The 144,179-nt window shown below is 41.1% G+C and overlaps 6 protein-coding genes across 8 annotated transcripts; all 6 read right to left on the reverse strand.

The window, feature by feature from the left end:
• Positions 1–5,043: 5,043 nt before the first annotated feature.
• On the reverse strand, positions 5,044–32,292 carry LOC306997487 (uncharacterized protein; the record flags this gene model as incomplete). Its single annotated transcript, XM_079610791.1, is given in 14 exon segments — positions 5,044–5,107; positions 5,659–5,706; positions 6,610–6,712; positions 6,889–7,140; positions 8,495–8,527; positions 10,199–10,492; positions 10,593–10,880; positions 12,418–12,575; positions 14,328–14,710; positions 18,916–19,228; positions 27,256–27,391; positions 30,472–30,790; positions 30,792–30,817; positions 32,256–32,292. Coding segments are annotated over 14 exon segments (2,454 nt in total).
• Positions 32,293–46,716: 14,424 nt separating this feature from the next.
• LOC306997187 (sialoadhesin) lies at positions 46,717–52,139 on the reverse strand. The gene is made up of 8 exons (XM_079610341.1): positions 51,636–52,139; positions 50,846–51,226; positions 50,469–50,759; positions 50,246–50,375; positions 49,773–49,832; positions 48,635–48,691; positions 48,440–48,458; positions 46,717–48,304 (listed from the first exon to the last, which is right to left on the reverse strand). Exons 1-8 carry the CDS (start codon positions 51,670–51,672, stop codon positions 48,248–48,250), a joined length of 1,032 nt encoding a protein of 343 aa, XP_079466467.1. The 5' UTR covers positions 51,673–52,139; the 3' UTR covers positions 46,717–48,247.
• A 95-nt stretch (positions 52,140–52,234) lies between these two features.
• On the reverse strand, positions 52,235–66,586 carry LOC306997183 (uncharacterized protein). The gene is made up of 20 exons (XM_079610333.1): positions 66,434–66,586; positions 65,693–65,743; positions 64,837–65,217; positions 61,378–61,665; positions 61,003–61,302; positions 59,243–59,623; positions 58,239–58,526; positions 57,851–58,147; positions 56,773–56,808; positions 56,315–56,656; positions 55,921–56,217; positions 55,649–55,769; positions 54,333–54,380; positions 54,204–54,230; positions 54,081–54,125; positions 53,935–53,961; positions 53,794–53,838; positions 53,502–53,570; positions 52,723–52,741; positions 52,235–52,592 (listed from the first exon to the last, which is right to left on the reverse strand). The coding sequence occupies exons 2-20, from the start codon at positions 65,727–65,729 to the stop codon at positions 52,578–52,580; spliced, it is 3,063 nt and encodes a 1,020-aa protein (XP_079466459.1). The 5' UTR covers positions 65,730–65,743; positions 66,434–66,586; the 3' UTR covers positions 52,235–52,577.
• An 11,274-nt stretch (positions 66,587–77,860) lies between these two features.
• Positions 77,861–84,376, reverse strand: LOC306997634 (sialic acid-binding Ig-like lectin 14). The gene is made up of 8 exons (XM_079610989.1): positions 84,323–84,376; positions 83,534–83,593; positions 82,993–83,373; positions 82,575–82,871; positions 82,390–82,489; positions 81,944–81,982; positions 79,403–79,435; positions 77,861–79,196 (listed from the first exon to the last, which is right to left on the reverse strand). The coding sequence occupies exons 2-8, from the start codon at positions 83,571–83,573 to the stop codon at positions 79,145–79,147; spliced, it is 942 nt and encodes a 313-aa protein (XP_079467115.1). The 5' UTR covers positions 83,574–83,593; positions 84,323–84,376; the 3' UTR covers positions 77,861–79,144.
• A 14,156-nt stretch (positions 84,377–98,532) lies between these two features.
• Positions 98,533–104,747, reverse strand: LOC306997186 (sialoadhesin-like). 2 transcript variants are annotated; one of them, XM_079610339.1, is made up of 18 exons: positions 104,726–104,747; positions 104,470–104,521; positions 103,358–103,738; positions 102,886–103,173; positions 102,507–102,800; positions 101,985–102,020; positions 101,538–101,879; positions 101,144–101,440; positions 100,889–100,991; positions 100,452–100,493; positions 100,310–100,336; positions 100,167–100,229; positions 100,026–100,070; positions 99,880–99,906; positions 99,721–99,765; positions 99,539–99,607; positions 99,273–99,291; positions 98,533–99,159 (listed from the first exon to the last, which is right to left on the reverse strand). In XM_079610339.1, exons 2-18 carry the CDS (start codon positions 104,504–104,506, stop codon positions 99,121–99,123), a joined length of 2,154 nt encoding a protein of 717 aa, XP_079466465.1. In that variant the 5' UTR covers positions 104,507–104,521; positions 104,726–104,747; the 3' UTR covers positions 98,533–99,120. The 2 variants fall into 2 exon arrangements, with proteins under 2 accessions (XP_079466465.1, XP_079466466.1); XM_079610340.1 differs by lacking the exon at positions 104,726–104,747 and having other exon boundaries at positions 104,470–104,529.
• A 4,321-nt stretch (positions 104,748–109,068) lies between these two features.
• On the reverse strand, positions 109,069–118,546 carry LOC306997414 (myeloid cell surface antigen CD33). 2 transcript variants are annotated; one of them, XM_079610713.1, is made up of 13 exons: positions 118,504–118,546; positions 117,087–117,137; positions 116,547–116,927; positions 116,129–116,425; positions 115,949–116,048; positions 115,140–115,178; positions 113,601–113,633; positions 113,346–113,393; positions 110,741–110,767; positions 110,373–110,414; positions 109,961–110,029; positions 109,786–109,804; positions 109,069–109,602 (listed from the first exon to the last, which is right to left on the reverse strand). In XM_079610713.1, the coding sequence occupies exons 2-13, from the start codon at positions 117,124–117,126 to the stop codon at positions 109,540–109,542; spliced, it is 1,158 nt and encodes a 385-aa protein (XP_079466839.1). In that variant the 5' UTR covers positions 117,127–117,137; positions 118,504–118,546; the 3' UTR covers positions 109,069–109,539. The 2 variants fall into 2 exon arrangements, with proteins under 2 accessions (XP_079466839.1, XP_079466840.1); XM_079610714.1 differs by having other exon boundaries at positions 109,210–109,602; positions 117,087–117,132; positions 118,504–118,526.
• Between the last annotated feature and the right edge of the window lie 25,633 nt (positions 118,547–144,179).

Raw genomic sequence — 144,179 nt, forward strand, 5'->3', positions numbered from 1 at the left:
AAGCAAACTCAGTTCATCTTTTGGAAAGAAAGCAGTCATCAACTGCTTCCCCTCATTCTGCCTCCTTTCTTTTTACTTCCTGTCTTTCTTTTTTTGAAAGCCGGATGTGGGCTTTTGGCGCAGCATGATCAGGCTCCCAGTCTCTAGACTCACTGCGTTACTTGTTTTCCGCCGGCTGCCGTCTATAGGCGGACTAAACCATTTGGAAGGGGGAGGGGGGTCCAGAGTGTCTGGCACTGAGTTCATTCTCTCAGTTGGTGTTATCAATATATTTTTAAATGAATAATGACATCAATTAGAGGGCCCAATTAATTCGAATTAGGTTACAAAAAAAATAATAATAATAATAAATTGATGGGATTTAAAAGGGCCCTCTCCCTAGACCGGGCCCTGGGTAGTCAGGTCCACTTTTCCCCCTACTACCACGCCCATGGCGGCTATATTACGTAAATGCTCATTATCCTGTATATAGCCTATTTAAGTAATTAAATTAATATAAAGGGCGATTTGTCCACTAATGGCTTAAATGAACAACTACTAGTCAACTAGAAAAAAATACTTTAGTTGGAGGCAGCCCTTATTCAATTCCACATAATTTTTCGAACCAGGCAGCAGGCCATTCTGGATTGAGCGAGCGACCAGAATATTCAGGAATATTCAGAAATGCGCTCTCCGCTCACATGCATTGGAAACAAACCCGGTCAGCTGAACTTGCGCAGAAACATCAAAATAGACATAACCAGCTTTTTAAAATTGGTTTTAAAACTAAACATTTAGACTAATTTAGCACAAATTATGAGCTTATTGCCGATTTTTTTAAAATTCTTGACAAAATTAATATATATTAAAAGTTTTTTTTTTTTTTGAAGAAGAAAAGTTTAGGGTGGGCCTGTTGAAAAGTGGGTGGGCCTAGGCCCGTCAGGCCCACCCATAACGCCGTGCCTGCTGGAGAGAACTAAGCGGGAAGGCCTGAAAACAGACGCGGTGTTGCTTTGATTCTGCTCCAGTGATGTAAGTAACAGTACTGATCCACTTGTCCGACACGAATTTTGCGTGGTGTCGCGACGCCTCCCCACATGTGTACGTTGATGGGCGTTCCTCTAGTTTACCGCTATGGGCGTGGTTTTGAGCCAGCGGCCAATCTAGAACAAAGGACCCACGAGAGACTTCCCCCCGTCTCCATGTGCGTGCTTCTATTGGATAGCCGCGTAGTTCACTTGGATAGTTCAACAGAATTAATTTGCATAAAGATGGGCATAGGCCAGCTTTTTGACGCGCGGCATTTTTTCAAATGAAGCGCCGCCTTCCCGGAATGCTTTGCGAGCGCGTCAAAGTCGCTTGACGTCACCCATAGGAATATAGTGGAGTGCAGCGCGACAGAAGTGTCGCACGGACAAGTGGATCACCGCCGTAACACTGGGTTTGAGCGTCATTGTTTGTCTGGAGCTGCTGCTGTTGGCAACCAACAACTAACTCTTGTTTATTATTTATTAAGTTGTACTTTACATATGTAACCGGGGCAGGAAAAGCCTGATATTAGATTAATTTCCCTGGTGATTTACCCTTATGTATGCTTTGACTCAGCCGTGCGTTGTCCCCTTTAAGAGTGTGTGTCATGCGCAAATGAGACGTGCGCCAGACTGAAAGAGAGCGCAGTTCGAAACAGTTACATAGAGGGAGAAATAGTTGATAAAACTGTTAAAGAGAGAACATTTCCAGTTTGACATTGACTTGTGAATCTGTGGTGATAACAGTTGTGTAATTTTATCGAGTGTATGGTTTAATTCCCAGCTGATACGAGTGTTGTGTTCCTGCACGTGAGGGATCTTCCGTGGGGAATGTTGATGGAGATTGAGCGTGAGTTAATCTAAAATATGTTCTGAAAAGTTGTTAAACTGTTAAATAACGCTGTTTATTTCATATATTGATGGAACATGCTTATTGTTCTTTATGCCATGTTGTTAGAGGGGAGAACAACCATACGTGATAGTCGCACGTGTGACAGCTACCACGTGAGCTTTTTCTGTGTGATTCAGAGTCTCAATAAGAGTGAGTTTTGCTCATTTTATTCTCCTAAAGTGTTTATGTATAAGTTAGGAAGAATATTTGTACCCTGTTTCAAGTGTATACTTTTTCATTGAGTCTTATTACTGATTGATTTAAACCAGTGTTTCTCAACCCTGTCCTAAAGGACCTCCAACACTGCACATTTTCTTGGTCTCCCTAATCAACACACCTGATTCAACTCATCAGCTAATTTAACCCATGTGATAATGAGCTGATGAGTTGAAACGTGCACTTGGGGGTCCTCCAGGACAGGGTTGAGAAACACAGATTTAAACAAAAGGGATTAAACTGAATTGTAATGTACTCATGTGGTGAAATGTGCATATTTCTCATGTAGCTATGCTGTTTTATTTCTTTCATTAGGTGCTTACAGGCCACTGCACACCCTTTATTTATTTCTCAGATTATATCAATGTGATATAACCTTTTTATTTGTTTGTTTTGTAAGACTTTTACGACTTTGTGTTCTGCACTCAGTGTAGTCAATTGGACAGTTTTGTTATTTTGTTGTACCAGCTTCTCTCTCCTCGAACAAATAAGACCTTAAGCCAGGTTTCAGTAAGGCAAAGTACATCGATGCTATTATCTGTGACTATTTCATTTACAATAGCTGCTTTAGGTGTGAGTGCTCTAATGTTCAGGGGCCGTATTCACAAAGAATTTTAAGGCTAAAAGTAGCTCCTAACTGGTGAATTTAGGAGCAACTCCTAAAAATAATGGGCGTGTCACTCCTAACTTTAGGACTCCTAATTTTTTTCACGAAGAGTAATTCACGAAGCATTTTAGCCCTAAAAGTAGCACCTAAGTCTGGGACAGCTTAAAAGAAGTCGAGAGGACTCCTAACTCACTAAGACCTATTCACAACGGGTCTTAAAATCGCCGCGCGACGCAGTGTATTGGAGACACTCAATGTTATTACAAAGATACCGCCTTAACCGTGAGGGAATACTGATTGTTGTGGATCTTGTGAGGGATGCAATAACAGCGCCAACTAATCGCAACAACCCAATCAGTGCCGAATTTAAATGTTTGATAACACTTCACTTCCTGGCAACGGGGAAAATGCAATTGTGTAATGCCGACGATCTAGCGATATCCCAGCCATCGGTAAGCAGATCCATCCACCAAACCATCAATGCACTCTGTAGACCCCTTATTATTCGACAGTTCATAAGTTTTCCTTTGGACATTCGCCAACTCTAAAGAAACAAAGCCAGCTTTATGGATATTGCCGGTGTGCCCGGAGTGGTCGGTGCTATAGACGAGACACATATTAAACAAGACACATATTCAAATAATTGCACCACGTCAGGATGAGGACGTGTTTGTGAATAGAAAGAAAACACACTCCATCAATAGGCTACCCAGATTGTGTTCGATGCAAACTTCACAATTCTCTATGTTGTATCCCAGTGCCGAATTTCCCTTTTATTATGTTTTTTTTTTTTCAGCACCAACTGGGCCAGCAGCAGTGACTGATCCTGCGTCCAGTTGGGCTTTCTTTTCCGTTTTGGCGAGTTCATAATCCACCGCCATTCAACTATTACATTACTTCAATAGGAGCAACATTTCCTTGCTTTAAGTAGTCTATTTAGGCTAATAGGATGTCAATTAACCAAGCAAGTGTTAATGCAAGTGTCGTTTTTCATTATTAGGTAGCGGTTTTCATTAGGGTATTAGGCTACCTTGATTTAATTTAATTTAATTCACAACTTTTCTCTCTCTTTCTCTCTGCCTTTTTAGAATTACACTTCACTGGGGCCTGTACAAACATGTCATTATGCATTTCGATGACATTATTATTATTATTTTGTGTAGGACACAGACATATTTAGATGTCGTAATTCCATGATTTGGTGCGTCTGTGTTATGGTTCGCCTGATGGCCCTGTCATCTAACAACCAATCACCGTGATCATTGCGAGGAAGCTCGTGCATGAGAATTGACATCATCCATAGCAACAAAGACTCACTCTTACTTTAGGAGTTGTCATTTTTCCTTACTAAGAGTAGGTCTGAAAGGCGTTGTGAATAACTTTTAAGAGAACACTCCTAGCTAAAATCTTTTAGTGCGATTTAGGAGTACTCCTAGTGGTAAGATACAATTCTTTGTGAATACGGCCCCAGAAGACCTAGCTTTAGAAATTGTTTTTGTTCACTAATAGCGAGATTTTCTGTTTTAATAACAATTAGATTTTTCCTAAATCCTGCAGTAGATTTATTATTTGATCTCACTAAGCAGGGAATAGACACAGTTTCTATTAAATGTTCTACACAAGTATATGGAGTTGGTTAATGATGCAAACTTCAACATATATTCGTTTACAAACCATACACTAGGTTAAAAGTGTTTTAAGGTCATAACATTATTGTGCAAGGTGCCACGTGAAAACAAGTCTTTATTAATCCATAATCTGCCCCTGTAATAATAATTGTGTGTGAAAATGATTAAAAGTGCTTGCTGTTTTACTGGAAGTTGCAGTGATATTTACATCTTGGTATGTATTTTTTATTTTGCTAAAATGTTGCCAATTGTATGTTTTTCCAATGAGCCTGTGTTGCAATTCTGAGTGCTTAGACACACTCTGGTTATCTTTTTTTCAAACATATCATTTAGATGGTGATACTTTTAGGAAATGTGACGAATGTGACTTTAAAAAAAAATGTGCAAGCAAGCAGTGTTGGTTTGTGTAGAGGACGGTCTCTGTCTGCAACGGCAATTTAGCAGCTATGAAAAAAAGTATTGACACCATCAAAACCAACCATGATCTTTGGTCTATTAATGTCTGCACATCAGATGACTGATGATTTATATACAGCAATTGATGCTTATATAGATATTAGATGACTCATCCTGCACTATTTAGACTTGTGTCTACACAAATGTGTACTCTAGAATAAGTTAATTATCTGTCATAAGTGTTGTTTTATTATACAAATGTATGGAAACAATTTTCTTATGGAATTCTTATTTATTTTAAGAATGAAACACTGACTTGTAATGTGCTCTCAGATTTGCATTGGTTCCGGGTGATTGGTGTCTGCAACAAAAAGAGAATAAAACTTTTAAATTGTAGGATTTGTATTATTTAAAAAGGTAAATATTAATTACCTAGAAAATAGGGTCCAAATGCTCTGTCTGTTGATAGATGTGACGTTAAAATAGTTGGATTACAAACATGAGTTTGTGCTTACTTTTGTAAAGTTATAATTAGACTTTCAACCTGTCATTGTTCACTTCCAATGTACCTGTATAGCACTAGTTGTAGTGGAAACAAAGACCAAGGCTATTTTTATTTTTTTTATTTTTTTACTTTTTACGTTGTACTTGCTATTACAAGCTGCTCCTCCTTCAGGCATATTAAAATGACTGGGAGAAACATTTTAAATGTAGTTTTAAGACAAAATAAGATACAAAGGTAAGTTTAGTATATATATATATATATATATATATATATATATATATATATATATATATATATATATATAAAAAGACATGACATGAATTAAGAGTTAAGAATTAAGAATTAATGAAAAAACATTTAACATGAATTAAGAGGTTAAAATGGATAAATTAAGCATCATATTTTACCTTTGTTCAGATTGTGTTTGTGACCCATGCATATCCTGACAAGGCTGTCTACAATCAATAAGAATAATGTAAAAGTGAGATACAGCATTTTCTGTTTGCAATGCCTGCTGTTATGGTCTGAAATATTGAATTATTTTTTTACCAGCACTGTACCAAGACTATCTAACTCAAATTTGAGGATAATCTGATGAATGCTATAGGATGAGTCAAGTGTTAAAGGGATAGTTCACCCAAAAATGAAAATTCATCCATGATTTACTCACCCTCAAGTTATCCATGGTGTATATGACTTTAGGGCTGTCGCGGTATTAAAAAATGTCCTGGCTCTTCCCAGCTTTATAATAGCAGTGAATGGCTCTTTCTGTTTTGATGTCAATAAAAGTCCATCTATCCATAATAAAAGTGCTCCACACGGCTACGGGGGGTTTTTGTAGAAAAATATCCATATTTAAAACTTTACAAACTGTAAACTCTAACTTCCGCTAACTGTTGTATGCACATTCACAGGATACTGGTGTTCCAGCGTATGAAAAGATTGTAAAGTTTTAAATATGGATATTATTCTTACACAAACGCATTGCTTCAGAAGGCCTTTATTAACCCGCTGGAGCCGTGTGGAGCATTTTTTTTTGATGGATAAATGCACCTTTACAGAAACAGCCATTCACTGTCATTATAAAGCTTAGAATAGCCAGGACATTTTTTATATAACTCTGATTGTATTAATCTGAAAGAAGAATGTCATATACAACTAGGATGACTTGAGGGTAAGTCATGGGCTAATTTTCATTTTTGGGTGAACTATCCCTTTAAGAATAAGAGAAAATTCAAGTTATAAGCAGAAACAGTGTTATTTTGAGCTCCAGATGGCACTAGTCGGTTTGAGATAGAGACCTCAAAATGCAGATATTCTGAAGGATGAGTATGAGCAAAAACAAAAAACATTCAAACCTGTGTCGCCTTTTATATATGCAAACTCCAGCAAGTATGCAAACGAGGATGAAAACAAGTGAAGAAGCAATGACATAAGGCCCAAATCCAACCCCTTGAATCCCTATGATAAAATGATTTAATAATGAATAGTCACATCTCTCACAAATCATACATTTCAGGTTCTTTTAGACCAGTCATATTAATAAACAGACCAATGCAAAAAAGCAAATCTCATGAACACAAATTCAAGTAAAGATCCTCCAAAACAATGATGTAACTGTATCAGTCAATACTCACTCTTAACACTCAGGGTGGCAGTATTGTTCTGTGTTTTACCACCCCAAAAGTTGGCACTGCAGACAATTTCATCTTTCTCTTCATATCCAGTTGGAATGAAGGTCACAGCGGACACTGTTTCCCAGACGCCTCCACCCATGTGATTGTGGCTTTCTCGGGCTGTTGGGACGCTCCAGCTGATTTTGGGAGGGTGAGAGGAGCATGAGTGGTTGACAGAGCATTTGACGGTAACGTGATCCCGAGCAGTACTAACTGAGAGCGATATCTATAGACTTCTAAGGTAATCATCTAACCTAGCTAGTTCCTTTTATGATAGTTTTTTTATGTGATTCAAATATTTAAATTTTATTGAGAAGAAGAAAAATAATGTTTAGATCAATCTGCATTATGCTCATATTTGCTCACTCCTTTGAAGGTATCTTGAGTAAAACAACGATGCAACCTGTTTTACAGAATACAGAAATTTGTTGCGCACACGTTTTTTTTCTGCCATTGTGCCAAATTCTGTGACTTTAGTAGGCACTGTATTTGAGCTAATCCCAATCCTAACCCTACCGTCACTACAGCACCTTCTAGGGTCATTTAATTCTGTGGGTCACTGAATTCTGCACTGGACGCCAAGAGTTGAAAATTTTTCAACTTTGGGTAAAGCACAGCACTCATCACTGTTACTTTTTACCCAGCCATCCAATCACAGTGGAGGAAGGGCATGACAAATACAACACAACCAACCATCAGATCTTGCATATGGCAACAGACGACAGCAACAAGCAAAACAATGGGACAAATAATTTAAAACAACAACCAAAGCAAATATTTTACATTGTATTGACATTTTTAAATTCAGAAACAAACTATTTGCATTTCTGTGAACATTCTGGGTCATAGCTAGCCTGGCCAGCCAGACTTACATCAAGATGTTTAGTCTGGACACTCTCCATAGACTAGGCTTACTCCGAGAGGCGGGATAAATGGCTGTCTCTCAAAATCCCTCTGCACGCAATAGGATAGCGCTACAACCAATCAGAGCAACGAAGAAGGTGACGTGGTGCGTTTTCCCACCAGCGGAGCTAATTGGTATATTAAACTTTTTCCGTATCCAGTCGGCAAAACTCCGAACACATCTTCCTTTTTTAAAAATGATTTAAGTGCCGTTTTTTGCTCTTTTCTTAAAGAGAAACTTAACTCCAAGTCCTCCAGAGTCGCGGCCAAAGCCGATTCGAAAGACTGCTGTTCGACAGCTGCTGCCGCCATTCTTTGTTTACAAGTGCCTATGCCAGCCGTCGCAACTCTGTCGTCATATGTTAAGCCCGCCCCGCATGCTCTATACACGACGTGATTGGCCTGACCCAATCTGGGTTTTTGCTGCTAGAATGTGTATTGAGAGTTGCTAGACTGCCCTGGCTGCAAAATACATTTTGCTGCCGCTAGGGGCGTCTAGATTTCTAGGCTAGGTCATAGCACCAAAGTGTCTCAACTGAATAAAACGCTGCACCACTAAAGTGCTCTCAAGCGCCCGCAGCAAGGTGATTTCAGAAGAGCGCCTGGTGTTTTGGCTAAAAACACTTTGGTGGACACACGGCCTAAGAAGGAAAAATCCACATACTTTCATTCAGGATCTGGACTGGTTTCTGATACTCTGTAAAAGAATAAGTAGAAAACAATAGGTAAAAACATTTTAGGCTGCTTTATTTATGGTTGGTTTTGGTGTTAGTGAAGTGTCACATTTGAGCCTTAGGCTTAAAAACATAAAAGTAACAAGCCTCAATACGCAATGGGGGTAATGTGCCATTAAACCAGAGCTGTGTCCGAAATCGCCCACTATACCCTTAAATAGGGCACTATTTGAAGGGACAGAGATTTGTAGTGGTGTCTGAAACCATAGTGGATATTATCGAGTGCACTCTTTCAATCCCACAATGCACCACAATTACAAGTGCACAACCGATGTATGCTGGAAGGTTAAAAAATACGTCTCTTGATTATGTATATTACCTGGTTCCCTGAGAATGGGAACGAGACACATGTCATGGTGTTGACGCAATGGAAACATCAATACCCACGCCGCCATACTGAGAGTACAGGAAGGAGTCACCCCGAGAGGATCTAAGAGACCCTGGGGTTGACTCCACGTTCACACTATAAGACATGATGAATGTCTTATAGCACAAATGTTGAGTAAATACACAACTCTCTATACCGCCTAGAAGCAGGAATAATTCGGGTAGTATGTGCCTTAACTCCGAGGCGAAGCGACCCCTCATACGCCAAAGTGACCGCTTCCAAAACCAAGAGAGATATGGTATGTTTGGAAGCAGCTGAACCCCGGTTGCACCCTCCAAAAGCAGACAAAAAGTTGATCAGATTTATATCACTGGCCTGAGCGGTGGACGTAAACCCTAACAGCCCTGACTGGACATGACTTATTAAACCTCTCCTGTCCCTGAGTTTCAAATGGTGGAGGAGAGAAGGCATGAAGAATGACAGGATGAAATGTTGAAGAAGGCACCTTAGGGACGTTATCCGGCTTAGGGTGCAGTATCTCCTTGAAAAGTCCAGGGGCAAAATCCAGGCATGAGGATGTGAAGGACAAGGCCTGCAAGTCTCCTAGCCTTTATAATGGGGTAATAGCAATCAGCAAAGCCACCTTGAGAGTAAGACTTCACAGCTTCACAAAGTTTCACAGAGGCTGACTCTAATTGCTCAAACTGAGCATCTAACAACCCTTTTAATACAATAGATATGCAGTGGTCCAATACAATGGTCTGCGGACAAGTCTCAGCCATTTAGCACCACACATGAAACAGGACACCATGACATGTTTCCCCACTGAAACCCCTTTAATTTGGTTGTGGCAAGATTAAATAACGGCCACATAAACCTTAAGGGTAGCAGGTGTCAGCTGTGAGACACTCTTGAAGAAACTCCAGTTCTGAACCAACTGGGCAAGCTAGGCTAAGATGGCATTGCTCACGCATGATGAGAAAAGATACCATTTAAGAGCATACAGCTTTCTAGTAGAGGGAGCCCTAGCATTTAGAATGATATTATAATAACATCAATAGAGAGACCGGAATCTATCTAATAAAGGTTGTTTCTTATGATAAAAAAGTGTATTCTCATTGCGGTATACACATAATTCTGTGAACCATTCAATTCAGATCAAGCACTGTTTGCGCCGCAAACATAAAAAAATAAAAATAAATTGTTATCAAGTTAATAAAGATAAGATGCCACTATAATAGAGAGACATGGAGAGGTCACACACATCATACATGATGCTGATGTAATTACATACGCAATTACTTACGTTGTACACGTAAAACAACAGAGGTTTCAGTGTTTCCTCCAGAAAATGTTGCAGTGCATTTCAACTTCTTCGCATGGTCTTCTTTTGAACCCAGAAAGGTTATGTTGGAATTGGTGACCCGATCTAAACCAGAGAGTGTTTTTCTCCCTGTTGAGATCTGCATGTTCTTATAGTTCCATGTGATGGTTGGAGTCTCTCTCTGACAGGAGTGATAGACGGAACAAGTGAAGTTCTTTGCGACGCCCTCTGTGACATCTGCCAGTTCAGGCTCAATCTTTATTTTATCATAAACACCTGAAATTAAATTGAGATCTTGAAATAAGTCCAAATGTGACATTTAAATAGAACTTATCATTAATAACACACAAAGCAGTTTATATGTGTCTTTACTCACATTTAGCACTTTTGTATTGTGTAGCTGTCACTGTTTTGCCACCATAATATGTTACAGAACACTTAGTAGTCAAGCGTTCTGCTTTTACAAAGCCTCTGCGTGTCAGGGTGATTTTCCACAGGCCGTCTTTAATATCCTCATTGTCTAATATATCAGTTCCTTCTATGCCATTCAGAATGATGTTTGGTTTGCTGTATGGACACGTGTGGAAACTCGAACATATTACTGTGATGGTGTCACCCGTCCTTTCACCTCCATATATATTGATGCTCGGCTGCTGTGGATTTGCTATAATTCACAGACACATTATAATTAGTACGGTACATTATACAATTTTTATTTATACTACAGGGCTGTTGAATGCTTGAATCTGATTGGTTGATGAACGTTCTACGGTGTGCAATTATTTTCAGGGAACCGCACGGCTAAAGTAGTTCCAGCGGGTCTTGACCGCATTACAGTTCCATATCACTTCGCGTAGTTAACTGTAATAACGGAAAATAGGATACAATTCATAACAAGAAAAACCATGCAGCCCCATGCGCTTGATCTGCAATTTTCAATGTCTAACTTCACAATCAGGTGCCTGGAAGTCAGAGCCGCTCTGGAAAAACTTAACGACAGGAAAGCACCCGGCATCTGTGCAATAACCGCTGAGATGCTAAAATCAGGCGGTGAAAGCATAGTCGAGTGGCTTACCCACATATTCAATGAGGTGTGGGAGACAGAGAGGCTTCCCAGCGACTGGACCAGAGGAGTCATCTTGCCCTTCTGGAAACTTAAGGGTGACAGGCTAATCTCCGGCAACCACAGAGGCATTACCCTTCTTTCCATCCCCGGCAAGCTCTTTACCAGGATCTTGCTCACTCGTGCTCTCCCAGCCATCAGAAGCAGCTGCCCTCCCCAGCAGGTTGGCTTCATGCCTGTCCGCTCCACAACAGACCAAATCTCAGCCGTTCGCTTGCTGATAGAGAAGACCTATGAATTCCGTAAGGTCGCCATCTTTACATCGGGTTCATAGATCTGAAGGCTGCCTTTGACACCGTCTGCCACACTTCACTGTGGAGTATCCTACACGCCCTTGGAGCACTACCCAAGATCGTTGCCCTGTTCAAGTTGCTTTATAGCAACGCTCAGAGCTGTGTCGGCATCAACGGCAGAGACTCAGACTGGTTTCCCATCTCCAGTGGCGTTCGCCAGGGCTGCGTGGCTGCTCCTGACCTCTTCAACTGCATCATTGACCATCTGATGTCCAGGGTTTGTGAGCGGGTCCCAGGAGTGTCCTTCGGCAGTTACCACATGACTGACCTGGAATACGCTGACGACACCATCCTGCTCAGCACGTCCTACTGGCTGAGAAGCTTGGCCTCCAGGTGAGCTGGACGAAAACCAAGTTCATGTATGTCGGTGACAGGCCACATCCACATTCCCTGCGGCTTGGCAATGACATTGTAGAGCCTGTTAAGAACTTTGAGTATCTGAGATCCATAGTGACAGACAACGGGGACCTAAAACCAGAGATTACTCGCAGAAGAGCCCTGGCTGCATCAGCCCTGCAGCCCCTCTGGAAACCACTCTGGCGGCAGCAGACCATCTCACGCAAGACGAAGCTCCGGATGTACAACTCAGCAGTAATCCCCATCCTGCTCTATGGCTCGGAGACTTGGCCCTTAAATAAGACACTGGCTGCAAGATTAGATTGCTTTGATAGCAGGGCTCTCAGAACCATCGAGAACATCAGATGGCCCCAGCGGGTTTCCAATCAAGTGCTTAGAGCCCGCACATGCCAGCTCAGAGCATCCTGCCTAGCTGCGCAACGTCGCACCCACTGGTTCGCCCATGTCCTCTGCCTCCCTCCTGACCATCCGACGAGAGCTATTCTCCAGTTTGATCCGAAGGCCGCAGGCTGGAGACGACCACGAGGTAAACCCCGCACCCGATGGCTTGACGTCCTTGCGGGCGACCTCCAACAACATGGAGTTGCTGTGGAGGATGCAAAGCAGCTCGCACAAGACCGACAGCACTGGAAACAACTGGTTAATCTGGTCAGCTCAACGCACAGGGATGGGCTCAACGCCCCCCTACCAATCGCAGGAGCCAAAATAGAGGTAGATAGAACTTCACAATCAATGGAAACATGCAGTTTAATTTTAATAAATTAAGTATATAGTCATATATATAATCAATAGAAAATTAAACTGAATATTTAAATAAATTGATAGTCCTGCTTCACAGGCTTTCTTAATTATTGCAGATAATATAACAAATAAATCATTATTGATAGGCCTATACTTGTTAAAAGGGCTTTGTGTTTCATTTATTAGGCTAGTCTACTGTCACTAATAGAAAAAAAGAATGAACTAATTAATTAAAACGGATTGAATTAATAAATAAATAATAATATTTACTCACATGCTTCTCTCTCTTTCATAACTGCATTAATAACTGCATAAAGCCAGGGACACACTTACTGTAAGGCTGGTTATGAATGTAATTTGATACTTATGACTGATCCTGCATTCAGCGCATGTGTTCACAGCAGTGTTAAAAATCTGCTGCATTCAGTCAGAGAATGTTTCTAGTCATTAAGTGTGTCCCCAGCATTCCTCTGATATCAGTGGCTCAAACTCCGTTACTAACTCTAAAATGACGTTTTGGAATTAGCAACGGAGCATGGGTTTAGCAAGGGTGTGCATTATTTTTCGAATAATTCAACGGCCTGTCGTCAATTATTCCTTACATATACTATACTATACTATACGTAACTATTGTCACAGTGTCTGGTGGTTCCCTGGGTTTAACATTAGAGGTCTCAGTTTTCACGGTGTCTAGGCATTTTCACTACACTTCCCATAATCCTGTCTGTCACTGATTCTTCATTGCCTTCAGCTGTTTCTCGTCACCTTGTTAGCACTTGTATATATATACCTGTCTGTTTCAGTGTTTGTCACGGAGTCCTTGTATATTGTCCCCACACTTCCGTTGTCATTCCGAGCCTGTTTGCTAGTGTTTGTGTTTTATGTTTTTGGATTGCCTTTTTGGATTTTGACCTTTGCCTGGACTGGATTGTGAGTACGGATTTCCCCATTAAATCTTACTGCGATTGGATCTACCCATTCCTGTGTGTGTTCCGTGACAGAAGGACTCCGTCATGTATAGATCCAGCAGTACGGGTTTTCGTATCCTTCCCCCCACCACTGAAAAGGAGAAAAGGGGAAGACTCAAGAATTTAATGTCCCTACGTCAGCAGGGTCAGTCAGTGGGTTGTCTGTCTCAGACCTTTTGGACTCTCTCTAGGGGCATGGGCTATAATGAGGCGGCATTGAAAGATTTTTTTAATGACTGCCTTGATGAGCCTTTGCCTCGGTGGGAGATGAAGGGGCTGGAGATATTGGACTTTTGGGGGTTCACCCTATACCTACAGCATCGTGTGCAATGGGATACACCAGCCTCACCTGCACCATCGCTGCCCAGCTCAGAGAAAGCTTCATCGCTGCCCAGCTCAGAGAAAGCTTCATCGCTGCCCAGCTCAGAGAAAGCTTCATCGCTGCCCAGCTCAGAGAAAGCTTCATCGCTGCCCAGCTCAGAGAAAGCTTCATCGCTGCCCAGCTCAGAGAAAGCTTCATCGCTGCCCAGCTCAGAGAAAGCTTCATCGCTGCCCAGCTCAGAGAAAGCTTCATCGCTGCCCAGCTCAGAGAAAGCTTCATCGCTGCCCAGCCCAGACACCGCTCAAACCCCAGAGCCCAGCTCAGAGTTTGCACCTCACCGCCGTAGGCGACGGAGGAGGAGGAAGACCCCCGATTCCCCCAATGTCCTGGAGGCCGCTGCTGCAGAGGAGGAAGCTGTCCCTGAGTCCGCTGCTGCTGCGGAGGGGGAGGCTGTCCCTGAGGCCGCTGCTGCTGCGGAGGAGGAAGCTGTCCCTGAGGCCGCTGCTGCTGCGGAGGAGGAAGCTGTCCCTGAGGCCGCTGCTGCTGCGGAGGAGGAGGCTGTCCCTGAGGCTGCTGCTGCTGCGGAGGAAGCTGTCCCTGAGACCGCTGCTGCTGCTGCGGAGGAAGCTGTCCCTGAGGCCGCGGCTGCTGCGGGGGAGGAAGCTGTCCCGGAGGCCGCTGCTGCTGCCACTGCGGGGGAGGTGGTTCTAGAGACCGTCGACGGTCTGCTCGCCCTGCCTGCTCCGCCCACGCTGCTAGCCCTGCCGGCCCCGCCCGAGCTGCTCGCCCTACCGGCCCTGCCCGAGCTGCTCGCCCTGCCGGCCCCGGTCCAGCATCACGTCACGCCCGCCGAGCCTGAGCTTCACGTCACGCCCGCCGAGCCTGAGCTTCACGTCACGCCCGCCGAGCCTGAGCTTCACGTCACACCCGCCGAGCCTGAGCTTCACGTCACGCCCGCCGAGCCTGAGCTTCACGTCACGCCCGCCGAGCCTGAGCTTCACGTCACGCCCGCCGAGCTTGAGCTTCACGTCACGCCCGCCGAGCCTGAGCTTCACGTCACGCCCGCCGAGCCTGTTCCTGAGCTGGTGCCCGTGTCTGTTGCTGTTGCAGTTCCTGAGCCGGTGGTGTCTGTTGCAGTTCCTGAGCCGGTGGTGTCTGTTGCAGTTCCTGAGCCGCTGGTGTCTGTTGCAGTGCCTGAGCCGCTGGTGTCTGTGACTGTTCCTGAGCCAGAGTCTGTCCCTGTCCCGCCTTGGTCTTCACCCTGGTCGTCTCCGCCGTGGCCGCCCGAGTGGTCGTCTTCACCCTGGTCGTCTCCGCCGTGGCCGCCCGAGTGGTCGTCTTCACCCTGGTCGTCTCCGCCGTGGCCGCCCGAGTGGTCGTCTTCACCCTGGTCGTCTCCGCCGTGGCCGCCCGAGTGGTCGTCTTCACCCTGGTCGTCTCCGCCGTGGCCGCCCGAGTGGTCGTCGCCCGAGGGGTCTTCAACGCCGTGGCCACCCGATGGACTGTCTGCTTCGCCCTGGCCGCCCGATGGACTGTCTGTTTCGCCCTGGCCGGCGCTTAAGCCGTTCCCCCTTGTTCCTGTTCCCCTCCATGGACCTGGTCCCCCATCCCACCCCCTGATCCTCCACCTTTCCTCCTCCCACCTGGACTCTTGTTTTGTTTGTTTCTTGTGGTCTTGGAGCGTCTGGTAGCCGCTCCGTAGAGGGGAGGTTATGTCACAGTGTCTGGTGGTTCCCTGGGTTTAACATTAGAGGTCTCAGTTTTCACGGTGTCTAGGCATTTTCACTACACTTCCCATAATCCTGTCTGTCACTGATTCTTCATTGCCTTCAGCTGTTTCTCGTCACCTTGTTAGCACTTGTATATATATACCTGTCTGTTTCAGTGTTTGTCACGGAGTCCTTGTATATTGTCCCCACACTTCCGTTGTCATTCCGAGCCTGTTTGCTAGTGTTTGTGTTTTATGTTTTTGGATTGCCTTTTTGGATTTTGACCTTTGCCTGGACTGGATTGTGAGTACGGATTTCCCCATTAAATCTTACTGCGATTGGATCTACCCATTCCTGTGTGTGTTCCGTGACAACTATAGCTCCAAAATGTAATTGGACACTTAAAATAAAGCAATAAGCCCCCCGAAGCCATGTTTTACAGTGGATTTAGAACAGCTAAGGGCCGCTGTTAGGCACGACGCGGAGCAGAGTTCAAAATCCAAGGCAAATTTAGCTGTTCTAAATCCACTGTAAAACACGGTTTCAATGGGCTTATTGCTTTTATAAAACGGTTACTCCGTAAAAATATCAATTTTAGTATTTATTTTATTCATAAAATAAACACCAGCAACAAAAATACTACACATTTATTCCTCCGCCAAGCAATGTAGTTCCAAAGAGGTTGCTAAGCAACACATGCAGCAACAAAATAATCCCAAACGGCAGTTGCGCAGTAATACTAATGTAATGCGGTAACAGGTGTATGTTTGTTGAGTAATTTACAACGGCTTCGAACGCAGCTCAACCAATCAGAATCAAGGACTGGAACTATCCGCTTTATAAATTCTGAATTGCATTGCATTAGATAAAAAAACAGAGTGGCCTCTGCAAACAATACTAGAGTATTGTTGATTGTTGATACTACAGTATATATCATTTCAACTTTGTAACCTTTTTTGAGCCTGCACGATAGCTAATGATCAAAATGATAATATGCACAATTATTTTCACACAATTATATTACTTAACAGTTAGTTAATAGTCATGTGCCTTAACAAGTAAAGTCATAACATAATAATAATACATTTGCAAATCGCTAATGAATAATTAAAGCAGACAATTGGAAGTTCAAGTACATGGCTTCAACCCATTGTGGTAATTAACACATTCATTTACACTATTAGTTAATAAAATATGTTATTAAGGAATTAATACATTATGATGACACATTTAATTGATAACAATTCATATATTACTTAATCTATTAATCATTTAGAAGCTTTATTTGTTACCGATGCAGTAATCATTAATTAATGGTTTAATTCTTCATGAGTCATACATTAACACATGATTATCTGTGCATTAGTTAAGCATGAATTAATGCATATTAGTGCACCCGTATTGTAAAGTGTTACCAAATATTGTAGTGGAAATTGCCAATTCCTACTTACATGTTTGTAAGTAGCATGTTCGGATCATTAGCACTTTCTTCAGAAAGAGTATGTGCACATGGTTGGGAGGATTAAGTCAAACACTGGGCAGAAAAAGTATCCATTGAAAACCAAAGCTCAGATTGGGGGATTTAAACTCTTGACATCTGGCAACCACAAGCATGACAGCTTGTGGAGTAATTTTACCAATGCAAGAAAATGCATGTCAAATTAAAATTAAAGTTCCCTATCAAGGGAACTCCTGTTGCGTTTACGCTGTGGGAACACTTCCAAGTGTTGCGTCATGAAGCATGTGTATAATCAGTCAAAAGAATGAGCGGGACGTCATAGGTGACTTCATAGACCAGGAAACTATAAAGCGCCCCTGAACGCAGAGCGTGACAGATTCTGTTTCTTCAGCGAAGCGCTCTCTGTGTATCTGTCTTGTCTTATTTATTGTTGTCTGTCAAGTTGCAATATATATATTTTATGGCAAAAAAAGAGCAAGCAAGCGTTGTGTTGTTCCCTGCCCATGTTATAACACGAGCGGGGACACGCACATCAGCTTTTTTGGGATTGGAGCATGCCAACAGTCAGTTCTCGAGGGGACTGACTGTGAGCATTGCGAGAAGCTGTCCGCGAGGATGCTCCGCTCCCGCTGGGCGTTCTTCGAGGAGGACGGTTTGGTTCGCGTTCCCCGAGGCGCGGGTTCCGCTGTTGCCAAGGCGCAGCGGTGACTCGCATCGTGGGATTCGCAAACGGATCTGACAGCGGGGATATATATAAATAATGAATAAGGCAGATGTTTATGAGTTTCTTTAATAAATAAATAAGTCAGCTCATAACTCTGTTGAATATAGAGGAGCTTATAAATGGAGGTTTTATCTAGTGCTGTTGCTAAGTTAAATATTTACTGGCCAGCCAAACATTATGAGAGTGAGAATATAATGAAAACTCTATATCTCAGCCTCCTCATCTGGGATTGCCGTTTTTTCCCTATCTCCACACTGAGGTCTCGAGATCGTGTAATAAACCGGTTTCTATTTATGTGTTTAAATCCCCAAACTTCTACTATAGTAATGTTATGGGTATTTAGTATCATGGTATGACAGAGCCTCGGGTTAAAGAGACGCTTGCAAGCTATCTCTCTCCTGAGTCGGCGTTATTATAACCCCGACGTTACCCACCAGCCATCATAAATAATAGATAAATATTATTAGGTAGCGATGGTCGTTAAAGTATATATATACTTGATGAATGTCAGGATGTCAGCGCTGACGCTATTCGAGAATTGCGTCGCGCAACAGATAAACTTTACCGGGGAGGGAAGGTTTCGAGAAATCGTTTTTCCTCAGCGTCCTCTGGGGGGCGACTCTCTGAGGAGGGTCACAGCGCTGCCAGTTCGGTTGTTTCCTGCTGGTGGCCACGGAGTGATATATATTAAGTTTTTCTGATGTAAAGAAAAATTATATAAAACAAGTCTGTTCTTCTGAACTCTCCGCTTTCAAATAAACGAAGGAATAAACTATTCAGCGGTGTTCCAGAGGATTCTTCCTCACCGATCTAATGTTCCTGAGACTGCTGGGCGGCCTCAGCCCCGGACCCAGACTCTACTTCGGTCTTCCTTCGACTATGGTTTGGTGATGCGCAACCCAGAACACCCTTCGCCGTGGGTCCTGTCCCGTCCTGAACCTGCACCTCGCCAGAAGAAGACTTCCCGTCTCTCTAATGTTCCTGAGGTCGTGCCAGTACAGACCGCTATGGTACCGAGGGTTGTTCCCGTGCAGTCAGTGGTCATCCCAGAGACGGTTCGCGTCTCATCTTCACTGCTGGTCCCGTCCGGCACAGTGCCTTCACCGTTGGTTACGTCCGGCACAGTTCCTTCACTGTTGGTTCCGTCCGGCACAGTGCCTTCACCGCTGGTTCCGTCCAGCACAGTGCCTTCACCGCTTGTCCCGTCCGGCACAGTGCCTTCACCGTTGGTTCCGTCCAACATAGTGCCTTCACCGCTGGTTCCGTCCGGCACAGTGCCTTCACCGCTGGTTCCGTCCAGCACAGTGCCTTCACCGCTGGTCCCGGTCAGACATACAGAGCCTGCGCTTCACGTCCTGTCTGCTCAGCCAAAATCGGTGGTCCGGGAGGATCCGACTTCAGGGGTCCCAGGTCCAGTTGTCCCAGAACGGTTCACTCTCCCTGCAGCGCCCCCAGTGGTGGGCGAGGAGTCTATAAAGCCTGTTTGCTCTCGAAAGCGGAGGAGGAGGAGAGCTTCCGGTCAACCACGAGGCCCGGAGGTTGTTCTGAGGCCCGGGCCACCCAAGCGTCTCGCCCTTACGGCGCCACCCAAGCGTCTCGCCCTGGCCAATCCAGAGACGGTTCACGGCACGTCGGTCGATCCAGAGACTGTTCACGTCACGTCGGTCAATATAGAGACTGTTCACGTCACGTCGGTCAATCCAGAGACTGTTCACGTCACGTCAGTCAATCCAGAGACTGTTCACGTCACATCGGTCAATCCAGAGACTGTTCCTGAGCCGGTCTCTGTTCCTGAGCCGGTGTCTGTTTCTGTACCTGAGCCGGTGTCTACTCCGGTGTCTGTTCCTGTTCCTGTTCCTGACCCGGTGTCTGTTCCCGTGCCTGAGCCGGTGTCTGTTCCTGTTCCTGAGCCGGTGTCTGTTCCTGTTCCTGACCCGGTGTCTGTTCCCATGCCTGAACCGGTGTCTGCTCCCGTGCCTGAGCCGGAGCAAGTGTCTGTTCCTGTGTCTGTTTCTGTTTCTGAGCAGGTATCAGTTCCTAGTCCTGAGCCGGGGTCTGTTCCAGAGCAACCGATGTCTGTTCCTGGGTGGATGTCTGCTCTTGTTCCGTGGTCGCCCGAAGGGAGGTCTCCGCCATGGCCGCCCGAGGGGACGTCTCCCCCATGGCCACCTGAAGGATTGTCTCCGCCGTGGCTGCCTGATGGGTCGTTTTAGCCCTGGCCACCTGAAAGGTCGTCTCCGCCGTGGCCACCTGATGGGTCGTCTTCGCCGTGGTCGCTCGAGGGGACGTCTCCGCCCTGGCCGCCCGATGGACTACCTGAGAGAGTTTGACAGTGATTTATGTGCATAAGTTACATGTCAGTCACTCTTTTTTTACAGTATATGGTCAGCGCGGCATCGATCGTCAAGTTCGTAGAGAGCTTATTCAGTCCATTTTAAACTAAATTGTCAGACATCCATTAGTGCATGTTCACATTGGAAAACAACTGAAATACAAATACAGATACAAATACTCGAACGATACTCGAACGATACTCGACGACAACGACGGAATCCAAAGGCGTGGGCGAAGTAATGGGTGTATTAAATTGTATGAAATAATCCCCCAAAAAAGCACAAACACTTCAGAGATGGCAAGTTCCATCCATCCATTTTCTTCCGCTTATCCGGGGCCGGGTCGCGGGGGCAGCAGTCTAAGCAGAGATGCCCAGACTTCCCTCTCCCTAGACACTTCCTCCAGCTCTTCCAGGGGGACACCGAGGGGTTCCCAGGTCAGCCGGGAGACATAGTCCCTCCAGCGTGTCCTAGGTCTTCCCCGGGGTCTCCTCCCGGTGGGACGCGCCCGGAACACCTTCCCGGGAAGGCGTCCAGGAGGCATCCGGAACAGATGCCCGAGCCACCTCAGCTGACCCCTCTCGATGTGGAGGAGCAGCGGATCTACTCTGAGCTCCTCCCGAGTGGCCGAGCTCCTCACCCTATCTCTAAGGGATCGCCCAGCCACTCTGCGGAGAAAGCTCATTTTGGCCGCCTGTATCCGGGATCTTGTTCTTTCGGTCATGACCCAAAGCTCATGACCATAGTTGAGAGTAGGAACGTAGATTGACCGGTAAATCGAGAGCTTCGCCTTGCGACTCAGCTCTTTCTTCACCATGACAGACCGGTACATCGACCGCATTACTGCAGCAGCTGCACCGATCCGTCTGTCAATCTCCCGTTCCATCCTTCCCTCACTCGTGAACAACACCCCAAGATACTTAAACTCCTCCACTTGAGGCAGGAACTCTCCACCAACCTGAAGTGGGCAGGCCACCCTTTTCCGACTTAGGACCATGGCCTCGGATTTGGAGGCCCAACCGCTTCACACTCGGCTGCAAACCGTCCCAGTCCATGCTGAAGGTCCTGGTTTGAAGGGGCCAGCACGACAACATCATCTGCAAAGAGCAGAGACGAAATCGTGTGGTCCCCAAACCCGACACCCTCCGGCCCCTGGCTGCGCCTAGAAATTCTGTCCATAAAAATTATGAACAGAACCGGCGACAAAGGGCAGCCCTGCCGGAGTCCAACATGCACCGGGAACAAGTCTGACTTACTGCCGGCAATGCGAACCAAGCTCCTGCTCCTGTCGTATAGGGACCGGACAGCCCTTAGCAAAGGACCCAGGACCCCATACTCCCGGAGCACCCTCCACAGGACACCACGAGGGACACAGTCGAATGCCTTCTCCAAATCCACAAAGCACATGTGGATTGGTTGGGCAAACTCCCATGAACCCTCCAGCACCCTGTAGAGGGTATAGAGCTGGTCCCGTGTTCCACGACCGGGACGAAAACCGCACTGTTCCTCCTGAATCCGAGGTTCTATTATCGGCCGTATTCTCCTCTCCAGTACCCTGGCATAGACTTTCCCGGGGAGGCTGAGAAGTGTGATCCCCCTGTAGTTGGAACACACCCTCCGGTCCCCCTTCTTAAAAAGAGGGACCACCACCCCGGTCTGGCATCCCAGAGGTACTGTCCCCGACCGCCACGCGATGCTGCAGAGACGTGTCAGCCAAGACAGCCCCGCAACATCCAGAGACTTGAGGTACTCAGGGCGGATCTCATCCACCCCCGGTGCCTTGCCACCAAGGAGTTTCTTGACTACCTCGGTGACTTCAGCTTAGGTGGTGGACGAATCCACCTCTGGGCCCTCAGCCTCTGCTTCCTCAATAGAAGACGTGACGGCGGGATTGAGGAGATCCTCGAAGTATTCCTTCCACCGTCCGACGACATCCCCAGTTGAGGTCAACAGCTGCCCACCTCCACTGTAAACAGCGTTGGTGGGGCACTGCTTCCCTCTCCTGAGGTGCCGAACAGTTTGCCAGAATCTCTTCGAGGCCAGCCGGTAGTCCTTCTCCATGGCCTCACCGAACTCCTCCCAGGCCCGAGTTTTTGCCTCCACAACCAGCTGGGCTGCAGTCCGCTTGGCATGCCGGTACCTGCCAGCTGCCTCAGGTAGAGCCCTGCATTTCAGCCCGAGCCCGACGGGCCCCGACTTATTTACGCCCCTAGGGCCGGGCTTCGGGCCAATTTTCACGTCATAGTTCACACGCGGGCCGGGCCTCGGGCCTGTTTTAGGCTTATCCTTCTTTTTATAGCCTATTTCAGACATGTATTAAAATTAAATATGAGAAGTTGACGATTGAAAAACAAACATAGAAAGACGTTTTAAACCTATCACACTGATATATGACTGACACATGACAGTCTGCTCGCGCTCGCGCACACACACACGCACGCACACAGGTTTCCCGGCGGCACGACCCAAGATTTGCGCGACCAGCTCGCTGTTTTTAGTGTCCCCGCCAGCAGCAGAAGTATAGCGAGCGTGACTTCAGCACAGCTGAAATAGTTCAAGATAGTTCGGGCTGACTGGATTAAAACCTTCCACTGTGGCTGATGTGATTCTTCTTCCCGATGCTCTGTGAGACTGTTCTTAGCCATGTTAGGGGCTGTCTTGTTGGTTTTTGTTTGAAAACGACTTTATTTTCATAAGTCTGTTGGAAACTATTGGACATAAGAATGGCCATGTTCTGTAGTGAAGATTTGATTTTTGAGGTAAGATAATCTGCATGTTTGTTTTTAATTTCAATGCCATTTATTTGATTTGTTTTGATTGTAGGCTATAGCTCATTTCGTTTGCGAGCGCTGTTGCGACTGTGAGCAGCAGAGCAGTTTGCCTCAGCTTTTAAAAAATTATAATAAACGTTTAAACTATCTATGTGTGATATGCTTAAGGTGTTTTATAGATTTTATTTTAGCCAAGTAAAGTGTTGATTTGAGAGGCTAAATGGATCAAACATGTTTAACTCGCTGTCGGCTGCTTGGTCGTCAATAAAAAAACTAAAAGAAACCGAACATTTGTCTAAATTAACTTAATAAAGAAATGAAAAGAAACATAACTAACAAAACGGACCTATTTTAATGGCTGCAAATAGCTAGTTTGCCCTAGGCCAGGCTACAGCTGTGTATAAAAAAAAAAAAAAAAAAAAAAAAAAAAACGGGCTCGGGTCGGGCTCGGGCTGATAATTATGATGAGCTGTCGGACACGGGCCGGGCTAGGGCCTGAGCGTCTCGGGCCAGGGCCGGGCTAGGGCCTAGATTTGAGGCCCGTGCAGGGCTCTAGCCTCAGGAGTCCCACAAGCCAACCAGGCCCGATAGGACTCCTTCTTCAGCTTGACGGCATCCCTTACTACCGGTGTCCACCACCGGGTTCGGGGATTGCCACCTCGACAGGCACCGGAGACCTTACGGCCACAGCTCCGAGAGGCTGCTTCGACAATGGAGGTGGAGAACATGGTCCACTCGGACTCAATATCTCCAGCCTCCCTCGGGATCCGGTCGAAGTTCTGCCGGAGGTGGGAGTTGAAGATCCCTCTGACAGGAGACTCGGCCAAACGTTCCCAGCAGACCCTTACAGTACGCTTGGGTCTGCCGAGTCTGTCCAGCTTCCTCCCCTGCCATCGGATCCAACTCACCACCAGGTGGTGATCAGTTGAAAGCTCCGCCCCTCTCTTCACCCGAGTGTCCAAGACATACGACCGGAGGTCAGATGAAACGACCACAAAGTCGATCATCAACCTACGGCCTAGGGTGTCCTGGTGCCACGTGCACTGATGGACACCCTTATGCTTGAACATGGTATTCGTTATGGACAAACTGTAACTGGCACAGAAGTCCAATAACTGAACACCGCTCGGGTTCAGATCAGGGGGGCCGTTCCTCCCAATCACGCCCCCCCAGGTGTCACTGTCGCTGCCCACGTGGGCGTTGAAGTCCCGCAGTAGAACGACAGAGTCCCTAGTCGGAGCACTTTCCAGCACCCCTCCTAGAGACCCCAAGAAGGCCGGGTACTCTACACTGCCGTTTGGCCCGTAGGCACACACGACAGTGAGAGACCTATCCCCGACCCGTAGGCGCAGGGATACGACCCTCTCGTTCACCGGGGTAAACTCCAACACATGGCGGCTGAGCTGGGGGGCTATGAGCAAACCCACACCAGCCCGCCGCCTCTCACCATGGGCAACTCCAGAGTGGTGAAGAGTCCATCCTCTCTCAAGGAGGGTGGTTCCAGAGCCCAAGCTGTGCGTAGAGGTGATCCCGACTATCTCTAGTCGGAACCTCTCAACCTCTCACACAATCTTCGGCTCCTTCCCCGCCAGCGAGGTGACGTTCCACGTCCCCAGAGCTAGTTTCCATTGTCCAGGGATCGGGTTGTCGAGATCTCCGCCTTTGACTGCCGCCCGATCCACTAAGCACCGTCCCCTTAGTAGATGGCAAGTTCAGCAGCTAAAATTTGCTGAGGTGAAGTGACAGCTAACAGCAGACAAATGGCTAGCATTGACATCAGCGGCAATCTACCTGTCAACCAAGTGGACACACCCTTAATTATGCAGAAATCTAACGCTTAATATAATTTGAACGGATGAGTTATATAAAAAAAAATCACCCCCCTCACAGTTGTCATGAAGGGCAAAATTAGCTGTATAGACCAAAACCACTTTGAGTACCAGGCTGTACACATGTTTTTTTTCTGCTGTAAATTTGAGCATTTCAACATGGGGGAGATGCAGACTAGAGCCCTGCACGGGCCTCAAATCTAGGCCCTAGCCCGGCCCTGGCCCGAGACGCTCAGGCCCTAGCCCGGCCCGTGTCCGACAGCTCATCATAATTATCAGCCCGAGCCCGACCCGAGCCCGTTTTTTTTTTTTTTTTTTTTTTTTTTTATACACAGCTGTAGCCTGGCCTAGGGCAAACTAGCTATTTGCAGCCATTAAAATAGGTCCGTTTTGTTAGTTATGTTTCTTTTCATTTCTTTATTAAGTTAATTTAGACAAATGTTCGGTTTCTTTTAGTTTTTTTATTGACGACCAAGCAGCCGACAGCGAGTTAAACATGTTTGATCCATTTAGCCTCTCAAATCAACACTTTACTTGGCTAAAATAAAATCTATAAAACACCTTAAGCATATCACACATAGATAGTTTAAACGTTTATTATAATTTTTTAAAAGCTGAGGCAAACTGCTCTGCTGCTCACAGTCGCAACAGCGCTCGCAAACGAAATGAGCTATAGCCTACAATCAAAACAAATCAAATAAATGGCATTGAAATTAAAAACAAACATGCAGATTATCTTACCTCAAAAATCAAATCTTCACTACAGAACATGGCCATTCTTATGTCCAATAGTTTCCAACAGACTTATGAAAATAAAGTCGTTTTCAAACAAAAACCAACAAGACAGCCCCTAACATGGCTAAGAACAGTCTCACAGAGCATCGGGAAGAAGAATCACATCAGCCACAGTGGAAGGTTTTAATCCAGTCAGCCCGAACTATCTTGAACTATTTCAGCTGTGCTGAAGTCACGCTCGCTATACTTCTGCTGCTGGCGGGGACACTAAAAACAGCGAGCTGGTCGCGCAAATCTTGGGTCGTGCCGCCGGGAAACCTGTGTGCGTGCGTGTGTGTGTGCGCGAGCGCGAGCAGACTGTCATGTGTCAGTCATATATCAGTGTGATAGGTTTAAAACGTCTTTCTATGTTTGTTTTTCAATCGTCAACTTCTCATATTTAATTTTAATACATGTCTGAAATAGGCTATAAAAAGAAGGATAAGCCTAAAACAGGCCCGAGGCCCGGCCCGCGTGTGAACTATGACGTGAAAATTGGCCCGAAGCCCGGCCCTAGGGGCGTAAATAAGTCGGGGCCCGTCGGGCTCGGGCTGAAATGCAGGGCTCTAATGCAGACTTGACTCACTTTTGACACCAGCCTCAAGTGGCCAGTTGATGAATTACAGTTTAACTCACTTCCGTGTTGGTTTCAAGAGAGAGACAGGGAGGTTTGCGCTTGGTTTTAACAACGTTTAGCTCAGGTTCGAATCTGTGAATATATAGGCTAACTCCACATTGAGTTTAGCACTGACCGCATTTCTTAATATTTGAGTCCAAGTTCAAACACCATGAAACGCTTCGTTAACGTACGGAGCTCTAAAGTACTGCTAGCGGGACATTAAACAGGAAGTGTCTGTGCGAGCTCACAACAGGTTTTGCGTGGGAACGCAAATATCTTTGCGAGGGAACGCAAATTGCAAATATCTTTGCGAGGGAACGCAAAGTTTCTCGGGGGAACTCAAAAGTTTTGTGAGGGAACGCAAAAGATTTGAAAAAAATTAATATATCCCATCCTACATTTTTTCCACCACCACGTCCCTTTAGGGGCTCCGTAATACAGTTTGCAAAGTAGGTAACACAGCAAATGTTTTTGAAACAAAAAAGCTTGTTGAATAGCACTACCTGAAAAAATATGCATTGCGTTAACCCTGCTTGCATTTTAATGCATTGTATTTTTAGGGCTTGCATTTTTATGGGCTGAAATTCAACATGCTTGTAGCTCTGAATATTTTAATTAAAAACATTTCACACACGTTTTCATTATTTAAAATTAAATAATCCATATTCACCTTTCAGATTGCACTTCCAAAATATTCATTCTGTTTAAAAATACAACTCATTAGACAGGCAATTTTTGGTCAATTTTATTTCGCTTTACAAATTTGCTGGTTCAAATTCGACAGAAAGGAATATCAGAAGATTGCCTACTAAATCTCCATAGCTGTTAGTCTCCATCACCAGCAGTTGCACACGAGTGTTGACGAAGACTAGAGCAACAGGTAATAGAGTCATTCATTCATAAAAACGAATTTACAGAAATGGAGCAAGCGGTAAGTATTTCTGATGATTAGGGCCAGTATATATATATATACACAGCCCTCCAAGCATGGGCAACCGCCAAGCCTGAATACCTCACCTGTGTCCAAACCTGGACCGCAGCTGATACTGTTGTATCTCTCCACAGTCACTGACCACGCCCCGACACTCGTCTTGGCCTTCATCCTGTAGCAGACTCAACGAGATGCAAACATCCACAGTCAAGCTCACGAACGCTGTGTCGGGAGATTTCACACGGAATCCCCGGAAAGGGGGTCCCACACCATCGACCACGCCGCACCTCATCGAGCTGAATACTCAGCCCCAATGACCACCTGCAAACAACAATCATGATTCGCTTGCCATCCGACCATTGTGAGGAGTGTCGTCCGATGATGTCCACACAGGAACTTCATCTGACGAAAAGGGGGACTGTAGCGTATGGGAGCCGAATGCATGATTCGTTTATCTGAACAATGTACACATTCTTGCCAGAGACTAAGAAGACCCCTGGGACTTTAAGCACAGGATATTGACCACTTGATTAAGTTAATGAATAACAACCAGAACACAGCCCTGCTCTTTAAGTTTTCAAAGATTACCCTGTTTTGCGTCAAAAGTGACCCACAAAAGCGCTATTCAGGACACAAACCGACATTGTCCACTGATATGATTACTGACTCCCCAAAGGTTCGTCACGAGGTCCGAACTTTGAGTAACTCAACACACCCCCAAACTCCCATTCCAAGATCACGTGATGCCTTAAAGACATTGACTTTTTACACACACACACACACACACACACACACACACACACACACACACACACACACACTCATGGACTCTCATGAAACTGAAATTTCCACATATGATCCAATAGCAATGTTCTTGATATATATATTTTTATGTGTATAATTGGTCAAGATCTGAGGTATATATATATGCAACGTTATTATGTTAATCAAAAATCACTATGCTAGTGATTATGAGGAAATTAGGTAACCCTGTATTTCTTTCATCCAAAAAACGTCATTCGAGGTGTCATTGTAATGGGAAACACATGTCGGAGTCGAATCTTGTCTGCAAAGTACAATAATATGCATTTATTCTAGGAAATACCATATTTCTAGATATGAATGTTAAATTTAATCTCTCACATGACATAGTCATTCTTCACAAACAAAGAAACATCTTTCCCGCTCCAGATCAGAAGACCTGATTTGCTGTTGTCCCAAAAAGAAGGCGTAAACATATGTTTTAAAAGGTAGAGTCCCCCTCTCTTCTCTCTCTTTCCAACGCTATCCAACTCTCTTACGGCTCTTGAAGAAGACAAGCCTCTCCAGTGAGCTTCTCGCTCTCTGACCTCACCTCCTGCCTCTTCTCCCCCACACAACGCTTCTCCAAGGAACATCTGAGAAGGGCACCGGCCTGCTCACTCGGACAACACATGTTTGAGTCGTAGCTGCCATTCTTGCAACTAAGTTATTCGCCTCTTCCTTCACGGGAGATGAATCTTATTTTCCGGTAACGTTACATTCAGTGAGCCTTTTAAGCTTCCCGCGACACCGGAAGACGCAGCAGAAACAGGACACCGTCCGCGCTCCCTGCCTCTCAGCATCACCCGAACAGAGAACAAACTAGCAAGTATTGACCTCTTTAAAGCTGATTCCAGGTGTCTCTTGAAATTAGGTTCCTGTCTGTAATTATTACCAGCTATTCTCTTCCTCTCTTCTTATTTTTTCTCTTTCATTTCATCCACTCTGATCACGCTATTTCTTATGTTCTTGTTTGTTTAAATGTTTGTTTGTTTTATTGTTTGTATTTGTACGTACGTTTAGCCTATAGTTGTAGCTCATGTAATCTCTAGTTTTGACATTTATTAAAACCCATTCATACTTTGACTGTCTCTGTGTTTGAAAAACCCATTTTATGAAGTCACTGAAATGCCAAAGATCTAATTAAGCTACACGCTCGATATTATTGACTACTTTGAGTAGTTTTAATTCATAAACTCAGAAAGTCTTATGTTCATGGCCAGAAGATAAACTTTCTTGGAGTTTGTAAACACGGTAATACCCTTTGCTGATCTGTGATAAGCTATCTTACATAGGTACACTTGGTGGACAAGTGACTGATTTTAAAAACGAGACCAGATCAGTTAATAGGTAAATACCGAAAATTGATAAAGTAAATGTATGTGCGATTTATTAATTATGACCATGAGTTATGATTATTAATATTTCCAAAATTCCCTATTGAGCTAATTCGCATGGACCCAGAGTCCGAGTCATTTACGTTACAATATATATATATATATATATATATATATATATATATATATATATATATATATATATATATTTATATTTATATATAATTTTCATTTGACAATTACATTTTCTCCAAAATTACTCCACAAGCTTTCATGCTTGCGGTTGCCAGATGTCAAGAGTTTAAATCCCCCAATCTGAGCTTTGGGTTTTAATGGATACATTTTCTGCCTAGTGTTTGACTTAATCCTCCCAACCACGCGCTCTTTCCGAGTTCAGTTCTCTTTCTGAACTGAGAAAAAAGTGCTAATGATCTGAAAGCACAGGCTACATGTATGTAAATGCTATTGAAGTTAAACTTCTATATGTGTACCAATGTCATATGTAACTTTAAAGACGGCCCTAAATATGCCAATATGCAGAGTCAAGCCAACTTTATGCCAGTATTTCAGTGGGAATCGCTTAGCGTGAAACTTTGCGCATTACAATATCATTTGAAGAGAATGACTTACAGTCATACAACCAACTGTACTTCCATAGACAACCAGGAAGTGTTCAAGATCTTTTGTCTTCATTTTGAACAAAATATCTATTGACTTAACTATATTTCATAAAGTATTTGATTACTATTTTTTGTTTAAAAAATAATAATAATAAATAAATAAAAAACATACTAAGACATGTACAAATGTCTTGAGTATATAATTTTCGGGGGAAATTGTCTGGCCTTTATTTTTAAATGTTATTTTAACAAATAATCTGATTAGAAGAAAGTTAATTTGGGAGAAGCAGTTTATTGTGTCTATTGTTTTTCAAAGTTGTAAGTAAAGCAGATTATTGGAGTACTGTTTACATTATTTCTGAGTTTTTCTACTTCAAAATTTCATGTTAAATTCAATGTGTTACTTCCTCGTAATTGTTTGTGAAAGTTACTATCCATTTCCAAGTTAAAATAGTTTTTACTCCAGTGCACTTGTTTTTCCAGTGCACTTGGAAAATCCCAGATATAACAGTGAATTAATATTATTCCAAGAATATTTACATACCATCGACAAGGATTGTAGAGGTGACATCATAAAATGTGTAGGTGCGATAACCAACATTTTCAGGGTCAATCCATGCATACAATTTCTCTCCATTGTGGGACTGTTCCAGTTTCTTGATCAGCAGACTGCAATCCCTACTCGATGGTTTATATAAATACGTTTTTCCTCTAAACTTCTCAATGACATCATCTGTATGCAACGGATCATAAACTAAAGGATAACCTTTAGAGACCCACTGATATGTGTAAGAGAAAGAACATGGTATAACCAGACAGGAACCCTGGAGGCCGTGAATGTCTTTCGGCATTTTCACTTCCCAATGCTAAAGTATCAAACAGCAGCACACCTGTGGGACAAAAAGTTGAAGAACATTAATTGCTGACTTGGAGATTAAGCAAACTTAATAAAAAACAACAACAAAACAAAACAACAACAACAACAACATTTGTCTTTATTGTTTTTCCACCAACATATTTTCTGCTTTCAATCACAGAAGTAATTCATAGAAATATGTTATTCACTGCTACGGGACGATTCCGTATTTTAAGGGACGGGTGGCAACCCAACTCAAAACCAAAATAAATAGTGTTCAACCAATCACCGACAGGGGCTGGGTGTTGTGAGGTTTTGCACTCGTGCACGGCTGCACGCGAAGTCGGAGCTGATGAAGAAGCCAGCGTCTATCAATGAACAAGAGAAATTGAACATGTTTGAGTCAATCCCCAAGAGGAGGAGGAGGAGGATTAGGGCGAGTGAATACTATCGTGTTTATTCCAAGACACGGCTTCAGCTCCGACTTCGCGTGCAGCCGTACATAAGCGCAAAACCTCACAACACCCAGCCCCTGTCGGTGATTGGTTGGAACACTATTTATTTTGGTTTTGAGTGGTTGGTGAAACCAATTGTTTTTGTGTGCAGATCTCAGAGCCTAGGCTGCCTACAGAGACGCAGCTTTTTGACGGCCTGCTTATGGAGCGGGCAGCTAGCGGATCGTTAGGAAAGATCAGATGAATGTGATCATTTATTTTTGGGCCTGAAATCGCTGATACAACCTTTAAATTAATAGCGGATTATGTCCAACACTGATTATCTCTTTTATTGATTAGTTATTGCAGTTGTTGTGGAATCACCACCAACGCAGTTGATGTTGAGAACACCTAATCACTCAATATATATGACTACTCACAGATACAGCTGCTTTTTCGTATGGCTTTGCTTTTCGTATGGCTGCCCCTCAAATATGCTTGCATCTTGGTGTTATCATAAAAAGTAAGTAAAATGCCCCATTGACTGGTGAATGGCAATTAGGTATACCTTTCAATTCGGTGAGGTTTATGCATGTTTTTTTGCTTGGATAGAGACAGATTTGTTTGTTGTATCATATCGCGTCATACATTTAGAGGCTGGGGACCACTTTGAACCCTTTTTACAATGCCATGAACATAACTTGATTCTGTCTAGTTAAATAAAGGTTGCAGATTTGTGGATTAGAGAGGTTGCTTTAAAAATTAAACTACCTTTTTTGCTCAAGTTGGCAAATCTGATAGTATTGGTCCGACTATATAAACTGGTGTGCAACCATTAAAATGACCAAGAAGCAGCACAAGAACAGACAACAGAAATCTCCAGAAATAAAGATACTGAATAACCTGACCTAATAAGCCACTGAGGTCAAACATAAAAAAAAAAAAAAAAAAAAAAAAAAAAATCTACTTTGAAATATATGCATGCTGTACACCCTTATCAATTGAACCTACTGTATAAAAAACAAAATAAATATATACCTTGTAGAAGCAAATGAACAAGCAGAGGTCTCCTCATGTTTCCTGGGTTTCCCCTTAGGTGAAAAAATAAAAATAAACAAATAAAGTGAAGACAGTTCTAAAGAATGGAAATGTTATACAATAGATTATATGTGGCGCACATTCTGTATTTGGATTTGTGGATTCAAATGTTTGGAAATTTAAACATTAAGAAGTATCATAAAGTATCATAAAATCACTTTGAATGTTACATCTAATTGTATATACCCTTATCTTTTTTTTTCTTCTTCTTACCTTCTTAATGCAGTTTGATTTGCAAAAAAAGTTGTTTGAAAGATAAAGGTCACCATAGCCTGCAAAATGCAAGAAACTGTGAGACAAAGACAAAAATGCTGTTTGTAAGAAAGATCCAGTAAGAAGAAGTGTGAACTGTACCCTTACTCTTCATTAACTGAACTGGTTGAGCGTGTAACAGAGAGAGAGAGAGAGAGATGTGTTATTTTCTTCCAAATAAGGCTGTTTGCTTTACTGTGCCATTTGAGGCTGAAATGTTAGCATTGCTTGATAGACTTCTCCAGTAAGAAATCTTCTAAATCCTAACAGTTGTTTTCTTTAAGAAATTGAAAATAGTATCATTAAATAAGTGTTATTATTTTCAGCAAAGAAACATAATTGTTATTTTTGAAAATTCAACAAATTAAACTGCAGCTTAAAAACTACTGTACAACTGCAAAACACATTGTATTATGATTAGTGTAACTCCCCTAATGCCAAACTTGACTCTTTTTTTAAAAGATATTTTAAAATAAGTATATTTTTCTGTTGTTTTATGTTTGTTATACCATAGGACAAAACGTCACACCAAAGGACAAAGATAGTCATTGCATAAAAAGAGTCAGAATATATAGCGTTTATTGTAACAATTATAAAGGAGGACATTTGTTTTTATTTGTCAACAATATAAACTGTGCAAAACATAGCACACCAAAAGTAACTTTGATACTTATAGATCCATCAATAAGGAAACACTGATGCATATAATATCTTTGAGAAATTCAGTAAAATGCCATTTCAAAACAATACTGTGACATTGTCAAACTGCAAAATTCATCAGTTAAACAGTAACAGTGACATAAAAATAAAACCCCTAAAAACATTGCATAACATTCATGAACTCCATTCCATCTAAAACATATTCTTAGAGCAGTTTTGAATCATACTTAACACATTTAAACACATTGACACATTTAAAATCATGAAGATTGCACACATTTCCTTTTTCAGTTTTTAGGTATGGAAAAACACATTCAATTCATTTAAAAATATTACCAGTCGTGTATGAAATGTCTATTATAAAACAATTCCAGGAACTATATTGTTTTATCAGATGCTTAACAACATATTCAATAGTGAGGTCATCTTAGCACGTGGCAGCATTCATCAATCAAGAACTGAACATCAACCAGTCAAGGGGTGCGAGTCGAGCAGCACGGTGCATTGGCTCCGGTTCAGATATGACATCAATCTTCTGCCGTGAATAGTAAATGCAGTCAAGTTTCTCCGGCCACACAAATTAATTCTCACTCTTTTGCTTCATGCAGTTTATTTTTGTAATATTTTTGTAATAATAATAATATTTTGGAGACTGCAAATCACTGCCTCTCAGAACATACTTGTCTGCTGTTCTTTTGACTGCTCCCCCAACACCGTCTGGGGCTCCCATGCCATGTGATCTTTCTGAGAAATTCCAAGTTACATGTTTAAAGCCTATTGTGAAGGGAACATGGCTTAACAGAAAGCAGTTGGTTTTGTTTCTGTATTGTGTTACGGGACCATCACTGATGACATGCAGTGTGTCAATGGCTTGGTTATGTTCCAGCATCACATCTTCCAGAACAGGCACGGTGTGTGCCCAAACAGCTCTCTCGTCATGCCTTAATGATGGTGACAGAGTTGCATAGCTCTGGGTTCCTTTTGATGTGTACGCAACTGCAGTATGCAGTGTGACTTGCTTTCGTCTTTCCGCAAAGTGATAAGACTGGATTTCTGAATTCAGCTTGCAACCGTAATTTTCTGAAAAGTCTATGTGCAAGACAATTTCATTTTGAGCAAAATTTTCCTTCATTTCCCTACATTTTTCTGCCTGATGCAACAAGTTGAATTGATGGCTACCGATAGATTCAAGCTCAAGTCTGAATTGCTCTACCAGGTTTTCGACTGTGCCAGACTTTGACTTCTTTACCCAAATCTTAAAGACCCTATCACCAACAGTCATGTCCTCTTTCGCCCAGCATTCCCATCTGGCAGAGTCAAGGGGGTTGTACTCTGCCAGCTGACCTTCTTCTAAGCAGCATTCAGTGCATGTTCTGTTCATACACTCTTCCTTATTAACATTACATGCTTTTGAGCAGAGAGGATAGGCTTTGCGTTTGAATTAAGCCCCTATGTGCCATGCTGTCAATTAGTAGGCGCATGTTTTCATGTTGAAAATGTCACAGGTCGAGGTGGGCCAAGCCAGACTGCACCCACCCCTAGACCAGGATCACCCTGAGGAGCGTGTCAAAGGAGGAGGCAGGAGGCAGGAATAAAAAGAATGACAGGCTTTATTAAATATAAAAACAATTTGAAAATCCTAATCTAAAATTCCTCTTCCTTCCTCTTCCCAGGAATCCAAGGCAAGTGGGGGGTCAGGCTCACTTCCTTCTGGCGCTGGTGCCAACTCGCAGTGGTAGGTACTGAACAGGTGGGTGTCGCAGGTGAGTAATTGAGTCAAGCTTACTTCCTTCTGGCGCTGGTGCCAACTCACAGTGGTAGATACTGAACAGGTGGGTATCACAGGTGAGTGGGGGGTCAGGCTTACTTCCTTCTGGCACTGGTGCCAACTCCCAGTGGTAGGTACTAAACAGGTGGGTATCGCAGGTAAGTAAATGAGTCAGGCTTACTTCATTCTGGCTCTGGTGCCAACTCGCTGAACAGGTGAGTATCACAGGTGAGTATCGCAGGGGAGTAGGTGGATCAGGGCTCACAGGAGTTGTAAAGGGTGGGCACTTCGCACCATACAGGTGGGTTTCAGGGCTACAGCAGACTCAAGTCGCAAGCGGAGCGGGGCTTTGGCTGGCACAGACAGAATCAACACTTCAAATAGAGGTGAATAGCTCTCACATGGGTGGCAGGAGACAGAGTCAATAGCTGAACAGGGCTTTCACTGGGACAGACAGCATTCAAACTTCAAGCAGAGGTAAACAGTTCTCACGTGTGTTGCAGAGGACAAAGTCACAAGCTGAGCGGGCGTTCACTGGAACAGACGGAGTCAACGCTTCAAATAGAGGTGAACAGCTCTCACGTTGGTGGTAGGAGACAGAGTCATAAGCTGAACAGGGCTTTCACTGGGGCAGACAGCACACAAACTTCAAGCAGAGGTAAACAGTTCTCACGTGTGTTGCAGGGGACAAAGTCACAAGCTGAGCGACGTTCACTGGAACAGACGGAATCAACACTTCGAATAGAGGTGAACAGCTCTCACAGGGGTGGCAGGAGACAGAGTCAATAGCTGAACAGGGCTTTCACCGGGACAGACAGCATTCAAACTTCAAGCAGAGGTAAACAGTTCTCACGTGTGTTGCAGGGGACAAAGTCACAAGCTGAGCGACGTTCACTGGAACAGACGGAATCAACACTTCGAATAGAGGTGAACAGCTCTCACAGGGGTGGCAGGAGACAAAGTCATAAGCTGAGCAGGGCTCTCACTGGGACAGACAGCATAAACTTCAAGCAGAGGTAAACAGTTCTCACGTGTAGTGTGCACACGGGGGCTTTTCCTTCTGACATCCAACAGGTGACTGCAATCGATCTTGCTAGACTCTTATGATGGACGGTAGACCAGCATAACACATGGGGAGTGCACGGCGATAAAAGGTAAATCTTCCACACACACACGACAGTCCAATTCCAAACATGCAACGTGATGGGAAACGTCAATTTCAGCACTACAAATCCACTCTTCAAGTGCAAAGTAAGGCCAACACTCACCCAGAGGTCTCGATCTGAAGAGCCGATGATAGTCAGAGTTGGGACAGATGCGGTGAATAATTTCCTCACCACTACAAGCGGCTTCACTTCGCTGGTTTCAATGGACGAGGGGGAGGCTAGAGATCGACAAGGAATCAGTCTATTTCACTCAGTGCGATGTATACAACGTGATCCAAGCACTTCAAACCAGTATCCAATTTAGTGTAGAAAACATGCGTTTATGAGATTCAATTTGTCAATCACTCATCTCACTCTTTCCCAGTCCAGACGACGAATTCCACTCTTCAAAACTGCCCTCGGATCCCACAAGCAACACTCCGCTTCTTTCACGATGGTCCTTCAGCTGCAACACTCCACAAACATTTCCCAACAGGAGAGAACCACACCAGATCGCCGGGGGAAGACAAAGAAACAACCACACAACGCGGAGGGAGAACACACAGCCTTCTCTTCCTCTTGTGTTTTATCCTCTCCAAACACTGGCGCCACCTCAATCAGGCACTCAAAGTGAAGTCCCCGCACCTGTTGCCAATCTGCCATTTAGTTGTCATGACGACAGACACACACACAAGCCCGGGGACAGTGTTACACTAAAAGTGTCCCGGCGGGAACACTTCTCTGATGGGATTAGTTCCGGGGATTATTTGTCACCCCGTGACAAAAACAGGCGCTGGTATTACGGTCGGTTGCTCTGGCCTCTGTTATATACAATGGCCTATATCTAGTAAAACTTGCCATCATATTTATTTTCATAAAAAAGCAACAGAACTTAAACTGTGTTTAAACATGTTTATTTGCAACACTTGGCTGCACTTTATTCACACCTCTTCTCACAGCAACCGCAGAGGCAAGCCACATCTGCAACTCAAACAAGCCTGAAATGTGTTGCAACACATATAATGACACCCGTTTAGGATAAGGACTGTCTACAAAGTGCGTGGAAGAAAAAAAATATAAAATATAATAAAATAACACTTATAATAGGCTTACAATAGTGATTTAGGGTAAGACAAAAACACGTTCAGGAAGAAAGATTGAGGATGTTGACTCATATGCACTTTTGTAGTGTACTTTTAAAAAAATCAAAAACAAATTGTGCATCAATGTCTTTGAAACAACACACACACACACACACACACACACACACACACACACACACACACACACACACTGGCAGAGTCATGTAACATATATTGTTAAAAAATAGTCACAGTACTTGTTATTATATGGCTTTATTACTATTAATACAATGTATTAATAAATAAAACAATATTAAAAATCCTAAATTCAAAGTAGGCTATATGCAATTGGTCTATTTCAGGTCCTTATGTCTTGTTTCTGGTTCCAAGAAAAACATTTAGATGTTTGTTTTATTCACAGAATCATAGCACAACACATGCTATTAAAAGATACTTGACAGATACTGAGAAATTAACTGATTTAACGTTAATCACTTTGCCCTCTCAGGAAACTTCGAGACAGTGATACAAAAAAAGAAAAAAAAAGAGTGCGCTTTCCAATCTTTGTTTATCTACTTGGATAATGCTGTCCTCATGTTTTTTTTCATTTCCCTTTTTTTATTTTCTGCGCACAATACTTTCCTTCCTATATCCATGTGGTCATGTGACTGTCTCTGTGACATACTTTAGAGTGATTTCGGAGGGTGAGCGGTTGATATCACAATACATGTTAAATTAAAAATTTTGAACAAAAGTTATTTTTTTAAAGGTCCCATGACATGAAATTTTCACTTTCTGAGGTTTTTAAACATTAAAGCAGCACTAGGTAACTTTTCAACCTTCATAATATATTTCCAAGTCTCTTGTAATTGTACATCGACTTACAATAGGTTGAATGACACTTCTGCCATAGCCTGACGGGGTCTGTAGCGTTTTTAATCGTACTTTTAAACTTCGGGTTTCGGGTAGTAACCGGCGAACAAAGAGAACTACAAAATTTGACTGCTTTGCGGCATATACGTCACTTCCACCACCACCCCCACTTCCTTAAAATTGGACGTGCGAGCCAAACTAGCGTTTGTTTGCCAAATGTTATAGTCATGGCCGAAGCAGCACAGAGGAAAGCAAAAAGAGGAAACGAGAAAGTGATCGCATTAAAGGCAGAACGAGGATCAACATTGGGACAGCGTTTTCTCTCTGGCGTGAGCTGAAGGAGGAGGAGGGGTGCCTAACATGTCTGTGATATTTGTTTATTTGTCTTGCCTCAAGCTATAATGCAAATCGATTTGTAAAATTTTCAGATTCATCTATGGTAGCTTGATATTATAATATTGACGATATATGGTTATTTTCTACCACTCAAACATTGCATTGAAGTATCATATAGATTAATTAAAACGGTAACCAGTAGACTAGGCTATATAATGACGCTGGCTTGTAAACGTGAGCATCGCGATCATTTGTCGTTTGAAAAAAAATAAAACCCATGAAATTATATTCATATGACATGCTGAAATATATGCCACTGTACCTGGATGAAGACATTTCACACGCGACGCAAGCAGAACACCTGCATGTGAACTCCTCCTACAGTGTTCAGTAGGGATGGGAATTTATAAGGATTTAACGATTCCGATTCCATTATCGATATTGCTTATCGATCCGATTCCTTATTGATTCTCTTATCGATTCTCATTGGGTGAGGGAATAAGAACAAATTTGTTTGTTTGTATTAACTCGCTTTAATATCTGATCAGAAGACACAGGACAGAGCACATATACACAAATTATGTGTAGCAACCTCAGAACAAACCTAAAAGTAGGTAAGCTACTTCTCAAAAGGAAAGTCCAGGGACCTATAGCCGCAGTGTTTCTCAACCAGTATGCCATGGCACGCTAGTGTGTGCCTTGAAAGATTATCAAGAAGAGTGCCTTAGTGCCTTCGCATTCATTGGTCCAGACAAAAAAAACAAACAAAAAAACCTGCCATTTATGTGCCATAAAAACGAAAAACACAGACTGAAAACAGTCAAGGAAGAGCTTGTGCCTTTTGGAATATTAACAGTGCTCATTTGGATTCAACCTGAAACAAAACGTGTGTGCGCTAGTGAGTGAGCGAGAGTGAGTGAGCGAGAGCGCTAGTGAGTGAGCGAGAGTGAGTGAGCGAGAGCGCTAGTGAGTGAGCGAGAGTGTGTGCGCGCGCGTGTGTGTGTGTGAGTGCGAGATAGTGTGTTAGTGAGCATGTGTGTGTTTGTGTGTGTGTGTGTGTGTGAGTGAGTGAGCGCGAGAGAGTGCGTGTGTGAGCGCGAGACAGTGTGTATGTGCGCTTATGAGTGAGCGAGAGTGTGTGCGTGAGCGCGAGATTGCGTGTGTGCGTGAGCGCGAGATAGCGTGTGAGCGCTAGTGAGTGAGTGTATATGTGCGCGCGCGTGTGTGTGAGTGAACGTGTGCGTTTGTGTGAGTGAGTGAGCGCGAGTGTGTGTGTGTGAGACGGCACGCGATGGCTGGTCGGAAAGCAACATGCGTCCCGTTAAATGCCTCATTATACTTCTGTGTCGAACTTCTGCCTCTGCCATGTTTGCCGCGTTCTGAATCAAAACAACGCAGCGCGTGTGTGACGTCATGACACATTTGCAACGAGTGGAACCATACACGGAATCGATACGCAGACATGCTAACGGTTCCAAGGAATCGATTCACTGGGCACCGGTTCTGAAGAAGAATCGGTTCTCGGTTCCCATCCCTAGTGTTCAGGGCTATGGTTGTCAACAAATGCACGTGCATGTAGGATGACAGAGTTTACGACAGTAGTAGAGGACAATACTGTTTCCCAACTGTAGGGGGACCCCGAGAGCAAAAGTTACCTAGTGTTACTTTAATATGAATTCCCCTAGCCTGTAAATGGTCCTCCAGAGGCTAGAAATTTAAAATGGTTTAAAATGTAATCCGAGCTTTGGCTATCTTTCTCTGCCTTTGAAAAAATGAAATCTCAGAGGGGCTGATCTTGAATCTTCCCCGTATGACGCCATACAAGGGAAAGTTCACCTTCCCTTTCTCTGCTTTGCCCACCCAGAGAATTTGGCCTGCCCATGAGAAAATGAGCTATGCGAGCAGAGCGCGATATTGGTTTTTCCTCGAGAGACATCATGGCTTGCAAACGAGCGAAGCATGGCAGTTGCTCAGTGTTTGGATGAACAAATGAACACAAAAGTATTTTTTAGTTCCTTCACCCGAGCCTCTGAAGGAACAATGGGTTAATTGTATATTATCTGGTAATGCTCCGAGCCTCCGACAAAACTTCCCAAAGTTTTGTATGGTCCAAACATTTCACCGACAACTGTTTCCCCAACTTGGGCCAATACAGAGCTGGCCTTGATGAACGTCTGAAAATAAATCGATCGAGCTACCAAGCAACAATTTCTGATGTGTAATTGTTCAAGTTCAGACAGGTAATCTTTCTCTCAAAATCGTTCAATACTGTCTATGCATCAGTAAGTCAAGCCAGTGACTAAAATATCAACTTCACATCGTTTCTTTTAGTTGGATGAAAATAATCATATTTAAATTGTGAATGAATTATATACAGAAAGCGATCAAAGAATAATCTTTCCACACAGCGCGAGTTTATCTGGACACTTGCCAAACTCGTTATGAAACCAATGGCGCACGTTACACTGCACAACGAAGCTCTCACTGTATTTACATCATCGTGTTTGCATTGGTGAACGCAGAGAGAGTGCAGCAACTGCGTTGCAATGATAAGATCTTCATTCTCGCGATCAACAACAGACTGTCACAGTGTCTGGTTTATGTTCCTTGGGTCACCACTAGATGTCCTCCTTCCCCACGGTGTCCATCACACTATTGAACTACATTTCCCACGATCCTTGTCTTCTCATTGCACTCGGCTGGTTCCTTATCACTGATCATTGCACTCAGCCATTTCCCCATTATCATTGTCTATTCCCTGTGTATTTATACCCTGTCTGTTTTAGTATGTGTCACGGAGTCCTTGTCCATTATCACGCCATTTCCGAGTCCTGGTTTCTTGTTCTGTTCTTGTTTTATGTTTGGATTGTCCTTATGGTTTTGACCCCTGCCTGGACTGTTTGTGAGTACGGATTTCCCTCAAATAAATACTAAACTGCATTTGGATCTTCTCCCCTGTCTCATTGAGTGTGGATCGTGACACAGACTGTCTCTTTCTCAATGCTCATCACGGCAACATTTTATGTGATGGGAATAGATCTAAATACTAACTTCTCACGATTCGTTAATCTCGATAGCTGTAATAGTAAAAACGTATAATAGCTGTTTACACTGAATCAGGGGTGCGTTTCCCGAAAGCATCGTTAGCCAACTATGGTCGCAAGTTCTGTCGTTATCAGCATAGTTCAACGATTTGGTGTTTCCCGAAACCATCGTTCCAACGAGCGTTCGCAAACAGCATCGCAAACTTGTGTGGTTGAAACGACAGCTCTCGAGCTGTGGTTAGAAGCATAGTTTCTAGTTTACATGAGATGTACACTGAATAAATCCTTATCTTTAGCAAAATAAGCAAGCTGATATTCAGTACAACCTGTGTTATTTATTTAGAATAGGCCTACATACAAATGTAATTTACGTCTTTTAGTTCGTCAAGAGATTTAAAGCACCGTTTTTGAAGACTGCGCATGTGCGAACGTGCTCTACTATGTAAGAAAGAGCCAAATATTGAGTCTGGTAATAAAGCAAAATAACTGAGAAAAATTAGAAATGGTCTTCAGATGCCATGTCTGTAACTTATATGACCAAATCTAGCGTTAATTCGATCTCAAAACGATTAATTAAAATAAGTTATTAGTCCACCACGTGCGAGACGTCATAAACCAACGTGGTTGAACGATACTTTGCGACACACGGTTTCGGGAAACAGTCGTGACTAGCTAGTTGATTTCTCCAACGATGCATCATACTATGGTAGTTAAGCAGTGAGCTATAGTTGTACGGGAAACACACCCCAGAGCCGTTGAAAAAAACATATTTAACAGCTCTGCACTGAATCTCACACAGACACGCCCCTTCTATCGAGCATTCAAATCAGAGGCTAAAATCAGGCTAGGAAAAATGCCTTTTATTTCTAAATTATTACTATTTTTGATCTAAAAAAACAGGGCAACCCAGGAAACATTATAAAATAATAAAATAACCCCAATGTCATGGGAACTTTAAAGCTTATTCTAAAAAAAAGTATTTTGATTCATAACTTTTTATTTAAAAAAATTGGCACATAAGAGAACAGACAAATTAAGTGTTATATTAATAGCATTATTAAAAACCAGTATGCATAGATAAGTATAGTAAAAAAAAAAATGCAGAAATATGTGTGAAATGTTTAGGGGAAAAGCTGACAATCTTTTATGAAATGTGGTAATTGTGACTTGATAGGCTACTCTTGTAAATTCATTTTCCTAACATTAAGAAAGAAAGAATATATATATATATATATATATATATATATATATATATAATACAATAATAGAATGTATCTCCCCCTGAAAATGTATACAAATATCATCAAGGTGCTGATTGTTCAGATCAACGTCAGTCTCACCTCAGGGTATCATCCTCAATCTAACGGGCAGGCCGAACGCATGAATCAAGAGGTCATACGATTCCTACGCTCTTACTGTCATCACCATCAGGAGGACTGGAGCCGCTATTTGGTATGGGCCGAGTATGCCCAGAACTCCATCCAGAAACATTCCACTGGCTTGACTCCTTTTCAGTGTATCCTGGGGTTTCAACCGCCCCTCTTTCCATGGTCAGGAGAACCCACGTCCCGGCCGTGAATGACTGGCTACAACGCAGTGAAGAAACATGGAATCAAGCCCATACGCACCTTCAACGAGCCGTCCGTCGACAGAGAGAACAAGCCGATTGACGACGTCGTCCAGGTCCGGTGTACCACCCGGGTCAATGGGTCTGGTTATCCACCCGAGACCTACGCCTACGGCTCCCCTGTAAAAAGCTCAGTCCCAGGTATGTGGGCCCATTCAAAATAACACGACAAATCACACCAGTCTCTTTCCGTCTTGCCCTGCCTAACCATTACCGTATTGCTCCCACCTTCCATGTCTCACTACTCAAACCCGCTGATGGTTCCAATGAGAGAGAGGAGGAGAGGTCCCAGGAGCAGAGCCCTCAACCCATTCTAGTGGAGGGTGAGGAGGCCTATCGAGTCCAGGAACTTTTAGACTCCAGGCGTCGGGGCAACACCCTACAGTACCTGGTCGATTGGGAGGGATACGGACCAGAGGAGCGTTCATGGGTTAATGCCACAGACATTCTGGACCCCAGTCTAATCACTGACTTCCATCGCGCTCATCCCAACAAACCTGCTCCCCGACCACGTGGGAGACCCCGACGTCGTCAGCCACCTCACGCCAGGAGTCGCTCGCAGGGAGGGGGCTCTGTCACAATCACAGACTCTGTAACCTCCCTCTCCAGCCATCAGAGGTGGCACCCTCGCCTGAATATTGACTCTTTCACCACACACTACATTTCCCAACAGCCCCAGCTCAGGCTCTAATCACTATGCCCAGCTGTGTCTCATTGACTAGGCTTTTTAGCTGCACTGCATGCAGCTCTCAGTGCAAAGTCTTGTTTTGCTACTGTGAACACTACTGAGCGTTTAGTCCTGTGACTGCCTGTTCGTTTTGTGACCCTTCCGTTTTGATATCTCCCTGTCTGCTGCCTGCCTACGTTACCTCTGCTTTGTCCTCTGACTCTGACTGTTTGCTGCCTGCCCTGATCCTCTGCCTGGTATTGTACTACTATTTAGCCCTGTCTTCACTGCTGTATTTGCTGGTTCTGACCCTTGCCTGTTTGACTACTCTGCTCAACAAATTAAGCTGCAAATGGATCACTCTGACTCAGATGCTTCACAACACATATAATTTATAAGTATTACTATTATCTAAATATATTTATAAAGACTAATTAAGACCTATACTGCATTATAAGAACAGTTATAGTTACATTTATATTATTTTTTATAGGCTAAGTCATGCATTTGCTTCTTCAATGCGCATGCTCCAAATACACTGATTTATAAATCTGCACAGGTGAAAAATCACTCTTTTTTTTCAGCAGACACCGTGAAAACTACAAGAAATAAAAATATATCATATTTAAAATATGCATTATAATTAGTAATTTACAATTCTCTCGTGCCAATGTCCGCCAATATGCAAATGGTTGATTGACATTGGTTGATTGTTTAAATGTCCCTTGTCTTGTCAGTCCTGTGTGTATTTAAGCCCTGTGTTTCAGTCTGTTCCTTGTCTCTCCTTAATGTTGCTATATGTGTGGTTGTGCCGTTCTCGAGTTTTGAGTTTGTTTTTGTGAGTTTTGAGTTAATTTAATAAAGTAATAGTGCACGTGGATCTTGCTTCTGTCCCCGATTCAACCTGCGTTGTAACATTAACTATTTGCATCAATGATTTCTGTGTTATTCTTTTTTTTCTCCCATTATTTTATTGCAGGAATTATTGTTTTTTAGTTACATTAACAAGGAAACAACTTAAAATGTATAATGAGCACATCTTTTTTTTGCATCCAATGTTTTCACTTTAATTAAAGCAATCAATGATGCATTTACATTTTATAGTTAACTGTATTATCACTCACAAAAATAATACAACACAGCTATTCATTACAATATATTCACTTATTTGACAGAAATAAACCTGAATTACTAAAAAGTCATTGTAAATATAATATAATAACATTATAATGCAGGTTGCATCTTTATAAATACATTCATGGAATCATAACTGACTAATTAATACTTATAGATCAGTGGATTATGGATTAAGTGTAAAATGCATGCCTTATAAGTAATTATACAAAATAATATAAATGTAACTATAACTGTTCTTATAATGCAGTATAGGTCTTAATTAATCTCTATAAATACATTTATAAAATAGTAATACTTACTTATAAATAAGTATAAATGGAGCTATAATTCATTAAAAGCATGGGCTTCAGTTCATATAAACGGTTTATTATTGCCAAATGGTCCATTAAGAACCATTAACATCCAAACTTTTCCATTGCACAAAAGGTTCTTTATAGAGGAAAATAGTTATTTCGATTATTAAAATGTTCTTCCCGCTAAATTTTTTTTATTTTAAGAACTGTTCAATGTAACGTTATTTGGGGAACTCAGAATGGTTATTCTATTGCATTCACTTCAAAACCCACTTTTGGAACATTTATTTTTAAGAGTGTAGTTATTTTGACTATAGTTTAGCACCAAAAATTTCATCATAATTACAGTGTAGAACGTTTTTTTCCTAAAGCACTGTAGCATACTTTTTCTTTTGAATTCTTACATTCTCAGTGGTCCTCTGTGCAAACAAGATAAGTGGATGTGAACTTATTACCAACTACAGCAAAATTAATCCCTATTTATACCCATCAAATATGTGTTTCCTGATAATAGGCTATAGGATTTCCTCTGAGTCTACACACAGAAAACTTACCAAGATGTGTATTATTAAGCTCATTGTTATACTGTCAATCCCCCAAAAAATTTGTGCTTATGTGGAATGAGATCATATTTTCGCAAGTGTGAATGGCAGATTTTTTTTTATTTTTACAAATCCGTTTCAAGCTAAATATTTAAATCACATTTCTGAAAATCTGTTCTGTTCTTCTTACTTTGTTTTTGTTGCATTGCAAGTTTATTAGGCTACAGCACGTAAACCTTAAACCTGTCAGATTTTGTTGTAAGAAACATGCTGCAAAGTCATTGAACAAGGTTGTTTTGAACAAGAAACAAGGTTGTGTTGTTGCCAAGTGCAGATCAAGCAGAACATCACAATATACTGTTAGTAGGCCTGGCGCATGCTGACAGCTGACGCATGCTACATTTTTACCGCTGCCTTATATGACATAGTAGTCCAGCACCATAGCTACACATTAGCCTTGTTGAGACTGTCAGTACAAATCCGATTTTTGCAGATATCTAGAAAAAATTATTACATGAAATCTGACTTTTACAAATTCGCTTCAAGCTACTAATGTGTAATGAAATTAATCCATTTCATTCAGGCAGCTCTGGTCAGATTTTGTGTAGCTTTTTGATTATGTCACTAGTTAAATACACACCAAGTTAGCAACTAAAGGATGTTGAAGTCATTAACATCATTAACTAAGAGCTATTTTATTTGCCTATTAATATCTGGAACAAATGCTAATTCGTTTTTTTAGAGAACACATCAGACAACTTTGTTGATGATTTATTGGATGATACAGTGATGCTCATCTAGTATAATAAAATGCTCTAACGTTGAATGAGTAATTTTTTTTAAATAAAAAGTCAAATAAAGGTATACAAATTAAAAAACAGATTGTTTACTGTATTTCTAAATGGGGGGGGGGGGTACTTTGTATGCAAATGTGTATTGAGATCAACATCATACAGTAGAGGCAGATCTTGTGACTGCTAACATTTATTGTAAAGATAAATTGTATAGCTGTGTTGGAAGGTATATGCCGATTTGATCTATATTATAGTGTTGTATAATATAGGCCTTTCTATAGCCTATCTATCTCTCTATATAAGAAACTGTCAGGAACAGAAAGACAGAGAGCTGTCAGAAGCTTATGATGGTGACGTTGAAGAGATGCAACTGCTTTAGCTCGCTTAAAGCCTACGTTTAGTTTTTTACTTCTGCTGATTGTATTTAGGCTTCAAAATTCATAACAGTGGCATTCTTATGTGAAGATTATCATGATGAACAAATCTTGTAAGAATCATAAACTTTTGTTGGTCACAGAGCTTATTTTCTGCAATAATGCAAAAGCCAATGGAATTTTGTTGTTGTTGTTGTTGTTGTCGTGGGTGATGCTAAGTTTTGGGTTGGCCTACAAAAATACTGTCAAGACTGCAGTGCTCTAAAGCAGAGGTCTTCAACCCTGCTCGTGGAGACCACCTATCCAGCAAAGTTTATTTTCAACCTTCTTCAGCATGCCTGCCTGGGACTTTCAAGCTATCCTGAAGGGCTGGATTAGTTGGTTCATGTGTGTTTGATGGGTCCCCAGGAGCAGGGTTGAAGACCTCTGTATACTTGTCTTGAGCATTTGTGGCATTTTTTGTCTGAGTATTGTAGTTTTTACTGAGAATGCATTTTGGTTTGTAGTCCGTTGATCCCACCACCACCTTGAGGAGACATATCTCTTAACTCTAACTGTATTGAACCAGCTTATTATCTACTGGTATCCTCGAAGGTCCAGGAGGTTTTGATAACTGAATGGTAACAAATGGTAACAAGCGTGGTAACAAAATGAACTGCACACATTGTGGTCGATGTGCCAGCTCGTCCGATAAACGCAAGAACACCACATTAAAAATCAGTTAAAGATCTATTGCCTACTTCTTAGTTACTTTATTTCCACTTTTCGGTTATTTTCTTATTTTATTTATTTATAATAAACACCTTTCTGAGTTGTTTTGGGATTGAAATAGTAGGCCTACGAATTATACAAATAGTCAGGCCCCCCTGACAGTCATTGACATTGAAAACCCTTTGTGTAGTCAGTTAAAAAAATATATTATGATGATCTTTTGAGACATGTGATCAATGGACTTAGGCTATTAAATATGATAGAGTTGGTGTTTGTTTTTCTATCTTGCAAATACTAATGTCACAATTGTTGTGCAAGCAAGGTTTCTGTAGAGGACTGTCTCTGACTGCAACGGTCAGTTAGCAGATATGAAAAGATACTGACACCTACCATGATCTTTGGTCTATTAATGCCTGGAACAAATGCAAATTAGTTATTTGGAGAACACATCAGATGACTTGCCGATGATTTATTTCGGATGATATCAAGCGATCTAGTTTCTAATGCTATATTTATTTATGAATATATTCTCAAAAATACATGAACAGAGTGTGACTATATTTCTAAAAGTATACTATCTGCTGTATTGTTGTTGCTGTGTGTATGAACAAAACTTGTTTGTTATCCTCAGATGTTTCCATACATGTTGAGTCCATCCATGTTAGTGTATTCAGCATCATAATCCTTCATGTATTTAAGGGGGGGGGAACGACAGAGATAAAAAGGTCAGCAAATAATTTCAAGACAGTATTTGAAACCATATCATCTGAATAATGTTTTCCACAGTTTAATAACGGTAGAAATAAATGATATACTCACCGAGTGTGATTTTGGCTCACTGAGGTGCATGGTGGAAAAGAATGAAAAAACAAATCAAAAACATAAATATCTGCATTCATCCTGGCAACTTTTAAGTTAAAGGAAATGTTTGTGTGGCATGGCAACACTCTGCTCTAGACTGAATATAAAGGTCTTATTTTGCTGTGTAACAATAGTGGTTCAAATGCACTTTACCTCTTTGGTGATGGCATACGAGGTTTGGAGAAAGGCTTGTTTCCACATGTGTTGGTTCTGTAAAGAGAAAAGTTTAATTTAAGTAATGCCACTTCAAAAGGCCTTATTATAAGACTACAGCAATGTGTTGACAATTGTTGCAATTGTATAGTATTACTGCTTTAATACAACACTTATAGGCCTATACAATAAAGTTTAAACAACAATAAACCAAAAGTAAATATTGAGTAACTTACTTTTAAGACACAATTTTTTATTTCACTATTTTTGCCCCTCTAAGAATGGCCTGTTGCACATAAAGTGGCGTTATGAATAAATCACAATTTTTAACTAAAAGTTTGGACAATGACTCACAAACTATGTTGTTTTTGAATGGATAAATAATTGAATAAATGATTCACTCATTAAGACAATTCCTCAATTTGGAACCACAAAGCACACTACTCTTACTACTAGTAGGCAAAAAAACAACAATAAAAGAAGTATGTCCGATTCACAGTACAGTAAAAGAGTTGGCAAAAAGTACCCGGATGACCTATTACTTCCTGAAGTATTATCTTCCTATTATATTCTGAAGTGTGCATACGATAACAATTTACTATCCCATAAGGCCACGTGAGAGGATTTGTGAATGGCAGTGAAGCGACGCTGACGCTGGTAGGCCTCATGATAATGACAATAAAGTGAATGTACTGTATACATCCAGATTACATTTATACTACATACATTCATACTATATAGAACATACTTTTTTAGCGGTTGCAAAGTAATTACTTGTTCAAAATAAGTACCTACTCAAGAGAGTATGCGATTTCGGACACAGCCCTTATTTTTCCATTAAAGAAATTGTTAAAGTAGTATGAATTTCTCAAATTAATGGATGCTTTGAGCAAATCACCCAGTTGAACGATTTAGTGAATCACACATAGAGACAGTTACTTGTCGCCACCTACTGGTGTAACAATGCCATCTACAGAAAGATTTACTAAAAAATCAAAACCACTAAAACATAAACTGCCAGTCTGTCCAGTAACTGCTGGCACTAGTTAGTGCATTAGAGATATTTGAACAAGTAACAAACAGTAAATCAGCGTTAAGTAAATCAAACTTATATTTTACCCATTTGTGTTGTACTTGCCTGATATCACTCCTGTGTTCACTGTTAGTCTGAACTGCACTTCTTTCAGACATACTCTGTCTGGGGGAGACATTTTAAATTTAGTCTCAGGACCAAATACAAAGATAGACAATACTTAAAAAAATAAAAATCAATAAAGAAAATTCTAACCTAGAAAATCTGTTCCAACATGATCTCTTACATCAGAGAATAAGATAGTGTTTAAGAAATGTAAATATATATTGCCTATAGCATGAATCAATAGGTTTTCAAGAAAATGGATGAAAAAAATAATTGAATATACTTGATATACCTATTATTGTATACCTCTGTTCAAATTGTGTTATTGACCCTTGTGTATGAGGCTGTCTACAATCAATAATGACTATATGCGAACCTAAACATGTTCGCTGAAGAGAAATACATATATACACTGGTCTAAAACTTTTATCAAGAATAAGTATCAGCCCAAAGAAACACACACACACAAATACCTGTGTCGTCTCTTGTATATGATGACTCCAACAAGTATGCACGCGAGGAGAAGCACAAGTGAGGGCACTAGGTATTGAAGCCATATAGTCTTCGGTCCAACAGTTTTGTCTGCCTCATAATGGAAAGTGGCTAAAAGGATTATATTCAACCTTATTAATGGACATCATAAAGTATCATAACTAATGATTCAACAGGCCCATTATATAAACATAGATCACTTACACTGTCCACTTTTACTTTGTGTAGCTGTCACTGTTATGCCACCATGATGTGTTACAGAGCACTCAATACTAGTGGAGCTTTCTGCCTTTACGACACCTGTGCGCGTCAGAGTGATTTTCCACAGGCCGTCTTTAAGATGATCATTGTCTAATTGATCAGTTCCTTCAGTACCGTTCAGAATGATGTTTGGTTTGCTGTATGGACACGTGTGGAAAGTTGAACATGTTATTGTAATAGTCTCACCCATCCTTTCACCTCCATATATATTGATGCTGGGCGGCTCTGGACTTGCTACAAATAGCAGAAATAAAACAATTAGGCAACATACTCTCATATTCAGATCAGGAGTGAAAATATAAAGACATTATAGTACTTGCCATCAACTACAATTGTGGAGGTGACTTCATAAAATGCGTAGGTGCGCCATCCAACATTTTCAGGGTCGATCCATGCATACAATGTCTCCCCATGATGGGTGTGTTCCAGTTTCTTGATCAGCAGACTGCAATCCCAACTCGATTTTCCATATAAATCAGTTTTTCCTCTAAACTTCTCAATGACATCATCTGCATGCCACGGATCATAAACTAAAGGATAACCTTTAGAGACCCACTGATACCACACAACTCTACGTGGGTCTTTGGGTGGATACGATGTGTAAGAGAAAGAACATGGTATAACCAGACAGGAACCCTGGAGGCCACGAATGTCTTTTGGCATTTTCACTTCCCATGCTAAAGTATCATATAGCAGAACACCTGTGGGACAAAAGTTGGAGTCATTAATGAGTATTTAAGCAGTCATTGTTTTAATTCTCAACAGGCATATTATTATTATTATTACTACTACTACTTTAATAGACTACAATATAAGAAAAATGGCCAAATGTAAAAATGTGGGTCATTAGTCACTTGCTAGCATTAGTATATGTGACTGAAGGGTGCACTTATTAATAATTTACCTAATTCATAATTCTGGTCAACAGTCATTTAAATAGCATATTGTTTTTTTGCTTTCTTGCTCAGTTGTTTTTGGCAATTTAGGAACTCTTGCGATACTTCTATACGTGTAGCATTTATCATTCTTAAATAATTTAATGATTTTATTTAATTTGATGGATAAACGTACAGTAGCAGAAGCATGTAAATGTTAAAGAAAACACTGTACCTTGGACAAGTAGATGAAGTAACAAAGGTCCTGTCATACTCCCACGTCAAAATGATTGCTGTTTTATACTAAATAGATGAAATGTTAATAGCAGGCAATACTGTCGACCACGTCTTGATAATGGAAATGTCTCTTTAGGAAACTTCACTTGTGTGCAAGTTAAAGTGAAGGGTTTTTTTGTGTACTTTTTTGCCAATCTTTGGATGTTTTCAGCTGTGCCCTGTAACCACAAGAAACTACCAAACTGAGAAGTGAAAGTGGCTTCAAAATAGATGATTACTCGTCTTTTTTTTTTTTTTTTTGCTTAAATGTAACAAATCATTTCTCTTTTATAACGGATTTAGTCCCTCGCTCAAACAAGTGGATTGGGTAAGAATCTATAAAAAAAAAGCAAAATATAATATTCATGAAGTAAATGAAGGCTTAAGAAATAGGAGGGGAGCTATGTTGTAATTGCTTCGATGTCTATACTTTAAAAAACTTAAAACTTGAAATGACAAAAAAGACCTAAAAAAACCAAAAAAAATATATATATATATATTTTTAGATATCAAAGAAAGCTACTTTGAGCAAACAAACAAAAACTGTGAACACTCAAGCCAAACGTATGTTTCTTTATTTCAAAGACAATACAAGCTTTCTTTCATGCAAAAAAAAAAAATATATATATTGTTGTTATAAAACAACTATTTGTCATATTATATTTTGTATACAAAATACTTTGTATTTATGTATTTAAGTTTCTAAAATTGAACACCCTGAAGCATAAGATTGTTAAAAAAATATAAATTTTTCCATATCCATTTTGCGTTGTCATTTCTAAAACAATTTTGAACAGAGGGACAGGACAGGGAAATGATGCGATCGGGACTCAAACTCCAAACAGAACTGATGATGTTTTATTTTCATCAGACATTTCCATATAGGTTGGTGCAAGCAGCATTAATAGTCATAATCCTTAAAGTAAAATTTAAAGAGACAGAGATGTCAGGCATATTTCAGTATATTTTTCAGAAATCATTTGAATCAGATAAATTGAATGTTTTCAATGCTGTAAGAGGAAATGAAGTGATAAATGTATACTCACACGGTAGGATTTTGGCTCACTGAGATGCATGGGGGGGAAAAAAGATTTTAAAAATCACAGAAATGTTTGCATTCATCATAACAACTGTTAACCTAATGATAAAACCTAACTATAATTGACTGTTTGTTTATTTGTTTATTATTTATTTAAATAATCTGTCATATGACGATGGAGAGACATACAGTGCTTCTGAAAACATAATACATTGTTATTGAAAGAAATATTGATAATGATAAAACAGCAGCAAATTCTGCAATTCGTTTTTTTTTATTTTTTTTAAACAATGTTAAAGAACCAAACTCCGGAATCTTGAAGTGACATTGGGACTTTTGACACGTTTATTATAACTTTAATAATGACATTTCATAGACTGCATTTAACAGTATTATTTTATGTGTATGGTGATGAATATAATGATTTTAGACCTTGAGGGATGTCACGGTTTGGGTTTGTTCATGTTTCCATGTCTGTCATGTGATTCCCTGTTTTTAGTCATGTGATCATGCCATGTGTTCCCTTGTCTGATGTGTAATGTTGTCATTGGTTCTTTGTTCACATGTGTCCATTGTCTTGTCATTAGTCATGTATGTATTTAAGCCCTCATGTTTTCCATGTGTCTTTGTTAAGTATTGTTTCCTGTGACCACTGTTGTGTGAGTCTTGTCTGTTTGTTTAATCTTGTTATGTTTTGTTTAAATAAACTGCACTTGGGTTCTTTCTACAACTTTCCTCCAGTGGAATCATTACAAGGGACTCCTATGTGGTTCTGATGTACTGTACCTCTTTGGTGATGGAATATGAGGTTTGGAGAAAGGCTTGTTTCCTGACACTGTGCATGTGTTGTTTGCCCTGTGAAGAGAGAAGGTTCATCAGTGATGCTGCTTTGGTCATTTGTATAGAGAGGGAATTGTATTAAAATAATGATATTATTATTATAAATATATTTTATTATGAATTGCTATTTTTAACATACAAAGACAAGTTTGGTGTTTTTATTTAAATGTATAGTGTAAAATCTAAAATGTATGGGATTTTTTTTTTTTTTTTTTTTTTTTTTGAATAAAAAACGAACTTGTATTCTGCTCTCAGATTTGCATTGCTTCTGGGTGATTGGTGTCTAAAAAAGAGAACAAAGTTATCAAATTTGAAGGTTTTATTTTTTTTAAATGAAACGCATGACATAAAATAAACAGAAAATGTAAATATTGTTTACCTAGAAAATCGGCTCCAGATGCTCCGTCTGTTGAGAGATGTGCCGTTTAAATAGTCAAGTGACGTTTAAATGGTATGATTACAAACATAATGTGTGCATAGTTTATGCTTGTTTTTTGTAATGTTCTAATTATATTTTCAACCTGCCTTTTTTCAGGCTTCGGTGGTCTTTCAGGAGCATTTCCAGTGTACCTGCAGATTGCACAAGTTTAATAGTCTCAGGAACAAATACAAAGACACAAATGTAAGTTCAATAAAGAAGACTCCAACCTTGAGAATCTGTTCCAAACTGATCTCCTACATCAGAGAATATGGTTAAAATGATCACTTTATTATCCAATTAAAGGTTTAACATGAATTAATCAGTGAAATTTGAGGAAATAAACATGTCACACATACCTATGTTCAGGTTGTGTTTGTGACCCTTCCATATCTTGACAAGGTTGTCTACAATCAATAATGACAATGTAAAATGAGACGCTGGCAATGCTGACTGATAAAAACAGATCCATTATTTAAATTTACTCAGTATGTCATCCAAAGACACCCCTTTGTCATTACAGAGTTTTATGATTATAGGCCCAGGTTTCAAACGTTTTAAGTGAAAAAAGCAATTATTAAAGTCCCCCTGTAGTCAATAATTTTATCCTAAATATTTGATCACCAAAATTATATATTTAAACTTTGTTCCCTTGAAAACAATTATTCATACCTTAAAATAGCTCGAATGTAACTCTACACGATTGCTTCATTACGCGGATCTATGCATATTCAAACTAGCCCCGCCTCCACTCACTCACACCAGCTCAGAGATCCACTTGTTGTCGATTACATGTTGACATGATTGTTTACAAGGTAGTTTGACGTCAGAAACACCAGTGATTTCAAAGTGCGATTTTGAGAGTGTCTTTGGTTTACTGCAGTTTTAAGGAGAAAATACTCAGCAATGGTGTTGACTTATGAATTTGCACATTGTTTGTCTTAAAGCATATCTTAAACAACAATAAAAGCTTGATTTTCACCACAGGGAGACTTTAAGGTTTATTGACCAGTAGGTGGCGTTGTGTCCATACTGCTTAAAGTAGCTGACATACACTAAGGGCCTATTTTAACGATCTAAGCGCACGGCGCAAGTGCACTTAGGAAATGTCCGAATCCACTTTTGCTAGTTTAACGACAGGAAAAATGGTCAGCGCGTCCGGTGCATGGTCTAAAGCATGGTCTAAAAGGGTTGTCCCTATTCTCTTAATGAGTAATGGGTGTGTTTCTTCTCTAGCGTGGAAACGGATCTGCTTGTGCACGAGGTTAAAGCGCGCGAGCAGACCATCTACGGGAAAAGCCGGATTCCACCATATCTTTATGTACACAATATTCATATTTTACATTGTAATCCTTTTATTTTTTATATTTGGCTAGTTTGTGTGATGCTGCACGTCCCTGTGTGCGTACACTCTGCATATTACACACAGTGTGTAATAAGCAGAGTGTCTGCATGTTGTGGACCTGCCAATAGGCGCACATTACTAACACACTCTTTAAATAACGGAAAAAATATTGCGCCCTGCATTGTGCCGGGTGTATCATTTGGCCCAAAGTTTTGTTTCCTTAGCTTAAAGCATGTTTAAGGTACAGCCTCACTTTCTGTTTGGCATCTAGTTTGAGTTTGAGACCTCAAATGCAAATACAGAAATTCTGAAGGATGAGAAAACAGTTACCTGTGCCGTCTCTTGTAAATGCAGACTCCAGCAAGTACACAAATGAGGATGAACACAACAAGGGATGGAGCAATGGCATAAAGCCCGAAAGTCTCCAATTTATTCTCTTTAACTCCAATTTCTAAAAGGAAAGTCACATCTTTCACATCAAGTAGTTTCTTTTTGAAAAGTCATATTAAAACATTGACTAATGCATAAGCCGATCTCATTAAAGTATACAATCAGAGATCCTCCAAAACATCTTGGATGTAACTGTATCAGTCGATACTCACTCTTAACACTCAGGATGGCAGTATTGTTCTGTGTTTTACCACCCCAAAACTTGGCATTGCAGACAATTTCATCGTTCTCTTCATATCCAGTTGGAATGAAGGTCACAGCGGACACTGTTTCCCAGACGCCTCCACCCATGTGATTGTGGCTGATAGTTTCTCGGGATGTTGGGACGCTCCAGCTGATTTTGGGAGGGTGAGAGGAGCATGTGTGGTTGACTGAGCATTTGACGGAGACGCGTGTCCCGGGATCAATGTCTTCAGGGAGGGATGACATCATAGGTTTGTCAGGAGAAGCTTTTTAAGAAACACAAATACATTATATTATTTCAGTAATGTGATGCATCTTTAAAAGCCTTTTTGGAACCAATAATGAGTGGTTATATTTCCTCACCCCGCATTATAATGAACACACAGCTGTTGTTGAAACTGTATTTCTCGTTTTCTTTTTCTGCTCTGAAGCAGAATGGCCCGTTGTCATGAGTTTGCACATTATCCATCTCCACAGTACAGTTCTGTTCATCCGGGTTTCCCAGGAGCCTTGTGCGGCCTTTGAAGTTGTCTAAGACGTCATGTGAGTCAGTGTGGAACATATAGCCCCCTTTTTTGGTGACCCAAAGAACGCGAAGTCGAGTGACATATTCTTCTTCCATCTTGAAACTGCACGGTATTACCACACAGGAACGAGGCAACGCTGTGATCTTGGGTGTCACATCCGCCTCATATTGGAAATGAGCTAAAATGACATATGATCCCATTTAATAGATTAATCAGTATTATTACAGAACTAAAATATTTTGCAGTGCAATAATACAATTATGAGAGTAGCTACAGAAGGGGAAAAACACATACTTTCATTCAGGATTGGATCCACTGGTTTTTGATACTCTGTAAAAGAATCAAAGGTAAACATTGATGTTTGGTTTTGGCGTTACTGAACTTTCGCATTTGAACCTTAGGCTTGAACACTAATGAAATGATGTGAATTGCTGTAACACGGCTCAATATTAACGTTGTTGGGTAATTTAAATAGTTTGACAAGTGTCTTTAAGAGAAGACCATTTACACTTAATTTACACAACCATTTGCAGTTAATTAGAATAAAATGCATACTTGCATTGCGTTATGATTTGCAGTCATACACATTTCAAAATGCAATGCCACACAAATGTGATTTTACATATTTTTCTGTGTTCACATTACCAATTACCAGTTCAGTTAACTGTTCAATAAAGTAATAAATGCAAGAAAGAAGATTAACCACAAGTTTATGTGGGAGGAGACTGGCCAGAAAGGAGTTTCGTGCGGGTGGCTAGTCATATGACCAAGAAAGCATAAATAGTTGTTGCAGCAACATATAAAGAGATTGGCACGTTTCTGAAGCTGTGCTTGACGCTCAGCCTCTTTACCCTTGTGCTCGACATGCAGCGTTTTTACCCTTTCATACAGGTATGTTGAGTTATTAGCTGTGTGGTTTGTTTTAGAAGGTTGGCACTGTAATGGTGATGAAAGGTTATTCTTGTTTTCAGTGAATGCTGTGGGTTTTTTTTTCTGCTTTCTCTTAATCTGTCTCTTGCAGGTGGCAGGCGGTGCATAAGATCAGGCCCGACCCTTCTTTCAGTCTTGAGGAGAGCTATTTCCTACTTCTATGGATTTTATTACTGACACGTGTTTCAATGGGTGTTTTAATCTTTGATGTATGTGAACAATAAAATTGTGATATTTGACAAAGTACGTTTACTGCTTAGAATCAAGTATTGTGATTTGTAGAGGGCTCCTCCTGCCTGAAATAAGGAGGTGGTGTAGACAGCCTATATTTCTTACACTACATTTTCAAACAAAATAGAAATTTATCACAAAATTCTAACCAAAATAGATGGGATTCCACTAAAATAAGGAGACACATAGAGGAGACTAACATATTACTCACGTTGTACACGTAAAACAACAGAGGTTTCTGTGTTTCCTCCAGAAAATTTTGCAGTGCACATCAACTTCTTCCCATTGTCTTCTTTTGCACCCAGAAAGGTAATGTTGGAATTGGTGACACGATCTAAACCAGAGAGTGTTTTGCTCCCTGTTTTGCTCATCTGCATGTTCTCATAGTTCCATGTGATGGTTGGAGTCTCTCTCTGGCAGGAGTGATAGACGGAACAAGTGAAGTTCTTTGCGACGCCCTCTGTGACATCTGCCAGTTCAGGCTCAATCGTTATTTTATGATGAACACCTGAAATTTAAGTTAAATCTTGAAATGGATCCAAATGTGAAATTTTAAATGAAATTCTCGCTAATAGCACAACATATTTTTTTTCACTTACATTTTGCACTTTTGACCTCTGTAGCTGTAACTATTTTGCCACCATGATGTGCTACAGAACACTTAATAGTTAAACTTTCTGCTTTTACGACACCTGTGCGTGTCAGAGTGATATTCCAAAGGCCGTCTTTAATATGCTCCTCCTTTGTTTGGTCAGTTCCTTCAGTACCGCTCAGAATGATTTTTGGTTTGCGGTATGGACACGTGTGGAAAGTCGAACATGCTACTGTTATGGGGTCACCCGTCTTTTCACCTCCATAAATACTGATGCTGGGCTGCGGTGGACTTGCTATAATTGACAGAAACAATATAATTAATAAATCATACACTTGAACATGTCTGAATTTCTTTGCATTAGAAACAACAACAAAAAAGTGCAAATGATGCTAGAACTTTACTCAAAAATAACTTCCATTTTCTGAGCCAATTTTGTTTTGATATTTTGAATGTAAAAAAAGAAAAAAAAGGAAGCTTTTGTGGCTAACTGTCTTGCCTTCAGTGTGGTTACACTTTATTCTGATAGTCCACTTTAGACATTCTACTAACTATAAGTAACTTTTCAACTACTGTACATGTCAACTAACTCTCATTAGAGTATTAGTAGACTGTAGTAGACTGTCAGTAGGGTTAGGTGTTTGGGTTCGGGTTTGTAGGATAAGTTGACTTATAGTTGCCAAGTTACTTATAGTCAGTAGAATATCTGTTGGGGGACCAACAAAATAAAGTGTTGGCATATAATAAGGAAACAGTATATTAATAATCTAATGACAGTTAGTTGACATGTAGCTCCAAAATTACTTAAAGTTAGTAGAATGTCTAAAGTGGACTATCAAAATAAAGTGTAACCTGAAAGGTTAAATAAATAAATAAATGGGTTAGAAGAAAGTCATTTTGGATAAAAACTTTTGTTGTGTCTAGTTATTATTTACCACACAATATTTCACTACAGTTGGACAATCACAGATATTACAGTGAAATAATATTATTCCAAACATTTTTACATACCATCAACAAGGATTGTGGAGGTGACATCATAAAATTGATAGGTGTCCCATGGAACATTTTTAGGGTCAATTCTTGTGTATAGTGTCTCTCCATGATGGGACTGTTCCAGGTTTTTGATCAGCAGACTGCAATCCCCATTTGTGTTTCCATATAAATCAGTTTTTCCTTTAAACTTCTCAATAACATCATCTTTATGCAGAGAATCATAAACTAAAGGATAACCTTCAGAGACCCACAGATACCACACAACTCCACGTGGGTCTTTGGGTGGATACGATGTGTAAGAGAAAGAACATGGTATAACCAGACAGGAACCCTGGAGGCCATGAATGTCTTTTGGCATTTTCACTTCCCATCCCAAATCTTTATACTGCATAACACCTGTGGGACAAAATGTGGACAACATTAATGGCTGAGTAGTAGATTAAGAAACTTTTCAAAAATTTTCAAAAAAGTTATCTTTATTTTTCCATCAATATATTTTCTTTCAATCTTATTTTGCAATACAGAAGTAAGCTATTTTCTTTGAATGTGTGAGACTTCCAATTGATTAGCCGCTACATGCTAACCGACTGCTTTAAAAAACAACAACAAGTAAAGTGAAAGAATGTTGTACTGACAAACGCTTAGTTCACTTACACAAGTGTTTGAGTGACTAAAAAATAACTATTGAGAGTACCTAATAACGTACTTTATATTTAGTCTTGGTTTAGCTACACAGAATGACTGACTCCCAGAGTGCATTGCAGCATGAATAAATTAAGCAATTGCTTTGTTTTACATTTCTTGGCTTTATTTGCCTTTTTTGTTGTCTTGTGTCAGTAGCACAACAAAGACAGCAAATAAAACAGTTATTGTTACAATTAATAAATAATGAATCAAATGTAATTGTTACCATTGTTCTGTTTTGCATGCTAAATGTTGATTTCTGCATGTGACTCAAGCAAGGTCAATTGCAAGACACTGTCATAACTACAGGGGGGATTATATCAACCCTACTAAAAGTTTAATGTTTCACAAGGTGTTGTTCATCTTTTAAAGTGTTGGGTCATCTTTTATAAGCGACGTATTACTTATTTTCATTTGAAACCACAAATAACTGTGATTTCTAGTAGTATAACTGCGTCAATTGCAAGAGAATTAAAAAAATATAAATTAATTTTCAAGTGTCCAACCAAACACTAACCAACATAATGGTAATTTTTTCATAATTTTGGTGAATGGTGATTTTTTCATAATTTTTTCATCAATTCATGAAGTCAACTAATGTGATGTTCCCTTTTCAGATGTATTGACAATTCAACATTCAAGATGACTTTGGAAAATGAGAGAACGCAATTAAGAAGAAAGATCACTACAGAAGTGGAGGAAATTAGGGAAAATTCAATTAAGAATTTTTTACTTGACAAAATGGTACTAAAACCAATTCATTAATCTCAGCTTGGGATTTCTGAGTAACAAAGCCATAGTATATGAATAGTGCAGATTACTAGAATTTTACAATTAAGTTAACCAACAAAAAATTTAGATTTTATGTAAATAACTAGAATAATAACAAATGGCAGTAACCTGGTGTTTGTGCTTTAACCACAGATTTGTATTATTATTATATATATATTTTTAAATAATATAACAACAGTTTTTATAATAAAATAATGTATTCTGATTAACCACAATTTAGTATGCACCATTATAACAAGGCAGATTTCGAATGCTAAATATGCTATGCAAGTCATACATTATGCTAACAAATTACTTACGCTGTACACGTAAAACAACAGAGGTTTCAGTGTTTCCTCCAGAAAATTTTGCAGTGCATATCAGTTTCTTCCCATGTTCATCTCTTGAACCCTGAAAAGTAATGATGGAATTGGTGACGCGATTTGTTGACGCAGAGAGTGTTTTGCTCCCTGTTTTGCTCATCTGCATGTTCTTATAGTTCCATGTGATGGTTGGAGTCTCTCTCTGGCAGGAGTGATAGACAGAACAATTGAAGTCCTTTGTGACGCCGTCTGTGACATCTGCCAGTTCAGGCTCAATCTTTATTTTATCATGAACACCTGAAATTTAAGTAAAATCTTGTAATAGCTCCAACTGTGGCATTTCAAATACACAGTTCATTTGTGTTCACTCACATTTGGCACTTTTGTATTCTGTAGCTGTCGCTGTTTTTCCACCATAATATGTTACAGAACACTTAATAGTCAAGCGTTCTGCTTTTACGACACCTTTGCGTGTCAGGGTGATTTTCCACAGGCCGTCTTTAATATGCTCCTCTTTTATTTGGTCATTTCCTTCAGTACCGCTCAGAACGATGTTTGGTTTGCTGTATGGACACGTGTGGTAAGTCGAACATGCTACTGTGATGCTGTTACCCATCCTTTCACCTCCATGAATACTGATGCTGGGCTGCAGTGGACTTGCTATAATTCACAGGAACATTAGAATTAGTACCATCCTGACATTTCATCCTACCCGTAAGATTGTCCAGGGCTTACTACACATGAGCACATCAATATTTAATATTAATTTAAACAATATCTGCATTGTTTTAAGTGTAGGTTTAGGGAACGGGTAGATATGGATGTTAATAAAGCCTCAAACCACACAAATATGATGCTGGTAGCATAATCTGATAGGTAGCATTTTTCACTGTCGAATTGTGCTACCTAGCTACAGTTTTAATGGGAGGTAGCAAAAATCTGACCAGATAGGACAAATCAACAGAACAAGTACTGCACATCACTTTGTGAACCATACAGTGGCTCCAGTATTTGGACACTTAAAAATGTCTGAATTTCATTGCATTAAATCTGCAATCTGTAAATGAATGATTCCAGGGCTTTGTGAACTACCTTCACTTTTCTCTCTTTACATTCGTTTTAACCAACTGATCTCAAGTCAGTTTCTTTCTGGTCGTATCAGCAGAATAAACACAGTGTGGTTCATCATAATAGCATATGAACATGTTTCACAATGCTTGACAATATTTGACAATGTTTTGACAATATTTTTTAAAATGACAATACCATTTGAAGCAGTTTATTGTGTCTATTGTTATTGACCACACAATATTTCACTAGAGTTGGACAATCACAGATATTAGTGTATGCTGTTGTTTATGTCAGGCTGTGTTTCTTTTCAGCCTCCCACTGGACATTTAAGGTACTGCACTATGTTTATGCAGTTTATTTTTGGTTCCCTTTCGTCCTGGGAACTCCGACGTGTCGTCGGGGGAGTTCCCTGACGAATTGGGATCACGCTAGGGAGCCAATTGCCTTCGAGATAAATAAAACGAGCCAATGGACATTGGCATGCAAGATTGGCATTCCGCGACCCGCCTACCAGCGCGGGTATAAAGCGCGGAAGTAAACATTGCGACAGTGCTTTTTGCTTCGGAGCCGTCCAGTGTGTCTCTGTGCCGCAGTTCTTCGAGGAGATTGTATATTAAAAAAACAAAACAAAACAACGTCTTGGGAAGAAGAGGATCTCTCTGGTGTCGGTGTGACGGCGCTTCAGCGATCGCCGCGTTCCTGCCTGCTGCTGACGTCTTTTTCTTTATAAAAGAAAAAAAGAAAAAGAGCCGTTTTCACGGCTGGTAGTGTGAGTCTGGTCCCTCTGTGCTTCGGCGCGTGTCAGAGAGCACTCTCTCTCTTCTAAAAGAGTGTCACGGGGGTTTCGCGTCCTTTTCAGGATGTCGACTCACCCGTGCGTTTCTGGATGTAGGTTCTCCTCTGGTCTGACCAGGGATGCCTACATGGCGTGTGGAGACTGCTGGGCACAGTCTCCCCCGTCCGAGAGGGCAAGATGCCCCTGTCTTGCGGAAAGAGATCGACGCCCTGCTGGCGAAGACGCGATCGAGCCGGTCCCTCCTGCTGAGATGAGGTCTGGGTTTTACAGCCCCTACTTCATTGTACCCAAGAAAAGCGGTGGATTACGGCCAATCCTGGACCTGCGAGTTTTGAATCGGGTCCTGCACAAACTCCCGTTCAAAATGCTCACGCAGAAGCGCATTTTCGAATGCATCCGTCCCCAGGATTGGTTTGCAGCGATCGACCTGAAGGACGCGTACTTTCACGTCTCGATTCTTCCTCGTCACAGACCGTTTCTACGGTTTACTTTCGAGGGTCGAGCGTATCAGTACAAAGTCCTACCCTTTTGGCTGGCCCTGTCGCCCCGTGTCTTCATGAAAGTCGCGGAGGCGGCCATTGTTCCCATGAGAGAGCAAGGCGTTCGCATCCTCAACTACCTCAACGACTGGCTCATTCTAGATCACTAGCGAGATGTGTTGTGCGATCACAGGGACGGTTGGGGCTTCAGGTCAACTGGGACAAGAGCAAACTCTGCCCCGTGCAGAGGATCTCTTATCTCGGTATGGAGCTGGACTCGGTCACTCGGACTGCGCGCCTCACGGAGGAGCGCGTCCAGTCAGTGCTCACCTGCCTCAGGTCCTTTCGAGGCAGGACAGCGGTTCCACTGAAACAATTTCAGAGGCTCCTGGGGCATATGGCAGCCGCAGTAACGCCGCTCGGCCTGTTACATATGAGACCGCTTCAGCGCTGGCTTCACGATCGAGTCCCAAGGTGGGCGTGGCAGAGCGGCACGTTCCGGGTCAAAGTCACCCCGCACCTCGCGACTCGCCTCCCACCTCCTCCTATGGAGTCAGAAGCATCTGAGGTCGCTTTGTGCCGTTCATGTTCCAGGGGCGCTCAACCGTGTGGCAGACGAGCTTTCACGGCAGCCTCCCCTGCCAGGAGAATGGCGACTCCATCCCCAGGCGGTCCAGCTGATTTGGAGTGTCTTCGGAGCCGCACAGGTAGACCTGTTTGCCTCTCCAGACAGGACCCATTGCCAGTGGTTTTACTCCCTGTAAATGCAAATCTTGCATGCCAATGTCCATTGGCTCGTTTTATTTCTCTCGAAGGCAATTGGCTCCCTAGCGTGATCCCAATTCGTCAGGGAACTCCCCCGACGACACGTCTCCGTTCCCTGTACTCAGGGAACGAGGGTTACATACGTAACCGAGACGTTCTCAGTGAAAGTACGGTCAAGAAGAACATGCATTCATTTCCCGACCTATCGGATACGGCTATTGATTCATCACTTAAACCTTGGAAAATATGTATGTAAGTGCTATACGTTATGTTATATAGTTATGTAAAGTGTTAAATAATTATTAGATTGAGATTACTGCTATATTACAAGCAGACTCGATTTGCGTTATTGGTAACATGCCATGTTTTAGCGTATGCTAATTTCTCTTTTGTTTGTACATAATCTCATTTAAATATAATTTCTCGATATGTGTATTACTTAAAATAATGTTAAAAAGGAACTATGTACAAAATCAAACTATAATGTTAAACTGGAAATGTGTATGTAACTGTGAACATAACGTTCATACATCTTTTTTCTTCTTGTTTGTAGATTTACAAAAAAGAATTGAGAAGAAAATCACCAGTAAAGTCGCTAAAGTTACGAAGACTGCTTGAGTTCTTTTCTTAAAGTGTGTGCTGTTAAGCCTTTGTTCAAGCTATGCAATTGGTCAGAACAGAATACAGTGAAAGTATATTATTCCAAGAATATTTACATACCATCAACAAGAATTGTGGAGGTGACTTCATAAAATGCGTAGGTGCGCCATCCAACATTTTCAGGGTCAATCCATGCATATACTTTTTCTCCATGGTGGGACTGTTCCAGGTTTTTGATCAGCAGACTGCAATCCCAACTTGATTTTCTATATAAATCAGTTTTCCATCTGAACTTGTCAATGACATCATATCGATACCATGGATCATATACTAAAGGATAACCTTGAGAGACCCACTGATACCACACGACTCTACGTGGGTCTTTGGGTGGATACGATGTGTAAGAGAAAGAGCATGGTATAACCAGACAGGAACCTTGGAGGCCACGAATTTCTTTTGGCATTTTCACTTCCCATCCCAAAGCAACATGCAGAAGAACTGCTGTGGGACAACAGGTGAAATTTTGGAGAAAATTAATGGCTGAGATTTTTCAAAAATATATATATATATTTTTTTTCTTAAACATACAGTATTTACAGCTTTCAATCACATAAGTAATACTGTATAAAATATTGAATGTCAAAAAGTCATTGTAGTTCTATAATCATTTTCAATTTAAATTAAGTGAAGTTAAGAATGGTTAAGAATTCCATTTCTGATCTCATGTAAATACTAAATCTCTACAAATGCATGACATGAAATATAGCAACAGACTTTATGATGTGGAACCATTAGATCTAGTGAAATGACCAAGAAGCAGCATTAGAAAAGGCTACAGCAATCTTCAGAAATGAAGACAGATAAATAATAGTCAGATAAATAAAAAAAAGGTCAATACGGTGACAGATTTGCATGATGTATATCAGTTGTAGCACCTACTTTATGAAGAAGAGAAGCAAAACAATAGATTGTATACCTTGTAAAAGCAAATGAACAAGCAGAGGTTTCATCATGGTCCTGGGTTTGCCTTTAGGTAAAATCAAAAACAGTTGTTGTGTATACATTTTGAGTTAAGTTGTGATGGAGAAAAAGTTTATTTTCCGTATGACGCTTTAGATTACAGCCCGGAAAGTACTGCGTAATTAAGACGAATATACAGTGTAACTTTCTGTAAATATAGTGTACCTATAAAGCACTTACATGTAAGGGAACAATATGTAAAGTTTGGAGAATAAGATCACAATAAATGTAAATATGTACTTTATTTGAAACCAATGTGAAAAAAACGTTGAATAAACAGTTGCTGGGGATTATGTGCAACAATGACACGTTTGCTCCTGTCTCCTCGATTTTTCCTGTTTTTAAAGATAATTTTTAATTTGTCAACAACATGGCCTTCTGTATGGGGCCTGCAACATTTTACAACATTTTACATGTAAAAAAAAATACCATTTCAAAATAAAAGTGAAGGCAATTTTCAATAATGGAAATGTCACAAGGCACTATCTGTACACATCCTAAATAGTTTTTTTTGTTTAGTTACTTTTGAATTCTATATCAATGTAGTTATGATAATCAAATCAAGAAAAGAGCGGGCAAAAAGGTATGGAAATTGACACCTTAAGTCTTCTGGTAAATAGAATGGCATACTAAAATCACTTTGTAATGTTAAATAAGATTTAATATGTTATAACCTTTCCTTTTTTTTCACTCTTACCTTCTTAATGCAGTCTCATTTGCAAATAAGTTGATTGGATACAAAAAATGCCTAAACCATGTACTCCAAAATGTGAAAAACGAATGAGCAAAAGACAAAAAAAATTTTGGTTATGTGAGAAAGATTCTGAGAGGAAGTGTGAAACATACCCTCACTCTTATTAAATCAAGTCTGTTTTGCTTATCTGCAAGGTGTTTTGCATATCTTGTCTTGAAATAATTTGATTATGTGCTCGATAAAGCATGAAAAACCTTATAAGCAAAAAAGAAAACGAAATCAGCTTTCACTCTGTTAAATTAGGGAATGTACTTTTTAATTGATAAACTTTGTTGTTTAATTGATTTGCTGAGGCATTAAATTTATCTAGAATGTTAAAAGACTGCATTCTGATACCTTTCCGTTGTGTTCAGAACGTTTTAATACCTGCCAGTGACATGTTACTAAATGCTACCTAAAATGGTTTTCTGTGAGGTGCTGCCTCTCAGTGAATGAAGGAAAGTAGCTAAAACCTGCTCAAAAAGTCACTAAATGCCACTAGATGGCTGCATGGTCTAATTAGCTAATTTATTACGTCATTACATGGTATTTTCTGCCTATTATAACTTAGCATTTGTTATAGGGTTAGGTTATGGTTCTTTTTCTGTTTCTGTTGTCACAGGAACAAATATGAAATAGTGACTGAAACGCAATCTGATACCAACAGTCACTTCCAAGCTGCTGCTCTGCACTAAAATCCTGATTTGCCTAATCAAGACATTCTCTGACAAAAAAAAAAAAAATCACCATAGACATGACTTAAAGGGATAGTTCACCCAAAAAATTAAATTATGTCATTATTTACATGTCCTCAAATTGTTCCAAACATGAATTGCTGTCTTCTGCTGAACACAAAGGAAGATACAGTAATTCCTCAAATAAAAACTGGGGCCTTTATTTACCTGAACTGCAAAAGGTAACATGCTTTTATTTGAAGCAGGCTTTTGTTAGAGGCAGGCCTTTATTTCTAATTATATCTGTTTGATAAATAATTGTTTAAATTAAAAGCGATAGAGTTCCAGTGAACAAAGATCATACATTTTTTTAAGAAACCATTGCAAAAATATCACCATATACAACAACAGCCAGAAGGGCAACAAAGCAATTTGGGTCAGAATTAATAATCAAACACCACCATTGTGTCAGTTTGAACCCTATAAATGTACCGGGTGTTTATTTCAGATACATGTACTACGGTATTGCTGGTAGAATACAATAAGAGCATACGGTAGCTATAACCAGCATGAACAAGACAAAAAAATCAATGTTTCCTCACATGTGCTAAATTACACGTGTGTGTAGTAAGCATACTGTTACATCTGTGTCACATCATGGCATCCAGTGTCAAAACAAAAACAACAACAACAAATCTGAAGTAACGCTCCAGATACCAATAAAGTCAACATTTAACAATAAACATTAACATGTAACATTAAAATCAAAGACATTCCTGACAGCACAGTCAACTGCCGGTATCTAATAACGTCTCGGTTACGTATGTAACCATCGTTCCCTGAAGGAGGGAACGGAGACGTATGTCGTGACCGACAAATAGGAATCTCGCTAGAGAGCCAATGCACGATACTCGCTAGAGAGCCAGTACACGATACTCAATACACGAGCCAATACACATTGGCGTGCAATCATTTGCATCAGCTGCTCAGCCTCGCAGCGCGGGTATATATAAGCAGCAGTTGCGATTGCACTTCAGTATTTTGCTAAGGAGCCAAGCCGATAAGCTGGCTGCCCCGGCGGGTGGCAGCAGATGTGGCGACGGGACATACGTCTCCGTTCCCTCCTTCAGGGAACGAGGGTTACATACGTAACCGAGACGTTCCCTATCAGTCGGTCACTACGACGTATATGTGTGGATGTGACGGATAAATAGGAATCCCTACCAAAGCGCCACAGCTGCTGCACCCCATCCAGCGCCCTGTGCAAGCCTCTACACCTTCTTGCCTGGAAGGACGATAGGAGGAGGCTTACACAGAGTGAACCTGTCACTGTTGTTCCGTGATAACCCATACAGTGAGATTATTGGATAACACTGGGAAAGCGTGCCCGAACTGAAGGAGGGGAACGCTGCAGAAGCCACATTCTCGAGGAGTTAAGTGGAGATAACATATGGACTAACCCGAGGGTTGTACAGCATATGAGTAGTGGGTGACTTAGCCCAAGGGAAAGACACGGGCTTCCGTTTAGGAGCAGCCGTGGAGAATATACACATATGGGATCCCAGTAGGGTCACACATATGGGACCCAGCCTAAATCCGGTTCTCAAGGATTCAGCGGATAAAGGCCTGGCACCGGACGCTCCGCCAAGTCCGGGCCAAGGGTGTTTGGAGGACTTACAGGTTTTTCACACTGGAGAATAAGGGTGCACAGTAGGGTGCAGCAAGCCGACAGAGCCGGGCCTCTCAGTGTTTTTACCCGTCTAGGGTGAGAACACGGGAGGAGACCGGCTCTACACGTAGGCTATAGTATCTAGCGAACGTGTTAGGTGTCGCCCAGCCCGCAGCTCTACAGATATCTGTTAGCGAGGAGCCACGTGCCAACGCCCAGGAGGATGCAACGCCTCTCGTAGAGTGTGCATGCAACCCAAGCGGCCAGGGCACGCCTTGAGCTCGGTAAGCCAAGGCGAAGGCATCCACTATCCAGTGGGCCATCCTCTGCTTGGAGACAGCTTTTCCCTTCTGCTGGCCTCCGTAACAGACAAAAAGCTGGTCTGAGGTCCTGACGCTTTGAGTTCTGTCCACGTACATACGCAGAGCGCAAACAGGACAGAGCAAAGCCAGGGCTGGGTCTGCCTCCTCCAGGGGCAGCGCTTGCAGGCTCACTACCTGGTCCCTGAAGGTAGTGGTAGGAACCTTGGGCACATAGCCAGGCCGGGGTCTCAGTACAACATGGTTGTCACCCGGCCCGAACTCTAGGCACAATTCGTCAACCGAAAATGCCTGCAGGTCCCCTACCCTCTTGATAGAGGCCAGTGCAACCAGCAGCAATTTCTTCATGGAGAGAAGCTTTAAGTCTGCTGACTGCAACAGCTCAAAGGGAGCATTCTGAAGTGCTCGAAGCACCAGGAAAAGGTCCCAAGAGGGTATGGAGGGGGGTCGAGGAGGATTTAATCCCCTAAGGAACCTGACGACCAGGTCGTGCTTTCCAACTGTTTTGCCATCTATGTGGTCATAAGCTGAAATAGCAGCAGCATGTACTTTGAGGGTGGAGGGGGACAGTCTTCGCTCCAAACCTTGCTGCAAGAAGGAAAGCACGGACCCAATCTCTGTGAGAAGAACACAATTCGACGAACAGGTTCCACTTCAAGGCGTAAACGCGTCTCGTGGACTGCTCCTATGCTGAAGTGATGGTGTTAAGTAGCTCTGGGGTAAGTCACCTAGAACCTCCGCGTCCCGTTCAGGGACCAGACATGGAGTTTCCAGAGGTCCGGATGCGGGTGCCGTAGGGGTGCCCCGTCTCTGAGTGAGAGATCCTTCCTCAGAGGAATGGGCCAGGGAGGGACTGACACGAGAAGCATGAGTTCTGGGAACCAAGTCCGGGTGGGCCAATAGGGAGCCACCAGAAGGACCTGCTGCTCGTCCTCCCCGATTTTGCACAGGGACTGTGCAAGTAGGCTCACTGGGGGAAACGCATATTTGCGGGGCCCCAGAGGTCAGCTGTGTGCCAGTGCGTCCGTGCCGAGTGTTCCCTCGGTCAGGGAGAAAAACAACTGTCAATGTGAGGTTTCTGAAGAGGCAAACAGGTCTACCTGAGCCTCCCCGAACTCTCTCCAGATCAGCTGAACCGCCTGGGGGTGGAGTCGCCATTCTCCCGTTGTATGTGGCACCCCAGCCGGTGGCAGAGGTGTCTGTGAACACCACAGTATGCCTGGAGACCTGTTCCAAGGGGACTCCTGCCCGCAGGAACGAGAGATATGACCACGGGCTGAAGGTATGGTGGCACGCCGGTGTGATTGCCACCCGGTGAGTGCCGTGATGCCACGCCCATCTCGGGACTCGACCGTGAAGCCAGTGCTGAAGCGGTCTCATATGAAGCAGGCCGAGCGGGGTTACCACTGTAGCCGCTGCAATATGCCCCAGGAGCCTCTGAAAGAATTTCAGTGGGACCGCCGTCCTGCCTTTGAACGTGTTCAAGCAGTTCAGCACCGACTGAGCACATTCCTCTGTGAGGCGCGCTGTCTGTGCGACCAAATCCAACTCCATACTCCTCGTGTTCGCATAACTGCTCTCGAGAGTGTGCTAGTATGAGCCAGTCGTCAAGATAGTTGAAGATGCAAACGCCCTGTTCTCTCATGGGAACAAGGGCCCCCTCCGTGACTTTCGTGAAGACACGGGGAGACAGGGACAGCCCGAAGAGCAGGACCTTGTACTGATATGCTCGACCCTCGAACGCAAAGTGCAGAAACGGCTTGTGTCGAGGAAGAATCGAGATATGAAAGTACGCATCCTTCAGGTCAATCTCTGCAAACCAATCTCGTGGACGGATGCATTCGAAAATGCGTTTGTGCGTGAGCATTTTGAACGGTAGCTTGTGGAGACTCCGATTCAAAACTCGCAGGTCCAAGATCGGTTGTAACCCACCTCCTTTCTGGGTACAATGAAGTAGGGACTGTAGTACCCTGACCTCATATCGGCTGGAGAGACCGGCTCTATCGCGTCTTTCGCCAGTAGGACTGCGATCTCCGCGCGCAAAACATGGGCTTCGGCTGCTCTCACTGTAGTGGAGTGGATGGCCCGAAACTTTGGGGGACGCCGGGCAAAATGAATCGCATAGCCGAGCCTGACGGTTCGAATGAGCCAGCGAGACGGACTGGGGAGCGCAAACCAGGCTCGCAAAGACCGTACAAGCAGGACCGAAGGGGCCGTAGGCGTACCTGTAGGCAGCTAGGTGGAACACAGGGACGCGGCCCGGGAGGCTCTCTTGGGGAGGCGGCCTGTAGTGTGGTTTAAGTGTGCTGTGCAGCACTTACCTGGTTCCACGAGGTAGGAGGAGCAGGAGGCAGCTTGGTGCATTCTCGAACCACACAATGCGCTGCCCGCTGGCGACAGAAGAGGCGGATGAGGGTGGTGAGGATTCTCTCCTCCCACTACTCCCCAGACCCTCTTCAGACCCAGAGATAGAGGAACTGCTCTTTTTTTTAATTTTTTGAGAACTTGGGAACCACTTTGACTCCAGTGGTGGAACAGAATTTTGACTCAAAATATTAGTTTCCCAGCCCTCTACTGGGAGAGAGCAGCTCCACCCATCTCCGGGTCACCCGTCTCCAGTGATTGTTTCACCGACCACTTAAACAGTCGTGGCCGTCAGTGAGGAGAGGAAACGACCGCATCCAGAAACACACGGGTGGAATGTCATCTTTAGAAAGACGCAACTCACACCCATGTAAGCTCTTTCAGGTGAATGCTCTTCTTGGTACTGAAGCACGCAGGGGAACGGTCGCAGCGGACACAGACAGGAATGTGCAACCTGTCGTGCGCTGTCTCTCTTCACAGCGGTCTTACCAGCTGTAAGAACGGCTATTTAGCGCTCTTGGCGCACCGTTACCAGCTGTGAAAACAGCTTTTTTGTTTTGCTTAGTAACACAAAAACAAAAATAAAAGTGAAAATAAAGTCGACCACGCTGTCGCGCTGTATCGCCCAATTTTTGAATTGAATTTTCTCTGACACAGCGTACAGCCGCTCCTATGATGCTGCTCACTGAACAGAGTGGTGTAGCCAAATTAGCGACTTTTATTTCCCCCAAAAAGCTTCTAGCGAGTTCTTGGACAAACCTTATCTAGTTTCTGAGACTCAACAGTACTGCACAATCAGCGCCAGGTCTTGCATTCCCACCGCAGGCACACTTTTCTCTGCGTCTGCTCTATAGGGATGTTCGATTCCAGGTTTGAGTTTTTTTTTTTTTTTTTGGAAGGAAAAATTAGCTATTTTAGTGCATGTATCTTTACATGCAAATGAGCAGCTGTTCCCCACCTTGCTTTCCAGTAGAGGGGGCGGAGCATGCTAATGCCTCCAATAATCTGCCAAAGAAACTTAAACATCTGTTTGGTTTTGATAATCATCTCTATCTCTTTCACACTCATGTGACATTGCAGTTCTTCATCATCATGAAAGTTTATTACCTGGGATGGAGTTTTTTAGTTATTTATTTTTTTCGGAAACAAAGTCTTGTCATTAAGACAACACACTTTTAGCGTGACTGTTCAAATTAGTCTAATTTAGCGATGACATTACCTTGAAATTATCCTTTCAATGTCATTAACTTGGTGTGGCTTGCACCATAATCATAAGAGATATATAGATATTAGTCTTAAGGATCAGCAGAACATATTGTTCTATGTCAAGTCTTTTCGATTAATTTTTTTTTCATGTATGAAAACATTGGGATTTATAGCTTATACAATTTTAGATGTGGTTCCATAATTTGAGCCCTGAACATGAATACATTTGTTTTTAAAGGGTGCCAAAGTCCTAGTTTTGAATATTTATTCGAATATATAGTTGCAGACTATAAGCAGAAACCAGGATCAAAAAGAAAGCCTAGAGTATTTGCAATGACACAAGCAAGATGATGCCTTAACAGACAGAAGAGGCAGTGTGGATACCATTAAAATCTAACCCAAATAGACTTAATAAATCAAAAAGAGGAACAGAAAAATGTAAATAATGCAGTTTTACATTTATTCCAATCATATCTTAATTTCTATATCAATGTTTGACACCCACCACCCACACCTACACTAATAAGCATTCATTTAAAACCACAAGCTGGTGAAACAGGAGTAAAACATTTCCATCTCTAATAAAAAATGGCTTTGTGGCTTATGAACATGGCTGCGTTCCAGTCCAAAATTGTCATGCCCTTCACTTGCTAACCTCCCTCCGTCTCGTTCGGATGTACGTCATTGCTTACGTAGCATGCCCACTTCTGGCGGAAACTGCAATGGACTAAATTTAAACGTCCTAAGCCCTTGATCACTTGGAATCAGCTATGGAGATGATTTATTATTTACTTTTTTTTCCCCCTGTAAGAATTTGTTTAATGCAGCATCCACATGTATATAGGTGTGTTTGGGTTGTTTTAAATAAAAACAATTATAATTAATATATCATAGAGTTGTTTGTTGTGGTGGTGTTTAGACAAGGTATGTGGTGACGTCACAATCGTACTGCATTGTGGGACATATAGGTGCCTGAAGTGTACATATTGAAGTAGACTCACTTCCTTGGTCAAAATCGAGGGAACAAGGGTCTGTCCATATAAACTTCCCTCATCCACTTCACGAAGTGGAATGTACTTCAAAATTGCGGCAGGGATTCCCCCGAGGGGAAGTGCTTAGGGAAGTTCGCAAGTGCGTGTCTAAAAGTGGACTGGAACGCAGCCCATGGGTGCTTCTCAATATCCCTCCTCGTCTCCTCTCTCCTCCGTCCTCCATCCTATGACCCGGAAACCGATGGAGCTCAGCCATCTTGAAGGACATCTCAATTCTCTAATTGCACCGCGAGGAGGCGAGGGTCGAGGAGTGAGGAGGCTTCCTGAGGAGTCATGAGCGAATAATAGAATGTGCAGTGTTCCCAATGCGTTTGTGTGTATACACGGGTTTCTGTGCAACGTCATCACGTAGATGCGCGCGCATCTAAGAGGCAGAAAGCAACAGTCTTTACGGCTATATCTAGCAGAAGCAGAGATGACGCGGAGCTGTTGTGCTGTAAACTAACCTAAATGCATAGGGTATGTCATGTTTTTATGATTCGCAAACTTAGTTGGACAATTTCATACTAGTCAACTAACTAACTTTTTACATAATGTTATATTAATATGCAAATGAAACACAAGCAAACAGATTCAACTCTGAAATTGCAGTTTATTATTGAGTCAACAAGAATTTACAAACAATGCGAAATCTACGTTAATTACAATGTTCTTTTACAGAACTCGGCATAACATATAGCGGTCTTGCCTCGTGGATGCGCGCGCATCCGGTATTGTTTGTATACAAGAAACCTGTGTATAGAAATAAAAGTTATTATAAGGATTTTGAGCTTTACTCAGTTTTTTAAACACACTGCTATTATTTTGAACACAACTGTATGTGATAGGCGTCGTATTCCTAAAGGTAGACGTGGATGAGCTGTTGCGAGCTTGACTAACGTGACCTGCCAGAACTGATGCTACGCTTCATTTTTGAGGGCATAACAATCATTTAATTAATTTTGGTCAAGCTTTTTATTTTACTAGAAGCAGAAACCAGGCTCAAAAATACAAGAAAGATGATGGCCTTAACAGACTAAAGAGGCAGCATGTGGATACCTTGAAAATCTACTCCAAATAGAACTCAATCAAAAAGAGGAACAGAAAAATGCAAATGAGAAAATTTAATCTAGTCACATCTTTATTTACAGATTTATGTTTGACAAGCCACCCACAACTGTGCAGAAAAAGAGTGTTAAGCAGTGTGGGTCCTATACATATTGGGGCCCTATAAGAAAACTTTGTCTAGGGGCCCCAGTGCGTTCATAAAAAAACCCAAATTACCCCCAGCCACTTAATCTGTTCTTTCAGAGCAGTTTTACTGTCAACTGACAACAGTTAGTTGAAACTTTCAATAATACAAAAAATAATAATAATAATAATAATTGGACAAATTCAACAGACAAAAAATATCTGAATGAAATGAACAATTTAGCCTACTAATAATAATAGCCTACTATACAGAAATTTAATAAAGTAACCAAATGACAAATACAATAAAAATAAAGTGAATAATTTAGTTCACTGTATGATTTAAATCTACAGTACATTGATTCTTATTAAAGTTACTAATGTTATTCAGTGAAGAGCAGTTAATGATTCTCTCACTTTCTTTTGTTGTTTGATTAAAGGGGTCATGACATGAGAAACCAAATTTGCCTTGATCTTTTGGTATATAAGAGGTCTTTGTACCATTAAAACGTCCTGCAAGTTTCATAGCTTAAGACGTCCTCCCCATTATAAACGAATCATTTATTTAATCAAGCTCTAAATACAGCTCGTTCTGGATCCATGGTAAGAAGTGACGTCACGGTACGAAGTGACGTACCAGCGTTTGCATATGACCGCCTCCACAGCACAAGACAACTACGCTTTAAGCGCAAGACAACTACGCTCATTTCGTATCATTGTCGCGCCCGCGCGCCTCACAAGTGTTCAGTCGACGGACAGCGAGTGGGTCTGCAGGGAAATTACGATGCCACGCAGATGTGCTGTTCCTGGCTGTGGACAAACAACATCTTTGAATACGCTGCGAAAGATCCAGACGTCAGGGAAAAATGGATGCACTTTATTTTTTTGCGGACGTCTCAGTCACGGCAGTGGATGACTGTTTTGAGAACAAATCCCAAAATGATGCTGGCTTTGCCAGAAAACTGTTGCTCAAAGATAAGTCCGTGCCGACTATTCTGGGCTCAACAACGACGACGCAAACTGTAAGTAATGTATTTAAAACTTTAATACGCTGAATCCGCAAATGTTCTGGCTGGGGGCGTTAATAATTGATGCATAGGCACGGACGTTAGCCAATAATAACAGTGGGCGTTAACACTGAACTCTGAAACACCCCCAAAACAGACTGTTTCAATCAGAGGATGAGAAACAGGGTGGGAAAAGGTCATAAATCACTACATTTTAAAAGTTTTTTTTGTAAAAAAAAACTATAGTAATACTATAATTGCACCTAAGGGAACATAATAATAAAATACAATAAACCATGTCATGACCCCTTTAACATTAAATGACATAGAGAGCAGCAGGTTTATTAGGCTGCTTTCACTTTAAGAAATTCACAGACCTAATACACTGACAAGCATTCGATTATTTTCCTAGCTGTTTATGTTAACTAAAGAGATCAATGAACAAATTTAAAGGTGACTTATCATGCCCCTTTTCACAAGATGTTATATACATATATGGTGCAGAATGTTTAAGAAATTTCAGCTCAAAATCCCCCCCAGATAATGTATTATAGCTTATCAAATTTGCCCCTTTGTGGGTGTGAGCAAAAATGCAAAAATGTCCCTTTAAATGCAAATGAGCTGCTGCTACCCACCCCCATTCAGTAGCCAATCATTTACACGAGCTTCAGATACATGCAGCGCCGGCAATAACAAAACGCATTATCATCCATTACTCATCCAAAATCTCAGAAATAACCAGTAACGGAGTGCAGCCTTACGAAGAGACTCAGGAAGTTTTAGTTTAGCAACTTTTAGACTGCACCTGGATGTTTCTGAGTGGTTAGTGGATACATTTATTTAGTTGTTGTGGAGTTACATTGATTCAACTTTCAAGCAAATCCTGCTTTGTACTGTCCAAGGTTGCGCAAGCACTCCAGCTTGAAGTGATTAGCGCACACACGCAGGTTTTTGCTTACGGTTTCTGGGGGATTTCGGTTAAAATAAAATAAATCCACTGTCTCCTCTGAGGCTGGGACTCTAAATAATGTTCTGTACCATCTGTGCAGCCAATGACAGAACGGTTTGCATGCTTTGCTCGAACATTTGCCGTTGCTTTAGAACTGGTTACACTGTTGTCACTTGCCAAAACCAAATGGCGGCGCCGTGGGTGGAAACATGCATTAAGGGGCGGTAATATTATAATAAGACCCCGTTTTCCTACGTCAGAAAGAGAGCTAAATCTGATCGGCTTATTATTTTGACATTCTTGCAGAGAAAGGCTTTTTTTTTCTACATTCTTAAAAAGTACATCTTGCTTTAGTAATGTTTATTAGGAATTTCCTTATTTAAGTTCTAACAACATTTAACAGATTTATTGAAATGCAAGTGACATGAACATGAGCAAAAATGTCAGCCCATGTATTGCATCTATTACTCAATGCTTGCCGAGTACCTTGCCTTCTTTCCTTTAGTGAAGGCAAATGGGGAAGGACAATTAAAAAAAATATTGATAATCAAATGACATTGATTACACATTTGTAGTCGACAGCATAATCATAATCTGACCTTGGATTGGATGCTATCTTGTCCCTTAACTCCTGCTCCCTGATTACTGCTTAATCAGGAAATTATTCATATTCCTGAATCACTATTACATTTGAGGAATGTAACCGATCTTCATTCAGTTTATCCCGTTCCCACTGAAACAATCACAAAATAAAACTACATCTTTGGCCTGTTGAAGCCAGTTTCAGTTGCTACCCAGGTTTGAGATTATTTTGAGCAAACTGTGTGTTTTTAGGCTCATGAAGATGGATTGGTAATGGATTGAGCATACTGAAGATTCTGCCTCAACAACAGTGCTGAATAAAGTTTTTTTTTTAAACAATAGCTACTGTGAGGACTCTTTCAGTAACTAAAGATAAGTAACACACAACAGCTTCTGACTGTTTGAATATGTCACATTTAATGATAAAACAATATTGTGTGCTGTAAAAGCAGTTTTGTTTACAATTTAGACACCAAAAAGTTACAGACAACTGCTGGTCATAATACAGTGACATTTACAAGAATAATTGATTGATTCGAGACATGACACATTAAAATGTAAGTGCTAATACTTCTCAAAATTCCAAACAAGTCAAAGTTAAAAGCAATTAATGGCATATTTTGTGAAAACAAATAAAAACATTTTTTTTCCTGTAAAAAATTTTTCCCCGTTGCTCCTGAACCATGTAAAGTCCTTGTAATTTAATTTAATCTGACACATCCTAATTTCTCCCAAATCTTTGCGGTCATTTAAGAAAAGGGCTTTTTTACGTAATTTAGTTGGTTCAGGTTTGAAGAAGAGAATTCAAATCTGTACTGGCTCACTGAGAAGCGGCTTTCTGTGTTACGTGTTTTTTAGGGTTGTTTACAGAGAGTCACTTCACAGAACAGAACCGAATTGAGTTTTCTTATTGTGCTTGAATGGTTTAAAAGCACTTGAATGAATGAGAGTGCGATCATACCATAATGCTAGCCAAAGCATGCCAGAAAAAAAAGGATGCTACATTAATTGAGTAATAGGCTATTTTAAAAGTGTTAAACATAAAAAAAGAATAATAATATAAATCACAATAGTTAACATGTTAATTTGTTAGATTGTTAAATGTTGGAAACATTTGTGATCTGTGTGCTTTTATCAGCAGGAAACATCTTTAAACACATTGTACTTCCCCTCTCCACCCCAGTCAGATCCAAAATAACACACCAACACCATATACAATTTGACTCTTTCTCTGATCTCTTTGTTTTTATGACATAAAAATAATAGTAATATTTTCTCAGTGTAACAATTATATTAAATACCCAAAGAGTGTGAGTGCGAGTGCGAGTGTGTGTGTGTGTGTGTACAATAGTTGTTCTCATATTTTATTTTACAACAATCATCACACAATCTGTAAAACAACTGATCTGAGTATTTTAGGTGACTTTCCTTATTGGATTGATTACCGAGAAACAGGGAGAAATACATTTTGTGAGAAAAGTACAACATTGCATCTGAACATGGTTTACAGATTAATCTAAAATGATTATATCCAACCCAAAACCTTCAATTCCTGCTGATAACAGTCTATATTCATAAAACAACTCTATACGTAAATATAACTAAAATCCAAATCAAATGATAGATTTAGTACATTTCCACTAGATAATTTGTTTTGTCCTGGTTTGTTGCAGAAGAGCGCATTAGTAGCTGTTGTGTACTTGCCTCTGCTCTCTGCCTTCACCTGAACGAAACCTGGTGATCACACACACACACACACACACACACACACACACACACACACACACACACACACACACACACACACACACACACACACACACACACACACACACACACAGTCAAGGATTTAATTCAGTTCAAGTTCATTCATAACTGATAGAGGTTGATTAATTATTCAATGTAGATGTTAAAAATAGACTTAAAAGTTTAGTAATTACCTGCGAGACATTCTTGATAGTCTACTCCACATTCTAAAAAAAAAAAAAAAACTTTTAACACTTGAGATTATCATCTTTAGTAAAACAGTTATGATGACTTTTTCCTTTCAACTATTGTTTACTTATGGGTTATTATTGTTATATTTTTAACGTATATACCACATGTAGGCCTATGCAAATAACAGTAACCCAGGGTTTAAGAATATATAGTGTGATGTCAGATTATGAATAACCAGGATTAATTGTTAACTTTGAGCAAAGTATGAGCAGTGTGAAACATAAAATAAGATAACCCAGTACCCCATGTACTTGGGGTTTAGAATTACCCAGGGTGAACTATTAGCCCTTTTCGCACTGGGTAGAACTTAGTTACTTAGGAAACTTAGAACTTAGGAAATAACCACCAGGGTTGTTCCCTGAGGACTAAATGTTCCCCTAGGGCCGTTTTCCTGGTTGCATTTGCACCACCGGTAGGAACTCTGAGGTGAAGTATGCCACGCTTGTTGTGGCTTTTATTTTAACAGCGCAGCAAACATTTATTTTGATGGCACTGAGAACACCAGAGTCTGAGCACACAGTGCTTCTAGTCTCCGTATTCATTAGTTTACAATCTGTTTTACAGTCCTGTCTAATAAGTTTTTAAAAAGAACTGTTATACAAAGAAGTAGACCGTATATGAAAAAGTATTAGGATTTGCATGTGGTTGATATCCAATGTCGCTAGCTGAGCAGAAATACATAATCTTGTTTCTCTTGGTTCACTCAAAGTTGCATTGGATTTTCTCCTTAGCAAAAAGGTTGAGAGGTCCATCTATCACTGTTTTCTATGTTTGTAGAGGTAGTTTGTGGAGTAAATATTTAGGCTAAAATTAATATGGCTTTTTTTAACGGTGGGTGTTGGTGTTTCCAACACAATCTCATGAAAGTGTGTATCTATACCACAAATGTTATTTCTCGTGCCATTTATACATAAAAAAAAAAAAATTGTGTGCAAATGCTACACAATGAAAACTAAAGTAATTAAGTAGAAAAGTAATTGTCAAAGCTTTGTTTTATTATTGTTGAATGTAATACTTTGCCTCTGAATCTATGCCTGCCTACCAACCCTGAATCTATGGCGGTCTACATACCCTCATGAATACCAAATTTATGTCTAAAACACAGTTCCAGTAGTGGGATTGAATAAGTGCACTCAATAACGGCCACAATGGTTTCCGACACCCAAATGGCTGTTCTCAGTGTTTTGGCTTTTAGTATGAATATGTTAGTCTTACTGTTATCTATAAGCTAGTTTGCTCCAAAACAATGACAGAATTCGGATCTAGAAGACCAAAACCAACATTGAAAATGAAAATCAGGTTGATGGTCCAATATCAGATTGACGTTAATCTCCAACTTTGGACAGATGTTTTATTGTGGTTGAAAATCGGGTTTACGTCAGAAACCAACATCAGTCGGGTTCTGACGTCAACCAGACTTTCATTTCCAACCAAAATGCAACCCCTCCAACCAAAATCATCCCTGACGTTACTACTTTCTACTGAAGGACCTTGACAGAAATATAGTGGAGTAAAAAAGTACGATATTTGTCTTTGAAATATAGTGAGGTTAAAGTAAAAGTTTCCAGAAAAAATAATACTCAAGTGAAGTACAGATACTTCAAAAGTGTACTTAATAGTCAAGTAAATGTACTTTGTTACTGTCCACCTCTGGGATTAGGGGTGGGTAACAAGTGTGTATCATATGCACGTGTAAGCTGCAGGACATTAGAACCCAGTAGACGCCACCTCTGAGCGCTTCGTTGCTCGGCCGGCTATATAGTGTGACATAGTCACAGAGCGACAAGCCAAGCTAGTGTTTCAGCATACACTGTAAAAACAAATTAACCTCTCCAAGTCAAAATCTTCTAGTGACTGGTCACAAATCTGTACTAGATTTAACTGTGGTTATTTGGTTTTCTTCTCAACTTTATTTATTAAGAGTGACGTGTGGTGTGATTTTACATTTTGACACGTCTCGGGAAACTAAGTACATGCCCTTACACATTTGGTGTTTTGATTGAGGGAAGTTTGAGCGCTGAATGGCCGCTGATGGTCTGAACCTCAATATCCGAAAAAAGTCTAAACAAATGGTCAAATAAGCTCTACGTTCATATAAGTTGCATATTTGAGGTCTAAATAACTGCATTTACATATAAAACAAAACCTCTTAAAACTACAATCTGTGACACAACAACAGTAATATTTGTAAAACTGTAGTGGTTTGCTAGTCCGCTATGTCACACTCTGTGAGAGATGTGATACAAATGGTGGAACGGTTCCAGTGCTGACACATATCACACGGCTGGAAAAGGCTCTCATTAGATTTGAGAACCAGAACAAACTGGTGTATCAATATATATTTATTATGCTAGAAGTTTGTTTTATCAGCTTTTTCAAGAAAACTATAGTATAGCCTAACTCAAAATGCACAGATTCAAAGCCACACATTTTTAAATCAGACTAAGGCACTATAATGTTCCCAGGTAGATTTTAATACTCACCCATTGTCGTTTCTGGATTGGAGATCTGCAATGCGATTCCTGGGAAAGATTTGAGTGATTTCAAACAAATTATTATTGAAAGATACCAGAATGTGGTAATGCAGTGTTTCTCAACTCCAGTCTTCGGGACCAAACTACCAGAATTTACTGAAGACTCTCATATAAAGTGACAACAGCATATCAAAGAGCATTAACAAAAAAGTAAATGTGCACAAAAAGAAAATCTTCAGTGCTAAACCTTAACAACATTACACAACTGCTTCTTTTGTCTCTTAATATGAGAATCTTCATGAATTTATTTGGTGTGCTGTTTCCTTTTTTTGTGTGTTTTAAAATAAACCAATTATACATCAAACTAAGGAATTTACACATCAATTTTTTTTTTGTAGGAATGCATTTCTCATTATTAGTCAATTATCTTATCCCAAAATCAGATCCTGACTCACTTGTATCTCTTGACAACGAAGAAACACAGTAATCCAACCAAAAGAGCAGCTCCAAGACCAGAGAGGGATGGTATGAGAATGTGACTGAGAGTTGCTTGTTCTGAAAAAAAAAAAAAAAAAAAAAACGAATTACTTAAAATGATCACTTATAACAATATATACACAGTATAGTTTTATTGTTATACCTTTCACAAAGATAGGTTGAGTTGCTTGCATTTCGCCCTCAACACCCCCGTGGTACTTGACTGTGCATGTGATAGAGGAGTGATCATCCTCTTTTGTTGGGGTGAAGGTAAGGAGAGACTCTGCTTCCCATTTTCCATGACCAATGTGCTTGTAGTTCGGGATGGTTTTTCCAGGGTGGCTCCAGCTGAGAGTGGGCTGATGGGACGGACAGGTGTGACGGACAGAGCATTTGAAGATTGCAGGTTGACCTTCTTTCACAGACGTCTCAGCCAGCAACTCTGGTTTTGATGCTTTCTCTGTACATATATTTTGAATGACAGAACACATATTTCACATAAAAAATGTGTTAGTCTGTTTTCTTATTTTGTACTCTATAGCTTTTGTAATTACAGATTGACAGCTCAAAAGCCCACTTACCAATCATATTAATTGTCACACAGTTCTTCACAAAGGAAAACTTGTCTATTTTAGATGTCTCTAATTCCACCCTGAAACAATATGGGCCGTTGTCATGGTTTCTGACATAATCAATCTCCAATGAGCAGTTTAATTCACCCAGTGAACCAATCAGTTTTGTACGACCCTTGAAATTTTCTAGAATCCTTGTATGATCATTGTGATAGATGTAATCCTCCCATTTGTCCTTCATGTGCCACATGGCTTTAGTACGACTGGAGGGCTGTTGATGAGCAGGGTGTTTGAAGGAACAGGGCAACACGACACAAGATGAGACCAGAGCATCCATTTCAGGCTCTACCTCCACCTTCCAAACATCACCAAACACGACTGCACAAAGAACTGCAAAATAATAATGATAAAAACATTGCAAGTTATTAACCTAAAAAAAAATGAACAATTACATTTTTAATAGAAATCTTTTTTCTTTTCTTTTTTTATCACACAAAAATATAAATAATTTATTCATATAATGTATGGAAATAATGATTTTAAATAATACCCTGAAGCCAGCAGAGAAGATCTCGCGCCCGTACACCCATGCTGGACTGGACTCTAGAAACTGAAGAAGAAAAACTATTATAATTTAGTGATCATTTTGATGCAAGTAGAATCAGTTGATAAGGTTGTTGGACAATGATATTGTGTCTATAAAGGAATAACAAATGTAATCAACGATTACTTGAATCAAATACAAAGAGAATGAGATTTCATAAGTCATGGAGTCCAGACAGAAGAGAAGCATGTACAAGTCTAGCAAGCCTGTGCTTACTAGGTCACAAGCAATAGTGGACAAAGAGAAAAAAAGTTACAGATTGATATGGGGCTCAGGAGGTCAAACGTGACAAAACATTTTTTTTTATTGGGGTTAATACATTTATGTTCTCTAGAAATATGCGAGTGAGTAAATTATACTTTAAGACCGAAAAGACCTTTAGATCTGCAAAATAAAAATAAAATAATAGTGTGATACATTTGCGTCAAATATGAATCATACACTAGATAAAACAATAATTTGCAACAATCAATCAAATAATCAAGCAATCAAACTAAGTTTAAGAAATTAAGTTTAATAGTGGAAATAAACTTAATCTGTATACTATGATATTTAGATCAGAATAACTTTATTAAATATTACAAGGCAATAACTATTTCTATGTATGTTGTATTTTCTCATTCATCTCATATTTGTTTTTAGATATAAATATTATCACTTTGCTTATAATCAGGAATATGTTTCACTCATTTTAAAATGATGATAATATTTATATTAAAAATAAAGGGAGCCTACCTTATTTTTCAGAGTGACTGGAGTGCCTTTACTGACTGAAAGACTGAAGAGACTGAATTCTAATGCAAACCAGATATATAAACTGCCTAAAAAAAACTACAGGAAGTATATTGTGAGTCAGACCTTTATTTAATTTCTCATTTGTTCATGCATCCCTTGTGACTGCCGAGCATCAGAGCGAAGTTCAAGATAATGCATGTAACCGCTCAGTTTAATACTAGCAGCTACTGGAGTGATTTAGCCCCGTAATGCCCTGGCTGACGCGCTGTTTGTTTTGCTTTCTATTACCATTGGCTTCGGTCTTAAGAATGTCCAGGCGTTTGTCTTGCTGATTATTGCATTTATTTGTTTCTACCGTGCAGAGGTAAATATCCATTTATCCAGTTTCACAGGCAAATCATATTTGTATACAATTATATTATCAACAATCAGTTTTCAGCCTATATGCGCCACAGCGGTCAAAAACCGTTTGCCCTTCCGGGCCAAACCCCCCTTTCCTGTTGGCAGTTTGGATGCTTCTTTTATGCATTTGACCTCAGGTAACACTAGAGTGACACCCACTGTACAAACAGGAAACAACACCCAATATAAATACACAAACACCACATTTGGCTCTTATACACCGGCCCCTAATTGTTAATGACCAACAGCCATTACAATTTAACAAAAAACAAAAAGAGAGCCAAAATGCTACAATCCATCAAAGTACAGTCAAACCCAGCATGAACAAACATATTTATACTCCATGCAGCAAACAGAGCTTTGTCACTGGCCTTTCCATAATGTTAGTTTTAGTCTGTAATCTTACAGACCGCACAAGCCCATGTTTGTCGGGAAAAACCTCCAGAACCTTGCCGAGTGGCCAAGAGCCACGAGGAGCTGAAGAATCCATTATTACCACAATGTCCCCAGCCATCAAACTCCTCTTCTTTTGATTTCATTTTTGCCTCTCCTGAAGCAAAGGCAAGTACTCTCGCGTCCATCTCTTCCAAAAAAGATCTGAGAGGTACTGTACCTGTCTCCAACGTCTTCTCCCATATTGGTCGTGCGGATTGAACACTCCAGGTGGCAAAGCTGGTTTACCCTTCAGAAGAAGAAGATGGTTTGGAGTAAGAGGTTCCAGGTCGCTGGGATCATCCGAGAGCTTAGTAATAGAGCTTAGCCGATCATTCAAAATGGCCTCCACTTCACAGAACACCGTATGAAGTCCATCATCATCCAATGTCTGCTGACGTAAGACAGAAGTCAGAACCCTTCGCACCAGGCGGATCATCCGTTCCCACACGCCACCATGGTGTGAACCAGCTGGTGGATTAAAACTCCAACGGATTCCAATCTCCGACATGGCTCCTTGAATCGTATCCTGATTCAAATCAACAAGAGCCTTTTTGAGTTCCCTCTCCGCCCCAATGAAGTTGGTACCGTTGTCTGACCTCAGATGTTCCACTTGTCCTCTCCTGCTGATAAAACGCCGCAAAGCATTGATGCATGTATCCGTTTCCAGGGATACTGCCACTTCCAGATGGATGGCCCTGCTTGCCATGCAGGTAAATATAACTCCGTACCGCTTACAAGTCGATCGTCCCCTCCTTACTTCAACTGGTCCAAAGTAATCTACTCCTGTGTTCGTAAATGGCGGTAGATCAGGAAGGATTCTCACCTTTGGGAGGTCTGCCATCTTTTGTTCCACTGCTCTTCCGTTGTACCGTCTACAAAAGCCGCATTCAGCAATAACCTTCCTAACTGCTGAATTGGCTTTGGTGATCCAAAACCTCTTCCTCACTTTAGACAGTGTATGAGTCCGTCCACCATGTCCCAGAGTCTGATGTAGGTGCTTAAGAATAAGCATGGAGACATGCTGATCCTTGGCGAGAATGAGGGGATGTTTGACTTCCTCAGGCATCGCTCCTCTGTTCAACCTTCCTCCAACTCTTAAGAGTCCCTCCTCCACCATTGGATCCAGTCTATATATGGAGCTCCGTCTACTCACTGCTGCTTTCCCCGATAGCAGAACCGAAATCTCCTCCTTGAATCTCTGTTGCTGGCAATAACGAATAATGGCAATCTCAGCTTCTAATTGATCTTCCAGAGTCAGAATTCCACTCCTAGATGTCACTGTGCCCTGTTGTCCTTCAGCGTTGTTCAATCCATCCTGACTGGTTTCCTCTGGATGATCGGCCACAGCAGCCTCCAACTGCCCCTTCGGGCGCCCCTTTGATAACAATATAACCTTTAACCTAAGAAACCAGGCAACTGCTGTCTTCAGCCTCCTCCAGTCAGAAAAGTAAGCAATGAGCTGGTCAGTAGGACTAGACACGGTACACACATTGATGGCATTTACTGTAGTCCCTTTCCTCACCTCTGGGTCATTTAAGTCCAATGACCATTCAGACACAGGTTTAGGCCAGTCTTCCTCCTGCCGCCAAAGAAATAAAGGACCTACCAGCCACGTGCCTTTCTTCAGAAAATCAGAGACGTTCAGACCCCTCGATGCATCATCCGCTGGATTATCTTTAGAACCAATGTGTCTCCACTGTGAGGGTTCAGATATTTCTCTGATGGTCGAGATTCTGTTGGCCACAAATGTGTGGAAGCGCCTGTCCTCGTTGCTTAGGTACTTTAACACCGAAGTGCTATCAGTCCAGAATACTGACTCCTCCAACGGGAAATCCAATTCCTCCTTTAACATTGAGTCCACTCTGACAGCAAGGACAGCCGCTGTCAATTCTAGTCGGGGAATAGTTACAACCTTCAGTGGTGTCACTCTGGCTTTACCAAGCAGAAATGTGACCTGAATGTTGTTTTCCTGATTTAACATCCGAATGTAGGTTACCGTCCCGTATCCACCTTCACTGGCATCGGCAAAGTGATGTAGTTGCGCATGCCTGATCTTTCCAAAATACACTGGCTTAATGCACCTATCCACCTTAAATGCAGTCAGCAGCTCCAGGTCTTTCAACCACCTTTTCCATTTGCACAAGATGTCCAGAGCATCATCCCATGAACAATGCCTCCGACAGAGTTCTTGCTGCATCACTTTAGCAAGCAAAGTGACAGGTGCCAGTAACCCAAGCGGATCGTACACTGAGCTGTTAACTGACAACATACCCCTTCTTGTTAGAGGCTGTTGTTTTATCTCCATTCTGAACCTGAAAGAGTCAGTCTCCACGCACCATTGCAGACCCAAAGCTCTTTCTACTGAAAGTGTATCTTGGTCTAGATCCAACTCCTTAAGGTCCTTAGCCCTCTGATCTTCGGATATGGCTTGCAAGACGATGCGACTGTTGCTTATCCATTTCTCTAAGATGAAGCCTCCCTTTCGACACAGAGCAATTAGATCTCTTACCATATGGATAGCTTGTTCGTCTGTGGCTGAACTCCTCAAGCAGTCATCCACATAAAAATTATGCTTGACACATTGAAGAACTTCAGCTGAAAACTCAGAATTATTATCATCAGCAGTTCTTCTAAGTGCGTAGCTTGCACAACTGGGGGACGAAACAGCGCCAAACAGGTGTACCGTCATCCTAAACTCCACAAAATCCTTACTGATGTCTCCATCTGGCCACCAGAGAAAGCGGAGAAAGTCTCTATCTCCCTCAGCCACCCTCACCTGATGGAACATGGCCTGAATATCACCCATGAAAACTACGGGTTCCCGTCTGAAGCGAGTTAGAACTCCTAACAGCGAGCTGGTAAGGTTAGGACCCTGCAAGAGCTCACCGTTTAACGAGACCCCTTTACAAGTGGCTCCACAGTCGAACACCACACGAAGGGAACCTTTTCTCGAATGGTGGACACCATGGTGAGGAATATACCACACCTTTCCGCTCTCACAATGCTGTTGCTGCTGAGGTACTTGCTCTGCATAGGTCTTACCAATTAGATTGTTCATATACCCTGTATACTCTTGGTGCAAGTGTTTATCTTTAAGGAACCTTTTCCTCAAACCCTCGATCCTCTGCTTAGCCACTGCAAAATTGTTGGGGAGATAGACCTCCTTGTTCCTGAAGGGCAATTTCAAACAATATCTTCCATCTTGAAGTATTGCCGAGCGCTCCATAGTTTCAAGAAACCTACGATCTTCTCTGGACATTTCCTTCTTTTCTATATTCCTTTCGTTGAAATCATGATTGTATTGAATGGTCAGCATCTGTTCCAGTTTGCCCACAGATATCCTGTTCACCATAGCAGCGGGAAGATCCTCCTCCAATGCCCCGCTGTTACCATTCAGCGGACCACTAACAACCCATCCTAGCACCGTCCTAACAGCATACGGGCCATTCCCGCAGCTGTTGACGACCTCCCAAGGTTCTAATACCTTGGGAGCATTGGTTACGATTAAGAGATCAACGTTCGCTTTTATGTTTGGGATGTGTACCTTTGACAAGTACGGCCAGCTAGCCAGGTCTTCAGGTGTTACCCTGTTATCCAAAGTAACTGGCATTTTCTTTTGTGTAAGAACCTCAGGGAGCATATAGAAGCCATTGCTGTCCAGATCAGATACCTCCAAACCAGTCAACGAGAAGGCTGGAACAACAGTTTCTTGCCCCATGGTGCGTAATAAGAAATTAGTTCTTCTGCCTGTAATATTTAGCTTCCGCATTAGATCTTCCGTGCAGAACGTGGCTGAACTTCCAGGGTCCAGAAAAGCATAGGTGTTTATGATGCAATTTCCCTTCGCAGATTTCACCTTAACAGGGAGAATGGACAGAACGCACTGGTCCTTACCGGCCCCTGTACGTCCACATGTTTCCTGCGAAGTTGGCTGGTTATGATATGGCTCCTCTGTAGTTTGCCTTTTGATATGCAGCACGGTGGGATGAGTTTGGCCACAAACTTTGCATGTCAAACGCCTGTCGCAATCCCTGCTCATGTGACCATGACCTAAACATGCAAAGCAAACTCCCTTTTCCCTCAAAAAATAAATATTTTCCTTGTGCTTCTTTCCACTGAACTGTTTGCACTCTTCCAACAGGTGACTACGAGCACAGCAAAGGCAACCAGCTTTCTTTTCTTTCCCCGGAGGCAATATTAGCTCTTTTTCTCCCTCCAACAAGTGCCTAGATGTTACTGTGGTGGCAACGATATTTCCAGTCACTCTGTTCCTAGGCTGGAATTTTAACCTGGCGAGAGTCTTCATACCAGCAACACCGGGTGGTGAATCCTGTATGTTGCCAAACAGAGGGTCAGAAAGAATACTAACACGACACTCAATGAACTTAACCAAATCCTCGAAATGAGCTCTATGTTTAGTTCTTTCCATAATGTCATGAGCCCTTGTCCTCCATTGCTCTCTCATTCTGAATGGCAGCTTTGCAATAATGGCTCTCATGTTAACAGGCATATCCAGTTCCTGCATGTACTGGAGCTCCTCCATCACATTACGGCAGCCACGCAAAAATAAGGAGTAAGCTTGAAGTGCCTTTACATCCTCAGCTCGTATTGGTCGCCAGGTCAAAGCCCTTTCAATATAAGCTGTTGCAATTTTATACTGATTGCCAAAGTGCTCCTGTAGAAGACCCTTTGCCACTACATAGCCACGCCCAGGATCCATATGTTGGCAGCTATGCACAAGTTCTTGCGGCTGTCCTCTTGTAAATTGTTCCAAATAGTACAAACAATCTGCATTTCCTGCTTTCCCCACCACTCCTTGCTCAAAAGCCTTAATAAATGTTCTGTATTGTAGAGGGTCACCTTCAAAGATGGGAATGTCTCGTGGTGGCAGAGACAATGAACGCTGCTGCTGCACTAAAGTGGCCGATATTTCATTTTGCCTGCGCATGATATTAAGTATGTCTCCAGGCGGATCTTGACAGATCTGAGATCTTAGCGTTCCTTCCACGTCCCTTGTTGTTGGTTGGCATTGGGAATAATTCAACGTTCCCAACGTATTGCTTTCAACCCATTGGTCAGTTACCTTTCGTCGCACGTCCATTGATAGTTGTTTATGCGGTGGAAATGACAAATTTGTCATGTCATTTTGTTGTTTTGATTTCTCTGCTCGAGGCTGATATTCCCTTGCCATAGGGTTTAAAACATTAACAGTTTCCTTTTGGAGGTAGGAATTCATACCATCTGACAATGCCCGAGAAGAACCTTTCAGATCAGCGGCCTGTAATACTGCCAGCTTAGCATTGGATGCAGCCAGTTCAGCCTCCAAACCAAGCTGCTGTCTTTTCCTCCTCAGCTGCTGCTCCTGTTCCTCTAAAGCATGTTGCCCCTTTAAAGCTGACACACGAGCTTCCAGCGCAGCTCTATTTGCCTCCGCTTTAATCCGTGCAGAGGATGTGGTACTTGATCTACCACTGTTAACACTCCTTTGATTTGAGCGCTTACTACCAACCTGGGAAACGCTGTCATTAGGATTCACATCATCAATACCATCAACATTTACCAAGTCATGACCTTCATTGCTTGAAACCCACTTTTTTGTATCAGCAATACATAAATCATTAAACAGCATTTTTGCTTTAAACCATATTTCATGTTTTTCCTTTTCCTCAAGTGGCAATAAACCCAACAAAGATTCATGCATGCATTTTGATTCATCACATACCTCAATCAATTCTCCAAGAGCACTCAGTATCTGCTTTTTATCACCCTTTTCTATCAGAGCTTGTATTGATTTTCTTAACACACTGGCTTTGTTAAGCTTAGCCTTTCTATCATTTTGCAACCTGTCCAATTTGTCAGCAAGCGCCTTTGCAGTGAGCTTCACTGCCCGCTTTCCAGTTTGTGCTTGAGCACCGCTAGTCACACTACTGGATTTACCAGCTGTAACTTTAAGCACACCAGTCCCGTTAATGACCGACACTGCGTCACGCGCCTCCATGATAACGAGTCAGTCACTCAAAATTCGCCGTAACAGTCAGTGAAAGCTCTATTGTCCGTCTTATCTGGTTACCAATGCATTGGGTTTATGCTCTTTTATGTGTGCACACAATTAAATGGCCAAAAGTGTAGCGCTACACATACCTCTTGCGTTGGGCGCCTTGCGATGTTCCGGTGATCCGCTGCACGACAGCCGGCTTCAGCCTCGTAGCTCTTGCGCGTCCTTTCACAAACAGCTGACTGCCTCCACCAGCGTAGTTTTAATCCCCCGGCCAACAAAGCGGCGCATCCTTTTATGCCATCTCGTTGCGTCCCACACGATTTCAGCAAAGTTCCTTGTGAGCGTGGTTTTTGACTAAATGTAACCGCTCAGTTTAATACTAGCAGCTACTGGAGTGATTTAGCCCCGTAATGCCCTGGCTGACGCGCTGTTTGTCTTGCTTTCTATTACCATTGGCTTCGGTCTTAAGAATGTCCAGGCGTTTGTCTTGCTGATTATTGCATTTATTTGTTTCTACCGTGCAGAGGTAAATATCCATTTATCCAGTTTCACAGGCAAATCATATTTGTATACAATTATATTATCAACAATCAGTTTTCAGCCTATATGCGCCACAGCGGTCAAAAACCGTTTGCCCTTCCGGGCCAAACCCCCCTTCCTGTTGGCAGTTTGGATGCTTCTTTTATGCATTTGACCTCAGGTAACACTAGAGCGACACCCACTGTACAAACAGGAAACAACACCCAATATAAATACACAAACACCACATTTGGCTCTTATAATGCATGTTTATGACTTTATCAAAAACGAACAGCAACTTGCATCTTTACATCGGTTCACCAACTAAGCAGAATTTATATTCGTAGGGAATCTAGCTACTTTACTAGACCTCCAATCAGAAGATATCAATCTTATCTGGCATCTAGAACCAGTAAACACTGAATCTTCTCTGAGATTCAAAACCAATCATGTTAAGTCCTCTGGCAGTCCAAGAGACATAAAAACAGCAGGGATCAGGGGATGAGGTAAAAATTAGCAGACTTTGTCTGACCAAAACAGATTTGACAAATGATCTTATACAATGGAAAATTACTGTTCAAAACATTGTCTTGTGATGTTAAAAATCTTAAATGGGAGATAACAAAAAAAAAAAAAGTACAATACATAATTCCTCTGTTTGCTCTCTTGAAGCCGCACACACATAGGCTTGCTATTATGAAACTCAAGTAAGATCGCATTATTAGATAATTCACTACAGAGAGCATAATTGGACATTTGGAAAGTAAGATTTTCAGTTGATAGGGGGTTGATATGGCTGAATTAAAGGACTCATGTATGTGGTCGCCTCAAGGATCTTAAATGGGCTCAGGTTCGCACCAAATGTTCAAGGGGTGACAGTTTGAAATTATATGGGTCAGACTGTAAATTGAAAAGGACGTACGGGGTTACTGTAACCCTGTTCCCTGAAAAAGCGGAACGAGATGCTGCGTTGCTTAGCGCATTGCAGGGAACAGGGTTACAGTCAAGTAACCCGGAACGTTCCCTTTTAAAAGCTACAATCGATGCTGCATGCGATGCTTAGCGCATTGGGAACGAGAATGCCTACGCCGCCGTGCTTGAAGGTGTCTGGACTCCTTACGGTTGTGTAGGTGTTCTCACAAGAACGCAAGAAAGCCCTAGACATTAGCTTGTGATGTCAACTCAAGGACGTGAGAGCCGGGAGTGGCATGAAATTCCAAGCTATAAAATCTTATGAATGTGTGCGGAGAAGACCAACCTGCTACATCACAAACAAATTGCAAGGGGGCAACCCTTGCCAAGGCAGCAGAGGAGGCGACCCCTCAGGTGGAGTGAGCCCTTAGACCCATTAGCGAAGCTTGGGCGCCTCATAGGCAAGAGCAATAGCATCCCTGACCCAATGTGACATGGTCTGTTTGGTGGCGGCAGCACCCCTGTTGCTACCCCCATAACAAATGAACAGATGCTCTGACTTACGCCACTGGCTGGTGCGGTGGACTAGGTCTGAAAAGCACAGACTGGACACAGAACGGCAGAGACCAGAAGGCCTCAAGAGTGACCGGATGTACAGCCGAGAAAGCTACCTTAGGCAGGTAATCAGGACAAAGTCTAAGCAGAATGGCGATATTGACAGAGATTGATAGTTTTTCCTGCAGGAAGTCCAGAACTGAATCAATTTGGCAGTTGACCGGATCTCCGAATTCCCCAGCACAATTTCTGAATTTTTTTGTGAGGATTTCCCCTTCACCTTCATTTCAGACTCAGAGATAAACACATCATTTGTTAATGTCTGTCCCATCAACGAGTCAGCCAGAACGACTTTATCTGCCCTCGCTAACTGGGCGCGCATAACGGCACATGCAGAGAATACTTCAGGATATAGGCTAGCCACATCATCAGAAATCGCACATACATTCGGGGTATCAGTCACCTCCGGCACTGGCATGACTTTGCCTCCGGCCAAATCATTTCTCAAAATAAAGGTTATTCCTTTTACAGGCAACACATTTACAAATACCAACCTTTACAAACCCTGAAACTAATGTACTGTCTAAGGACAAAGGATAGTCAAACTAGGATATTCGAGCCGCAATATGATTCCTCGGAAAAATGTGAACTTCTCTCTGATGCTCTACCTTTCCAGATAAAGAAACAAGCCCCATCATTACAAAAGGTTTATAATTTGCATCAGGAATATCAGTACAGCATGATAATTCAGATGATTGCACGGTCTTAAGTAACGCAACACTTTTAGGATGCTGCACCTGTTGTTTTCGTTTAAGCACAACACAATCCGCAATCAGGTGCCCTTGCTTATGGCAGTAAAAGCATTCTCTTACCTCCCTTGATTGTGAAATCCCAGACTTTACTTGGACACTCTGATTTTGTAACGGGATGCCAGTTGCGCTCCTTTCAACACGCGTCACTGAAAATACCCCGTTATGGGTGAGTACAAATTCATCTGCCAAAACAACAGCCCGTGCCAGTGAATCAACTTTTTTTTTTCATTTAAATAAACCACCACCCGCTCAGATAAACATCCTTTAAATTCCTCCAGCAGGATTAATTCTCTCAGTGACCCAAAATCATCAGCTTTACTTGCATTACACCATTTATCAAACAAAATACTCTTATCCCTTGCAAACTCTACGAAGGTCTGGTTAGAATTCTTCTTATGGCTTCGAAACCTGGTATGAACAGAGGACACTGTTGCCAACAGTGGAGTAGGAGCAGGCGGAACGGTGGTAACTCGAGAGGGGTGTAATTGCGCAGCGGAGCTTCCCACGATTTTCATTGCGTCGAGCTCCAACTGTCGCATTTTCACCTGTTTCTCCGCCTCAATTTCGAGTTCGCAAATTTGCAATCGCAAATCTAAGTCACCCTGACGATTCTGCGCTTTCTCTTGCGCTTCCAGCTGCAATCGGGCCAAACAAACTTTCAGTTTCGTTTCCCCTTTTGAGTCCATAGAAAGAGGCGAGAACGGTTCAAATTGAGGTAACCCCAAACCCTAACCTAACTTCGGACTCCGCCGCAGGCATAAATTCCTCACCAGTCTCCTTCACATGCCTGCTAACAGGTGTCTCAACATCCACACCAGCATCTGCAACATCCCCCGCTTCTGGCAACACGATCACTTTCCACTCTATTAACTGATCATATATATAATGGGTTTTATCTCCTTCTTAAGGGATTGCCTAGCCACCACAATCTGAAAATGGTTCGCGATCGCCAACAAATCATCCTTTCTGCAGAACTCTAACATTTCTACAGTTGGATTTTCAATAAAACTTTCCAAATTGATTGCTGCCATGTTGCTACCAAAATAGGCCACTACTACAAAATCTGCTGTACACACTCACGCTCCCAGTTTAAAAATAGCAAAAATGCCCCGAAGTGGCTTAAATTAATTAATCCAATATCAATTAATTTCCAGGAAAAATTATCCCGGACGAGCCCCCATTAATGTTGCGACCATTCGCGGTTTTTTAGAAGTCTAGGGAGTTAAAAGGGAAACATTAGTCCACCCTTCAACAACTATTACCATTAAAGCACTGGGAAAGTGAATAAGACCATCGATAAACAGCAGAATATATGAACACATTTATTGTGTGCAATAATCGGCCAAATATATATATATATATATATATATATATATATATATATATATAAGTATTTTAGAACTACGGGGGACTTATACTATAATACAATCTTACTTTTGGGAGCAATTTAGCGAGTAGGCTACATAGACTGCACCATTTTGTAATAATAGTGTACAAATACATAAAGGCTTTTTTTTTAATTACCAGTGCATTTATAAAGTAGGCTAATTTGTTTTTTTTGCAAAGGTGCACTGATTAAGTTGTTTCAAGGCAAGTAAATCTATTGCAACTTTTTTTTTAAATGCTAGGGAAATATACTCATACACTCATATCATATTGTTTCATGTAGTTACAGGGTAAGTACAATAAAAACCCATGTATACACACAATCTGATATCACTTGGAAAACTTTATTTGAAAAACAACTTATTTCAAAAAGGATTTACAACACTTTGTTTATCTTGCTTGGTTTTCTCCTCCTCTTGTTATTCTTCTTCTTTTTCTTTCTTTCCACTGATGAATGTTAAGAAGGAATCCCATGTCTCTTGCTATTCTGTATTATGTGTTAAAAGAAAATACATACAGCAATGTCCTGATTTACTCCATTTACTCATATTTTACCCTCCTGTCATCCGAGATGTATTTAAATTTCCTTCTTCAGATTAACACAAACAAAAGTTTTTAGAAAAATAAATAATCTCTGTGAATGAAAACTGTAGACTATCGCTTCTGACCAACTGTCACCTGCACGCATGCATGAGAGGGTTCAGTTCACGCTTGACAACTTAAAGCGTGACGTAAGCGCGCCGAGAAACATAATGTTGTTGGTTTTTTTTTAATGTTTTTATTAATGCTATCAACAAAATACAAACAATAACACATAATAATAATGAAAAACAAACAATACAGAAGAACAGAGACGGCAGTTCTCGCGCAAGTTTCACATCTAACTCCCGCGAGAACGCAATGAACGCTTGAAGCTTCACCAAACGCGAAGCCAAGCCGACTCTCATGCACTCGCTGGTGACAGTTGGTCGGTAGCGAGAAGATGAGTAAATTATGAGAACATTTATGGGTGTACTGTATTTTCTTTTAATAATACAGAATAGCAAAATACTCCTTCTTAAGATTAGGCTAATCATGAATGATAGAAAAAGAAGAAGAGGAACAAGAGGAGGAGGAAGCTATGCAAGAGAAACAAAAAAGGACAAAACATACTTTCTGTCAGGACTTAAAGGTCCCATGACATGGGGTTATTATATTATTTTATAATGTTTCCTGGGTTGCCCTTATAATGTTAGTATGTTTTTTAGATAAAAAAGTCATAATTTAGAAACAAAAGGCATTTTTCCTAGCCCAGTTTTAGCCTCTGTTTTGAACGCTCTGTTTGAAGGGGCGTGTCTGTGTGAGACTTCAGTGTAACCGGCCACTGCTGTGATTGGCTGACATGCTTGCATATGAAATAGCTACTTATTACATGTGAAACTCTCTCGAATACTTTTACTACAGTTATTATACGTTTTTACTATTACAGCTATCGAGATTAACAAATCGTCAGAAGTTTTTAAAGTATTTAGATCTATTCCCATCACATAAAATGTTGCCGTGATGAGCATTGCGCAAGCAGATGAGTCTGTTGTTGATCGCGAGAATGAAGATCTTATCATTGCAACGCAGTTTCTGCACTCTCTCTGCTTTCACCAATGCAAACACGAGGATGTAAATACAGTAAGAGCGATCATGTGCAGTGTAACGTGCGTCATTGATTTCATAACGAGTTTGGTTTTATAATAATTATCGATTATCAAATATTGCACCTGTCAAACATATGATGTTTTATAAACAAAGTTCGGGAGGAGCACGATCAGATAATCAATCCAATTACTTGTCATCAAACAATCACGTCTACCCTAATCAGCATGACAAGAAGCATATATATATATCCATTCTGTCAACTCACCTAACATTCCTTGACAGTTTCCAGCATCCCTCCACCACCCCGACTCCTCACCCTTGGCTCTCTTTTACAGCCAGGTATACGGGGGGAGTACTCTGGGTTCGGGCCGAATACCGAGCCCGGAGCCCTCTCCTCGAACAGCACGCCAAATACGCATACTATTTATTCTATCTGACTTATTTGTGAGTGTGAACTCGTGAAAGTCTATTTTGCCGTCAATACTGTTGACGGTGTCCTTTATCAGTAGGCTTTATATGTATGCTTAACATGAAGTATAGCCTTCCACAACTCTCTCCCCATATGTGAACAATTGGGTGATCCAAATCACGCGACTTGACACTTTCAAGTAGGCTACACTTCGAGTTTGCAACGATGGACGACGGCAGGTTAATTGAAGAGGTGGAGAAACTCTGTCACCTACTCTGTCCCTCTGTCACCTACAACAGCAGCAGCGTGCCAGCACCGCGTCAAGCACGGTTCTGGTGTGTAAAGACAGAGAAAACGCGACGCAGCCGCCACGGAGCTGACACGCAACAGAAACGCCACACTCACGCCACGCATCCAGTGTGTCCCCGGCCTAATGATACAGAGCCGATCCTGACCTCATGGGGCCCTGATATTAGAAATACTGTAGACATTGTAAATAATGTATAAAGTAAACAAAAAAATAAATAAGCATAAACAAACACCGTTGCCCTGTGTCTCAGTTTTTTTGTCAGGCACAAAGTCACAGAACACAGCCCTGGAAGTGGCCGGCATTAGCAAGACACAGAAATACCAAAAAAAGATGCACTGCCCAGCTTAGCAAAACAGACAGATAGACAGACAGACAGACTAGAGAGAGATGCACATCAACCTAACTCCAGCTCCAATTAAACACACATGAACCAGCTAATCTAGCTCTTAGGCATAGAAACTTCCAGACAGGTGTGTTGAGGCAAGTTGGAGCTAAACTCAGTGGCCCTCCAGGAGCAGGTTTGGACACCCCTGTTCTTGCCTGCTCATACCCCTTTTTTCCAGTTATATTTCTCTGACCTTTTTGTAATGTCTCTCAGAAATCTCTCTCTTGCTCTTTCCTCCCCCATCATTGGTGTATGCGCCCCGTGCTGCTGATTGGCTACAAGTCGCTTACTGCTCCTTTAATACCATTTGATCAAAAAGACATAGGACATTATCCCTCACTCCCTCTCTTAACTAGCTGTCTTTAGATCAACTCAACTCAATTCAATTCAACTCAATATCAACAGGTATTCTGAAAAAAAAAAAAATATATATATATATATATATTTGGACATCCCTAGGTTTTGGAACTTTATTGCTGATGAAGCAGATTAAATGTTGATAGCAGGAAATACAGTGTTCTGTCAAGCACATCCTAACAATGAAAATGCCTCTTTAGATATCTTAACAACTTGAATTTCTTGCAGTCAAATATGGGAATATTATGTGTATGCAATCGAGATCTGAGACACAATAAAATTCTGTGAACACTAGAGCCATATGTATTTTTCATTATTTTAAAGATAGCACAATCATAATTTATTCAAGCAATACATTTCACAAAAACATTAATTTGGCTTTCAAAAGGTTTGATTTGTGGATTGATTAAGTGCTTTTTCCCCCAGTGAAGTTGGAATGCCAAGAGAGTCACACCCACAGAATAATGTATAAAGCATACAATAATGTTAAAGTCAATACAAACTACAGACTCAGAAACTTGATGTATTTCATTTTCTAAAATAAACTCTTCCTGAAGCCTAAGATTATATATATATATTTTTTGTTAAATTCATTAAAAAATATATATATTGTTGTCATTTGAAAAAAAAATATTGAACAGAGTGAGAGAGAACTTCAAGGGTACGGCCCTGTTGATTTAACATTTTCATCAGACATTTCCATATAGGGCATCATCATAATCATAACCCTTAGAGGAAAATGTAAAGAGACACAAAGATCAGTCATTAGCATATTAATCACAGAAATCGATTGTGTTTTCCCATGCTATAAGAAATTAGATGAAGTGATAAATGTACTCACACGGTAGGTTTTTGGCTCACTGAGATGCATAGGGGGAAAAAAAGATAGTAAAATCACATAAATGTTTGAATTTATCATGTAAACTGTCTAATTTATGTAATAGATTCCTGAGATTAGAAACAGGTTGATGGTAAACCTGACGCTAAAGCCTGACGCACCTCCGACGGTGCGAAATTATTATGCTAATATAACTTTAGCTATTGTGTAAGGTGAATATAATTAATTTAGACCCTGAGGGACTTCTATGTGGTTCTAATGCACTGTACCTCTTTGGTGATGGAATATGAGGTTTGGAGAAAGGCTTGTTTCCTGACACTGTACATGTGTTGTTTGCCCTGTGAAGAGAGAAGGTTCATCAGTGATGCTGCTTTGGTCATTTGTATAGGAAAACGTTTTTTTTTTAAAAGTATACAGTTTGGTGTTCTTCTTTTTAGAGTAAAATACAGACTTGTATTCTGCTCTCAAATTTGCATTGGTCCTGGGTGATTGGTGTCTGAGAGAGAGAGAGAGAGAGAGAGAGAGAGAGAGAGAGAGAGAGAGAGAGATTTTATCTTTTAATAATGAAACTCATGACACAAAATTAACAGAAAATGTAAATATTGATTACCTAGAAAATCGGCTCCAGATGCTACGTCTGTTGTGAGATGGGATGTTTAAATAGTCATGTGATGTTTAAATAGCATGATAACAAAAATAATTTGTGCTTACATTATGCCTTTTTTTTGTAATATTATAATTATATTTCCAACCTGCCTTTGTTCAGGCTTAGGTGGTCTTTCAGGAGCATTTTCAGTGTACCTGTATATAGTTACCAGCACTAGTTAGTATTGGACAGATTTGGACCAGTAACAATCAACACTAACCAAACTTTTTTTTTTTTTGCGTTTTACTTGCCCGATATCATTCCGGTTTCCCCTGTTATCCCAAGTTGCTCTTCCTTCAGGCATATGGAAATGACTGGGGGAGAGAGATTTTAAATTTAGCCTTATGAACTAATATTAAGATACAAATGTATGTTCAGTAAATAAATCTCCAACCTTGAGAATCTGTCCCAAACTGATCTCCTACATCAGAGAATAGGGTTAAAATTCTTAGTGTATTATAAATCAGAGGATTTTAGCTTTTAACATGAATTAATGAATGAACACTGATTAAATGAGTGCAATATGTCCTACATACCTTGGCTCAGATTGTGACCCTTGCATATCATGAGGAGTTTTCCTACAATCAATAATGACAGTGTGATAGTGAGAAGTTGTTAATGACGACTTATAAAAACAGCAATTAAGCATAGCAGTGGCAGATCCGTTCAAATAAACTGTGGAGCATTCATAACATAAAGTCTGACCAGGATAGAATTGGTATCCATGTACTTGGTATGTCTTCATGAATTCAAAGATACCAGTAGTATGATTCTTTAAAAACGGACTTCCTGATTGGTAGGTGTTGCTGTGCCCAAACATCTCAAGTACCATCAGGACATGATGGTGATAACATATTCAAAGATTTGTTTCAATCCCTTAAAATACTGCCAAGATAAAGCATCACTTCAGGTTTAGTGACCACATCATAAGCAACATACAACAAAAAAGGAAAGAAAAGAAAAAAACACAAACCTGTGTCGCCTTTTATAAATGAAGACTCCAGCAAGTATGCAAATGAGGATGAACACAAGTGAAGAAGCAATGACATAAGGCCCAAATCCAACCCCTTGAACTCCTATGATAATATTATTGTTAAAAGGATTAATAGTCACATCTCTCATACATCATAAATGGACCAAATAGTCTAACTTGCACAAGCATAACTCATTAACATATACAGAGGTCCACCAAAACATCTTGGATGTAACTGTATCAGTCGATACTCACTCTTAACACTCAGGATGGCAGTATTATTCTGTGTTTTACCACCCCAAAAGTTGGCATTGCAGACAATTTCATCGTTCTCTTCATATCCAGTTGGAATGAAGGTCACAGCGGACACTGTTTCCCAGACGCCTCCACCCATGTGATTGTGGCTGATAGTTTCTCGGGCTGTTGGGACGCTCCAGCTGATTTTGGGAGGGTGAGAGGAGCATGTGTGGTTGACTGAGCATTTGACGGAGACGCGTGTCCCGGAATCGATGTCTTCAGGGAGGGATGACATCATAGGTTTGTCAGGAGAAGCTTTTTAAGAAACACAAATACATTATATTATTTCAGTAATGTGATGCATCTTTAAAAGCCTTTTTGGAACCAATAATGAGTGGTTATATTTCCTCACCCCGCATTATAATGAACACACAGCTGTTGTTGAAACTGTATTTCTCGTTTTCTTTTTCTGCTCTGAAGCAGAATGGCCCGTTGTCATGAGTTTGCACATTATCCATCTCCACAGTACAGTTCTGTTCATCCGGGTTTCCCAGGAGCCTTGTGCGGCCTTTGAAGTTGTCTAAGACGTCATGTGAGTCAGTGTGGAACATATAGCCCCCTTTTTTGGTGACCCAAAGAACGCGAAGTCGAGTGACATATTCTTCTTCCATCTTGAAACTGCAGGGTATTACCACACAGGAACGAGGCAACGCTGTGATCTTGGGTATCACATCTGCCTCATATTGGAAATGAGCTAAAATCATACCACATAACGGATTAATCAATATTATTACAGAACTGAAAGTGTCATTGTCATTAGTATAAATGTGAGAATTTATATTGGGCGAGAAAAACATACTTTTATTCTGGAATGGACTCGCTGGTTTTTGATACTCTGTAAGAGAATCAGTAGAAATCAATAAGCTTAGGTTTTTCAAGTTTCAAATGTATGATTTTGGTTTAAATTTAAATGCTAAATTTGAGCCTTAAAGGGTAAGTTCACCCAAAAATGAAAATGATCCCATAAAAGACTTTCTTTTTTCAGCCAAACACAATCGGAGTTATATCGAAAATTATCCTGGCTCTTCTAAGCATGGGAGTGAGATATTGAAGCCCAAAAAAGCACATCCATCCATCATAAAAGTAATCCATACATCTACAGGGGATTGGTCATATACTCTAAGGATGGCTTGAGGGTGAGTAAATTATGGGACAATTTTCATTTTTGGCTGAGCTAACCCTTTAAGGTTAGAATCATACTTGAGTATTCAACAACCTCAATATTTAAAGGTGGTTATTTTTTCACCCCGAATGTTTGTGCCACTAAACCAAATGTGTTATTGTTTAGTTTAGTGTTACATTACATATGCCAATTACTCACGCTGCACATGTAATACAACAGAAGCTTCAATGTTTCCTCCAGAAAATGTTGCAGTGCATATCAATTTCTTCGCATGGTCTTCTTTTGCACCCAGAAAGGTAATGTTGGAATAGGTGACGCGATTTAAACCAGAGAGTGTTTTGCTCCTCGTTGAGATCTGCATGTTCTCATAGTTCCATGTGATGGTTGGAGTCTCTCTCTGGCAGGAGTGATAGACCGAACAAGTGAAGTTCTTTGCGACGCCCTCTGTGACATCTGCCCGTTCAGGCTCAATTGTTATTTTATGATGAACACCTGAAATTGAAATTAAATAGGTCCAATGGTGACATTTAAAGTGAACTTATATCTAACAGCACAAAGCATATTTGTGTTCACTTACATTGTGCGCTTTTGTCCTTTGTAGTTGTCACTGTTATGCCACCATGATGTGTTACAGAACACTTAATAGTTAAACTTTCTGCTTTTACGACACCTGTGCGCGTCAGAGTGATTTTCCACAGGCCGTTTTTAATATGCTCCTCCTTTATTTGGTCATTTCCTTCAGTACCGCTCAGAATGATGTTTGGATTTCTGTATGGACACGTGTGGTAAGTCGAACATGCTACTGTGATGCTGTTACCCGTCCTTTCACCTCCATGAATAATAATGCTGGGCTGCAGTGGCCTTTCTACCGTTGACAGATACATTAGAATTAGAATGAAAAAAAAATGAAGGGATTTAAAAAGTTAAAAGCAAGTCAGTTGCATATTTTGTCTAATGTCATTGAATACTATTGACCAACACTTCCAGCCACAGTTGTACAATCACATATATTAAACTAGAAAAATATTATTCCAAGAATATTTACATACCATCAACAAGAATTGTAGAGGTGACATCATAAAATGCGTAGGTGCGCCATCCAACATTTTCAGGGTCAATCCATGCATACAATGTCTCCCCATGATGGGTGTGTTCCAGTTTCTTGATCAGCAGACTGCAATCCCAACTTGATTTTCTATATAAATCAGTTTTTCCTCTAAACTTCTTAATGACATCATTTGGATACCATGGATCATAAACTAAAGGATAACCACGAGAGACCCACTGATACCACACAACTCTACGTGGGTCTTTGGGTGGATACGATGTGTAAGAGAAAGAACATGGTATAACCAGACAGGAACCTTGGAGGCCGTGAATGTCTTTTGGCATTTTCACTTCCCATCCCAAAGCAACATAAAGAAGAACTGCTGTGGGACAAAAGTTGGAGAACATTAATAGCTGAATTGAAGATAAAGTCATTTTTCAAAAATATTGGTGTTAATGCATAAAGACTTTCAAAATGGGAGTGTATATTTAGGTTATATGTATATTAGGCTACTTTTACTTTATATTTTAATAAATATAAACATGTAAAGAACATTCCCACACTTTCTGACCAATACATTTCAATTACTTTTCCACTAATTTGTGAGGACTGGATACCATCTTTCAGATAGTAAAGAATAAATAAATGTATTAATTAAAAAACACCCCATGACATTTAGACAGTGCCGTTGCTGGGCTGAATTGTGCATAATATGACGGGTCCCACAGGTAAGGCAAGAATCAATCATCCACACAAACCCCTTCCCCTGATTGTATAAAATAGGCACATTTCAAAATGCTTGTTTTGCTTTTTGCAAAAAAAAGTGTAAAAAGGTAAAAAGTGGACGCTTACATTGTGCAGATTGGCTGGGTTTACAAAGATTTACATTGTATATACTTTGGGAATTCGGAAACAACCTTGCAAATTTCCAACTGTAATTGTTTGTATGATGGCCTGTACCTGTACTGTACACTGCTATATTTAACATTGTTCAACTGCAACTCATCCAATATGTAAACAATATTTTCACACTAAATACAGCACAAATTGCTGTATTTTTAAATGCTCAAGACAGATGTCACTAGCTAAACGAAGAGAAGTAAACATATATACCTTGTAAAAGCAATTTAAGTAGCAGAGGTCCCATCATGTTCCCGGGTTTTCCCTTAAGTAAAAAACATAACTTTTTGTTGTGCACCAAAAAATAAAGGCAAGAACATATTCTGTCCAATAGATTAACAACAGAAATAAGTGGAGTATTGACAACCCAAAATAATGTGGGCTAAATGGAAATTATGAAACCTTAATTCGTGTTACATTTATTACAATATATATACAATATTTAATATATTTTTATTTCCATTCTTACCTACTTAATGCAGTCTCATTAGCAAAGAAGTGGACTGTATGGAAAAATGTGAGAGACTGAGAGAAATACAAAAGCACTGTCTGTTTTCTGAGAATGATTGTGAGGAGGCGTGGTTATTCTAACACTGGTTCAGAGAAGAACATAGATGGAGGGATATTTTAATTTTTACACTTTCTTCCAAATAAGGCTGTTTCTTGCAGTCGTGCACACAGTCTTACAACATGAACAAATGATGAGCAGTCTTAGCCAATAGAGACTACTGTAGTGTACACCTTACAATATATCTTGATACAATCAAATTTTTCGAGCTCTAGTTACTTGAAGTTACTGAGGTAAAACATTTGACGTCTTGTTTTGAAGCATTATTTTCTTGATAAACTTGACATAACCTTTAGATGCAAATAAAGAAAAAAGTGTCCTAAACGTTTCCAATCACCAAAACCCCAAGTTGTAATGCTAGTCTGTGATGTTGCTTTATGCTCAGGTGTATTAGATAAAAATAATTTGTTCTGGTTCAAGAGTAGGGGAGAGCGGGGCACAATAAGGCGGGGCTAGTTGTAACACCTTGATAAAATACTTCCACACAAGCTAACATGATGAAACTTAGTGTATTTACTAGTTGCCATATCAACACTATATAGTGAAAAAAATCCGCCAAAATTCTGAAATTTTGGAAGATATGAACATTTAATTAACCATAGCAAAAGTAAATTTTCCTCATTATGTTAATTTGCATCTCTATTTTTGGTGTTTTCTTTTAATTAGACAAATCTGATAATATGTTAATCTCCAATATGTTAAGTAACAGGTGATATGGTTATTTAATGCTTTGTTAAGACACTAGCATCCCAGTTGTGCAGTTGGGGCATGTTGTATCACTGCGTTACAATGTGCCCCTATTAGAACTATGCTATTCTATTCTATACTTTTATGAATTATATTGAGAAAACATGAGAAAATGGTGAATAAAGACTGAGAGTCAATGTGTTCGTTGTCAAACTCAAAAAATATTTTATTTTTAATTATTAGAAAAAGACATTATTTTATATGAAAAAAGTTTACAATCGTATTTCATTGAGAAAATATTTGAGTGTGTCTTGTTTTTTGTTTGTTTTTTTATTAGATCAGATAGCATTTTAAGCTGTCATATGGTGATGTTACAATGTGCCCCACCTATGGGGCATGTTGTCACATTTCACTTCCATTATTTTGGGGGATATCAAGAAAAAAGTATACACTGCATTGATAATACAAAACCACATAATTGTACTAGACAAGTGTGAAATTAATGTGGGAAAAATAAATACTCTGAACCCTAAGTAGATGTACACAAACTGAGAAAGTAAAAAAGCATTAGGTTGTGCTCCTCTCTCCCCTATTAGTGGTAGGATCTGGACCTAGGATATTTGCCAACTGTAGGTGTATGGAAACAGACACTACAAAAATTGCATAAAAGGGAAATTCAGCAACACTTGTAAGGGAAGCTTTAATCAATTCTAAAAATTACCAACGCGTTTTGGCTTGAATGCATTGTTTCTGTTACCCTGAAGAAGGCTCTTAAGTTGAAAACACGTTTTTAGAATTGATTAAAGATCCCCTTGCCACAAGTGTTGCTGGATTCCTTTTTTTTTCACTGGTTCAGGAGTAGACTACCCTGGAAATCTAGAGCTCTGACGAGAGCACAAATTGAATCCAATCACTTCGGGTTATCTGATATAGGCGGGCCAGAGGCGAGCTAAACAGACGACGACAGCGCTGTGACCAGTGTTGCCAACTTACAGTAGCGCCTTTGTCACTATATTTAGCGAGTATTCAGACCCCTATAGCGACACATTTTCAAAAAAGCGACTAGCGACAAATCTAACGACTTTTCCAGCCCGGTCTTACCCCAAAACGTCATATACTGACGGGTCTTGACCATACGTCAACATACGACGAAAAGGGTACCCCTATAACGTCAATATGAGACGCAGACATAAGCGCACCAGCAGCGCCTCCTAGCGGTACCCTAACACATACCTAAACCCAACCATACCCGAATCGTCACACATGGACGTTAAAGGGTACCCTTTTTGTCGTATGTTGCCGTATGGTCAAGACCCGTCAGTATGTGACGTTTTGGGGTGAGACTGTGTTAACTTTTCAGGTGTTATTGGTGACTTTTGCAGACTCTCTGACATGAAAAGATATTGTTCATACTCTTCTCAACGAGCAGCGGGTGCTGCCGTGGGTCCCACCCGTGTCCCAAAGCACTCACAGGCGGCCCAATCCTCGCTTATGGTTATGGGTTTGCACCAACAGTCAAACCAAAAATTATTCAGACACCAGATATAATTTTTTTATATTTCTTATAGTGGGTGCAGGACACTATAATTAAATTATGTAAGTGAGGATAGCAAAATAAAGTAAACTGTGACATACTATACCCAACAATTATTCATACAGTGGACTAGCAGTAAAATCTATAAAAATTTGGGACCAAAAATGATTCAGAAACTTTGACCTGACAATGACTTGCTTAAAGGGATACTTCACCTCTGGAAAGATGAATGTGTATTTAAAATGGGTCATGTATGTAGTAGGAATGTGAAATTATTTTTGAATTTGGAGCCTTATAGACTGAGAAAAGCCAGAAAATGTATTTTTGGCTCATGTGGATGAAAGACAACAACTCCCAGAATGCACTTGCTTCTCTGCCCTAGGAGGCCACTCCCAAGCCACGCCTACCGGTAAGAGCATACAGTTAAACAACAAAGCTAACAAGGTAACAAGGTTAGCTAAGCTACTAGTGAGTCTCCGTGACTAGTCAGCCTGGGTTTTTGAGACCGCCCAAAATGTCCGGGATTCTGCTTTTGCGTTCAACAGTCGCCATTCATTATGTTTACTGTGGCGAGCAGGAAGAGGCTATGGCCGCGGGAAAATTATGCGAGGCCGGTGGCGTGATTACTGATGAGGGGCACCTGTGAGACGCACCGGTCTCGTATCTCTCACGGAGGAGCGGGAATTTTCTTAACAATGTTAAAATGCACATCAACTGATCACTTGTTTAGCGTTCATGTAAACACTACATTCAGATTCACCAATCGGAATGAATTCAGTTAACGTTGGATTGAAACAAAAGGTGTGCATGTAAACAATGAATGGCGATTGCAGAAAGCAAAAGCCGAATCCCGGACATTTTGGACGATCTCGACGGCCGGACATGTCCGGGAAAAAGAGGATGTATGGTAACCCCTACTACTCAGAACTACGCTTTCTCCACAGAATAAGAACCTGTTAGCTTAGCTTCCAAATAAAAGATGGCTGACACTATTTGTGAGTGAGATCCCACCCTCTATGGGCGGGTTGAAAACATGCGGATCTCGCGCCTTCTACTGGCTGTAGTCTCTAGCCTCTGGCCAAATATCGTCCGATGACGCAAAATGACGATTGTTGCGTCATCGAAGGATTTTTTTCCAGACAAAAAATACATAAATCTCTTGTCTCAGGGGGATATGAGGGAGGAAAGCACTGCAATTCGAAAATATTACAGGTTTTCTATCCCTTTAAGTATCCCTTTAAGTGTTTTTTCTTTAATTGCTAATGCCATCCATCCATCCATCTTCTTCCGCTTATCCGGGGCCGGGTCGTGGGGGCAGCAGTCGAAGCAGAAATGCCCAGACTTCCCTGGAAGGTGTCCAGGAGGCATCCGGAACAGATACCCGAGCCACCTCAGCTGACCCCTCTCGATGTGGATGAGCAGCAGCTCTACTCTGAGCTCCTCCCGAATGACCGAGCTTCTCACCCTATCTCGAAGGGATTGCCCAGCCACCCTGCGGAGAAAGCTCATTTCGGCCGCCTGAACCCGGGATCTTGTCATTTTGGTCATGACCCAAAGCTCATGACCATAGGTGAGAGTAGGAACGTAGATTGACCGGTAAATCGAGAGCTCAGCTCTTTCTTCACCACGACAGACCGGTACATCGACCGCAATACACTCGTGAACAAAAACCCAAAATTAGCACTAATTGCTAATGTGACCTTTTTAAACCACAGACTGAACAAAATTAAGCATTGCTTTGTAATTGGTTGACCTAAATTGGTATTATAGCTATTCAATCTAATTCCTTTGTGAGACAGTCAGAAGGATGGCCAAAACCAGTGAAATATCAACTCTTAAATTCTTGTCCTATTTTATTACCATTTTCATTTCTACAGGGAATAAACTGTGATAGTGTGAGAAATGTTGAAGGTGTCTGAATAAATGTTTGTTTGACTGTACATTGGCCCCAACATGAAATGAGAGATTAGTGGTTTATTTGTGAGTTAGGGCCTATTTTTGAAATCATTTTAATTTTGGTTTTAAATAGCAGGTAAATCATTTGAACCAGAAACGTCCAAAATTCAAGATAGTATATGATATTCTTGATGCTGACAAATATATTCTGAAACCACCTGCCCAAACAGAGCAGTAATGATATACAGAAATACAGATGCAGAAGTGTAACAGTGTATGAATTGCAGTGCACTTTATTAAACGATATGGTACAAATTTAACATCAAGATGTTATTTACATTTGAGTATTTTTTGGTCAACAAAAAAAACAGTTTGTTACTAAAACAGCGGCAATGTGTAGACACGGTGTAAGCATCGTAACAAAATATGTAAATACAGTAATATGGTCCTATATGCAAACAGTTAGGCAATTAGGCCAGGCTTAAAATGCAACACTCAGTTTTTTTTAATAATATGTAGCAGGATTGCCTGCTCTCAGGATCTCTGCCAGAAGATGTTGATGTGAAATCTACTGTGTTCACTTGGCATGGCATTCTCATCAGATATTTCCATACAAGTTGAGGTCTGCCGTGTTGGTGTAATCGTCATCAAAAGCATCACCCTTAAAATTAAAGATTTTAAAAACAGAGATATACGTCAGATTAGACAGGCAATAACACATATCAGATATGTACATGCTACTAATCAAAAGTTATGAGATAAAATATATGTATGATCTACAGGACAAGAAATCAAACAGTTAGCAGTTAACATATGTTCACATAAGAATAAAGTATATACTCACAGAGTAGCATTTGGCCTTACTGCGGTGAATCATGTGGAAAAAATAATAACTTTAAATTAATAAATTGATTAAAGCATTAATCAAACCAACTATTGACAATTGATTAAAGCAACTACGTTTATGTTATGTTATGAATCTATTCAGAAACTGGTATTTAGTTCAAATGCTCTGTTACCTCTTTGGTGATGGCATACGAGGTTTGTCGAAAGCCTTGTTTCCTGACACTGTACATACATTGTTTGCCCTGTTAAGATTCAAAAACCTTAATCATACTTAAGTAAAAGATAGCTTTATATAAATTGACCCTATAGTAAAAGTTGCTCATGACAAAAATACTTGGGTATATAGAAATAACTGTCCACAACACAGGGGAATTATCAGTGCATGCATTCCCTGAGAAATTAACCCATGACTTTGGCGTTGCTATCACCATAATCCCTCAACTATTTTACAGAACAAAAACATTTACAAAAACATTTAGTAGCATCAGACCTTCACAATTGTATTAACGATACACTACAATTGATAAAAAATCCTTGATGATGATAATTCACAAAGAAAATCATACTAAACATGCAGATACTTACCTGTTGTCAGAATTCCTGTCAATGTGATGCCCTTGGCCTCTCCTTTAAATTGTAAAAACAGATATTAGATCAGCAGAACATATATTTCCATGTTTAATAATTTTTTTTCAGGTGTGAAAACGCTGGCCTTCATATCTCTTATCGGTGTTTTAGATATATGGTTCCCTAACTAATTTAATTAACATAACTAGTAGCCTACCATCATATGTGTTTTGATGGCACAACATAAATTCAATTTGTTCATTAAAAGCTTTTTATTTTGCTAGAAAAGCAGAAACCAGGCTCAAATAGAAGCCCATATTCTTTGCAAGGACACAAGAAAGATGATGGCCGTAATAGACTAAAGAGGCAGTGTGTAGATACAGTACCTTGAAAATCTACTCCAAATAGACCTCCTAAATCAAAAAGAAGAACAGAAAAATGCAAATGAGAAAATTGTATCTTGTCATATCTACATTTACAGATTAATGTTTGACATGCCACCCACAACTGTGCAGAATGACAGTGTAGACATTAACTGATAAGATGAAAAACGGAAGTGAAACCTTGCCATTTCTATTTAAATACGAACATTGTGTTAGTGGCTTATGAACATGCTGACGATTCTTCCTCAACAAAAAGTGCTGAATATAAATGTTTAAAAAAAAACAGTATCTAGGGGACTTTTTCAATAACTAACGATAAGTAACATGCAACAGCTTCTGACTGCTTGAGTTTGTACATTTTAATGATAAAACAATCTTCTGTACTGTATAAATGTTTGCAGGAAAAAAATGCTGTCGTTGTTTAAAATTTAGACACCAAAAAGTTACAAACATTAAAGGGGTCATGACATGAGAAACCAAATTTGCCTTGATCTTTTAGTATATAAGAGGTCTTTGTACCATTAAAACGTCCTGCAAGTTTCATAGCTTAAGACTTCCTCCACATTATAAACGAATCAATTATTTAATCAAGCTCTAAATACAGCTCGTTCTGGATCCATGGTAAGAAGTGACGTCACGGTACGAAGTGACGTACCAGCGTTTGCATATGACCGCCTCCAGGCACAAGACAACTACGCTTTAAGCGCAAGACAACTGCGCTCATTTCGTATCGTTATCGCGCCCGCGCGCTGCGCGCCTCACAAGTGTTCAGTCGACGGACAGCGAGTGGGTCTGTGTACAGGGAAATTACGATGTCGCAGATGTGCTGTTCCTGGCTGTGGACAAACAACATCTTTGAATACGCTGCGAAAGATCCAGTCGTCAGGGGAAAATGGATGCACTTTATTTTTTGCGGACGTCTCAGTCACGGCAGTGTTAGTTTAAGCGTTAGTTAATCCATTTGAAGGATGACTGTTTTGAGAACAAATCCCAAAATGATGCTGGCTTTGCCAGAAAACTGTTGCTCAAAGATAAGTCCTTGCCGACTATTCTGGGCTCAACAACGACGACGCAAACTGTAAGTAATGTGTTTAAAACTTTAAACTACTTTTTAAATACGCTGAATTTCGCAAATGTTCTGGCTGGGGGCGTTAATAATTGATGCATAGGCACTGACGTTAGCCAATCATAACAGTGGGCGTTACCACTGAACTCTTAAAGGGAAAACACCCCCAAAACAGACTGTTTGAATCAGAGGATGAGAAACAGGGTGGGAAAAGGTCATAAATCACTACATTTTAAAAGTTTTTTGTAAAAAAAACTATAGTAATACTATATTTGCACCTAAGGGAACATAATAATAAAATAAAAAAAAACCATGTCATGACCCCTTTAATACTGTGTTCATAATAGTGACATTTACACGAATAATTGATTTATTCTAGACATGAATCTAGACAAAGTTTAAGTGCTAATACTTCTCAAAATTACAAACAAGTCAAAGTTAAAAGAAAGAAAAGAAAAGAAATGTATCATAAACTAATACGTATCACTTTACAATAAGGTTCATTAGTTAATGTATACCTAACATTGAACTAACAATGAGCAATACATTTGTTACAGTATTTATTAATCTTTGTAAATGTTAGTTAACATGAACTAAGAATGAACAATACTTCTACAGCATTTATTCATCTTTATACTGTATTAATCTAATATTAAGTTAATATTAATTTCAACAATTACTAATACATTGTTAAAATCACAGCCATCACATATTTAAAACAGTAATATCCTATTATACTAAATCTAAACTAATATTGACAAACTATATCATTTGAAAGCTTACAATCTCTAGTTTACATATTTGGTGACTGATTTTTAAAATAAATTTCAGAGGAGCCATAATTTATCAATTTACAACTATAATATTTTTAAACTCCTAAGGCGCGTTCAGACCTTTATTTTGAAATAGTGATGAACATGAAAAATCATGAAAGAATGGTAGAAACCTCAGTTTGTTTTCATGCCAAGAGTTCAAAAGATAGCATCCATTCAATTGTTTTAGAAAAAAAGGTTTGAAAATGTTTTAAATATAAAGAAAAAAATGATGTGGCGAATTTGAACTAGTCTCACGTATAGTTGGTGCTGCAGGTAGAAATGCCATAATAATAACAATATACTGTAGTTTCAACGATATGCGTCTGTTCATTCATTGTTGTCAAAGTTACCTGCCAAATTGACAACACGCTGACGTCAGACGCACGTCCATTTTACAAACCAACCAATGTCAAGATGCAGCCCACATAGATTATGCCACAGGACGCAAGTATGTCATGTAAATTTATTTAGTGCGCTCGCATAATTGCAATGTGAAACCAAACCAAGTCTTACCGAATGTATAAAATGTATCAAAACATGAACTTTGGTTCGGACCTTGGTCCGGACTTTCAGGTGTGAAAACGCCCTTAGTCTCTCTATTCATTAAACAAATCTATACCATACCTAAAATCCAAATCAAATGACAGATTCAGTACATTTTTACTAAATTATTTGTTTTGTCCTGGTTTGTTGCAGAAGAGCGCATTAGAAACTGTTGTGTACTTGCCTCTGCTCTCTGCCACCTGGACCACTGCTGGCTTCCCCTGAACGAAACCTGGTGATCACACACACACACACACACACACACACACACACACACACACACACACACACACACACACACACACACACACACACACACACACACACACACACACGAAAGTCAAGGATTTAATTCAGTTCAAGTTCATTCATAACTGATAGAGGTTGATGAATTATCCAATGCAGATGTTAAAAATAGATTCAAAAGTTGTGTAATTACCTGCGAGACATTCTTGATAGTCGATTCCATACTCTAAAAAACATTTAAAACTTGAGATTATCATCTTTAGTAAAAAAATTCTGATGACTTTTTACTCTTAGTTACATTGTTTACGTATGGGTTATTATTGTTATATTTTAATTAGTAACTGTATTATTAGATTGGAAACAGATCTGTGTGCTTTTAATCAGCAGGAAGCATCTTTAAACACAACGTACTTCCCCTCTCCAACCCAGTCAGATGAGACATACAGTTTAACCTCTCTTTATTTTTTTTCATAACAGAAACAGATAAAGAAAGCAATAATATTAAAACGGAGTGAAAATGTGAAAATGACCATTTTCACCTGAGATTTGGAGCCAAATTGAAAGGGGGTAGAAATTACTTTAGAAAGATGGGAGCATTATTTTATTTGTACAGGGAGATTGGTCTATTGGCTAGTTTCCACTGAGCGGTACGGTATGCAATTATTTGCGTTTCCACTGTCAAAAGTTGTGAATGGTACCAAAATGCCGAACCGTACTGTACCACTTTTTGGTTACCCTTCCGTTGGGGTACCTATAGCACAGTGGTACGGTACTAAAGGGTGGAGCTAGACTCGCTGCAGAACGTTGATTGGTTGACAGAGAATCGTCACTTGCGCATGCTAGTGAAGGGGAAATGACAACATTAGAAGCACCATTCTTTTAATATACAGTTGAAATAGAATACTACTGTTATTGTGTCACGAAATGTAGTTTTAAGAGTTTTTCAGGCAAGAATGAGTTGTTTAAAGCTCAAATCTGTGGTTTATTTATAAAGATTTATGAAAATTTGATCCGGGTTATGAGATCCACTCCTGGAACAGCCTTTCCTCGGCTAGTCGTTCTGACGTTTGCCGCTGACTCTGATGTCTCTGTAGTGGTTAAACATGAGATATAATTTGTCTTGTGTAGACCTAACGACGATCTTTGGTCTCGTGAATCTATAATTCGTTTCCTGGCCAATCGTTTTGGCTGAGGGCTAAGTGAAGTTTCATATATTTAGGCTATCTAACTACTGTAACGGTAGACTTGAGCACTGAATTTGTATTTGATTTAATTGTTTGCTTTATTTCTTATTGTATAGCTTATTGTACCTTTTACTTATACTTTTACAATGGCTATTATTATAATTCAAATATATATAGTCTATAAAAATAAAAACATGCCTACGCATTTCAGCCAACAAGACTTTCGTCAGGGCAAGTCACTTCAAGCCCTGACGAAAGCCTTGTTGGCTGAAACGCGTAGGCATGTTTTTATTTTATTAGACTAGCCATGGTTTAATAAAGGCTTTTTAATCTTCATCCTCCTGAGTGCCTCGGACCCTTATCTTTAGATCTTTAGATTAGATGTGGATCCCTTCACTGAAGAGCACCGGAGGTATTTACACACCTTTACACCCAAGAAGCACTCCCAGCATTTTTCTGCTTTTGTATCAAGTTCACAACTTAAAGCCACAAATTTAAATCAGACTGAGTCACTAATGTTCCGAGGTAAAATTGCTGTTAATACTCACCCATTGTCGTTTCTGGATTGGAGATCTGCAATGCGTTTCCTGGGAAAGATTTTAGTGATTTAAAACAAAATATTACTGAAAGATACCTGAATGTCATAATGCAGGTTCGTCCAGTCTTCGGGATCCAACTTCCAGAATGCTTTAAATGTCTCACTAATTAAAACACATGAGTCAACTCATCAGCTTCTTAGTGTGTTAAACAGGGAGACATCTAAATCATTCTGGCATGTGGGTCCCGAGGACTGGAGTTGAGCAATACTGTCATAATGCATTCTCAAATGCTCACATATAAGTGCAGGGTTTTAAAAGATAATAAAAAAAAATGGAAGGAAAGAAAACACCAAACAAATTAGTATTTTACTGAAGACTCTTGAACAGAATACCAAAGAGCACTAACAAAAAAGTGACTGTACAAAAAAAGCAAAAGAAAAAAAGCTAGAATGTCAGTTTGTCTTGGAATATCTTCAGTACCCTTTACATCTTAAAAACATTAGACAACTGCTTATTTTGTCACTTATGAAGATCTTCTGTAAAAGTCTTATTTTCAATGCATCTTGTAGTGTGTGTGTGTGTGTGTGTGTGTGTGTGTGTGTGTGTGTGTGTGTGTGTGTGTGTGTGTGTGTGTGTGTGTGTGTGTGTGTGTGTGTGTGTGTGTGTGTGTGTGTGTGTGTGTGTGTGTGTGTGTTTTAAAATGAACCAATTATACCGGTACATCAAATTAAGTAATTTACACAAATATCAAATGTTTTTAGGAATGCATTTCTTATTATTAGTCAATGATCTTATCCTAAAATCAGATCCTGACTCACTTGTATCTCTTGACAACGAAGAAACACAGTAATCCAACCAAAAGAGCAGCTCCAAGACCAGAGAGGGTTGGTATGAGAATGTGACTGAGAGTTGCTTGTTCTGAAAAAAAAAAAAAAAACTTAATTACTTAAAATGATCACTTATAACAATATATACACAGTATAGTTTTATTGTTATACCTTTCACAAAGATAGGTTGAGTTGCTTGCATTTCGCCCTCAACACCCCCGTGGTACTTGACTGTGCATGTGATAGAGGAGTGATCATCCTCTTTTGTTGGGGTGAAGGTAAGGAGAGACTCTGCTTCCCATTTTCCATGACCAATGTGCTTGTAGTTCGGGATGGTTTTTCCAGGGTGGCTCCAGCTGAGAGTGGGCTGATGGGACGGACAGGTGTGACGGACAGAGCATTTGAAGATTGCAGGTTCCCCCTCTTTCACAGACGTCTCAGCCAGCAACTCTGGTTTTGATGCTTTCTCTGTACATATATTATGAATGACAGAACACATATTTCACATAAAAAATGTTTTAGTCTGTTTTCTTATTTTGTACTCTATAGCTTTTGTAATTACAGATTGACAGCTCAAAAGCACACTTACCAATCATATTAATTGTCACACAGTTCTTCACAAAGGAGAACTTGTCTATTTTAGATGTCTCTAATTCCACCCTGAAACAATATGGACCGTTGTCATGGTTTCTGACATAATCAATCTCCAATGAGCAGTTTAATTCACCCAGTGAACCAACCAGTTTTGTACGACCCTTGAAATTGTCTAGAATCCTTGTAGGATCATTGTGATAGATGTAATCCTCCCATTTGTCCGTCATGTGCCACATGCCTTTAGTACGACTGGAGGGCTGTTGTTGAGCAGGGTATTTGAAGGAACAGGGCAACACGACACAAGATGAGACCAGAGCATCCATTTCAGGCTCTACCTCCACCTTCCAAACATCACCAAACACGACTGCACAAAGAACTGCAAAATAATAATAAAAAAAAATCAGCGAAAGTTGATAAACTTATTAAATTATTAATAGACATCTTTATATATATATATATATATATATAATCTCACAACAAAAATTAAATCATTTATTTATATAATGTATGGACTTTATTTATTTTTTTATCCTACCCTGAAGCCAGCAGAGAAGAACTCGTGCCCGTACACCCATGATGGACTGGACTGAAGAGGAAAAACATTGCAATTGATAAAAAAAAAAAATACTGATTACTTTGTGCATACAACAATCTTCATCTATGGCACTGGATAGGCTTCAATTATAGAGTTCATATAGCCTATATACATTTATAATACAGGGCCGTTGAATGCTTGAATCTGATTGGTTGACAAACGTTTTACTGTGTGCAATTATTTTCAGGGAACCGCACGGCTAAAGTAGTTCCAGCAGGTCTTGACCGCATTACAGTTCCATATCATTTTGCGAAGTCAACTGTAATAAAGGAAAATAGGATACAATTCATAACAAGAAAAACTGCAGCCCCATGCACTTGATCTGCAATTTCCAAACTTCACAATCAATGGAAACATGCAGTTTAATTGTAATAAATAAAGTATACAGTCATATACATAATTAATAGAAAATTAAACTGAATATTTAAATAAATTGATAGTCCTGTTGCACGGGTTTTCGTAATTATTGAAGATAACAAATAAGTAATTATTGATAGGCCTATACTTGTTAAAAGGGCTTTGTGTTTCATATTAGGCTAGTCTACTGTCACTAATAGAAAAAAAGAATGAACGAATTAATTAAAACGAATTGAATTCCGCTTCGCGTCGTGACCGCATTACCACCTCGGGTGTGCATTATTTTTCTCAACGGCCTGTCGTCAAGTATTCCTTACATATCAACCTGAGAGAGCTCTCAGGAGTTAAAAAATGGAAACAAAAATGTTTAATTTATTGATCATATTTATGCAAGTAGAATCCGAAGACAAGGTAGTTGTTGGACAATGATATTTGTTGATAAAGGAATAACAAATTGAATCAATGATTGCGCTACTTGAAGCAAATGCAAAGGGAATATGAAATTGAGAGAGTCGAGCAGAAGAGAACCATGCACAAGTCTAACATAATTCTAATCATAACATTTTCCTGCTGACTAGTTCACAAGCAACGTGGGCAAACTGAAATAAAGTTAAGATATGGGCCTCGCTTAGGAGGTGAAACAAGTTTTTTTTTTTTATATATTATTATTATTATTGAGGTTAATATGACCTGTTTTAGTTCTCTATACTATAAGAGCAAAATTACCTTTACATCTTCAAAATAAAAATTAAATAAAAAATAATATTGTGCTACATATGCATCTAATATGAATCATACAGTCAAAGGGATATGAATAATAATGGAAATCAACTAGACAAGATTATACAAGGCAATAACTCTTATGTATATTTGGAATTTTCTCATTAATCACATACAATTTCGCATACACAGACATTTGGTTTTAGATCTAAATATTCTGCTTCTAATCATGATGATTTATCTCGATGATAATATTTATATAAAAAGAAAGGGAGCCTACCTTCTTTTTCAGTGTGTGACTGGTGTGCCTTAAAAGACTGACTGAATTCTAATGCAAACCAGAGATATAAACTGCCTAAAAAAAACAGGAAGTATATTGCTCCCCGCAGATTACTGAGAATTCATTAAGACCTGTATTTCAATTCTCATTTTCTCATGCATCCCTTGAGGACTCTGAGCATCAGAGCAAAGTTCGGATGAAGAAGAGAATTATTGTTTATGACTTGATCAAAACGTACATCTTTTGGTGAGTTCGCCAACTAAGCAGAATGTCTCCAGTTGCTTTATTAGACCTTCCACCAGAAGATATACATTTTTATCTGGCATCTTAACACTGAATCTTCTCTGACATTCAAAACCAATCATGTTAAGTCATCTAGCAGTCCAAGAGACGGATAAAAAGAATCAGGAGATGAGGTAAAAATGAGCAGACTTTGTCTGACCAGATCAGATTCATCATATTATAGTTCCCCATGTAGTTCAAACTCTGTCAGAAAATAGGACTTCTGGCGCGATGGCTGATTGTCTGTGATAATCCCATAGGTACGTCTGCTAAATGTCTGCTAAAGATCTATCAATCTGGAAAGCATCTGTTGTGTAAAAATAATAATACATCTTAGAAAAGGCAGTTTTACATACATTCTAAACCTTACATCTTAAAGATGCAGTGTGTGTTTTTAGCGGCATCTAGTGGTGAGGTTGTGAACTGCAACCAACAGAAGTTACGGTGGCCGACAGGAAAACATGTCTTCATCTGAGACAGCAGAGAGTAGACAATTAAGCAAATTAAGTTTCCCCGTACTGCCTTTGCGCAGCGTGCTTTTATTCACGCTGAAAGGCAGTCTGGATACCATGGACCAGATTTTCGCCTCATCTAGGGAACCAATCACAGAACGGGGAGGGAGCATGAGCTACATAAAGGCGCTTTTGATAGACATTCTTAGCACCCAATAAACGGCTCCGGGCATTCGTAAACCACGCCTCAAATACGAGAAAATGCACATGGTTCCCAAACCCAATTTCAAAAAACTTTTAAAAAAATATTTTGTTTGTCTTGATATAAGTAATCAACTCAGTAATTTTGATGGTGATATCTAAAGGTTACATTTTTTACCCTATTCATGTGAGAAAAATAATGAATAGGCGTCTTTTTCTGAACTTTCCCCTAATGGGATTCTTCTGGGCTTTTTTTTTCCTTACTCAGGTCATATTGAGGATACAAAATCAGTTGAGTTTGATTCTGTTGCAATTTGTTCACCCTTTTTTTCTAAAATGCCTGGACTATTAGAAACATGCAAAATGGCTATTTCAATGTAAGGGGACCCGTGGTGTAGATTCAGGTGCTGGTCATATAATTAGAATATTATAAAAAAAGTTGATTTATTTCAAGAATTCAACTTAACAGGTGCAACTGAAGTGCTCTGAAAATGTCCTGGTAGACGGCTGTGTTGACTCTGGATTTAATAAAGTACAGTGGACCAAAGTCCTCTTTTCTGATGAGAGCCAATTTTGCATCTCATTTGGAAATTGCGGTCCCAGAGTCTGGAGGAAGAGAGGAGAGGCACAGAATCCACGTTGCTTGAAGTCCAGTGTAAAGTTTCCACAGTCAGTGATGGTTTGGGGTGCCATGTCATCTGCTAGTGTTGGTCCACTGTGTTTTCTGAGGCCCAAGGTCAACGCAACCGTCTACCAGGAAGTTTTAGAGCACTTCATGCTTCCTGCTGCTGACCAACTTTATGGAGATGCAGATTTCATTTTCCAACAGAACTTGGCACCTGCACACAGTGCCAAAGCTACCAGTACCTGGTCAGGCCAGCAAACTCGCCTGACCTTAACCCTGTAGAAAATCTATTGGGTATTGTGAAGAGAAAGATGCGATACACCAGACTTCTAAGGCTGTGCGTGAGCTAAGTAATATACATTTTAATGAGTTCCCATTACGACGCCGCCGAAAAGGAATTGCTGGGTTTCTAAGTAGCCTATTTCGCTCTCTGCACTGCGGACGAACGTTGGGATTAACGCTGTCTCGATACCTGAAGGAGACACGTCAGCGGCAGTGTTTGGGTTGAGTGAGAGCTAAACATTGCAGCGCTGTGAGTGAGTTACCCCTTTTCAGTGTGTAGTGAGACACGAAACGCCAAGATACGGAGCGTCTGACTCCCGGTAGGACTGTCTGCAGTACACTTTCCTCTTGATAAACTATTTGCTCGCCTTCAACTTACAAAAAAGACGCTACAAACTGAGATCACCTACACACACACACACACACACACACACACGCACACCCTCAACTAACGAATGTTAAAAAATGTCCGAAGTGAAGCCTATTGAAATTAGTAAAAGAGATTAATGCATTGAGGTATTGCGTATGTGAGTTGAATCAATCACTTTATAATTTTTGTTCCCTTTCGAGGGAACTCGCGATGCGTCGATGACGCTTTGGGAACGCGTACAGCGTGAACGTGTCTGAAGCAGCTGTGTCAACTTAGTCCAAAGGAATGAATGAATGAGCGCCACGTGCGGGTGACGTCATGACCAGGATACAAAAGCGCACCCGGTGAAACCGGCACTTCAGCTTTTTTGCCTCAGCAAACAATCTGTGTACTGACTGTCTGTCTATTTACTGTTGTCTGTGATTTATATATATATATATATCTTAGGAATATGGCGAAACAATTATACAGGCTGTGTGCTTCTCCCTGCCCGCGTTATTTAACGGGTGGGGACACACACGAGCTGTGTGTAATGTGTTTGGGAGTGGAGCATGCGGTGTCAGCCTTCGAGGGGGCTGATTGCCAGCATTGTGAGATGCTTCCGCTTCGCATGCTCCGCTCCCGTCTGTCACTCTTCGAGGAGAGTGGTCAGGCTCGCGATCCTCAGGGTGCAGGACCCGCTGTTGCCGAGGCAGCACGGAGAATGCATTCCTGGGGATCGCAAAAGGATCTCTCAGAAGGGTTGGAGACGGGTCCGAGGACCTTATCTCCTTCCTGTCCTGGGAGATCCAGCGCTCTCTCTCCGGTGTCGGAAGCCCGCTCTGCGGCTTCTTCTGCCCGGGTAGAGAGCCCCATGCTTCAGTGCTCTAGCTCCGTGGAGGTAGATGTACTAAGCATTGGCAGTGACACAATCACTGGAGAAGGGGACTCGCCATCCTCTTCTCCAGCATATGAGGAGCTGGTGGAAGTGATAACTCGTGCTGTGGATAAATTACATATTGCATGGCCAGCCGAGAAAAGGGGCGCTCGTCCGAAAAGCAAATTAGACGAGCGTTTCTTATCTTCTAATATTTCGCTTCCACCACGAGGTCTTCCATTTTTTCCTGATCTTCACAGTGAGCTGTCTAGATCTTGGGATAAACCGTATTCTTCTCGGCTCTTTAGTCCTCAAGTTCATATTTATTCGGGGATTAGAGGGCTGAGAGAGCATGGTTACGAGTCGATGCCTCGGGCTGAACAGACGCTCGCGAGTTATCTGTCACCCGGTTCAGCATCGTCTCTGGAGACCTCGGCTTTGCCCACTAAGCCATTAAAAACGACATCTACATTAGTGGGCAAAGCATATACGGCAGCAGGTCAGGCTGGAGCGTGTCTGCACACTATGGCACTGCTCCAGGCATATCAGGCTGATCTGCTGGGGGATTTGGATAAAAGTGAGGGAGTTGGTCCCGAGGAGGTTCGAGAACTTCGTCGGGCCACAGATTTATCTCTCAGGGCTACTAAGGAGACCGCCAGAGCAATTGGGCGGTCTATGGCAGCCCTTGTAGCCACTGAGAGGCACCTCTGGCTGAATCTGGCAGATTTAAAAGACAAAGACCGTGCTTTTCTGCTTGATGCTCCTGTCGAGCCTTCTGGTCTCTTCGGCGACTCCGTCAATTCGGTCGTCGATAGATTCCAGGAGGCTAAGAAGCAGTCAGAGGCGTTTAAAAAATTTCTCCCTCGCCGAGTCCAACCCCCTGGGGCTGCTGTGCGTGAGCAGTCCCAGCCGTCAGGCTCCTCATATAGAGGTCAGCAAAAGGAGAGTGTTGCGTCTCGTGCACCTCCGCAAAAATACTGGAAGCAGACGCAACACTCTCAGTCGAAGTCTTCGAAGCCGAAACCGGATCTGAGGACCGTTCTTCAGGCTAAGAAGGCTCAAAAGAAAGGGTCTTGATGCCAATGGCGTCAGACCAGTGAGGGCAGCCCCACCCGGGGGTGCAGCGGGTCACACCTCGGTATACGGTGTCCGTTCCACCTCGGTGTCCTCAGGGGACCAGTCTGCCAACCCCGCCACCCTTGGTGCTTCGGGGCGCAGTGGTTCCCAGCGAATGTCTGGCTCAATGTCGACCCGACATTGCGTCGGACATGAACCTTCTGAGGGGGGTAAAAAAAAAAAAAAAAAAAAAAGTCAGTTCGGGTAGTTCCTGCCGGTATGTTTCAGGTCCCCGAGTTGAGTGTCTCAGTTACACCAGAGACCAGCCCCGAGGGGCTGGTTCCCTTAGTAGAATTTCTGTCAGAGTGAAAGATCCTGCCAAATATTTCTCAATGGGTCCTGCATATAGTAGAGAAAGGATATAGAATTCAGTGAATTCGGTTCTCGTCCTTCTCGCTACAACGGGGTGTTGCTCACGTTAGTGCGTCCCGAGCAGGCTCTGGTGATGGAGCAAGAGGTGAAAGCTCTGTTAGCCAGGGAGGCTATAGAGCAGGTGTATCCACCCGACAGGGAATCGGGTTTTTACAGCCGCTATTTCATTGTTCCGAAAAGGATGGGGGGTTGCGTCCCATTTTTAGATTTGTGACTCAAATCAGATCCGAGGACTGGTTTGTTACAATAGATCTGAAAGACGCTTACTTCCATATCTCCATCCTCCCTCAGCACAGGAAGTTCCTGAGGTTTTCTTTCGGGGGCAAAGAATACCATTATCGGGTACTTCCGTTCGGTCTAGCACTATCATCCCGCAAGTTCACGAAATGCGTAGATGCAGCTCTGGCCTCGCCAGGCTGCAGGGTACGTATTCTGAACTACATAGACGACTGGCTGATTCTAGCGGAATCAGAGCAGTTAGCGGTTCGGCACCGAGGTGTTGTTCTCGCTTATATGTGGTGGGGTTGGGGCTCAAACGCCAAGAAGAGTGTGCTGTCTCCATTTCAGAGGACCACTTTTCTTGGTGTGGTATGGGATTCAGTCACGATGCGGGCTGTTCTATCGCCCGCTTGTGTAGCTGCTATCCTTACAGCCACGAAAGAGCTAAAGCTAGGCCAGTCACGCACTGTAAAACAGTTCGAGAGACTGTTGGGCCTCATGGCAGCGGCGTCCAATGTGATACCCTTTGGCCTGCTGTACATGAGACCTTTTGCAGTGGTGGCCCAGGACCAGAGGGTTCTCCCCGAGGGGAAACCCACTTCGGGTAATCAAGATCACGCGGCGGTTCTCCGCGCCTTGGTTATGTGGAGGAAACATTGGTTCCTGTCCCGGGGTCGGTGTTGGGAGCTCTTTGTCATCGAGTTGTATCTCGACAGATGCTTCCCTCACTGGCTGGGGAGCGGTAATGGAAGGCCGCTCAGCTCAGGGTCTGTGGAGGAGTCATCATCTCTCTTGGCACATAAATTGCCTGGGGATGATGGCCGTTTTCAATGCGTTGAGGCACTTCCTCCCAGACCTGAGGACCTTGTGCTTGCCGGAATTACGCTCTCTGAGGGCAGTGTATATTCCGGGGGTACATAATATCGGAGCAGACGTCCTGTCGAGGCAGGAGCTGAGGAGATATGGGAGTTTTATGGCCAGGCTCAAGTGGACCTGTTTGCGTCTCATAAAAACACACGACGCACTGTCCACTTTGGTTCTCCCTTACTCACCCAGCCCCCCTGTGGCTGGATGCTATGGTACAGATGTGGCTGAGGCTACGGCTGTACGCCTTTCCCCCTGTTGCTCTGCTCCCAGGAGTTCTGGAGGAATCTGGTTTGCGGACCTGATTCATCTCCTAGACGGTTCTCCCTTGGAGATCCCGATCAGGAGAGACCTTCTGTCTCAGGCCGGGGGCACAATATGTCACCCCCGACCAGAGATTTGGAAACTATGGGTTTGGCCTCTGAGGGGGCCCAATTCGTAGAGATTGGTCTCTCAACCGAGGTTGTTGAGACCATTCTAAGCTCCAGAGCTCCCGCTACAAGGAATTATGTACACTTTTAAGTGGAGATTTTTCACTTCTTGGTGTCACCAGCGTCAGTGGGATCCGGTTTCCTGTTCAGTAAACACAGTACTGTAGTTCCTGCAGGAGCGCTTTGCGTCAGGTTTATGTCCGTCCACCTTGTAGGTTTTGTGGCGGCTTTTGCGGCTTTCCACACCCTGGTGGGTGGTACATCTTTGGGTCGAGACCCCCTGATTATTAATTTCCTTCGTGGCACCCTGAGGCTAAGGCCTGCAACTTGCACTAGGATGCCGGCTTGGGATTTGGCTTTGGTTTGAAGGCCTATCTGGGGCTCCGTTGAGCCTCTAGATTCGGTCTCAGAAAAATTTCTTACTTTAAGACTATTTTCCACCTAGCCATGTCGTCCCTTAAGAGAGTCGGAGATCTTCAGTGCCCCTTGTTGGTCAGGGCTCATTCTACTAGAAGTATGGCGGCTCTAAAGCCTTAATTTCTGGAGTTTCTCTCCAAGACGTTTGTGATGCGGCGGGCTTTCCTCCCCGCTTACATTCGTCAGATTTTATAGCCTGGACCTGGATGCTGCCCCAGGGTCCCATGATCTTAGTGCCTAGTGTTTTCTGGATGACAGTATTACACTCAGGCATTTGGAACTATGGCGGTTTGGGTATTCTCGTTCCCAAAGCGTCATCGACGCATCGCGAGTTCCCTCGAAAGGGAACGTCTCAGGTTACGTATGTAACCATAGTTCCCTGAGAAAGGGAACGAGACGATGCGTCGCCCTGCCATACTTCCTGCATTCCTGGGATTGTCTTGCTTCGGCAATTTTATGCTGAAGTGCCGGTTTCACCGGGTGCGCTTTTGTATCCTGGTCATGACGTCACCCGCACGTGGCGCTCATTCATTCATTCCTTTGGACTAAGTTGACACAGCTGCTTCAGACACGTTCACGCTGTACGCGTTCCCAAAGCGTCATCGACGCATCGTCTCGTTCCCTTTCTCAGGGAACTATGGTTACATACGTAACCTGAGACGTTTTGTGGACTTTATTACATGAAGTGCTGAGGAATATTTTGTTAATGAGATATATGCTTAATTTCCCCTTTTCTTTGTTAGTCGCTCAAGATGGTTATATATATATTCAGTATGATTGTGTGATTCATGCATGCTTTAATTTCTGAAATTGTGGTATGAGAATGTTTTTTTCTGAAGTAGACTAAGTGATTAGAGAGAAGAAAATACAAAAAACCTGAAAGAGTCATACAAAACTTAAATAAATCATTTTATTTTTGATGTCATAACTGTGTGTATTTCTGTAACGAGTGATATGTTCATTTCATGACTACCACCGTCACACATGCCACGCCGCATTGCTGCAGTAATTCCGGCAAAAGGAGTCCCAACTGAGTATTGAGTGCTGTACATGCTCATCATTTTCATGTCCATACTTTTCAGTTGGCCAGCATTACTAAAAAAACTTTTTTTGTATTGGTCTTAAGTAATATTCTAATTTTCTGAGATACTGAATTTGGGATTTGCATTAGTTGTCAGTTATAATCATCAAAATTAAAGGAAATAAACATTTGAAATATATCAGTCTGTGTGTAATGAATGAATATAATATACAAGTTTCACTTTTTGAATGGAATTACTGAATTAAATCAACTTTTTCATGATATTCTAATTATATGACCAGCACCTGTAGAAATGGCTCATTCTAAGGTTATAAAAACAGAACGGTTCATTATGTAAGGTCTTTATACACCACTGAAAACATAGTTATGTATATTATATCGCATTTCTGTCAACAGATCCTCCTACATATTACACAATGCACCTTTAAAGACATCTTCTAAATGTCCATATCATCTGACAGGAAACGTCCTAGAGACGTATTGCAGATGAGCAAACACTCTAAAAAATACATCTTGCGGATGTTAATGTAGACATCAAATAGGCATCTCCGAGACGTACTTGTGCTATCAGGGTAACGATTTTTCGCAATACCTTGACGGGCCACTGCGGTCATTCTATGAATATAAAAATGGAAACCAAAAAGTAAATTGATTGGCAACAAACCTGATTTTTCCTGTTACGTCATCCGAACTAAAAGCGGTATCATAACGTTTTAAAAAGCACATTTAAACTCCATATAAATAAGTAGGTTTGTGATAATAAAAACGAAAAATCACCTCAAAAAGTTCAGCATAAATGTAAAGGAAATGTATGAAAAGAATATGGCTTCTAACCGAATATAAAATGGATGAATGATTTGTTATATTCATGCATAGATTGTGTGGCTAAGTAAAAACTTATAAAAAACAGCATAATCTATCTGGTTTCAGTTGTCTTAAGGTTGCCAGCAAGCCAGCCGTTTTCATTCAGTTTCATTTATATGATTTTTGAGTGACATATGACCTGCTATAAAAGGTTGTAATGGTACAATTCACATTCATTTGCATAATTTTAAGGAGTTATTTTATAGTTATTCTTGATCTAAGATTTTTTGATGAAGTAAATGTTGAATAAATCAATCTTTGAATAATATTCAGATGCAATCACATTTAGTCAGTGGAGCTTATTGAATCAACATCAGTTCAAGTAGATAGCCTACTATCAAGGGTTGTTTCATCACTGACCAAGGATCTGAGAATCCATTGTTCTCTGTAATCCTATTTCTCATCTAATTTCCACAATCCATTCAAAGAACAGAAACACCTATCTAACACGTAGCTGTTCATACCACTCACTGAGAGCTGATATAGTCTGAACCGCGGGCACTCATCACTATTTAAATCCAAATCAGATTTCAAACCAAATGAGACCCATTCAAAATCAACTCAGGAATATACATACTTTTACTTTTTTACTATTGCATGTAATGTCTGTGAACATGCTGAATGGTTTATTAATGGAGGCTACAGGTTTTATAAGTATTGTGCAAGAAAGTAAATAAACTTAACTTAAAATGTAAATAATAATACTTTTATTGTCTTCATTTTTTCTTCTTCTTAGTGTATCACATCTCACAATATATCATGGGCAATGAAACATCAAGGCCTCTGTTGACCCAAGACCCAGGAAGAAATATTTGGAGAAATGAAAAACTCACTAAGGATTTCCCAGACGTCAAAGTCCCTTACAAAGACGCCCTGAGGAAAAACACGCATTGGAAAGTACTGTCAAAGAAAGACTGCAGTGTGGCGAAACTAGACCTTACCAGAGGAAATCACATCCGCTACTGCCATCTGCCGTCAGCTCTGGAGCAAGAGCAGGAACAATTTTCAGTGCAGAACTGGGAAATATGCAACCCTGTCTTTGTGGAGGAGAACAATCCATAAAGCAATGAGTATACTGACTTCTAGTGGAGAATGTCAGGATCTCTTGAAACTGTAGCTTTGTGTGATTTATTACATAGTCTGTCTCTTAATTCAGAAAATTATGCTCCACCCAAATCTTTAAATCATTCCGGGGTAGTTCCTGTTTGTCCTTAAAATGTAACTTCCCCTTTTTTTCATTTTCAGTCAATTTTAAATGTACAACAAAAATAAACATTGAAAGATTTTAGACTCCATTATATTCCATTTCTTTTACACAGTATCTCAAACACAGGAGACAATGGAGATGGTGATAAATAGAGGTCATGACCAAATTCATAACTAAACCTTACCAAGTTTGTTTTAGCAGTCGAGATGTTTAGTAATTAACCGACACACGATGATAGTGAGGTGTCACTTTGTCCAATTAAAAGGTAATCCCTGTGAATACAATTTGTTAAGGTCAGAATTATAACCCACATCCTAGTGGTCACAGTCAGGCCACTAGTGGTGCATATTGAAAAAATTATAATTATACACATATTGGTTTTGACATCTTCTATGTTCTCTTAAAAGCAAAGCTCTGTTTTAGGCTCAAACTATAGTACACATTGTTTTATGATTTTTCTTTGAATCTCTGATTAGTGAGCATCACTATTACTATTGCTCATATAGGGTTATATATCATATATATCTCATATAGGGTTTCATCAGACTCTTTCGAAAGACTGTTTCCGTGAAACAGTAGAAACCACCCCCTAGAAACCACATAATATACCCTAGCAGCCACTGCAATACATTAACATCACTCAGTCAGAGCATCTTAAAAACTGCATGAAGATGCAGAAGTGACACTAGCAAACACTTTAACATAAATGCAGTGAGTTTTCCACAGGAAAAAAAAACACACCCTCTCACATCTTATGTGAGAAGCTAGTTGATCTACTCATCTCTCAATGGTATTTCTCTTTCACCCAGTGGATCCTAAAGGTCAAAGGTAGGCAATTTTTTCATGAACACTTTTTGTTATTCTGGTTGAAACTGTCTTCACTCCAAGATAGCAATCAATAATAGAAGTGGTCTAAATATACAGTATATACTAATTTAAAATATAGCTTCTGTGGAAAAAATCATCCAATCATTGCATTGATCATCAATCATCCAACACAATGATACGGTAGCTGTGTTCCAATGTGAAGGCTGCACATTTCGAAGGCCGCATTTGAACAGGTGGGTTCAAGCACTCCTAATTTAGCTTAAAAACTTATACGTAGGAGTCTTACTTAAGAGTGATTCGGGACCGATCTGAGAGCAACTCTGAGCAAGGAAAAGACAAACTTTCATCTTAGTGAGATGGATGATAAAAATGAATGATTGTTCCACTCTTTCCAATTACATTGATTGCTGGCATATATTTTTAAGTGGTGGTTTGTTGGTATTAATGTAGCAAACATGGAATCAAAAACAAGAAGTACGAGAAAGCCCAACTGGACAGAGGAGCAGGGTTTACTGTTAGCCCAGTTAGTGGATGAACACAAGGCCATCCTTAAAGGAAAATTTGGGCCAGGTGTCACAGCACGAGGCAAGAAGCAGACGTGGGAGCTTATAGCGAAAGTTATTAAATGGTTCATTTCCCTGCTTGTGCGCACCAGTAAAGACTGCGAGAAACGCTGCGACGTGTTGCAATCAAAAGCCAGAGAGAAAATTGCAGCACACAAGCGGGAGTCATCACGCACCGGTGAGTGCTATAACACTTTTTTAAAACCGCTGGGAAAGTTATCTCAAACAATTGTATACTGTACCATAGCGGCGCCAGGATTTTGATTGTAGGTGGGCCTCCAGAAAACTGGATGGGCCAGTTAAAATAAGCCAGAAAAAAAAGGGTTCCCCTTCATCTCCGTTTCAGCGACTAAGTAGATTTCAAAATTTCTGATGTCCATCTACAGAAGCCAATAATGAATCAAAATAAGATTATTTGTATTATTTACAAACTTTTGTTTTGTCATGTTTTCATAGCCTACCTCAATAGCGTGCCAACAGGCTTAGGTGTGCTCAGATGCGTGCGCGCTGCAGTTGCTTGGAAACACAGACACGCGCGGATATGGATTTCAGTCGCACAGGTCAGCTTCTGTTTTCGGTTAAACTGCGTTGCTTTTACAAACGTTGATTGTTTTATTACTGCGTTGCAAATAGATAATTTTGGTTAGAAAATTCGAAGGCCACGGACTTCGAAGGATGCAGCCTATGCCTCTTTTGAAGGATGCATAATGTAGCCTTCGTAGGATTTCCGCAAGCAGGTGTTCCCGATTACCGCTCCTGGCGCCAAGCAACAGTGCGAGAGGACAGCTGCCATCCTGATAATTCATTTGATATAATTGAGTAAACAGTTATGGAGCCAGAATTGGCTATTGTCATTTTTATGTTTTATATTTTACAGGAGGACATGTGGGGCCCAGATGAGGGCTTCATGGGCGGCAAATGTGGGCCCCATTATGGGCTTGCACCCAGGATCCACATTGGGGCAAGCCGTGGAAGCCCAGACGTACTAAAAGTGGGACCTGTAAGGGTACTGCATTGGTCTTAATTGGGCAATTCATGTCAGACCCATTTGGGCCCCACATGTCCAAATGGGTCTAAAGTGGGCTTGCACCCGGGATCCACACGGGGGCCAGCCGTGGATGCCCAGATGGGTTTTAAGTGGGACCTGTAAGGGTCTTATGTGGGTCTTAACTGGGTAATTCATGTCAGACCCATTTGGGCCCCACCTGCCTAAAGGGGTTTAAAGTGGGCTTGCACCAGGATTCAACCGTGAATGCCCCTATGGACTTAAAGAGGGCTCTGTAAGGATCTTATGTGGGTCCTAACTGGGCAATTCATGCAAGGCCTATCTAAGCCCAAGCATGCCAAATGGTTTAAGGAAACAATCTAAGAAAAACTAAAAACGAAGAATGAATATAAGTCCAAGATAAATACAAGACACTTGACGCTTTGAACTGCAAGACATTTATTGTTAAATTGAACAACAAAAATGATCTTTAAAAAACAAAAAACTCTACATGTATGCAATGTTTGTTCTTTGGTGACTAGCGTGACTTGAAATGTATTTGTCACGACACACACACAGGAAGGGTAAGATCCAATCGCAATTTAATGGATAATCCGTAATCGTTATCCAGTCCAGGCAAAGGGTCAAAACACAACAAAGGCAATCCAGAAAACAAGAAGCAATCACAGGTATGGAACATGGAAGTGCGAGACATTAAACAAGGACTCCATGACAAACACTGAAACAGACAGGGTATAAATAGACAGATACAAACAAGGTAATAGGGAAAAGCTGAGTGCAATGAAACAATGAGTGACAGAACAGGATGATGGGAAATGTAGTAAACACATGTAGGGCACCGTGGGGGAAAAGGACCTCTAGTGGTTACCCAGGGACACACAACCAGACACTGTGACAGTATTGAGTTACAATTACTCAATCTCAACATGCTTGATTAGCTTACATGTAGAGTTACAACAAGTTACTAAAAATTTTACAGTAATTACATAACTCAATAGGCCTACATAGTTATGTTGTGCCTCTGCCATGCAGGACCCATGTGTTCCCAGTTCAAACCCAACTTAGCACATAAATATGCCATGTAGGACCCATATGCGTTCCCAGATCAAACCCATCCGGCCATCCACACTCAGCCCATAAATATGCCATGCAGGACCCATATATGTGTTCCCAGTTCAAACCCATGGCCACTTGGCCCATAGAAATGCCATGCAGGACCAATAGGCCTATATGTGTTCCCAGATCAAATCCATGCCCACTCGGGCCATAAATATGTCATGCAAGAACCATATATGTGTTCCCAGATCAAACCCATGCCCACTTGGCCCATAAATATGCTATGCAGGACCCATATATGTGTTCTCAGTTCAAACCCATGCCCAATTGGCCCATGCCTGTCCCTTATGGGGCCCATGTAATCAGCTCATATGGGCTTCCTATGTGGGACTCATACTACAAAACCTACATGGGACCCGCTGATTTCACCCAGCCAAAGCCCATGCCCACACAGTAACCATGGAACCTGTACTTAACCCATCTGGGCCCCACATGTCATTGCTGGCTGGGGTGAGGATGTTTCAGCCCCGGCTGAATATCTATATCTTTAATTTGCTGATTTAAATTATGTTTGGGGCCTGCCACCGTTACAACAGGTTATCACTTTGCAGAGCTTTCCTGGCGCCAGTCGCCAGTTGCACCTCTCTTTGCAAAATGTGAAAGCGCCTCGTTAGTTGACCAATAGCCTACCTCGCTCAACTTGTGTTTTCTTGTGAGCTCTGTGAGTTAATGCAAATGAACAGAATTGGGTTGATATTTTCAAAACATAATGGTAGGCTATTTATGGGAAGTAGAGTAGCCTATACTACTGCAACACATTTGTTGTTCTATAAATTTGAAGTCCACACACATTAATTGTTTGTTGTCACTGTGACCCCTGGTCAGGACGGAGGTAAGGTGTGAGGAGCCATGGTTTACAAGGATAACCACTGTCCCCTAACAAGTGGCCAGAGCCGGCCCGAGCCTTTTGGGGGCCCTAAGCAGAATTTGATATCGGGGGCCCCTCTTACCACGCGGAGTCACCTGTGCTTGACGATTACTGACACAAATGTCACGCTATAATGCTACATTATAAATACAGTGAGGTTATGTGTTAATACAAAATAAATACTTAAAAAATAGATGCTTAAATAAAAAGTTGTAACTTTTACTTTACTCTTTTAACTCATTGAAACTTCTGAAAACAAACTCTCACAAAACATAAATAAATTATTTGCAAATGTACAATAAATGTGCAATCTTCAACTACAAAATAAAACCAAAATAGTAAAACATGGATATAATCAAAAATAGAATGTTACAAAAAAAATAGATAGGCTACTTAATGAAAGTGCATACATTTTTCACTTTTGTTTTTGAAACGTTTAACTTTTACTTTACTCTTTTACTAACTCTCTCAATTATTTACATCATTTAAAATAAAGACAAAACTGAGAAATCAGAAACATAATAACAGCAACAACGACAATTATTGACGGTGTAACTGTCCTCAAAATATATTTTTTTAATATATAGATTATTATTGTAACAGACTTTGTTGGATTGTTCATGCATCATGATATATGTCACAGGTCGGGGTGGACTTCCCTCCCCTTCAGCAACGTACCACCTCGAGGAGTTACCCAGAGACACCAAGAGACAGACAACGTAATGATCAAAACGTTTATTTTTATTTACTTAAAACAAGTCAAATCTCCTTTTCTATCCAGCAGGTGGCGTGGGTAGTTCACTCTTCAGTCCCTCTCGACCAGAAGTACGTGATGAAGCTATCGCTGTTGGAGCTTCTCACAGTGGTTCCTCTTCGGCTGGAGGTAAGTAATGGAGAGTAAGTAATGGCTCAGGCACGGGCGGTGGTCTGCACAGCAGCTCCTCCTTGGCTGGAGGTAAGTAATGGAAGGTAAGCAATGGAAGGTAATAAATGGCTCAGGCACTGGCGGGGGTTTGCACGGCAACTCCTCTTCGGCTGGAGGCGAGTAGGGGAAGGCAAGTAATGGCTCAGGCACTGGCGGGGGTTTGCACAGCAACTCCTCTTCGGCTGGAGGTGAGTAGTGGAAGGTAAGTAATGGCTCAGGCACGGACGGGGGTCTGCACAGCAGCTCCTCTTCGACTGGAGGCAGGTAATGGAAGGTAAGTAATGACTCAGGCACGGACGGGGGTCTGCACAGCAGCTCCTCTTCGGCTGGGGGTGATAGGTTCTCTATGTGCACAGAATGATGATAGTGAATCGAAGACTTAACATTCAGCCACTGTATCTTCTTACCACAGGACAGCGAGGGCGGAATCTCGAGGGCAGCGAGCAGACTCCCTGTGTTCACACAGCCCCAAAGTGTGTATCAGCTTCAGTCGTCCACAATTGGGCTCCCTCTCCACAGGACGGCAACAACAGCATTTAATAGCAACGGGCAATTTCCCTATGTTCACAGAGCAAACATGATGAATAACAAACTGAACATCCAGCAACTGAATCTTCTTACCACAGAGCAGCGATGACAGCATTCGATGGCCAAGGACAAGTGCTCGCAGAGCAACGATGGCAGTGTTCGCGGGCAGAGGACAATTTCTCTGTATTCACAGAACAAACGTGATGAATAACAGACTGAACATCCAGCATCTGAATCTTCTTACCGCAGAGCAGCGATGACAGCATTCGATGGCAGAGAACAATTTCTCACAGAGCAACGATGGCAGTGTTCGCGGGCAGAAGACAATGTCTCTATGTTCACAGAACCCAAGAAGTGTATACGGGTTTCGGTCGTCAATAGCTGGGCCTTCACTCCACAGGGCAGCAACAACAGCATTCCATAGCAACAGGCAGTTTTCTACATTCACAGAGCAGACGTGATGAATAACAGACTAAACATCCAACAGCTGAATCTTCTTACCGCAGTACAGCGCTGTCAGCATTCAACGGCAGCGAGCAGTTTCTCATAAATCCTCTTCCACTTGGACAGGACGAAGTTGCATTCCTACACAGCGTATACTCAATACACAACAGTTAGCACATTCCAGTTCGGCCTTCAGAGCCTACGAAGAGACGACTGAGAACAGGCAGACGTAAAACTTCAATTTCCACACTAGTGCATGATTCAGTCACTTCAAATGATCACACGTGTTCACTTTCACAATAAGCACTGCAACTCACATCAACTCACAGTGAATAAGGTCTCTTATCGTAGCCCCCAGTCGACTCGCTCCGCTCCACTGGCAAACTGTGCATCCAACCGGTGTATATGGCTGGCGTTAGAGTCTCCACTGGCATTAAACAGTTCAGAACAGGACTCACCGGACGGTTTTACCACCTCATAGCATTTTCTTCCTAGTAGGGAGTTCTTTCCCGATCTGTCCTCTGATCGTCCGATACAACCAGTAGCTCAACCGCAACGTATTGCCTCCAACCTGAGTTCGTCCAAAAGTCCTCTTGCCCCAACCTCCCGCACAAAGCGCAGACTTCACTGTCCCGTTTCACAAAAAGAGCACACCCATCTGCCCATCAACCGGATCCTTTTATAATCCCCCTCATGGCTCAATCTCTGCTTCTCGCCCAGCTGTCACTCGTTTCCCTAATCAGCAAGCTCCGTCGGGTTGTTTACACCGGAAGAAAACGGAACTGTTCCGGTGTTCCATCGAACTCGCTCCCTCTAGGAACAAAACTAGAGCGGGGCAGTTCCACTTGATCGTCACCCCGTGACATATAATCCAACAAAGTCTGTTACAATAATAATGATGTACTGGCGCTAGTTGTATATGTGTGCATGCAATGTATTTTTCCCCTCGGGGGTTGCCGTAGATGCGCACTTGGTACTGGAGTGTTGCGGGGTTTTGGAGTTAGTGATCTGATGTGTGGAATATAATAAAGTGGAGAAGACTTCAAACTGCTATCGTTTATTATTTTCTTATTTCTGTTAGTGTTAGGTGAACCCTATACGAACGCTCGGTCACATTAATAAGATTATTAAAACCATATTAATAAAGTTGAAGTCTATTTTCATCACAGAAGTCTCCCCACCCACGAATTGTCAATGCACGCGAGGTGTCTAGATTATGCGCTTGACTCAAACGCTGGCTGACACAGCAGCAGTTGTAGGCAGGTATATTGATCATAAAATCAGAATTCGCTTGTCATGAATTATTCATTCATTCATTTATGTTACTTGTTTAAGTTATCTAATATGTGTAAAAAAATAAAATAAAAATAAAAACTCGATGGTGGCCAGGGGGCCCCATGCAGCCGCTTAGTTCGCTTATGCCTCGGGCTGACCCTGCAAGTGGCAATTTGCTGGAATATGACATCCTTCAAACAGATGTCTCAGGCCTCTCTCCACCAGTATCCTGGCATCATGTGTTGCGCAGGGCCATTTCGCAACAATGTCTAAAGTCCTATAATCTGCACTGAAGAGAACTTGAACGTTTATGCTGTGGTACCTCTTTCTATTTACATAAATGTCCTTGTCTTCCGACGGTGCAATAATTCTGATGTGGTTTCCATCAATTACTCCAACAACACATAGGAAGCCTGCTATATTCATAAATGCAGTTTGCCCAACACCCAGTCACCTTTTTTGGTTTGTCCCTCCATGTACATCGTTGGTAAATTCTCACCACTGTTGACCGGGAGCAACCCATAAGTCTTACCATTTCAGAGATACACTGACCCAGTCACCCTGCCATTATAATTTGGCCCTTGTCAAAGTTGCTCAGATATTTATTCCCACCCATTCCGGCATCCAACACATTGATTACGAGAACTGATTGCTTATTTTGCATTTGCTTATACTATCTAATCTACCCAGACCTTTCTATGTGGCCTTGTTAGGAATTATTGGGTAACACTTTACTTGAAGGGTGTGCATAAGACTGACATGCCACCTTCATAATCATGTCATGACACATGTCATGCATATGAAGGAGGTTTTATGCATGTTTATGACAACTGTCATTAAGTGTCATTCGCTAAATTATGACACTTTTAATGCAAATATGACATTGTTTGAGAACTTGGCATGAACCAATACATCATAACCTGTCAGGGTCTTGGTAATGACAACTTTACATTATAGACAACATCAATTGTCATAAATATGTCATAAACATGAAATAGCAGATTAATTATCAAATTTAAGAAACCATTAAGCTTTATGGATTAACATTACATTAAACTGTCATGTGGTTGGTTTTTACATTGGCTGTCATGAGGCCATTATAACTGTGTCATGAATATTTTTCTTGACCTCAACTACAGTGGTACAAATTAAATTTGTCATTAAAATGTCATTTAATGACAGTAAAGTTTCTTAAGCTTGATAATTAATTTATCAAGTTTGATAATTAATTATTGATCATTTATAATTAATCTATATTATAATTAATAACATGTTTATGACATATTATGACAAGTTGTGTTGTCTTAGTAATGTCAAGTTGTCATAACAAAGACATCTCAAACATATTTGCATGTCATATTTGCATTAAAAATGTCATAATTGAGCAAATAACACTTGATGACATTGTAACCCACCCAATTAATTGAGGCTGTGTTTTCATGTATTTTCATGTATGATTTTTTTTTTTTTTTTTATTTAATATTTTTCCTTGCCTAATGCATGAAATGTTCAGACATACGTTTTATTATCATTTATTTCATTTATTATTTTGTTTTTGCTGAGGGCCGAAACTAATAAAGAATTGCGTCGATGGGTGCTGACGTCACATTCGCGCCAGCTCATTGAACAGAGATATGTGAGCCACATGTGTGGCTATCGTTTATCTTATCCATCGTCGTCAATATTTTTCTGATTTGATGTCTGAACTGTTTTATTGCATTAGGTAAGTCACAATTGTTTTATATTTTCATAAATAATGTTTAAGTTTGTGTAAAATGTGGATGGTTAACATGGACGCGGGAACTAGGGGTGCTGCAGGTGCTGCAGCACCCCCTTGGCAAACTGTGATGACAATAAAATGATAGCTTATAAATATTTCTGGTTGTTGTTTCTGTTCCACGACATTTTGTATGTCACGTTTGGTGTGTGGGATGAAGAGATGGATCATTTTAGTTATTATTTAATTAAAAATTATTTAATTTATCTTTAGTGTGTAGTATTAGCCAATCAGATGTGCCTTGACGCGCCTAAGCAGCACGCACACTCTCGGCCCACACACAAGTTGTGCAACTACTACGAGCAGGACAAGCTACTGTAGTTCCCGCCGGCGAACTTCCCGGTACCTTTGGTGTACCGAAATCATCGTAAGGTAGAGACACGGTGTCTTACATCTCTGCGTCTTTTTCCTGCCGCCATGCAGGCCCAGATTTATATAAAGGATCGTTAAGCGTTTAAGAATGTCCCTCGGATAAGACAGATTTGCATAGTCTGTTACTTTGTGGTACTAAGGCCTTTTTTTGGCCGTTATGCGGTTTATGAACACTTAATCTACTTGTGGTTGTTTTAAAATAAACATTCCTGCGCAACAGAAATCCATGTCCGTGCGCGTCTGTGCATGTTTCCTAGCGACCGCAGCGCGCGCACATCTGAGCACACCGAAACGCTATTGAGCTATGAAAACATGACGAAACAAAAGTTTGTACATAATACAAATAAACGTATTTTTATTCATTATTTGCTTCTATTGTATTCCAATTTTTTGGCCTTCAAACACCTTAAAATGCACATATGTAGGTCCGAGAAATCCAAAATTTCTCGGGGGAGCATGCCCCCGAACCCCCCTAAGCTGCCTAACGTCCCACCCTGTTTTATAAACAAACGCCCCTGCCTGCAGAACTGTATAGCATGGGGAATAAACTGTACTGTCTTTGATTGTGTGTCAGTATCCCCACCCCGCCGCCAGCACCCCCTGTCGAAAATGACTTCCCGCGTGTCTGATGGTTAATGCTGTTCGAAATCGAGTATAAACTGGGCAATACAACACATGTAAAGTGTTTATGCTGTATTAGTATACTTGTTAAACCTGTTTACACATTTATGTTATGGGAATAGTGTATTAAGTTTAAAAGTTATGAATGTTATATACATTTTGTGATGGGTGCTGACGTCACATTCGCGCCATATCTTGAACAGAGATATGTGAGCCACATGTGTGGCTATCGTTTATCTTATCCATCGTCGTCAATATTTTTCTGATTTGATGTCTGAACTGTTTTATTGCATTAGTTGGCTTGTTTCAACGCTCCGTGGTCGTGTTGGATTCGCGCAGTGAGGGAGAAACGCGCTGGATTCCGATGTGGAAGAATTGAGTCATCTTGGCGACTCTTTCATGAGGAAAAAGATTCGATTTGTTCATCGTTCATCCCTGCAAAGTCTGTAGGCATTCACCTTCAAACGAACTGAATTGAACTGAGTCAATTACACTTCCATCTACACAAATTGAACTGAGTCAATTACACTTCTATCCAAATCACACTGAACTGAGTCAATTGCATTACACTCAGAATTCATCACACATACAAGGTTGAATTTTATTTTATTTTTTATTTTCATTTTATTTGATTGTCATTGATGAATGGTATAGATATATCATGTGATGTGTACAAAGTGATGTGTGCCTATGAAGTGAACAGCGAAGTGAGATTTCAGTGAATACAGGTACTGTTCAGTGAACTGATTGTTTCATTATTCATTTCATTATTATTCATTAATTTATATTTCATATTTTATTTCATTCCTTTGGTTCAATAATTTTTATTTTATTTTATTTATCTATCTAGTTAGGATTTTAGACACCAGTTAGTTTAAATAAGTGCAGACACACATTATAAATTATTATTATTATTATTATTATTGATTAATGCAAGGGGTGACACCCCGAACCCGGGACTCCATATACTTTAAGTTGTGATTATAAGTATTTGGTGAGCTCAGACCCTAAGTAGATATTTTTCCTCCTTTTCTTTTATTTGTGTTATCCTATTAATGGGTTACATCCAAGAATAGTAGAGAGAAAAATTTGCCACCCAACGTGGGGCTGCACTTGTTTGACAAAATCGAGTTTTAGTCCTAACTGTTCTGATTTTTTTTTCATAATATCTTTATTTTTTTTCTCTTTCACGATGGACTTGTGCAAGCAGCATAATTTTGATCCTGAAAGATCTGTCGTACTTACAAAAGTAGATCCAAATACTACTCTCATGGAAGTGAGGAGATGTTTCGATCATCTTGATGAGGTGAAGAAAATTGAGTGGTTAGGTGACAGATTCTCAGGAGAGCTTCTTTGTGAGTTTCAGGAGGTTACTACACCTATAATAGCTGAAGAGGAATATTTGAATGCAGATGGCAAAAATGCATGGGGCGTCGTGCCACTAGAGGGTAGACCGATCGAAGTTATGCGACCTCACTCTAGCTCCCCAACACCAATACAGAGTGAATATTCAGGTCAAACCCTTTGATGATATGGGTGATCAGCTATTGGTGCAAATAGAGAGTTTGGCACAACTTCACTGTGTAAATGTAAATGATCTAAGCCAACAGGTTGCGACTAAGTTTGCACACAAAGCTGATGGTGTCGGTAGGGGCCCTTCCACTTCAACCCCTGCGCCAAGAAATTTTTGTAATGTAATGCCAGCAGCAATGCCGACTGTAGTCGCCAATTCATCATCAAAAGTGTCTTTTGCTACTCAAGCTGATTTACCTCCTGTGGTGGGGAACGCAACTCATGAAACCTCTATTACTATCACTATACCACAGGACATACAGCGTGTAGTGGTGGAACATGTGGTGAAACAGGGCTCAGATTACCAAGGACATGTTCCCTCACCCCCCAAGTTAAGAATGTTTTCCGGACATTGCCCCAAGCCTAATGGGGAAGTTGATTTCACCACGTGGCAATTGTATGCTAGGCAGTTACTCTCAGACACTTCTCTGATGGAGAGGCATAAGAGAAGGTACATTTTGGATAGTCTCACCCCCCCCCCCCCCCGCTCTTAATGTTGCCCTAGGAGTAGGTACAAATTCGCCGACAGAAACTTATGCACAGGAGCTAGAAAAGGCTTATGGTAGTGTCACTGGTGGAGATGAGCTGTACATCCAGTTTATAGAGACGCACCAAAACCAGGGTGAGAAGCCTTTTGATTATTTGAGGCGACTCCATTTTCTGATGCAGGAGGTGGTTGAAAAGAGTGGAGTGGTTGGCAAACATTCTGACACTTTGCTTCTCAAGCAGTTCATCAGAGAGTACTGGGATGAAGTCCTGATTACACAGATGTGTCTTAAAGATTTTCTATCAGATTCTTTACTGCCTGACTTGAGCTATTCCTGCTTGCTTTTCAAACTGAGGTCTTTCGAGCATGAGAAGCAGCTTAAAGAGAAACGTATGAATCTCCATTTATGCATGCCTCCTGTAAGAGCGCAGAGCCAAGTGCATATTACTGCCGATCAGGGATTTGTAGCAAACACTGAGGAAGCACAAGCCAATCGGGCATTGACAGAACGCATTTGTCATGATTCTGCCCTCGTGTCCTTGATTTTCTCTAGTCTTGAGGCAGGATCATGACAGACCCATGTTTTGTGTGCAAGCACATGGCCTTGTGTTTGGGCTGTGTGCTTGCGTTGTCTCTTCACTTAACCCCGCCCCCTTGTTCTCCTCGTTAGCCTTCATTGTTGTATCAGTTTCACCTGTTGCCAATTATTAGTTTCTCCCTATTTAATCCCCTTGTGTTTGCTGTCCTGTGCCGGTTCATTATCTATCAGTGATTGTCATTCTATCAAACTTTGTGTGAAACTACCTGTGAGTATCCTGGTTAAAGTCTTGTCTGGAAAGAAGTGTTTGTTCCTGTCTTTACTGTTAGTTTAGTGTCTAGTTTATTGTCTGAGTCTTAGTCTAGTGTTGTCAGTCTAAAGTAGTCTATCCTGTCTTGTTTTGCCCCCTCGTGGGTTTTGTTTTCTCTGTTTTTTTGTCTTTAAATAAACGTTGTGTGTTGCATACTGTCTGTGCTTGGGTTCATCTGCTATCCACATAACAGAATGAACCGGCCTAAGAAGAACCCAGCAGACAGTATGTCCTCCCAGCGACAATCGGAGTTCCGTGAAAAGTGCTGGTTGTCGGCTCCCACCGACAGTAAGAGGGTCAACCGTCCAGTCCCGCCCCAGGGTGAGTGAATCCTGAAGAATTATGCCCGCCTCTGGGATCATTTTTCTCGGGAGGATCCGCAGGCTTCTTCCTCGGGCTCTCCACCCTCTGCTTGTCTGCCGGTGATCCCGGAGGGTTGTTTTATGGGCGTCGCGACGTTTGGCAACCAGGTTGGCTCCTCCACGACTCCATCCGCTTCCTTTGGTCTTCGTGGGAAACGAGGTAGACGGGCCTCGTGGGAGTCTACTTCTGAGTCCTCAGCAACAGAGTCGACCCAGCCAGAGAAAGCCCCTCCGCCTGTCACAGTTCCTGCAGTGCTTCCCCAACCGGTCACAGATCCGGTCATGGCCTCTGCTTCCCGCCCCAGGAGAAAGAGGAGAAAGAAGGGGGGCTTCCCGTTCTCCGTCTCTTCCTTCCCCTGAGCCCGCGACGGTCCCTGGACCAGCTGCTGAGGGTGCGGTTACAGCCAGCGCGGTTCCCGAGCCAGTCTCTGCCAGCGCTATTCCCGAGCCTGTTACTGACAACAATGTTTCTGGATCTGTTTCCGTCAGCTCGGTTCCAGAGTCTACTGCGGACATTGCTGATTCAGACTTTGATATGGGGAGCGCCACTTCTGAGTCAAGTGTAATGAGTGGCGTTACTGGTTCAGTTACAGCGTACACTGACCCCTTTCCTGCAGCGCGGCCAGCCACAGGGTTGCCCATCTCCGCCCCACAGTCGCCTACGTCTCTCCCTGTCTTTTGTCCTGTACGTCACCTATCCCGTCCCAGTCTGGTTTCCCCAGCGCTTCTCCATGTGTCACCCCGTCCCAGTCTGGTTTCCCTAAGGCTTCTCCACGTGTCTCCCCGTCCAAGTCTGCTCGGATTCCTCGCCCTCATCCCGCTCCCCGTAAACCCAAGACCCCCGTTCCAACCATTCACCCTGGACTTCCCCCTATGAATTCTCTTGTTCCCCCGCCTCCCCTCCCGTGGTTATTTTTATTGTTGCATCCCAACCCTGTTATTGTTTTTTCATGTATGCCTTTGCTGTTGTTCGTCATGTTTTGTTGGTTTGTGTCAATGTCTCAGTCTGTCATGTCCCGTGTTTGATGTCCCCTTGAGGAGCGTCTGGTAGCCGCTCCTTAAGGTGGGGGTTCTGTCATGATTCTGCCCTCGTGTCCTTGATTTTCTCTAGTCTTGAGGCAGGATCATGACAGACCCATGTTTTGTGTGCAAGCACATGGCCTTGTGTTTGGGCTGTGTGCTTGCGTTGTCTCGTCACTTAACCCCATCCCCTTGTTCTCCTCGTTAGCCTTCATTGTTGTATCAGTTTCACCTGTTGCCAATTATTAGTTTCTCCCTATTTAATCCCCTTGTGTTTGCTGTCCTGTGCCGGTTCATTATCTATCTGTGTGTCATTCTATCAAACTTTGTGTGAAACTACCCGTGAGTATCCTGGTTAAAGTCGTCTTTACTGTTAGTTTAGTGTCTAGTTTATTGTCTGAGTCTTAGTCTAGTGTTGTCAGTCTAAAGTAGTCTCCTGTCTTGTTTTGCCCCCTCATGGGTTTTGTTTTCTCTGTTTTTTTGTCTTTAAATAAACGTTGTGTGTTGAATACTGTCTGTGCTTGGGTTCATCTGCTATCCACATAACAGCATTAGAGAGCTTGAAGCTGAGGTGGTTAAAGTAAAGGCTCAGAAGCCAGCTTCAGTGAAGAAACTGCCATATGATCAACACCAGTCAAATGTGCCTAACAAGAGAATGGGCAAAGAAGGGAAACCATCACGCCCTGTGCCGCAAATTCAAGCTAAGTCACTGCTCATGAGTGGGTTTTGTTATCATTGTGGCGAGGATTCTCATTATTTGCAACAGTGCACTAATCCAGTGAATGCAGCCTTGGTGCAGAGACATGAGCAAAATAGTTTTCCAAACAAAGTGACACCACCCACTGCTCATTTAAACATGGAGTAGCCTCTGTTGTGGAACGAACAGAGGCTGGGGTTCTAAAAGGTTCCATGGAAAAGATAAACCAGGTTCCTAGGGGCTTAGTTGGAGAACCATGGGAAAGTAAGGTGTGGGTGGACGAAATTGAGTGTTGTTGTCTTATCGACACTGGGTCACAGGTGACTTGTGTAGCTGAATCTTTCTACAAGCAGTATTTACAGCATAGGGGTATTAACCCCATGGTAGAATTACTCCGGGTTGAGGGGGCTGCAGGGCAATTAGTCCCTTATCTTGGATACATTGAAATAGATGTGCAGTTTCCCAAGTCTGCTTGTGGGACAGATGCAGTGGTTGCCGTACTAGCGCTAGTCTGTCCAGATCAAACCTATAATGCTCGGTTGCCCTTGTTAGTGGGTACAAATGTTCTCTGTCATCTTGTACAAGATTGCAATATGCTCCTTGGAAAAGAATACCTACTGCAAATGCCCATTAGCACTAACTGGATGGCTGCTTATCGTAGTTGTGACGCTACTTCGACACCTTGTAAAGGGGCACAGTGCCTCACCCCAGTTAGACTGTCGGGTAAGAAATCTGTAACAATCAGTAAAGGGGAAAAGTGTGAAGTG

Source organism: Phoxinus phoxinus (assembly GCF_949152265.1).
Source record: "Phoxinus phoxinus genome assembly, chromosome: 4".
Taxonomy (NCBI): domain Eukaryota; kingdom Metazoa; phylum Chordata; class Actinopteri; order Cypriniformes; family Leuciscidae; genus Phoxinus; species Phoxinus phoxinus.

Excerpts from the sequence above, each read along its gene's own strand:
- LOC306997187 (XM_079610341.1), bottom strand. The coding sequence starts at position 51,672 with ATGACAGGACCTTTGTTACTTCATCTACTTGTCCAAG. Across the intron at positions 50,760-50,845 it reads CTCCACAATTGTAGTTGATG|CAAGTCCAGAGCCGCCCAGC; the intron begins GCAAGTACTATA and ends TGCTATTTGTAG. Across the intron at positions 50,376-50,468 it reads ACAAAGTAAAAGTGGACAGT|CCACTTTCCATTATGAGGCA; the intron begins GTAAGTGATCTA and ends TAATCCTTTTAG.
- LOC306997183 (XM_079610333.1), bottom strand. The coding sequence starts at position 65,729 with ATGATGAAACCTCTGCTTGTTCATTTGCTTTTACAAG. Across the intron at positions 65,218-65,692 it reads TGTTCATTTGCTTTTACAAG|CAGTTCTTCTGCATGTTGCT; the intron begins GTATACAATCTA and ends GTTGTCCCACAG. Across the intron at positions 55,770-55,920 it reads TGCCATCCTGAGTGTTAAGA|AAATTGGAGTTAAAGAGAAT; the intron begins GTGAGTATCGAC and ends CTTTCCTTTTAG.
- LOC306997634 (XM_079610989.1), bottom strand. The coding sequence starts at position 83,573 with ATGGGTGTACGGGCGCGAGATCTTCTCTGCTGGCTTCAGG. Across the intron at positions 82,490-82,574 it reads TCAACCTATCTTTGTGAAAG|AACAAGCAACTCTCAGTCAC; the intron begins GTATAACAATAA and ends TTTTTTTTTCAG. Across the intron at positions 79,197-79,402 it reads CTATCAAGAATGTCTCGCAG|GTTTCGTTCAGGTGAAGGCA; the intron begins GTAATTACTAAA and ends TGTGATCACCAG.
- LOC306997186 (XM_079610339.1), bottom strand. The coding sequence starts at position 104,506 with ATGATGGGACCTCTGCTACTTAAATTGCTTTTACAAG. Across the intron at positions 100,494-100,888 it reads ATTTATAAAAGGCGACACAG|GAAAACTCCTCATGATATGC; the intron begins GTTTGTGTTTTT and ends TATTGATTGTAG. Across the intron at positions 100,071-100,166 it reads GGAAACCGGAATGATATCGG|GTACACTGAAAATGCTCCTG; the intron begins GCAAGTAAAACG and ends AACTATATACAG.
- LOC306997414 (XM_079610713.1), bottom strand. The coding sequence starts at position 117,126 with ATGGGTGTACGGGCACGAGTTCTTCTCTGCTGGCTTCAGG. Across the intron at positions 116,426-116,546 it reads TGTGACAATTAATATGATTG|AGAAAGCATCAAAACCAGAG; the intron begins GTAAGTGTGCTT and ends ATATATGTACAG. Across the intron at positions 115,179-115,948 it reads TTCGTTGTCAAGAGATACAA|GAAACGCATTGCAGATCTCC; the intron begins GTGAGTCAGGAT and ends AATCTTTCCCAG.